The sequence below is a fragment of the Choloepus didactylus genome, chromosome 23 (assembly GCF_015220235.1).
Source record: "Choloepus didactylus isolate mChoDid1 chromosome 23, mChoDid1.pri, whole genome shotgun sequence".
Taxonomy (NCBI): Eukaryota; Metazoa; Chordata; class Mammalia; order Pilosa; family Megalonychidae; genus Choloepus; species Choloepus didactylus.
The window spans coordinates 10457973-10601730 of NC_051329.1; the positions used below are offsets into that span (position 1 = coordinate 10457973).

General features: G+C 44.6%; 4 protein-coding genes across 4 annotated transcripts; 2 read left to right on the forward strand and 2 right to left on the reverse strand.

Annotated features, from left to right (window-relative positions):
• Window positions 1-272: 272 nt before the first annotated feature.
• On the forward strand, window positions 273-30633 carry TCTN1 (tectonic family member 1). The gene is made up of 15 exons (XM_037816711.1): window positions 273-599; window positions 3616-3736; window positions 15214-15344; window positions 16457-16611; window positions 18317-18404; window positions 19966-20075; window positions 21493-21513; window positions 23545-23682; window positions 24228-24353; window positions 24753-24838; window positions 25160-25300; window positions 26672-26834; window positions 28947-29072; window positions 29496-29640; window positions 30376-30633. Exons 1-14 carry the CDS (start codon window positions 380-382, stop codon window positions 29637-29639), a joined length of 1770 nt encoding a protein of 589 aa, XP_037672639.1. The 5' UTR covers window positions 273-379; the 3' UTR covers window position 29640; window positions 30376-30633.
• On the reverse strand, window positions 30046-60509 carry HVCN1 (hydrogen voltage gated channel 1). The gene is made up of 7 exons (XM_037816712.1): window positions 60472-60509; window positions 56340-56379; window positions 42149-42433; window positions 37700-37804; window positions 33936-34167; window positions 31377-31489; window positions 30046-31008 (listed from the first exon to the last, which is right to left on the reverse strand). Exons 2-7 carry the CDS (start codon window positions 56358-56360, stop codon window positions 30943-30945), a joined length of 822 nt encoding a protein of 273 aa, XP_037672640.1. The 5' UTR covers window positions 56361-56379; window positions 60472-60509; the 3' UTR covers window positions 30046-30942.
• Window positions 59743-62728, forward strand: LOC119519278 (translation initiation factor IF-2-like). Its single transcript, XM_037816863.1, has 3 exons — window positions 59743-59986; window positions 60379-61006; window positions 61653-62728. Exons 1-3 carry the CDS (start codon window positions 59743-59745, stop codon window positions 61723-61725), a joined length of 945 nt encoding a protein of 314 aa, XP_037672791.1. The 3' UTR covers window positions 61726-62728.
• Window positions 62729-92770: 30042 nt separating this feature from the next.
• PPP1CC (protein phosphatase 1 catalytic subunit gamma) lies at window positions 92771-109210 on the reverse strand. Its single transcript, XM_037817118.1, has 8 exons — window positions 108971-109210; window positions 101860-101991; window positions 100642-100872; window positions 96641-96745; window positions 95335-95558; window positions 94992-95126; window positions 94066-94126; window positions 92771-93166 (listed from the first exon to the last, which is right to left on the reverse strand). Exons 1-8 carry the CDS (start codon window positions 109023-109025, stop codon window positions 93096-93098), a joined length of 1014 nt encoding a protein of 337 aa, XP_037673046.1. The 5' UTR covers window positions 109026-109210; the 3' UTR covers window positions 92771-93095.
• Between the last annotated feature and the right edge of the window lie 34548 nt (window positions 109211-143758).

Below are 143758 nucleotides of genomic sequence, written 5' to 3' on the forward strand. Positions count from 1 at the left end.
ACCTGGAAATCTGCATATTTTAAACAGGCGCTACGGTCGGGTTGAGGAACCACAACTGGAACTTACGAGCACCGGGTCCCGCTAGCTTCGCTCCGCCTCTTCTCCCCGCCCCGCGGGCCTCGGCCTGTCCTCATCCCGGCTCCCGTCGGCCTCGCTCCGCCCCCCACCTACCCCGCCGGCCGCGCCCCGCCCCCTCACGGCAGCCTCGCTCCGCCCCCAGCCGCCACGTCGGCCTTGATCCCAACCCCCTCGTCCCCGCCAGTCTCCCGCCACTCTCGCGGCTTCACAGGCCTTTTCCCGTAATGCTCCGCGCCTGGTCCCCGCGGTTGCCAGGCAACGCGCGGTCCACGGCCCTCGCTGCTTGGGGGTTCGCTGGGTGATGGGGCCGCGAGGGCTCCCGCCGCTCTTTCTCGTGCTCTTGGGCTGCTCCTCCCCCGTGAGTGCCCAGGCCGGGGCTACCCCGGCGGTGACGACGGAGGTCCTCAGCTCCACCGGGACAGCCCCGGCGACTCTCGAAGCCTCCCGGTCTCTTGAGCCCCTCGGCACTCCCAGTACTCCGGATACCTCCTCCCGCCCCAGGCCCACACCAGTCACGGACGGTGGGTACCAAGTGCCAGTTCTTGGGGGTCCAGAGTGATCCACTTAGGAGGAGGTAACCCAGGGAAGGATGTACTGATGATAATGATAGCTAACCGTTGTTGAACACTTAGGTGTGCCAGACATTGCTAAGTGTTTTATAGGCATTATTTGATTCTGCCAACAACCCTGAGAGGTAGACATTATCTGCGTTATACAAACGAGGAAAGCGAGGTTCAGGGAGCGTAAGTGGGGCAAAATCAAATCTTTGAAAGTACTTGCTTTGATCCTGGACAATATTAATGCTAAAGGTAACATTGAATGAGGCATTGCAGCTTTGCAGCCGAAGACGAAATTTTATCAGAAGGATGCATTCAACTTTTTACTTATGAAAGAGAGGCGCTGAAGGTTTAGCTTACTAAATTTGACGAAGTCAAGGCCTTGTCTTTTGACTTGCAATATGAAAACCCAGGATTCCTCCTGTGTCCAGTTGGATGCAGGAAGATATAGGGTAAGGGATTATGCCAGCTTATTAGGAGTCATATTTAGGGATAATTAACATATTTCTCAGAAAGTGACTCTCTAATCTGGGAGTTACACATTTAGTGAATATTTTATAATTGATTTGCTACGAATGACTTCAGGGAGTGTCTATGACATCCTGAAATTGAGTGCAACATTTTGTGAATATGCATTTTTCTGGGGTGAGGGTCCTTGCAGTCAGCAGATTCTCAAAGGGGTTTGTGATCTCAAAAAAATAAAAATTTAAATCATCTAACTGTATGGATTGGGAGTAACCTGAGTAGGTTGCAATATTTTTTTAACCCTTCTTAAGAGAAAAAGATCTTTTCTTAAATTGGGTAAGACTCAATATTAATAACTAGAAAAGTCGTCATTGGCTGATGTCTTGAACTCGAGGACTTAACTTTGGTTCCTGAACCATGATTTCTCCAAGGTCTTCCTTTATTAATTATGAGTAGTCTATAAGAAAACATACAGTGAAATCTATTTGCTGTTTGAATATATATAAGCAAAACTTTTTTTTTGATTTGATGAGTTAGTAAGGAAGTTAAAACAGTAATAAATTGGGACAAAATGCAGCAGAGTAGTCAGTGTCTGAAATTCTCTACGGTTTTTGGAGCTGGGTTGTCCACATAAGTAATCCATCCACTAATGCATCTTGTCCCCCAAATGAAGCTATTCTTGAACCATCATTATTAGCTCATGTGCTCAAGACTGGTTTTCCAGGATGGAGGATGAATTTGTACTGATCTTTGTCTTTTTAAAGGACCTCTCTTTACCTGTCATTACCTGTGACAATAATGATAACTGTCGTTATATTAACTGTCTTACTATGTGGCAGGCACTATGCTAAGCATTTCACCTGTGATATATCGCATTTAATCCTCACAACAGCTCTGTGATGGGGGATACTGTTATCCTCATTTTTCAGGTGGTTAAATTACTTGCTTAATTTAGAGTCATATGGCTGGTAAGTGGTGGAGCGGGAGGCTGCCGCTGAGTAGAGAACTGTACAAGCCATTTGCAGAATGGGTCGCAGACTTCCCATTCTCTTGGTGGAAGAGAAGAGTGGTAACTGTTCATCTTGAATGAGCTCGGTACATTTGTACCCGTTTGTCCCCTGCTCTACAAGCCAGGGTTGTAGATGTTGTGTGTAAGAGCTTCTTAGACCCAGCGAGAAATCAATAGATCCTTGTTGGCTGATTAAGTTCACTCACATCCTAGAGGGAGACCCTTTTTTCCTAAGTAGGATTATTAAACACTGTTGCTTCCTCCTTAGGAGTCCTATAGCTTTTTTCCTTTCAAGTTTTGGAAAGCAAAGCAGGATCATAGTTTTAAATTCATAAGGCAGGGAAGCCAAATGTTCTTATTTACATTAGCTTGCACATCATTTTACTAAGCACATAGAGGAGCCTTGGCTAGAGAGAAGCACATAAATGTCAGGGGGGCAACTTTTGTGCCTTAGACTAGGAAAGGATTGTATTAGTGACAAAACCTGGCACTTCCCCTCACTTGCACACTTTTTTTCCATTGTGCCTTTTTTGGGTACATTTTTTTAAAAACTAGTTTTTTATTGGGAAATAATTCAAGCATGCAAACAAGATTCTGCATGGACCCTCCACAAGCATTATCAAATCTTAACATTATGCCATATTTGCTTGAGGTCCTTGTTTGAAAAAAGAAACAAAACATTAAGATAGGGTTGAAACCCCAGATCTTATTTCCTCTCTCCTAGCAGTAACTATTACCGTAAATTCAGTATTTATTATTCTCATGCTCTGCTGTGTTGTTAAAAAGGGTTTTTTCTCCTGTTTGTTTTAACAGAATAAAATGGGGAAATAAAAATCAGATTATCATCATTATTAATAATTAAAAGTTGTGAAGTGGGGAGATTCCTGCCACTCCTCTCCTGAGCTTTATTTGTCTAAATTTCTAGGACCCCAGTACTAAGAGTCTCAGCTGGTTGGATTCAAGGCCAATAGCCTATGAAGATGGGTTCAGTTTCTAGACTGCAGGTTAGGTGTAAGGAGAGGGACAAAATAGAAAACCCTCTTCCCTGGAGGCCTTTTGCGGGCCCAGTTGTCTGAATCAGAGCCTCCAGAGGAGGGGTCTGCAAATCTGCAGTTTTACACAGGCAGTCCTTATGGTCAGACAAGTGATTTAGCAGGCTGGTTCCTAAACCTCTCTTACTTATCAGCATCCGCTGGAGAGTTTTTGAAAAATACAGACATTTGGGTTTCTTATTCAGCTGACTGAATCACAGTCTTTGTAGGTAGAGCCCTAGAAAACAGAACTTCCCACGTTCATGTGTTAGCTACTTTGGGGAACCTCTGATTGAGGGGTGCTCAAAGTGACTAATTTTTATCTCACAAATTTCTCCCCAAGTGCGATAGGAAAAATAAAACGGACCTTTTGAGTGACACGGGCCTCTGGTGCCTGGCAGTGGCGGGGAGCAGTTGCTGCCTGCTGGTGGTGATGCTCTGCGCCCCTCTCCCCCGCCCCCTCTGGTTTCTGTAGTCGCTGTTCTGTGTGTCTGTGACCTGTCCCCGGCACAGTGTGACGTCAACTGCTGCTGTGATCCCGATTGCGGCTCCATGGATTTCAGTGTTTTCTCTGCCTGCTCAGTTCCGGTTGTCACGTAAGTTTATGACCCAGGCGGCTGAGGAGTGTCTGTCTCTTGTTTGGATCCCTGGTTTAGAAGAGGTTGCTTTCAGGAAAGCACCTAAAAGTTTTGTCGAGTTAGTTTTGCTTGCAACTTTCTCCTAAACATGGAGTGTAGAAATAAACAAATCAAAACTAATAATCCTAATTATGTAGGTTCCAGTTCATAAAAAGGTTTGTTTATATTTCCTAAATTGTCAACAACTAATTTTATCATATAATTGTAAGTTTTCTTGTAAGATTATTGGATTTATGTATGTTTTCCCCATTAGAGGTAAGCTTCATGAGAGCAAGAATATCTTTTATATACCCCCAGTGTCTAGCACAGCTCCTGCCACACGTTGACCCTCAATAAAAATTAGTTGAATGCTAAATGAAAAATAGGGTGGGATGGGGATGGGGAGGGGTGTGTGTGGAATCTTTGGGTGCTGTTTTTTACTTTTATTTTTATTTATTTTTTTTGGAGTAAGAAAAATGTTCAAAAGTTGATTCTGGAGATGAATACACAACTGTATGATGGTATTGTGAATAGTTGATTGTACACTGTGGATGATTGGAGGGCATGTGAATATATCTCAATAAACCTGTATAAAAAAATTAGTTGAATGGGTGAATGCATTTCTCCCCTCCACCCCTAATTGGCCCTCTAGCTTTTGACTTCTTCTGTCTTTCTTAATCTCCTTTACTGTCCTTCTTTCAGGCAGGCACCCAGGCCAGAAACCTGGAGGCTACCTTGCCCCTGCCTCTGTCTTCTCACTTATGAGCAGTCATTCAAACCTCAGCACACTTTTCTTGAGCACCTCCTATATTTCAGCAATGGAGATAAAAAGATGGATTATATCCTGCCTTCAAAGATGAGTGGATGGCAGGTCCACGCTAAGAACTGGGAGAGCTCAGAGGAGTGGCACTGACCCAGACTGGCAGGGCTTGGAAGGCTTTCTGGAAAAGCTAACCTGAGCTGAGCTGAGCTTGGTCCTGAACGGCTCATAGAAGTTGGCCAGCATAGACTTAGGCATTCCAGGCAAAGGGCGCTGCTGTGTCTGGGGATGAAGGGGTGTGGCCTGTTAGCTTCCCTGCAGGTAACTCAGTGTGACTACAGAACGGTAGGGTGAGGCAGGTATGGGGAGGTGAGCAGGGCTCAGACCCCGAGGGGCCTTGTGTGCATGCTGAGGGGCTTGGACTTTGTCCTGAAATCTGCTGGGGGCCAGGGGAGTGAGCGGATTGGATTCCCATCTGATGTAATTCTGTAGATCACAGGGGCCAAGCCTGGTGCCAGGGAGCCAAGTAAAAAGCTCTGCCCATGAGGATTAATGAGCATTTCCCTGAAGGTTCCCTGAAGGTTGTGCTAGAGAGAGGCACACAGATCTGAGGATGAAGGGGTCTGCATGCCAGGACTGGAGGGCTGACTTGGGGTGGGGAGTGGGGAGTCCCATTCTGCTGAGTCTTCCTTCAGGATAGCCTCATGTTTGTCCCTTCCTAGATCTTTCCACTTCTGTCCACTTTATAAGCTCACACCTCCTCTTGTCACTCCTTGCTAAAAAAAACCTTCAGAAGCTCTGATTACCTACAGACTCCTTAGCCTGGATTCAGATCTGCCCTCAGCCCACATGCAAATACATCCTCAACCTCTTTCAAACCCTATTTCCTACTAATCCCAGCCTCACCCTGATACTTTGAATTGCCCAGACACTGTAGTGCATTGCCCATCCTTTGCTATCTTGCACTTGACTTGGCCTCCATTCCCTGGGGCCCTCTGATTCCTACCCACCCTGTAGGGCCCAGTTGAGCTCATTTTAAACTACTCAGTGCGAGATCTTTTCTCATACATACTACTCATGGTCTTTCAGAAATATTCTTTATGCCAACAATAACAACTGATACACTATTGGAACTAGAGAGAGCATTGGGAGGTATCTAGTTATAAAATTAATCAATAGCTTCTTATATCTTGGCAATACCTTTCAAAAAATATAATGGAAATAGATTCTATTCACACCAACAGAATGTAACATAATTAGAACTCAAAAGGTATTCAGAATCTATATGAAGAAGACTCCAAAATATAGTGAGAGAGAGAAAACATTTGAATAATTGGAGAGACATCCTGTGTATTTGTCTGGAAAGAACCATTATGCAGAGATTCTAAAAAAATGTAACGTATAACAGTAATTCCAATCTGATGGGAGAGGCATAATGATTCTAAAATTTGAATTATTTTAGATTGAAAATGATTCTGAAGTTCGTCTGGAGGAGTATACAGATGATAACAGCTAAGAGTTATTGAATAATAATAGCAGACTAGCAGGTATTCAAACATGTTGTAACACTAAAATGTTGAAAATAATGCATATGGATTCAAGACTGGAGAGGTAGATCACCAGAAAAGAATAGAAAGGCCAGAAATCAGTTGCATGTGTGAGTTTTGTTTTGTTTTGTTTTTTGACTATTTATATATTTAATGTATGGTAAAGATGTTATTTTTCATTAATAGAATAAAGGTTGGATTATTTAGTAAATGTAGGATGATTATTGAAAAAGAAAAAAATTAGATTACGAAGAGTGAAATGTTAAAAAAATTAATAAAAGAATGAAAAATATAGCTGAACATTTGTTTGATTTTGCATTAGGGAGTGTGTTTTAAGTATAAACCTATAGGCAAACCATAAAAGAAAACCTTGATAATTTGATTATTAGAAAATTTACAACTTCTATATGACAAAACACCACCATAAAATTGAAAGATAATAACAACTTTGGAAAACATTTACAACACATGACCCCTAAGAAAGGAGATTCTTAAAAATAAAATTCCTACAAAAAAGAAGACAAACCTTCTAATAAGAGAAAGGCCAAAAGATATGAATAAGCAGCTTAACTGAAGAAGAAATACCAGTGACCAATAACCTTATGGAAAAGTGTTTAACCTCCCTAGTAAATGAGAAAATTCACAACAACGATAGTTTTTTTTGCCCATGAAATTGGCAGAGTGAAAACAGAGTGAAGATACCAGTCTTGGCAAGGGTACAGGGAGATGGACGCTCTTAATACCTGCTGGTGAGGATGTACGTGGCACCTTTCTGGAGGGCAGTCTGGCAATATGTCTCAGAAGCCTTAAATTATGGACCTATCTTTAGACTCAGCAATTCCACTTCAGAGGTCATATCCTAAGGAAATAATTGGAAATATTCATAAAGATGTAGGGAGAAGGATGTCCTTATAGCATCATATATAATAGGGGAAAATTAGGAACAACCTAAACCACAGTAGAAAATTGCTTAAACAAATTGGGGTATATTAATAACTTGGTATATAATGAAATCATTTAGTATATTTGTTTCGGTTTGCTAAAGCTGCTGGAATGCAACGTACCAGAAATGGATTGGCTTTTTCAATGGGAATTTTTTTTTTTTACATTTTATTTTGAAATAAATTCAAAGTTATAGGAACAGTTGCAAAAACAATACAAATCCCATACACAGAACTCCAGCATTCCCTGACCCCCCCCAATACCCCAATCCACTAACTTTAACATGTTGTCCCACTGCTATTTCTTTCCCTCCCTCCCTCCTTCCTCCCTCCCTCCCTATCTATAATCCATCATCTATTGCTCTGTCTTCTGAACATATGAGAGCTAGCTGCACACATCCTTGAACAAACACCATAATTCACATATACAATTCCCATGAACAAGAACATTCTTTTATGCAATCCCATTAAGCGCAGCTAAGAAGTACAAGAGATTCAACAATGATACAAAGCTTACATTCTATATTTCCTTTTCCTTATGTCTCAACTATGTCACTTTGAGCCTCCTGTCCTCCATCCTCAGATCCCATCCAGGGTCATCCTTGGCATTCATTTGTCATCTATTTAGACTGTCTTTTTTTTTTTTTTTCCTCAGTTGTGGGAACATATATACAGCCTAAATCTTCCCATTCCATCCCCTCCCTAGCATTCCATTAGTGGGATTAATCACATTTAGAATGTTGTAATGCTATCACCTTCCCACCATCCATTACTAGAAATTTCCCTTCACCTCAAACAGCAACGCTACACTCATTTCTTAACTCCCCATTGCCCCTTCCCCCATTTCTCTTAACCCATACCCTACTTTTCATCTCTATGGTCATATTCTCTGATAATTTCTTTGTGTTTACTGTGGGGCTGAAAATTTAACTCTTAAATCCATAACAATCTTGTTTTTCTTTGATACCAACTTAATTTCAATAGGGCACATAAACTATGTACCTATACTCCTCCATTCCCCCACCTTTATATAGTTCTTGTCAAAAATTACATATTTTACATTGAGTTCAAAACCACTGATTTGTTATTAGAGTTTGTGTATTTTATATCATGTAGGAAGTAAATAGTGGAGTTACAAATAAAAAATTATTGACTTCTATTTGTATTCCATTGTGGTCAGAGATTGTGCTTTGAATATGTTCAATTTTTTTTTTTTTTTTTTTTTTAGTTTATTGAGGCTTGTTTTATGTCCCAGCATATGGTCCATTTTGGAGAAAGATCTGTGATCACTAGATAAAAATGAGTGTCCTGGTGATTTGGGATGTGAGTTTCTATATATGCCTGTTAAAATTCTCTGTATCTCTTTCTCCTTTCTTTGTTTCTCTGTCGATAGGGCTCCCTTTAGTATCTGAAGTAGGGCAGGTCTTTTATTGGCAAACTCTCTCAGCATTTGTCTGTCTGTGAAAAATTTAAGCTCTCCCTCAAATTTGAAGGACAGTTTTTCTGGATGAAGTATTCTTGGTTGGAAATTTTTCTCTCTCAGAGTTTTAAATATGTCATGCCACTGCCTTCTCGCCTCCATGGTGGCCACTGAATAGTCACTACTTAGTCTTATGTTGTTTCCTTTGTATGTGGTGAATTGCTTTTCTCTTGCTGCTTTCAGAACTTGCTCCTTCTCTTCAGTATTTGATAGTCTGATAAGAATATATCTTGGAGTGGGTTTATTTGGATTTATTCTATTTGGAGTTCGCTGGGCATTTATGGTTTGTGTATTTATATTGTGTAGAAGGTTTGGGAAGTTTTCCCCAACAATTTCTTTGAATACTCTTTCTAGACCTTTACCCATCTCTTCCCCTTCTGGGACACCAATGAGTCTTAAATTTGGACGTTTTATTTTATCTATCGTATCCCTGAGATCCTTTTTGATTTTTTTGATTTGTTTCTCCATTCTTTCTTTTGTTCTTTCATTTCCTGTTCTGTGGACCTCTAGGACACTGAGTCATTGTTCAACTTCCTCTAATCTTGTATTATGAGTATCCAAAGTCTTCTTAATTTGGCCAACAATTTCTTTTATTTCCATAAGAACTTCTATTTTTTTATTTAGTCTTGCAATTTCTTCTTTATTTTCTTCTAGGGTCTTCTTTATGTCCCTTTTATCCTGCTCCATGGTCTTCTTCATGTCTTTTATATGCTTTGCCATGTTTTCGTTCGTCGATTGTAATTGTTTGATTAATTGTGCCAAGTACTGTGTCTCTTCTGATATTTTGATTTCGGTATTTGGGATTGGGTTCTCCATATCATCTGGTTTTATCATATGCATTAAGATTTTCTGTTGTTTTTGGCCTTTGGCATTTGCTTTGGTTGATAGGGTTCTTTCAAGTTGTAAAAAAAAAAATACCAATCTAATTTTTCAGAAATACAAGTTGGTGGCATACACTTTCTCCAACTAACCAGCAGATGGCATCTGCGAGTCACCTATACTCCTCAAGTCAGTTCTCCCCAACTCTGTGTGTGTGGGGAAATGATTTTTGTGGGGTTCAGTTGGTGAACTCAGTTTGGGTTTGTTGTTGGAGCTGTCCGCCCTGAATGTGGGGCGTGTGTCTGGGTGGTCAGGGAGGCAGGGCCGCCTTAATATTCAAACCTCCCAGGTGTTCCTGGCGATTCAAGGCTGTTGCAAGAGTCTAAGCCTTCATTTCAGTTCTGCCCCAGACCCTCTCTGTCGCTGACCCACAAACCACCAGCACTGACATAGTGTCCCTGGGTTTTCTGAGCAGGCCCCCCATCTCAGCTGTGATCTTCCAGGACCTCTGCTGAGGGAAGGCTGTGCTACATCACTAGTGTGCATCGTCCCTCAAGGGAAGCCCAGGGCCACCGGGCCGTGCAGGGGTGCTTTCTGCCTGATGCAAAGATTAGCCTATAATTCTTAACTGGTGTAAGTTCTGAATGAAAGGCAGCTAGTAGAGCTGGGCCCCACCCCTTTCCTCTTAGAGAAGATAGATGCCCTAGGGGTAGGTCATTAGCATTTCAATGGTCTCTCTCTGCCTGTGCCACACCCATGTCTGGGTCACAAAACTGGGAACTGAAAATGGCCGAGGCTTTCTCCAGAGTCGAAAAAGAAACAGAGCTAGTCCAAGGCAACCCTCTGGCTCTCCAAGGCCAGTTGTCACCCAAAGCCTCTGCCTACTTGTTGAGGATTCATACCTCGTAGTGAGCAGTTCACACTCGCTAATTAAAATCCTAGTTGGAGCTCAGCTGAGCTATATTCGCTTGCTGGGAGAAAGCTTCTCTCTGGCACCATGAGGCTTTGTAGCTTGGGCTGTGGGGGAGGGGTCTCCCGATTTGGATCTGCAGTTCTTACTTACAGATTTTATGCTGTGATTTCAGGCAATCCTCCCAATTGAGGTTGGCGTATGATGAGTGGACAGCCACGTCTGTCCCCCTGCAGTTATTCTGGATTATTTACTAGTTGTTTCTGGTTTTTTTTCAGTTGTTCCAGGGGGACTACTTAGCTTCCACTCCTCTCTATGCCGCCGTCTTGGATCCTCTCCCCACAATGGGAATTTATTAGGTTCAAAATTTACAGTTTTAAGATCATGAAAATGTCCAAATTAAGGCATTGAGAGAAGGACACCTTCTCTGAGGAAAGGCTGCTGGCATCCGGGGTTTCTCTGTCACATGGGAAAGCACATGGCGACATCTGCTGGTCCTTCTCTCTCAGCTTCTGGTTTCAAAATGACTCATTCTCAAAACGTCTCTGGGCATTTTCTCTCTAAGCCTGTCTGAGCTCTCTCGGTTTCATCTGTCTTTTCTCCTCGCAAGAGGATTCCAGCAAAGGAATTAAGACCCAACTTGAGTGGGCTGGGTTACATCTCCATGGAAACAACCTCATCAAAAGGCCCCACCCAACAATAGGTCTTCCCCCACAAGACTGGATTAAAAGGACATGGCTGTTTTGGGGGGACATAACAGATTCAAACCAGCACATTGCAAAAGAATATTTGATGAGATGGGGAGAATTGGAAAATATAAAGTGAGAAAAGACTTTAAAGCAATATGTAGACTATGCTTCTATTTTTGTTGTCTCCCCGTCTCTCCCCATACCATATCTATCTGCCTAGGAAAAAGACTTGAAATACAGACTCCAGAATGTGATCGGTAGTTTCATAGGTGTTTTTTTTTTTTCCTTCAAGTTTTCTTTTGTAAGCATGTATAACTTTATTCTTAGGAAACAAACCAATAACAACTTTACTTTAAAATTGTTTACTCAGGTGTTTTCAATCAACTACCCCATTCTGCTTTTCTGCATCTTCCAAAGTTTCTATCTGATTGATCAGTTTGTCAAATTGCTTGGGGTTTGTCGAATCTGGGATTGGTTGAAAACTTGACTGTACTGTAACTTCTTAGCCTAAAACTCCCAGATGACTTTGCTTGTTCTCAGTCTCATAATCCTTTGAAGACAGCTTTATTCTAAAGACAAGGACTTTTGGATTCATTCCTGACCTGGTACTTACAAACAGTGTGAAGTTCTGCAAAATTTTATGTAACTGCTTCTATCAGAGTTTATATCAAAATTATACCCTGACCTATATTCCATACTTCACAGGTTTTCCTTATAAGTTATTCCAGGTAGAGGAGCTAAGATGGCGGCATAGAGAGGAGTGGAAGACTGTTAGTCCCCTCTGGAACAATTCATAAATGACCAAAAAACTAGTAAATAATCTGGAATAACTGTGGGGAGACAAACATGACTGTCCACTCATCATCCACCAACCTGAATTGGGAGGAATGCCCGAGATCACAGCATAAAATCTGTAAGTAAAAACTTTGGACTGCGCCGAGAGCCAAGAGCCGAGAGTCCCTCCCTCACGGAAACCTCGCGGTGCTAGAGAGCAGAACTCTCTGAACAAGCAAGTGTACCTCAGCCCAGATCCAGTTGGGGTTTTAATGTTAACTGCTCAATACAGATTGCGAATCCCCAACAAGCAGACAGAGGCTTTTGGTGACAGCTGACCTTGGGAGAGTCAGAGACATATCTGTCTCAGGACTGGGAGCCCAGAGGATCGGGTGCTATCTGTGGCCGCCGGGTGAATCTGGGAGCTTTCTGTCCCTTTCTCTCTCTGTGGAGAAAGACCCAGCTGTTTTCAGCCCACAGTGTTTTGCGGTAAAGAAAGCTTCAGCCATTTTAAAATCGCAGCACTTTGACCAGCAGAGTCAGAGAAACAAAGAACTTATTGATATGCAGATGACCTCTCTGGAGGGGGCGTAGCTTCCCAAGAGAAAAGGGAGGGGCCCAGCTCCACTGTCTGCCTTTCCAGAACCAGTCCCCAAAGCCTTGAGGGGAGAGCCATGGGCCACACCCTCTGACACCAGCCGGTGACAGGCTGACAGGCACCACCTGCTGGGAAGAAAAGCACAGGGTGTGTCAATCCTCTGAGAAAAACCATCAGGGAAACTGGATACTGAATATTTCCTCCTTCTGTGACCTGAGCCTGTTCTCATCTGGGAAAACCTGATTGGGGTGGCCTAGGAGGTCAGATGCCCAGACAACAGAAAACTACAGCCTACACTAAGAAAAACGAAGTTATGGCCCAGTAAAGGAACAAACGTACACTTCAACTGAGATAAAGGAATTTAAACAACTAATTCTAAATCAATTCAAAAAGTTTAGAGAAGATTTGGCAAAAGAGATAAAGGCTATAAAGAAAACACTGGGCATACATAAAGCAGAAATCGAAAGTTCAAAAAAGCAACTAGCAGAATCTATGAAAATGAAAGGCACAACACAAGAGACAAAAGACACAGTGGAAACATACAACAGCAGATCTCAAGAGGCAGAAGAAAACACTCAGGAACTGGAGAACAAAACACCTGAAAGCCTACACGCAAAGGAGCAGATGAAGAAGAGAATGAAAAAATATGAGCAACATCTCCGGGAACTTAAGGATGAAACAAAGTACAAGAATGTACGTATCACTGGTGTCCCAGAAGGAGAAGAGAAGGGAAAAGGGGCAGAGGCAATAATAGAGGAAATAATCAGTGAAAGTTTCCCATCTCTTCTGAAAGACATAAAATTACAGATCCAAGAAGCTCAGCGTACTCCAAACGGAATAGATCTGAATAGGCCTACGGCAAGACACTTAATAATCAGATTATCAAACATCAGAAACAAAGAGAGAATCCTGAAAGCAGCAAGAGAAAAGCAATCCATCACATACAAAGGAAGCTTAATAAGACTATGTGTGGATCTCTCAGCAGAAACCATGAAGGCAAGAAGGAAGTGGTGTGATATATTTAAGATACTGAAAGAGAAAAACCGCCAACCAAGAATCCTATATCCAGCAAAGCCATCCTTCAAATATGAGGGGGAGCTCAAAATATTTTCTGACAAACAGACAATGAGAGACTTTGTGAACAAGAACCAGCCCTACAGGAAATACTAAAGGGAGCACAACAGAGTGATAGGAGAAGACAGGAGTGTGTGGTTTGGAACACAATTTTGGGAGATGGTAGCACAGCAATGTAAGTACACTGAACAAAGATAACTATGAATATGGTTGAGAGAGGAAGGTTGGGAGCATGTGAGACACCAGAAGAAAGGAGGAAAGATAAAGACTGGGACCGTGTAACTCTGTGAAATCTAGAGTGTTCAACAATTGTGATAAAATGTACAAATATGTTCTTTCACGAGGAAGAACAACCAAATGTCAACCTTACAAGGTGTTAAAAATGGGGAGGCATTGGGGGAGGGATGCAATCAATGTAAACTAGAGACTGTAACTAACAGAATCATTGTATTATGCTTCCTTTAATGTAACAAAGGCGATATACCAAGGTAAATGCAGATAAGACTTGGGGATAGGGGAGGCGTGTTAGACACTTGACATTGGTGGTGTTGTCTAACTCTTTACTTTGATTTAAGGTTATCTTTCCTTTTGCTGCTTCCTAGCTGTCATTTTTCTCCTCTTTCTTTTGCCTCTCTACCTTCTTTGACTCTCCCTCCTGCCTTGTGGAAGAAATGTAGATGCCCTTATATAGATAGTGGTGAAGGTGATGAACACATAAATATGTGACCATACAGAGAACTATCAATTGTATACTTAGGATGGAATGTATGGCATCTGAACAAAACCATCTTAAAAAAAAAAAAATGGCTTGATGACAAAACTTCGAGGGCAGTATACTGAGTGAAATAAGCCAGGCACATAAGGACAGATATTGCAGGGTCTCACTGATAGGAACTAATTATAATATGTAAACTCATAGACATAAAATATAAGGTACCAAGATATAGGATGAGGCTAAAGAATGGGGAGCAGTTGCTTAGTATGAGCAGAATGTTCAACTAGGATGAACTTAAATGTTTGGAAATGAACAGAGGTGTCAGTAGCAAGATGTGAGAATAATTAACAGTGCTGAATGGTGCGTGAATGAGGTGGAAAGGGGAAGCTCAGAGTCAAATATCACCAGAAGGAAAGCTGGAGGTCAAAAGATGGAAATGTATAAAACTGAATCCTATAGTGGGCAATGTCCATAATTAACTGTACAAATATTAGAAGTCTCTTCTATGAACCAGAACAAATGTATGACACTACAACTAGAAGTTAATAATAGAGGGGCATATAGGGAAAAAATATATATCTATTGCAAACTATATACTACAGATAGTAGTATTTCAACGTTCTTTCATAAACAGTAACAAATGTACTATACCAACACTACGAGTCAACAATTGAGGGGGGTTGGTTAGGGATATGGGAGGATTTGAGTTTCCTTTTCTTTCTTTTTTTGTCTTTTGCTTTATTTCTTGTCTGGAGTAATGAAAAGGTTCTAAAAATCGAACAAAAATTGTACTGATGGATGCACAGCTGTATGAAGGTACCAGGGGCAACTGATTGTACAGTTTGGATCTTTGGATAATTGTATGGTATGTGAACAATCCCAGTTAAAAAAAAAAAAAGTTATTCTACTAGTCTTAATTTTTTCCCTTAGAGGAAAATCTTTCAAATGCTTAACATTTTAACACTGAATAAACTAAATAAAAATGGATTCAGTTCTAACGTCACACTTTCATAAATATCCTCCATGTAACTGTTAAGTACTGTACAGTTAGTACAGTACAAGCATCTGACAGTTTTAAAATAATCTTGCTAAGATGGTATGCATATGCCTTAAAACTTTGTTGAATCATTATTATTTTTTAATTTGCAGGGATGATAGCCAGTTTTGCAGTCAAAAAGCAGCTGTCTATTCTTTGAATTTTACAGCAAATCCACCTCAAAGGGTATTTAAACTCATAGATCAGATCAATCCATCTATTTTCTGCATTCATGTTACAAACTGTAAGTATTTGATGTTGACATATTTTGTGAATCTCTGCAAAAATTTTCTTTTTAAAGTTCTTCTGTCGCACAATTTCCCATTCAGTTAATTTAAAACAGTCATTCATGTGGTTTGGCTAGGATGTGTCTTCTGAGAGCATTTCACAGGCACCTGCAAGCAACTAGAGACCTATGGGCATGAACATTTTCTTTAAAAGTAGTTGTATTTTGAAATCTCATACTTGATTTCAAAGGTGTTTTTAATATGTAGACATACATCTGAATCTAACTTTATTTATATAATTTTTTTTTAACTTTATTTCCTCTTAGTTTAATGGTTGGGTATCAGGTTCAGCTTCTGAACATTATCTGTGGTTTCTATTTCCTTTTTCTCTTTTATTTTTATTAAGAATATTTGCATAAAAACAGGACTTTTATTTTTATCTGAGCATTTACCTCACGTAGGTGTCAAGGTCCAAACTACATGTAAGTGTAAAATGTTATTGAGGTATCAAAGATCAGAGACACATTTATGGTTTTATTTATCTATTAAACTTCTTTGTTTTCAGAATGTCTTTATGGTTTGGTTTCCTTCATGACTGAAAACTTAGGCGAATGGGCCGCTATTTGTAAAGTGAAATAATGCTCTCTCAGTCCTTGTCTGGCTCTCTAACATACCAGCTCAGTGAGCATACCAACCCACTCCCTTCTTCTCCCTCTTTTGTTCACAGTACTCTATTCTCAGGGCCCTGGAGGTGGCTGTGTGAGGGGAGAAATAGGGTTCTTTCATTCCCGTGGCCGTCTGGAGAGAGCGTTCCCTTAGAGGTTTATGCGGCAGTCTTGTCGATCCATAGCTTAGAGGAATAGGTCGATTAGTGGTGGCTTCTGTTGTCCTGTTTACCAGTGGGCTCTGGGAACCATGGTTTCCACACTGGTAGAGAAGCAGGCCAAGTCTGGTTATCTCTTTATTTCATAAGATTCAAGAGATCCTGGGGGCAGTGAATATGGAAAAGACACTTTATTTTTTTTTCATATCAGCGTTAGTGCCACTAAAAACTATATCCAAAACATTATATATGTCATATAAAATATAACTATTATATTTTATACTGAAAATACTTTTTCTAAAACAGATAAACCTGCATTATCCTTTCTTAATCCTGAAGTGCCTGATGAAAACAATTTTGATAAATTGATGAAAATATCTGATGGTTTTGCATTGAATGCAGAATCAGACATTTTTTCCACAATCAAGTTGGATGCTCCAAATACTTCTGCTAAATATGAGGTGAGCCAAGATGCTGCTGAATCCACTCATTCAGTCCCAAATGTGCTGTCCTTGGAAGTTAATTTTTAAAATATGTTATCAGCAAAATTGGCTTCCCAAAGATACAGAATTCATATTACAAAAACTTGGTTTGTATCTACAAATCAAAGATCATGAAAATTAAAATTGTATAGCTGAATTCTGAATATAGTATTTTAAGATCTTTTATTTTAGAATCGGCTTGAATTTTTCTCTGTAGAATTCTTTGTTCTTAACCTCAGAAAATGCAGCAAAATGCCTGAGGCCTGCCATTGGGGATATGGAAGTGGGTTGGTTAGATGCTTGGTCCTCTTCTCAAAATTACATTTAGTTTTCTATTTTGGGGAGATGTGTGTTGGTATCTCTTTTCATTAGTAACCTTTAAATGTGACATACATTAACTTTGAGTAAACATCCTTTAACTTTGAGGGAAGCATCTTTAAAGAAAAGTCAAAAGCAATGTGCTTGTTTGAAAAGTCAAAAGTATAGAGATATATAAAGTAAAACAGAAATGCCCCCAGCCCCAACTAAAATTCACACTGCAAATCACTGTTAACAGGTTGGAGTATATTCTTCCTGATTTTAAAAGCACATATAAAAAGATCCTTATAGTATTGTATGGAAGTGGGATTTATCATCATACACATTGTTTTATAAGCTTCCTGTTAATTCTTTGGTAAATGTTGGGCATCTTCCCATGTCAAATTCTTAGCGTTTCATGAGCATGCTCCATGTTGCAGGCATCACCTCCCACAGCCCTGGGAGGGGGTGTGCCACTGTCCCCAGGTAACCCAGAAGTAAAACAGAGGCCCATGAAAGTAACTTCTTGGAGCCATTAAGTGTTGGAGCCACATAAAACTGATACAAAGTATTCCTTTCTGAGTATGTATCATTGTTTTTTTATGGAGCCATTCCACTATTAACAGTTACTAGGATTGGCAGTTTCTTGTTATTAGAAACATTCCACAATGAACATCCTTATCCGTATATATCTCCTTGTTCATTTGTCTGATTAAATCCTTAGAATGTATTCCTAAGAAACAGTTATCTAGGTCAGTATGAATGGAAATGTAAATTACTGATACCAAATCACCATCCCAAAGATGGCAGTAGTCTACATTGCCAACTCCAGTGAATGAAAGTGCTTGTTTTCCCAAACCCCTGCTGCTATCAGGCATTTGGATAAACTGAAATTCAAGGAAATTAGCTGTTTGTCCAATAGCTGTAAATTTGGTTGTGAATTTTGGGGGAGAATTTCATGGAGTTTGCTTTTGGGAAGAAGGAATGTCAGTTTCATGATTTTAATGTGTAGTGTATCTGTATTTAAAAATTTCTTGCTAGTAAAAAATAATTACCTCCATTACCCTGTCCCCCAGCCACCCAGTTCCTGTCTGCAGAGGCAGATACTTATATCAGCTTCTTATGGAGCCTTCTGGAGGAATTCCGTAAGCAAAAAGCCTACAAATACAATAACTTATATAAGCAAAAACACTCACACATCCTGACAAAAAAAGGGATGGGGCAGCCAGATGTGAGCTCTATGTGGGCGAGGACTGCGTCTGTGTCTGGCTCATCTTGGCGTCCCTGATGTCTGCAGCAGTGCCTGGCATGTGGTAGGTGCCCAGCAAGTGCTGAATGAATGACTTACTGACACCGTCCCAGCTGTTGGTTGTCCTTGTGTTTACAGTATGGGGTTCATCTGCAGACTTCAGATTCATTTCTGAGACTACCTTCTCCCCTGGTGTCATCTCTATGCACTGACAACAACCCTGCAGGTGAGAGAGTGGGCATCCTGCTTCTCCTAAGCTGGGTTTGCTGTTGGTTTATATGTGTAGTAGTCATAATTCAACAGGCTTCATAACTAGAAACAAAATCTTGGGGTTGACAGAAGCCTCCAAAATATCTAGTTCAGTTTTCCACCCCAGTGCAGGAATCTTTCCTGCCATGTGCCGTCATGCTTGAGCATTGCTGGTGATGGGAAACCACTGCTTGGAGACAGCCCACTCAGTTGTTTGACACTTCCAGTTGCTGGAACGTTCTTCCTTCACCCGAGCTGAAATTCGCCAGTAGCTAACATCTGTTAAGCACTTGTGTGCTGGGGATTGTGCTGAGTGCTTGCCTGTGTTTTTCTGTTTAATCCTGCCAGTGCTCCCCTGAGGTAGGGTTATTATTTCCATTTCTTAGATGAGGAAACTGAGAGATGCTCAGTTTCTTGTTCAGGCTTCCTCAGGCACTGGTGGAGCTGGGAGGGAGCCCAGACAACCTGCCTGCAGTCCGTGCTCCCCTGTGCTCTGCTGCCTCCCAGGGGTCCTGCCTCTCCTTTCAGGGCATCCTAGAAGCTGTGGAATAGCCCACCAGGTAGTGGAGGGCAGCAGGCATGCTCTCCAATTCTTAAGAAAGCTTCCCTGGGAAGAAGATATTTAAGTAACTGATGAAAGCGTGTGGCTCAACGAAGACATCATTTGATACATGAAGAAAAGTGTGTTGTGTTGAAAAGATGCTTCACTCTCCCATAATAGGAACAATGCAGAATAAAACAAAACTGAGATGCCATTTTCCCAGTCAGCTTGGCAAAGCTCAAAACCGTTTTGTGGAGCTGTGGGGAAGGCCGTGGGGAAATAGGCACTCACCTCCATTGCTGGTGGGTGCAACTATAAATTGGTACAGCCTCCGTGAAGGGCAATTTAGCCATGCTCTCCAAATGATAAATGAATCCACCCTTCGGCTACCTGTTCTCCTCCTAGGACTTGATCCTACTGAAACACTGGCCAGATGCAAAATAATAGATGGCGGAATTGTTTGTGATAGCAAAGATAGAGACAACTTCAATGTCCATTAATAGGTAGCTGGTGGAATAAATTATGGCTCATCTATAATAGAATTCTGATTACCCCTAAAAAAAGGAGGCAGCGGCTCTTTGTGTAGCGAGGCAGAATGATCTCCAAGATACATTGTTTGGTGAAAAATCATAAGGGCCAGGTTAGTGTATATGTCATGCAAATAAATGATAAAAAAATATACACACCTATATTCACTTTTATTTGCAAAGCATATCTTCAGAAGGACACACTAGAAACTCTGGGCCTGGGTGGTAGATGAGGAACAGGAGTTGGAGGGAGACTCTGCTCAAAATCTTTTCATGCCTTTTGAACTTTGAATGTATTACCCATTTAAAAAAAATTTTAATCTGATTTTAAATAAATTGCTTATCTGTGTTGTAGCTTATTTTGCTATTTTACCTGCATTACCATTTTTTTAGTTACCATCAGACTGCTGAAAATTTCTTCTGTTTTACATTGTTCTTTTTGGTGGTGGGGGGGGATGTTATGATTGCAGCGTTTCTGGTGAACCAAGCTGTTACGTGTACCAGAAGGATAAATTTGGAACAGTGTGAAGAAATCGAAGCCCTTAGCATGGCTTATTACAGCAGCCCGAAAATTTTGAGGGTAAGAATTATTTTGAAGTGAAACTAATTCTTTAGGTATGTTTTTTGTTCTTTGTACATTGTAAAATATGACAAGTATAGAAGTATTTTGGAATATGATTGACACTGAAGTTTAAATTCCTCTTCGTCAGTTTTTTTGGTATCAGTAATTATTGAGCTTATCACTGGAAATAATTCTTATTTTTCTATAGTTAGCTTATATTTTGCTTTCATTCATTTTGATGGTAAGCAATAATGTCTGTTTCCTGAATTGAAAAAAAAAAAAAAGCTTTCAAAATAACCAGAAACTTAAGGAATTCTAAAAACATTTTAATGTCTGTGACAAAAACAAAAATAATCATATTAGCACCAAGGAGCGCTCTCCCTCAGAAACAGACCAGAAAAGAATAAAAATCTGTTCTCTCGTTGGCAGATGAAATGGACAGCCAGGAAAGCACAGACCTGTATTGCTGGAGGAGGGGCAAACCTAACTGTGGGAAGGGCCCCTTCTTACTGGTTGCAGGGACGACCCCTGAAGTGAATAAATGACAAGGCCCGTGGCCCACTTTGCAGATTAAGATGGAGGGTCACAAAGGAGAGGACGTTTTTCAATAACTACAAACCATAAGATTATTGTGAAAGCACCCCCCGCATTTACTTTTTAGGGGGTGACAGAAGGATTATTCATAATAATAATTATTATTTATTCATCTGGGCTTCAGTTTTCAGAATCAGGCTTGACCTTTTCCTCTCCTCCCCTTTTCCTCTCCCTCTTTTCTCATCAGTCAGCCATCTAAGACTGTAAATTCCTGCAATTAGTTTGATTTTCTGCAGTTTGCTGGAAGTCGTCCCTCCACTATCCAGGCAGAGCTCCCTTTCAGTGCAGGCCTCCCCAGAGAGAAAGCTCCGAATGGCCTAGCAGGGTGTCCTGAGATTGGAGCAGTGAGGTTGGAGGAGTCGGGGACAGGAATGAGAGCGCGCGCTCCCACTGTGCCAGGGAGAGAGGAGCTGGGCATCCAGTTGGCTCAGGCTCAGGCAGGGAGACCAGTGAGGAGGCCGCGGGAACTGCCGGGAGAGCAGTGCGCTCCGGGAGGGCAGGAGCTCGGTGCTCACATCAGTGCTGACCATGTGGAAACACCAAACAGCTCATCACACCCAAGGAGGGAGGTTCTTAAGACTGGCTCTGTTGGGCTAGTCTGTTGAGCTTCCAATTTGAGGAATGACTAGAGAAGGAAAATGTGAAGTTACCCCTTTGATTATGAGATAGGTAAAAAAATATGCAGACGATGTCTTAATTAAAGAAATTCTTTCCTCTCTGTGAGGAAAATCTTTAATATGATGAATATACCCTTTAACCTGAGGTCTGAAAAAGCAATAAAAATGCTTCTCTTCGTTGTACTTAAATTTTTTTTTTTTTTTTTTTTTTTTTTTTGGTCTAGGTGCCTCATTCAAAAACAAAGGTAAGAGTATTTCTTATGGAAAATAAGATGGTTTGTGATACACTGTCTTATTTCGGAGCCCTTTGAAATGAATACATTTGTGGTTGGAAGCTTATTGCCAGTAATAGTTAGCAAAAGTAAAGCAAGAGCAAAATAGAGCAATTCCTTACTGGGTAACCCTATTGTAATCACATTTCAGATTTTCAAACTCCCTCAATTTTGGTATTCCCAGACTTTTTCATGTGTAAAGGACATATGTGTAAAGGGCATAAGTATCTTGACTGACAATGGATAGGAATGGCTCCTGTGCTTTAGTTCTTTGCCAGGGGTAGCTGGGAGGAGATGGAATAGAGTGGAACAGGACATCCAGGAAATAAAACATCCCCGCCATTTCCATCCTTGGGATCATCCCGGTGAGAAGACGATGGACTGTGTCTTTCCAAAGCGTATTAAAATGAGACCCTTTGACTTCTGCCCACCTCACCCACACCCCAGGGAAGGGCTTGTCAGAGGTGGGCCTGGAAAGGCATGCACTTTCCTGGAGCTCAGTATCACTTCTGCATTGGGAATCAGAATGTTCAGGTGAACGAACCCAGGGTTGTTATTTAATGGCTTGAACAGGAGCTAATTTAATAACTCTTAACAAGAACTCTTAGCCATGCTGGCACAGCCCATTAGGCAGAGGGTGTTTGGTGATTGGTTCTGCCCTCCTGCCGCTCTGGGCATGGGACAGTTTGCCTTTGCCACTGCACCATATTGCGTTTTTTATAGCGGGCTAGATGTATAAAGACAGTTGAAGGTCTTCCTGGTTGTGGGAGCAGACACATAAGGAGTACTTGTTTATAAAATAACAGCTTAAACCCTTAGCAATTCTGAATTATAAACAGCACAGTACATGATTGAGGCCAAAGTTCAAAGCAACATAAATAACTAGCTGCAAGTTAGAGTCTTTCCTAAACAGTTGTTTCTAAGAGCTGAAATTTAGAACAAACATCAGATTTGTCACACTGAATCAAGAGGCCTTGCTCTCTCTTCAGGTTCAAGCCATTTACCGGATTGCTTGCTGCTTTGTCACTCTGCTGGCAAAGGCCATAAATAAAAAATTGTCCCTTAGTAGCATAGGGCTAAACAGGGCTTCCTGATTCTGCTTAAAAGCTTCATCTGTCTTGTGTGTTCTCTTGCCCATAAACCTCCCACCAAGAGATAACCACCTTTGTTGGGGGGACTTTGTGTTAGTATATTCAGGGTGTGGGGAGAAACTGTGTTTATACTGGGTCAGGTATATACTCAGGGTATTTTGGGGAGTGTAGAGGTTTGTGTTTTGGCGCTATGTGGAATGTACATATATATATACACAGAGTGAGATTTATCATAGAGGTTATGTTTTAGAGTTGTGAATATGTGTGTGTGTGTGTGTGTGTTTGATGGTGGAATGGGCTTTTGGTTGTGCTTTTTGAGATATAATTTACATACCGTAAAATTCACCCTTTTAAAGTATACAATTCAGTGGTATTTAGTGTATTCACAAAATTTTGCAACCATCATCACTACCTAATTCCAGAACATTTTCATCACTCCAAAAAGAAACCCTGAACCCATTAGCAGTCACTCCATGTCCCTCTCGCCTCAGTCCCTAGCCACCACCAATCTGCTTTCTGTCTCTACAGATAGATATTCTGGATATTTCATATAAATGGAATCATATGATATGTGGCCTTTTGTGTCTGGCATAATATTTTCAGGGTTCATCCATATTGTAGCAGGTATCAGAACTTCATTCCTTTCTGTGACTGAATAATATTCCATCATATAGTTACACAGCATTTTGTTTATCCGTTCATCAGTTGATGGACATTTGAGTTGTTTCCACTTTTTGGCTATTATGAATAATGTTCCTATGAACAATTTGTGAGCAAGTTTTTGTGTGAACATATGTTTCCAGAGATAACCACTTTTAAAGCTTTGGTTTTTCCTTCTCAAGTATTTTCCACGTGAATGTATTTACATGTAAGTATCTGTATTTTTGCAAATGTGGAATCGTTCACTTTGTAGGTTCCTATCACTGTTCAGTCCATCGTCATTCAGTCTCTAAATAAAACACTAACCCAACTGGAAGACACTGATGTTCGTTTGCCGCGTGTTCTTGCTGATTCTGGGAATTCTAAAGTCTGCACTAATGTCGTTCTAGAGGTAGGTGCTCAACAGTGGCTTTGAAAGCTCAGTCTATTTGTGGCAGAACTCAAGCTACCTGTCCTGAGGGGTAGGCGGTCCAAGGGGGGTACTGGCCCATCCTAGGTATGTGCTCGTCTTGGCTTGGCCTCCTGCCTGCTTTTATGTGGCTTCATCAGAAGAAGGTTCTTGTCTCTGGAACAGCCGTGTGATTTTCCTCCACAACTCCAGCGACTTGAATGTGTCAGAGCGTTGCTGTTGTTCACTGCTGCTGTTTCTGTCTTATCCCATGTTTCGTCTGCAGAGCTAGGCTGTTTACATTCAGCTTGGGCTGGTGGTTTGGAACTCCCGTAACTAGGGCCCCAGAGGCGCGGATGCCCCTGTCCATCAACTGGGGGCGATCGCAGATGGTGACCCCTCTCGATCCCATTAGGCAAGAGAGAAAAACTTCCAACAGATGGAGAAGGGAGAGAGGATTTGCCTCCTAAATATGTTTCATATGAGATATTAATACAGCTACTGAAGCATAATGGAAGCTTGTATTTGGAGTATGATTTGGTTTCTAGGTCAAGTACAGCCTCACACATACAGATGGAGGTGAAGTAACAGAAGTGGGGCTCGCTCTCCTCCTGGGGACAGTTAGCAGTGCAGTGGTTCCAATCCAGCAAAAGTTTGAAATTCATTTTATTCAGGTAAGTTTGGGCAATTTTGTACAAGCACTTAATTGCTAAGTTAAAAAGAGATCATAACTTCTTAGTGAAAAGAAGCCAAACTCAATTTAGAAGTATTACCACGTCTGACCCTTTTCTACTGAACAAAGGACCCGGCATGTAGCACGTGGGGTTTGTGATGTAACCGTGCACAGTCCTCGTATCTTCTTCCATTTGGGAATAAGATTCGCTTCCATGCTAGCTTGTTCTTTTACAGCATGATAGACTCCTACACTCATGAGATACATTTATAGTTCTGAGTAGGGGGAGAAATTCTTTCATTGGTTGGTAATTTTATTATGAAAATCATTTCATTGTTTTCTCTGCCGTTTCCTTATTAAAATGAGAATTACTTGGGGACATTCCTGCCTTGTCTTTCAGCAAAACTCAAAGCCGGTTCCTCTCAGTGGAAACCCTGGTTATGTTGTGGGGCTCCCGTTAGCTGCTGGCTTTCGGCCTCAGAAGGGATATCCTTTTTGGTTCTGTAGAGAAGGTTGAGTTCCCTGTCCACGGGCTGGGTCCTGCTTCTCTTTACTGTTGAGGACGCTGTGGGCTGCTTGTGGGATGGGGAAGCTGGGTCCCCCCCAGAGCTTCCTCCAGGCACCCGTGGTGGGCGGGTGGACACTGGAGGCTGTGGGCGAAGGGCATATCCTGGGGAAATGTCGGTGTTTTAAGATGAAAACCATAAGACAGAAAAATCGACAGACACTTGGATGTATTTAATTTCACATTTAAGCCAAGACTCCTAAGCTCTAGGACTGGGCCATTGTCCCTTAACTTCTGTGAATGTCTGCAATCATTCAGACTAGAAATAGATACGGACAGCTTACGATTCTTCGTAGCACAACTGAACAAGACTGCTTAGCAATAGAGGGGATCCGGACCCCGGTATTATTTGGGCACAATATGCAGTCAGGCTGTAAACTAAGGTAAGAGAGTAACTTGTTTCTATTTGAACTTGTTTGTGTTGGTCAGAAAACAATGCGTTCCCCCGTTCCCCATCTGAATCCAACACTGCCTCTGCTGGCAGACTCCTGGAGGGCCTGTTGCCATTATTAATGAATAGTAACAATGCCTCATACTGATGTCGCTTTTCATTTTCTCATTATAATTCTCATAACAATAAACCATTTATCAATTTCACAGGAAAACTATTACAACCATTTTTCTTATTCCCTCAATCAAATATGGCAGAATTCAAACCTCAAGGTTCCACGTTTCATTTTTAAAGCTGCATAGCGCATGAGTTCACAACAAAATATTTTTCTAAAAGTCTTCCCTATATTATTGAATTTTAATATGCACAGCACAACAAAACCAGTGGTAGGAAGCCTGAATGCCATCTTTTAATCTTTTAATTGTTGTTAAATATGTAAAAAGTCAAATAGTTCTCCGTGGCTTGTTATTAAAAACAATAGTTTTTAACCTTTATTACCCCAAACCCATAGGCAACCACTTTCAACTCTTATAGCAGCTGTCTGTTTTTTTTTGTTGTTGTTGTTTTTTGGAAATTTACCTCCAAATCTTTAAATATTTAATATATATATAATGCTACCTCTTGATTTGGGGGTTTTATGAATTACTTATTGACTCCCTACTAAGGAAGATGAAGGTTTGGCCCCTGCCTCTTTAAATCTGCCTCCACCTCCCACCAGTACACACATTTCCCATCCCTACATCTCCTCAGTCTAGTTACATGTCATTTTGGCTAGACCAGTATTTACCATTTCTTTAGACCAACATTTCTCAGACGAGATTCTATGAAAGACAATTCCACAAAATTTTAGGAGGCGTAGGTTATGGTCCAGTATGTTTGGGAAGTACCACTTGAAGTGAGAACAGATTCCCCCCGTAGGCCTTCTCAGGGCCTTTACTGGGCTAATGTGCTGGGGGAGGGGGGGGGGCGGGTGCAGTGGGTAATGCAGTGTTTACCTACGTTTGACCATGCAACCCTTCTTGTGTAGAGCCTCTCAGTGGAACACAGATTGGGAAACACTGTTTTGGACTCCTCTCTCTGCCAATCACCAAAATATCACAAAGTTAGAGCCACTATAGGTTCTGTCAAATAATCCCCATTTGAACAGTGAGAAAATGAAGAAACTGGAGGGCGACTATGTGGCCTTGAGGCCTTTAAAGTCTGGGGGTAGGGGAGGCGTGTACGTTGGAGTTCTCTGTGTGGGGTTTATGTTATTTTTGCAACTGTCCTGCAAGTTTGAAATTATTTCAAGGTAAAATTTTAAAAACACCAAGCTGCTGGCCAGTGGGCAGCGACCTCACGCGGGCCTCTGTCTCCTCCCCAGCCTGCCCGCGGCTCTCCCGTGTCAGCTGGTGGCGCAGAGGGTGCAGAGCCTGCTGAGGGGCCAGGGCTTCCCAGACTACGTGGCCCCTTTTGGAAATTCCCTGTCCCAGGATGTGGTGGACTGGGTGCCTGTCCACCTCCTCACCCAGTCATCCAGCCTGAAGGTAAAGGGGCGAGGTGGAGGGCTGTGCGCAGCCTCCCTCCCCCAGAGATGGATAATTATAATTCTCACAATAATAAACCATTTATTCCCTCAATTAAATATGGCAGAATTCAAACTCCTGTTGAGGAGGTGGGTGGCTCCAAGTAGGGCCACAGGCCTTGTTAACCTGATTGCCCTGGGCTTTGGATTCTGCTTTTGCCCCTTGTTAGCACTGTCACCTTCGGCTGGTGATTTCATGGATCTGAGCCTCCGTGTCCTCACCCGGGAACCGGAATGACAGTCATAGGGCCACCTCCTGGGTGGCTGAGGGGGCTCCCTGAGCACACGATCCTCTGGCCCTCAGCATGGTGCCTGGTGGGTGCTCCATTACGTGGACCCCCTGCTGCCTCCTCCTCTCACTCCTCCCACTGTTACTGGTGGTGTTAACCCAGGCCCGTGGTCATCCCGTGGTTAGACTGAAGGACACAGGGACATTTAGAGAAGACTGATTTCCCAACCACGTAGGCGCCCCACCCCATGTTCCCTGGTCTTAGAAGCGGCCCGCATGTGCGAGCTTTCAGCTTAGAAGTTCCCCAAACTGTGTGATGGAAGTTGACATCCTATAAATAGGCTCTGGTCACATGTGGCTCTTCTGCCCCCTTTCTTTTGTCTCGGCTGTCACACGTGGGCCGGGCCCATCACGAGAGGCCTGCTCTCTATCTTAGCCTTTAATTGCCTGGCTGCTGCTTGTCACTGTTTCTTCAGGCGTGTCATTATCTGCTTAGCATATTTATAGCCTGGGGATAACTAGGGTGAGGACTGCTCGCTGGCTCTGGTCCCACCCTCCCCACTGGTCTCCAGCAGAGACCAGTGATTACTCAGTCCCTGCTGCTCCCTGCTCAGGCTGGTCCCACTTGGCGGACTCGGTGAGCAGGCGGAGCAGGCAGCGGCTGCCGGCTTCTTGGAGATGGGCAAAGACATCAGTTATTACCGCCCCCTCGGAAGGGAACACACAGATGGGGAGGAGAAGCAGCGGCGCTGGCCTCAGCATCGCCGGGGTCTGTCCTGGTCGGGGAGACTGCAGGGCCTGGGGCAGGCTTGGCATCGACCTTCCAGGAGAGCCAGGGGGAAGCAGGCAGGAGAACACCTGCTAAGCTCAGTTTATAGCAGCTGCATGTTGCATCGTCTCCTAACAACAGGAGATTCTCAAGGGTTGTTCGGCCTGTGAGTTTCTTAAAAGGCACTTCTGAGCTCAGGAATCCCTTCAGTGCCTTTTTGGCTGGCACCAGACTCAGCAGGCCTCATAGCTAAAGAGACTTATTTTTTTATTATGGAAAAATTTCAAACAGGCACAAAAGTAAGCTAGTACAGTGGAATCCCTCCCCCCCCCCACCAACTGCAGTGTCAGCAGTTACCGCATTTTGCCAACTGAAGAGACACTAGAGGCAGAAGAAGGTCTGGAAAGCCCACTCCCACTCTTCCCCCTTGGGGCTGACCCAGCACAGGCCCTGTGGCGGAGCTGCCCGGCCTGGTCCCCTGGCCTCCACCCTGTGCTGTCCCCACCTGTGACGACGACAACACACACACACACACACACACACACACACACACACAGCCCGAGGGCCCAAGTGGAACAGCTGCCGACTGATGGAATTAGATCGTTGAAAAGAAGGTACTCACACTTCCTCTGGGTGCATTTTAACACGGTGTGCAGTCAGGTTTAATTTCTGTCTGTTAATACCATCCTCTCCCTCTCTGATGCTAATTTCTAAAGTATTTCTGAGGTAGATGTAAACGGGTAGAACTTTGCTCATTTTGAAGTTAGAGAAGTTAAGGCCCCAAAGGTGGCACAGTTGGCTACTGGGATTGGCACAACTCCAGGTGAGGATGGCTTCTTTGGAAATAGGAGGGGGGTTAAAATTATGCTTTAAGTGTTAAAATATTTTTGAGGCACTGAGTACTTTAAAATGTGCATTTTCTCCATTTTTATCTCAACTTTGAGAATCTATTCATTCTCTTGTTCAGAACAAGTTGTAATATGTGAAACATTTTATAATTAAAACGCTGAACTGCAGGTTAAGTTTGACTTGAAGTTGTGTAATATTCAATTGACTAATGGCATTTTATTTTGCAGGATTCATGCCAGGTCCCTGTGGCTTTGGTTATAGAAGTGAAGTGGACTAAATATGGATCTTTTGTGAACCCACAGGCTAAAATAGTAAATGTAACTGCAAATCTCATTTCATCCTCATTTCCTGAGGTAGGCCTAACTTGAGTTTAAAGGCATTGGTTAAGGCACAAGTCCAAAAACACTCAAGTGTGATAAGTGACATTTATTACTTTGTGACAAGGATTATAATTAAACTTTAAACACTCTGGATTCTTAAAACAATTTAGCAGTTTTTTATCTTTTACTTAAAGGAAAAAAGCTCCCCTGACAATGCTTCATATTAGCATTCTAGCTTAGATTTGACCCTAAAATTGTTACGAAAATTAGGTTGTGATTGTTATTGATGTTACTCAAGAGAGCTCAACCAAGTTCCCCATTGATCAGCCCTCCAGGTACCTCCTGGAGCCAGGACCCCTTGAGCCAGGACCCAAAGTGGTCGGCTGGGAGGGCCCATCTCCGTTGCCCTGGTAACACGGGAGGCAGGGCTCGTTTAACTCTGACTCCTTACTACAGATCAACACGGTTAACCAAAGGACGATTCTTATTTCCACTGCGGTCACTTTTGTGGATGTGTCTGCACCTGCAGAGGCAGGTTTCAGGGCTCAGCCAACCATCAACGCCAAGCTGCCCTTTAATTTCTTCTTCCCATTTGTTTGAGGTAAGTCACTAATTTCGGAAACTGTGCCCAAATGCCAAGGCCTTTCCTTTTGAGGCAGAGTGCATGTGGGGCCAGGGAGCCCCTCAACACCCCACTTTATTATACATCTCCTGTCTCGTAACCCTTGAGGGTGCCCCGAAACCTGGACACCTCCCTTTTCCACTCACTCCCTCTTGAATTTTCTTGGGAGGGCGGGCAGTTTCATTCTACTTTGTTTGAATTTAGAATGGGGAAAACATCTGGTCTTGGGCATTTTTAACACTCTCAACACGTCAGTCAGTATGGACACCAGATTGATACCTTTGGGAGATGGTAAAGAGAACAGACCTGGAAGCAGCACAGGTGTCGGGGCGAGCCAGGTTACTCATCCCACTGCTTTAGCTTGAGTTATGCTACAAGTAGGAGTTTTGTTCAGTTCACATTTTATTTCCTTTTCAGGTTCCATTGAAATGATGATAAAAATAGCAGAATGTTGTATAAAATGGTACAAGTAGAGTACAAAGCCTCATGAGGGGATCTTTCCCCAAATATCATATTAATTACAGTGCAGTCTTGGGCTTAATTGCCATTTCTGAACCAGGCACGTTGCTAGTTCTCCAGCTGGGGGCTGGTGCTGGATGCCCAAAAGCAGCTCCAGGCAGTTGAAGCTGGAAATAATACTGTAGGAGGGCCCGAGGGAGGGAGAGGGTTGATTTTATACATTAATTGTACAGTAATTGAAAAAAATGTCATCAGGTGGCAAAGCTCAGTGGAACCACGTGAGCTGTGTGCTGCAGCGGGATGCAGAGAAGGGCCTCCCGGGGAAGCTGCAGCCAGAGGAGATGTTCAGAACTCTTGAAAATAAAAAGGACTTTTCTAGAATCAGCTGGTGGCTAAGGTAGCTTTTTTTTGTCTCTAGAATGTTTGGTTTTGGAAAAGAGGCTCTGGTCCCTGAATATATATGTGAAACTTAAAAACTGTACATTTGATGAGAATAAATTTTATATACAACTAGTAATTGTCCTATTTTGTTGCTCATTTTCAAGCAAGAGTAAAGTGTTTGATATGAGAAAATATAGTTTTTGATACATTTGTATACGGGGGGGCTGGGAATGGGATGTGAGGCTCTTGGCCATACCTAGGAAGAAAGACAACCTTCAGAAAAACTGTGTCCAGGGTCCAAGCTGGACGAAGGGAGTCAAAAGCATCAAACCAACCCTCTCCCCAAATGGCCCAGGAAAGGCTGTTGTCCTTGTCCCCACCAGCACAAGCACAGGCTCTGTGAGGCAGGGTTCTTTTCTCTGGGTTTGAGCAGACGTGCATCTAGTTCACCTCACCAAGAAGTCCATGCTGCTTTAATAGCTTGTTAAGTCTTTCGATTTCTTGTTCCTATAACAAAAGCAGACAGGAATCCGAATTTTCCTTCTGTGCCTCACCAGGAACAGGACAGTCATTCCAGGGACACCAGGTGAATAAAGATACACCCCTTGCGGAACTCAGTCTGCTGAAGGGGATGCTGCTACCAGAGACAGTCCAACAAGCAACAACGACAGCAGTGACAAGAGACACCCAGAAGGGGGGCAGCTGGCATAGCTTTGGGGGAGGAGGTGGTGCCAAGGGTGAGTCAGAAAGGACAAGAAGATGAAGCCAAGGGAAGGGCCTCCAGGCCAGGGGCACAGCAGGAGCAAAGGCCTGGTGGGAGAAGCCCCACGCCAAGGGGGCACCGCAAGCAGATGGCATTTCCCCCCACGTCCTACCTTCTCAGAGCAGCTGAATTCAAGGTGTTGGATCTTGCTCGCCAGTTGCATATTAATCTGTTTTAACCTTAAGAGTTGCCGTTCTGAACGGGTTTTCACTGAGATAATGATCCCTGAAAAACAATTAAGGGACTCAGTGACACTGGTTTCTCATTTAACTACTTCATAATAAAAGACTTGAATTCCTTATAGACACACATAGCTGGGAAGTGTGGTGATGGACAAGTCAAACTGCTCATCAGCACTTGAAGGCATCAGGACTGGGAGGGTCAGAGTTTTGCATCTGAGCTACTCAGTCTCCATTTGTGAAATATTTTCCTTCACCTTGCCTGAGTTGAGAAATCCTTAAAAATGATCATTGACAAGGTGAGTGTTGTGCTCCTTAATACCGAGCGTGTTCGAGACAGTCGTTTTCCTTGGCAGCAGTGTTCACGGATACTCCAGAAGCCTAAGGGTACAAATACTCAAGCTGGCAGGGTCAGCACTTCCACCGGCTCCCTGCCTCCCCCAGCTGTGGCTGGTGAGCTGTCAGGTGATGACCCACCCTTGGCTGACAGACGGGTCGTGAGCCTCTTCTGAGGCTCCCAGATGTCCACACAGTGGGGACCCTGCCCTCAAAAGACTAAGCCTTGACCTGTAACTGCAGATGCTCCATCCTCCATCCGGAACGACCCGTCTCCACCTGCTGCCTGTGGGGCCTGGGGGAGGGCCCTTGGTCCCCCCCTTCTCTCAGCTATTTCACTTGTGTTGCCTTTTCAGAGTTTTTCATGTCATGTTACCACATTTGATAGTAACGCAATAATGGACCTTAGCCAGTCCTTCTCTGCTCCACTAACATTTAAACAAAGAAAATGAACGAATCTCAGACTTCCGGTTTCATCTGCAAAAGCGAATCGCATAGTTGTGGGATAAGAAGATAATGGGCAGTAACTGCAGTTAACCAGTCATTTACAATCAGTAATGATTTAACAATCTCAGTTGTGCATAACATGAGTGCACAGTATTTTTCTGTATGTTAAATGAAATAATCAATTAGCATTAAGCATCTGAAGAGCTTCCTCCATTTCCACCAACAATTCAAACGGATGGGCTCTCTTTTAATCACTAGATCGGAACTTGCTGGTAGTTGGCCCGCACAGCCCACAGGTGGGCCCGCAGGTGGAACTGTTCCCCGGCCCCAGGACCTCCATGTCGGAGGGCAGGCCGGCCCCCAACAGTAGCCACGCTCAAGCTCCTGACAGTGAGCCCCGGATGACACCACTGGGCCCAGGTCAAGGGAGTCCTGAGCCAGGCTGGACACCCCAACCATCCGGGAGCGCTTCAGAAACGAGGCCTTGCGCTCCGCCCCAGATCCTCTGCCTCAGACCCACCTTTTTTTTTTTTTTTAAAAAAAAGCTTTGATGATGATTCTGCTGCAGCAGGTCCACGGCCGGGCCGGACATTTGAGAAGCTCTTAGTTCACTCAGGCTGGACTGTTAATCAGCCGGTGGCCATATGTCAACATGAACCCCTGCAGCAACAGGGCTCCCCCAAGAACAAGGCTCCCCACACCAAGGTGCGTGCGTGAGGAGTGGGATTTTTACCTGAAGTAGGTAAAGCAGTATTTCCCCACCTGTGTCCCAGAACCAGTGTAATGTGGCCTGTTAATAGAAGTGATTTCTCCCCAGAAGTTTTCCATGGTCAATGTATTCAAGTTCTCAGAGCCTCGATTACACGAACACGTGTTGTAACTCTCTCAAATGGGGAGGAATCAATTCATTCGGCATTTCTCAATTTATCTGCATCCCCCTTGGATGGTGGGATTGAATTTGGTAAGAATACCTTTCAGGAGACACCAAATGAAAAAAAAACAGGATGGCATTCGTTATGCACAATAGCCAAAAGTGGAAACAACCCAAGCGTCCGTCCATGACTGAATGGAAAAACAAAATGTGATCTAGCCCACAATGGAATGTTATTCAGCCCTAAAAAGGAATGAAGTGCTGATTTATGCTACTATGTGCATGAACTTTGAAAATATAATGCTGAGTGAAAGAAGCCAGACAAGAAATAACAAATATTGTACGATTTCACTTATGTGAAATAACAAGAATAAGCAAATTCATAGAGAAAGAAAGATCAGAGGTTACCGGGGGCGGGGGAAGGGGAAATTGGAGGGTTACTGCTTAATGCAGACAGAGTGCTGTTGCGGTGATGGAAAATTTTAGTAATGGAAGGTGGTGATGGTAGCATAACATTGTAAATGTAATTAATGCCACTGAATTAAAAATTGTTAAAATGGCACATCTGATGTTACATATATGTTAGCACCGTAAGAAATAAGCAAAACGAAGATGTGTGGGACACTGGCCAGGAGGAGCTAACTAGGAATTGGGCAAACCCTTTTAATAAATATCTTCCAAAACCAACAGAAAGATGGCGTGAAGGAGAAATGAGTTCCCCTCAAAGCACATGTCACGGTCAGTGAGAGCCGCGGAGGCCGTGGCCCGAGGCCAGGTCCCAGCCCTTGGCCTTTCTCTCCCCTCCCTGCAGCGGGGACCGCGGGGACCGGCCACCTACCGTTGATGATGCGGGCCACCCGCCACAGCCGCAGCAGGATCAGCAGGCCCAGGGCCTCGAAATCGTGCTCGCGGAACAGGAGGACGATATCCAGCACGAAGGAAACCACCACCACGATGGAGTCCAAGATCTCAAACTTGTGGTGGAAGAACTCCAGGCGGAAGACGTATATTTTAAAGAAGATCTCCATCATAAAGAAGGTCAGGATGGCAATGCTCAGAAAGTGGAACACCTGAGGGGACAAGGAGCCACAGTGAGAGCCCACCAGGGCCCGGGGCCACGGGCGAGGCAAGCACACGGGCCGGCTGACCCCGCGTGTGCACCTGCCCGGGTTGCCACAAAGGGGGTTCCTTCCTCAGGCCACACTGACTCCCCCGGCCACGCCCCTCCCTGCTCTTTACGGGAAGTTGGGCAACATCTATCAGAATGAAAAACGTACGTATCCTTTGGTCCCCCAGCAATCCCATGGCAGCAATTTGTCCTACTGGTAAACTCACATGTGCACAGATGTGTTGTAAGGATATTTGCTGAAGCATTGTTTGTAGAACAAAAGAGAAGCCACCACATAAACATACATCTGAAGGCACTATCAAATGAATTACGGCATCTCCCCGCAAAGCAGCACACAACTGGTCAAGACTGAGGCACAGCTCCGACAAGAGACAGGCACCGACTAGCAGTGGTCACCAAGGTAGGTGGTAAGTGAGAAGAGTTCTGAGGCCTTGGTTTATGCATACCAGTCCTCTAACCAGCCCCGGTTCTGGGGCAGGGAAAGTACAGAGTGAGCTGGGACATCTTCTTGGACCAGAAAGCAAGGAAATGCTCAAAGATGTGAGAAGTCATGTTAAAAGGACACAGCTGTCAGCTTGAGGAGGCTCACAATGACCAAATTTGGGACAACTGTATCAACAAAGAGTGATTACAATTGGTTATAACACACTGATTTAAAAAGTCCATGAGTCCACGGTGATAGCTGTACACACATGCACATAAATGGAATAAAAAGAAGGCTCCTCTTAATAGAAGCATTTCAGCTATTAAATGTAGAGAGAAAGGATTAGCAAATCACCCCTTTGCACCACCCAGTGTATTCACTGACTCAGGCAAGGATGGCCAGTGGATGCCAAAGCCATGGTGGATGTTCTTTAGGAAGAGGACATTTTCATGTACCAAAGAATCAGTGGGCAGAGGGCTCACAACTGCAAAGGAAAAGTGTCCGTGGACAGTGGAGCCGTTGACCTTTCACCTCATACCAAGTGATCCGACTTAGCACTGCTAACTGTGGGACCCCGCCCCCCACCACGACGTGGTGCGATTGAGGAGGCAGCCCAGCAGGGAAGAGTTCTTGCTAACGAGCCTCTGGACCAATCCTCAGCTGCACAGGAAGTACAGGCAACAAAGGGACAAATTAAATGACCTGTGAGGAAATAATCAGACAAATCGAGAACGTGGGACCTCCTCCTGGAAGACAGTCCCAGACTCTTCAAAAAGCCAATGTCATGAGAGAGATGAGAAAACGGTGAGGCGGGTGAGGGTGAGGATGGACCTCTTTAGGTTCAAGGAGACTGAGATGTAACTGAAACTCTGGATCCTGGCTTGAAAAAATTCTTGGAGGAATGAGGAAATTGGAACATGAAGTGGTTATTAGATACTGTGGAGTTATTGGTAATTTTCTTAGGTGTGATCGTTGTGGTTATACTGAAGTATTGACTTGGTGAAGTGTTGTGATGTCTGTAACTTACTGTTTTTTATTTTTTACTTAATGCAATTTTATTGCAATATATTCACACACCACACAGTCACCCAAAGTGTACAACAGTTGTTCACAGTATTGTCATATAGTTGTGCATTCTGTAACTTACTTTTAAATGGTCAAGCAAAAAGAAATATGTGTGCCTCTGTGGGTCTACAGAGAGATAAAGCTAGTATGGCAAAATGTATATTTCACATTTTTCGTAATAAAGAGTTGAGACAAAAGAAGCTAGAGGGGAGGAAAGCTATTCATCCATCTATGCAAAGACGAGGTCTGGGCCCAGGAGAAAACTGGCCCCGGGATGCCCCTGGGAAAGGAGGAGGAAGGAGGCTTGGTAATTCTGAACCCCCTCAGTCACCACTTGAAAAGACATGTGCTTGCAGGAGCAATTCACAATTTTTACAAGTGTGGAGGGGCGCCTTTTAACCTTAGTGGCCTTCTCCCAGGGCATTTCTGGCAGGCCCAGGCGTGGGGCACTTTGGGTGTGTCCCCTGCACCTTGGGGAACTTCTGAACTCGGCTCCGGCGTGGGAACCACGTTGAAATGTCCACAGGACAAGGCGGGAGGACAACCAGTCACCTGCCTTTTGGGGACAGGATATTCTATCATGCTCACATTTAGACAATCCCTTGAGACACACTCCAGAGCTCAGTGGTCCAAAAAGCTCAAGATTTAAGCCCTTAAGCAAAATGAGGAGGTTTCCTGCTTGTAGTAAATGCTTCTCTCTCTTTTGGAAAGGAAGACACTTCCTCTGCTCTTTGGCCCAAGACCTTGCGGCTGCGAGCCTGCCCCGGAGCTGCTGAGCAGGGCGCGGTGGCCATCCAGCCCGGCCTGCGAACAGAACCCACTCCCAAGCCAGACCTGGTTACCCGTGAACCCGTGATACTTTAAGAAACGCTGGCTAAGTATTACTTAGTTGAAAACAGTAGGTGCCCCAAATGGCTCACTAACCAAACTGCAAAGGCGCTCAGGCCAGGGGCCCCCCAGCGTTGGAAGAGCAGACCACGGGGGAGCCGCGCCTGGGGCAACGCTTACAGGCCGAATCCCAGGCCGAATCCTAACCGGGAGTGAGCGCCCCACCTCCCGCCCCAGCCTGAGGCCCGGGCACAGCGGCCTCAGGACCACACGGCAGCCCCCACACTGGAGGGGAAGGGGCGCCGTGGGAACCGGATGTCAGCCAGGTCCGAATGTGCTTGCTCTACCGAGTTCTCCGGACGAGTCCTAGCTACCGAGGACCCCAGACTGCTCTAGAGCAGACACGTCCAGGAAACACACTGAACACCTACTGTGTGCTCAGTGCATTAGGGCAACAAAGGAATTCAGGGGTTCTGCCCTCAGGAGCTTATTGTCCTGTGGAAGTGACAGGTACCAACCAGAGCCTGACCTGGGCAGGGAGCTCCAGTGGCAGGATTTGGAAGGCAATGTTCCTGCTCAGAATGGAGAGCTTAGCTTGATGGCATCAGGCCCCATCACTGCCTGAAGGGAAAAAAGCCTGAGCTCGGCTCTGCCTGCCGCATCCCTGCCTCTTCCTCCAGGAAGTCTGTCCTGATGCGCCCACCAGGGCTCTGCTCCTCCCTGCTCCCATGGCCGCCCTCCCCGCCAAGAGCATCACCACTCTGCATTCCCAGGGGCCTGTCTCCCCTACAGTCTCCCTCTGCTTTGTAAGGCCCAGAACCTTCCCTGTTGGACCCTGTGGCTAGTACATAGAGTGGTTCAATCAGCATGTGTTTAATGGATGGATGGGTGGGGGGAGCCCGGGGGCTTTCCACTTTGCCACCCCTGGGGTCTTCATGACACACACAGCCCACCACACTTCACTCAAGGTGCTATGGTTCTCCCAATAGAAAGAGAGGCACACCACGGTCAGGCCCATGTGCAGAAAAGTAGCCTCCCGCCGAGGGTAGGGTCCTGGGGGCAGGCGGGAGGAGGGGCACGTTCTCTGCACCCCTCTGCCCGCCCTCGGTGGAGTGAACTGCATCAGGAAAGTGCCACGAGAGCTGCTGACACATACCCGGGCCGCGTAGTTATTCATGTCGGGCTGGATGATCTTCAGGTCCAGGACCAGCTCAGCGAGCACCAGGAGGGCATCCAGGACCACCAGGCAGATGATGATGACCTGGGGCCAAAGGGAGGAGAGTCCGTGAGTCTTAACAGGGAGCCGCCTGGCATCTCTCAGAGCTGCCCTGGAAACATCCGAGTCTAACCAGGGACTGGAGGCTGCTGCCAAAGCCTGGGTGCTGTCCAGGGAGCTGTGGGGGCCAGCTGCCTCGCCAATGGAAGCCCCCCGTGTGCCAGGCCAGCTCTCCCCCCGGGCGGGCGCTGCCTGCCCTGCCCTCGAGGAGCAGCTCAGTACAGCTCATTTACCAGCTCCTTGGTCTTTCGCTAACTTGCTCAGTGTTTCTCGAACAGCCTCTCTCAAAGCAGACTGCCAATTCTTAGATGGAAAACAAACAAACAAAAAAAACAAAAAACAATAATGTTTTAAAGTTGTTTTTTTTTTAAGTATTTCTTGGGATTCCCTCTGCTGAGGTATGAACAAAACGGGTGTTCAATAAATAATTTAAAATGGGCCAGCCTCAAAGTCCTGAGCCCATCACACACGCAGACCAGAGAGAAGCACGGGCCCAACTCCTGTGCGCTCGTTAGGGGGTGAAGGGGAGACTGAGCCCTGGATTTCCTGGAGAGCTGAAAAGAGTGGAGAAAAGACAATCTCCAAAGCAGTCTTAGGCAGTAGGTGCCCAGGGGCTTTGTGGCCAGAGCGGAGGAGGATGGGGCCAGGGAGGAGTGAGAGGTCTCGCTGGAGGTTGTGGGAAGCCATGGGGGTGAGGGGTGCAGGTGGAGGGGTGGTCACGGGACGGAGGGGTGAGGGTGTGCGCAAGGGCACTGACGGTGGTGGGAGGTGACTGCATGTGGGGAGACCCTGGGTACATGGTGCGGGTAGTAAAAATGGCAGCAACAGAAGGAACCCCAAAGGACAATGGAGGGCCCCTTTCTTACCCTAGTAAGAGATGACTCTTACACTCGCAGATCGATAAATTTTGATCCCTGAAAATTAATCTGTTATTATATTGGGGTACTGGGTTGGATGGTGTCCCCCAAAATTCATGTCTACCCTGGAAATTGGGAAGATGATCTTCTTTGGAACAAAGGTCTTTGCAGATGTCAGCAAGTGAAGGGGAGGCCACGCTGGATGAGGGCAGGCCCTGGACCCGAGGACTTGTGAGGAGAGAGAACTGTGGGCACAGAGACAGAGACACACGGGGGAGAAGGCCACGAGAAGGGGGGGCAGCGCTGGAGTGACGCGTCTACAAGCCGAGGACTGCCCCGGACAGCCATGAGCCACCAGGAGCCGGGAGAGAGGCAGGAAGAGACTCCCCCAGAGGCATCGGAGGGACCCGGGCCCTGCGGCCCCGATTTCAGACTTCTGGGCTCCCGAACCGAGAAAATTAAAGGTCCGTCGTTTCAAGCCACCAGGCTTGTCTCTGTTTATTACGGCAGCCCTGGGAAACAGATATACTTGGTAAATCCTGCAGTTTCAGGTTTAAATTAAACAGGTTCAGGCCTATGCCAAACACACTATTAAACCTTGTGACCATTTTAACCTTTAGCTCTAAGTAGTCCGGTAATGAAGGTATTTGATGACATGGCTTATTGTGAAAATCGCATGGTAAATTGCTTTGTAATGAAGTTTTCACACAAATCCAAATTCAGTAGCTTAAAAAAGATTCAAGCCCCTGGTGTCCCTCCACCCCCTTCATCCGTGGTTTTATTTTAGAGCCAAAGGCATCTGTGCGTTCACCATCAAGGCACAGACATGGAGAGGCAGACCCAAGGTCAAAAATCACAAGGCCCGGGTCCCCGTCCCACCCCCATGCTCTAAGCTCAAGGACCCGAATTTGCGGGTTCAGAGGGCACCAAGTCACAACGGAAAATGCTGAGAAGTCAGAAGCTGGTTAACTCCAAATCCTCGCCTGGAATGAGGGCCTGCGCGGGCCTCGGGAGGCCACGGGGACGGCGGCAACGTTACGGGAGATGACGTGTGAGAAGCACTTAGCACAGGGCCTGGCCCGTGGTGGGCAGATGCCAAGGAGGAGGCCCCTTTATCCCTGGGGTGATTTTCCCCTGGCCCGGCTCTAGGCCCGAATGCCCCGGGTTCTCTCCCAGGGCCGTGCCCTCCCCGTGCAAGAAGAGACAGCATGTCCACTGCCGTGTCCATGTCTCCTCTCTCTCTCTGCCTCTGCCTCTGCCTCTGCATAAATATATATCATGTCATCTTGGTCACTTCACACTATCGAAACGGGTGGGGATTACATCCAAGCAAAGGATTCCAGAACTTTCTCATATGCAGATTCGACCTGAACCTTTATTCCCTCCTCCAGTCTGGCCTCCCTGCCTCCACCCTGAGCCCCTCCACGAAGTGACAGGTGCCCAGCCTCCCACCACCCACACGCCGAGGCCCTTCGAGGGTCACAGGATGGAGGCCGCACGGCCGGGGTGACCGGGCCTGCCTTCGCCGCCCCCCTCGCCAGCTGCCCCACACCACTTGCGCCCTCTCAGTTCCTCAGACCGTCGCTGCTTGCCCCGCAGGGTCCCCCTGGCCTGGAGAGCTCCTCCCCTCCCCATCGCGGGGTCACCGACACGCACCCTTCAGGTGGCTGCTGGGAAGTCCCTGCCTCCGAGATGCGTCCTCAGGCTCCCAACCCTCCACCAGGCCACACCCAGCGCCAGGGCCTCGCAGAGCCCCTTCCTGTCTCCCTGCACGGAGTGCCCACCGGCAGCCAGCCTCTGTCTGTTGACAGTTGCCCCCCCACAGGCCACGGGATCCGTGAGGGCAGGGACCTCGTCTGCATTTGCCACTGTACCTTGGCATGTGATAGGTGCCCAATGAGCGAATTTCAGGTGAATGAACAAGCATCTCCACTTATTTTATAAAAGTCACTCCTCTCTTTTACCAGTGGGAGTGTCTGCAGGGGTCCCAGCTCAGGGTGCACCCCCAGCCCCCAGCAGGCCCAGCGGCTCACGAGCCCAGGCAGGGGGGCTGGGACCCTGAGGGGTGTGGCTCAGGGCTCCCTCTTGCAGCTGGGAGGAAGTTGGCTCCTTCCTTCTCCTGAAATTGTGGGTTTTGAATTTCAACCCCAACAAGTTAATCCCACGTTTCCTTTCCTGTCACAGCCAGAGGGAAGGAGCTGGTGTGTGAGGAGGGCTGAGCTGTCAGCTTGTTTCAACACTTGAAGCCACTGAGAGGGGGAAAAATAACATGTATTCTTCTCTTTTAACCCCGGAACCAAGTCAGTGATGGGCGAGGCAAGGCCTGCTTCTCTCTGCTTCTAGAAAGACCATTGGCACTAAGGAGGAACTGGTTTATTTCAGTTTAAAAGGAGGCCTACAATAGCATCCCCAAAGCGGCTCATGTCACTGGGCCTCCAGCATTCTCTGGGGACTCGGAATGTGCTCCCAGACACCTGCCGGCCACCTCGGGGCTCAGGGATGGGGGATGGGGCATTTGGGGGGGGCTGGCCAGACTCCACCTGCATTTGTCCTTCAAAACGTGACAAGGTCAGGACACTGTGCTCTGTAGAAGGCCCGGCTACCTCTGCTATTCCTTGAAGTCCTTGTGGCCCCTCCCGTGTTCTCCCCATCACCTCACCTGGAAGTCGGTGCTGGTGGAGCCAGGCAGGTGACGCTGGCATCACTTCATGGAGGAGGAGACTGAGGCCCCTGCAGGGATGAGTCTCCAGGAGGGACGGGGCCCTCCTGGCCTCGTTCACCTCACTCAGTGAGTGCGGCACTCAATGGTTGTTGAATGAATGGATGGATGGATGAATGCTTTTTTCACCTCCAATGTTTACCCTTTAATCTACTTTTTAAAAAATTGTGATAAAATGCACATAACATACAACCACTGTAATCATTCTAAAGTGAATAGTTCGGTGGCAATAGCACCTTCACAATGTTGTGCTACCATCACCTCCGTCTAGCTCCGGAACACTGTCATCACCCCGAACAGAAACCTGCAGGCACTGCACTGGACTTCACTCTCCAGTCCTCTCTCCTGCCAGCCCCGGCTAACTCGAATCTACTTTCTGTTTCTAGGAATTTGCCTTTTCTAGATAATGCCTATAAATGGACTCATACAATATTGGGCCTTCTGTGACGGGCGTCCCTCACTTAGCGTGATGTTTTCAAGGTTCATCTATGTCATATTGGTGCTTCGTTCCTTTTCATGGCCGACTAATATTCCACCATGTGGAAAGACCACCTTTCGTTTATCCATTCATCCCTTGGTGGGACCTGGGTTCACTCTTGGGTCGTGATTCATTTAACCCATGACATCTTGGGGTCTGCGCACCGCGGTGGGGGTGCTCTCCGGGGCACCAGGGAGAGGCGGTGGCAGTGTTGGTCGAGCCAGGCCGTGTGACTCTCCCCCACCCACAGTGTCCCGGGGCCCTGCCCCACCTACCTGAAACCTGTGGGAACTGAAGAGCTTCCTCAACGTGGCCCTGAAGTCGAGGTGGGGCCTGGGCGCAGCGTCTGGACCAGCCCTTGCGTCGGCGGCCCTGCCTTCCTCACTGGAGGCCGGCGTTGGCAGCTGCCCTTCCTCCTCCTCCTCCTCCTCCTCCTCCTCATTCTCCCACTTCTTGTAGTTGACGTTCCAGGTGTGGTAGTCGTCCCCGACGACGGTGAAGTGCTTCAAGAACTTGCTCATCCTGTCGGCGGAGGCCGCCTTGGCCCTGCGGGGGACGGTCTGGGGAGGGGAGACAGAGCAGGCGCTTTAGGTGGGCGGCCCTGGGACCCCGTCTAGCCCTGGCCTGCCTGGGCACCACGTTGCTCTGACGGGGCAATGGGCCCCGGGTGGGCCGGGCTGGGGGTGAAGATGGCCCCAGAGCGCGCACAGCACCTCACAGGCCCGGAGACGGGAGGTCACGGCGGTTTCTTGTGCTTTTATTTTTGGAATCCAGGGTCTCTGAACCGGTGAGGCAACAGGAAACCCCAGGCCCCGTCGGCCTGGCCCCGTGGTCTGCCTGGCAGTAACCAATGGAACTGGCTCTGCAGCCCAGTCACAAAGTACCCACTGCGGGCTCGGGTTTAAACACCGGAAGGGCTGGCCTCATGGTTCAGGGCCATCAGAACCGAAAGGCCGGAGGTAAGAGTTGGCGGGGTGGGGGTGGGTGGGGAAGCCACAAGTAAAAGTGCAACAGCAGTGAGTCTCTGCTTCACGCCACGGGTCAGTTCTTGAAAGGTGAGTGGCAAATGGATTTTTAAAATAATTTCTGTTAGTGCTATTTGAAATATACTATGGATAGTTGTTAAAGAGATATGGCTTTAAAGTCAAAGCAAGTAATGTCCCCCTTGTCCAACTTACCCCACCAGATATCAAATTTTTTATAAAGTTAAATAATTAGAAATTTCTAGCATGTGTACAAGAACAGGCAATATGACCAGCATAACAAGAGAAGAGAGCTCCAAACACAACCCTGTCCCTGTGGTAACCTGGGTTGATGGTGAAGGGATTTCAAATCATGGGGCAAGGCTGGAGAAGTTAAGAAATCTGGTGTTCCCCACAGGAAAAAAAAAAAAATCAGATCCCTACCTCTTGCCACACAAAATCCAGATGCGTTAACATCAATGTATATAAATGTATAAAACAAAACTTTAAAACTCTTAGAAGGAAATATAGGCAAATGTCTGCATGTTCAGGAAAGATCAGAGCCCAGAGAGCTCACCTGTCCCATCTGGCACTGTTTCAGAGATGGGGGGCGTTTCTGGGATAGGAGCATTTCAAGCTGGGGGGCCAGGCTCAGTCAGCAGCCGCCCACTCGGGACCAGGACTGAGCCCCCTGGCTCCCCGTCCGCTGCCCTTCCCTCTCTTGTGGTGCCTTGTGGGTTTCCAAGCACCTCTTTTACAAGCCTCCCCTGAACCCCAACATTTTCTTAAGCACCCTGGGAAAGTCCCTGGCGCTACAAAGACTGCAGGGCTAGGTTGGAGGAGCAGCCCCCAAATTCTACATCCAGCAATCCAGTGGTTTGTTACCAGCATGGAGATGGGCAACCTCGGAAACGGCTGAGCCCCCGCCTGCGCCCGGCTGCTCTCTGGGCTGGGATGCTCGTCTCCGCGTGGCCCCCTCTCACCCAGGCTGGAACCCAGCTGAGACGTCACTTCCTAGAAGCAGCCCCTCCCAGACCCCTCAGATCTAAACCCCCCAGTTAGGCTCTCTCCTCCTATTCATTACTTTTCCTTCAAGGTCCCTTATCACCAATTATAATTAGAACTCGACTGGTTTCTCCCTCCTCGCTAGCATCTAAGCTCCAGGAAGGCAGGGTTGTGTCCCCAGGGTCTCGGGTGACACTGACCTAGAGCAGAAGCCCATCAGGCTCCCAGTGATGGAGGGCGGTGAGCCCCCATCCCACAGTGGGCTGCGGGCCTCTCGGCCTGGACCACCTGTCTCCGGGTTGCGAAGGGCAGGCCGGCAGGACTCATGACCTTTTTCTCAGCCTGCTGGGAGCCTCAGGGTACTTTGCAAAACCCACATTTATATTTCACAGAAGAGGAAATTTTTCTATCTGAAACTTTGCGACCAGTAAAGAAGCACCTTTCAGTAATTTGGGATGAAAATATTTACAGTATCTAGTGGAGCAGAAAACAACTCCAGTTTTAAGTCAAGAGCCTGTCAGAAAAGCTCCAGAAAAGAGCAATTATATAGCTGGTCAAGAAAATGCTGTTGCCTCAACAATCTCGCCACCCACCCTGGACCCTCGGCTTTTGGGTTCCCCCACCCTTCTCGGGCTGAGGAAGCGCTGAGCTCAAGCATGCAAAGCAGCAAGCCTGTGCCCGGCTGAGAGCAGCCCCTCCATTGGTGCTGGCTGTTATCACTCCTTCAACACTCTCACCTCGACTCCTCCAACTCCATCCCCATTTGCGGCAATCCACATTTCACTTCTCCGTTCCTCTGTCTCTCCCCAGCCTCTGCAACACCCAGCCTTTTCAGTTACATGAACTGATACACTTCCTTCGTTGCTTAAGCTAGAATGAGTTTGTTTCTGTCACCTGCAACCCCAAGAATCTAAGCAGTGGAGTCACGGACACTGGACGCCTCCTTTCTCCATCTCCCTGCTGTCCCTGTGTCTCCGAGGTAGCTCTCACTGAGGCCCCCTTCCCCCAGCCCAGAACTCTGTCCGGCCAACCCGACTGTACCGCATCATCTGACGCTGTGGACTCCCAATCTGCTTGACAATTCCTCCCGAGTCTTCTCCTGCCCTCTGGCTGCCCCTCCTCAGTCTCTGGTCCCATGTCCCCTCCGCCATGCCAGGAGTCCTTAAGACCCCATTCCTAACCTTGTCCTTGTGCTGAGATGCTCCCCCTCTGTTGGCCTCGGCAACACCTATATTTTCAGCGCTGCTCATGCCCAAATCAAAATCTCCAGCCTCATCTCTGATATCCTGCCAGATCATTACAGTCGATCCTCATTATTTATGGATTCTGTATTGCGAATTTACCTAACTTCCTACAATTTTATTTGTAACTCCGAAATGAACACTCAAACTGTTTTCACTGTCAATACATGGGCATGTGCAGAGCAGTGAAAAATTTGAGCTGCTCAATGCGTATGTCCCCAGCTGGGGTCCAACAAAGCGGTGGTCTGTCTTCTCGTTTCAGTTTTCGTACTGGAAGTGTCCTTTGCACGGTATATTTAGTGCCACATTTTTGTGCTTTTTGTTGGTGATTTAAAATGGCCCCCAAGTGTAGTGCTGACGTGCTGTGTAGTGGTCCTAAGGCTGTGATGTGCCTAATGGAGAAAATGGGGTAGCTAAGCTTTATTCGTGTATGAATTATAGTGCTGCTGGTCATGAATTCAATGTTAATGAATCAACAGTGTATATTCAATAAGGTGTCTTTAAACAGACATGCACATAAAACAAGGTCACGTACTGATCAGTTGACAAAAATATGACCAGAAGCTCACAGGAACCTGAATCTGTATTTCCCCCAGGGGCAGTGGGTCAGTGTTCACTAATTCAGTGCCTGCAGTCCTCATGGAACATAACTACCGCAAATAACAAGAATCAACTTTTGTTTGTTCTGACTTGAGATGTCCAGATGGAACTCATTATCTTTCCCCCCATATCCATGCTCCTCCTTTCGTGTTCCCCTCGGGAAAGATGCCCCATGCACCCTGTCGCCCCAGCCAGGAACCCAGGAACCTTGGCTTTTCACTCTCCCATAAGCCCCTCAACTCCCTAAGCATTGCTCACACTCCTTCTTCTCTCCTTCATCTACCACCATCACCTCTTGCCCGGACACCTATGGAAGCTTCTTTGCTCGGCCTCCTGCCCCGGCTCTGCTCCACCTGCAGTCCTTTCTCCAAACAGTCTCAGCCACAGTCATCTTTCTCAAATGCAAATGTGGCTGTGCCCCTGCCCCCTGTCCACCAGGCTTAAACCCTCCCCTACCCCCTCCCCACTGCCTTCAGTATAAGTTGAAGCTCTCTTGGGTTCCTGACGACCCTGTCTCCTCTCCAGCCTCATTTCTTCCCAGCCTCCCGGCCTTCTCCAGCTACCATGAACTCTGGGAGAGTTCTGGGGGCCATTGTGCTTTTGCTGACATCCAGAACTTCATGCATCCTGCCTCCACTATTCAGAATACCCTTTGCCAGCCTTATCCTATTTATCTTGCAGGTCGTAGGCCTAAATTTTACCACCCCCTGCTGGGTGAGGGTCCTTCCTTGACTTCCCGTCATGCCACTTATCACCAAGCCACGGAACACCTCAGTCTTGTCTGTCTCCTGCACTCAATGGTGAGCTCTTTGAGGGCAGCAACTCTTCCTTCCGGACATGGTTGCAGCTCAAAAAATATTTAATAAATGAATTAACAACAACAAATCACAGGAGCCACACCTCAAAGCGAACGGATCACTTATTTCTGTTTTCGCATGACAGACAGTCTACCAGAAGAATTGCTACCAGGGAGAGAGGGAGTGAAATGAGAAAAACAGACCTAGAAGTGATGGAGAAAACACGGTCTTTTGCAGGTTTATTTTTACAGGCTCTCTGAAGCCTTACCACCTGCAAGAGGGGAAAGTCCCCGTCTCATGGGCATCCATCAACCACAGAAAAGGTACATTTTAAGCAATTCAGCCAACTCCCAATTCCCAGGGCCCAACGAGTCCCCATCTCCTTGTTCTCTCCCAGGGTCTACTTTTGGGGGCCTGATTTGCTGACTGAGCCCCACCCCCAAACTCCAACAATAGCAGTAACAGCTATTATTACCGATTGTTAACCGCATGCCAGGCATGCCGCTGACTTCCTTCCCTGCACTCTTTCATTTTAGCTCCCAACAGTCCTCTGAAGTGGAGGCCTTCATTTTGGGTCTTCGCGAGGGAGGTGACTTGTCCAAAGTCACAAACTGCTGGGAAATGGCAGGGCCAGGCCCTGCCCCTGGGCTGGGCGGCCTGGGAGCCCGTGCTGTGCCATGCACAGCCGGCTGAGAGACAGCCAGGCAGCAGCGCCTGGAGGCCTGCCTGCCTTCTAAGAGGGTGCAGTGGGCGAATACTGTCTTCCCAAGATTCATGTCCACTTGGGATCTCAGAATGTGGCCTTATTTGGAAATAGGGCCTTCGCAGATGTCGTTAATTAAGATGCGCGCAGAGTGGATTAGGGTGGGCCCTAAATCCAAAGCCTGGTGTCCTCATAAGAAGAGGAGGGACACAGAGGGTACACCAGGGGAGAAGCCACGTGGCAACGGAGGCAGACACTGGAGCAATGCGGCCACAAGCCAAGGAGCGCAAGGGATGGCCGGCCAGCCCCGGAAGCAGGGAGACAGGCGTAGGGTGGATTCTCCCTCCCAGCCTGCGAGCACCGTGATTTGGGGCTCTGGCCTCCTGAACTGTGAGAGAACAAAGGTCTGCTGCTTTAAGCCGCCCACTTTGTGGTCATTTGTTACAGTTGCCCTAGGAGAGTAATTCAGAGGGCGTGTGCATGCGTCAGCCTACAACGGGGCGCCCGGAGGACCTCATGCTCGCTCTCCCTTTGTCTTTGCAGCCACACGTCCGCCCTGGACTCCAGGGAGGAAGCAGTCTCCTTCAGAAGGCAGACAAACACTCTCGCAAAAAGGCCATTTGCTGTGGCCCGTTCCGACAGCACCTGCTCTGCCCACTGCATCCCCTCTTCCTCCCGCTTCACTGCAACAATCCTAAGTGGGCAGGGCAGGGAGGAGCAGCTGCTTCTTATAGAAGGGGAAATTAAGGCACAGAGAGGGAGACCACTTCCCCCAAGTCACACAGTGTCACGGATCAGCGGCCGGAGGAGACAGGCACAGAGAAGTAGGCACTCTTACACACCACCTGGTGGCGTGTAAATGGATCTACCTTTTTTCAGAGGGCAACTAGGCAGTTTCTTTCATCTTTTCAAAAAATGTGTGAGGCTCTCTTATGTGCCAGGTATGGGAGCATGTGTGCACGTGTGTGTAATCAGCCTTAAACCAATTTCCATGAAAACCTAAAACATCCCTGTCCTTTGACCTGACAAAGGACACACGCCACACAGAGATTCTCACTGCAGTCCTGCAACAATAGCTGCAAACTGGAAACACCTCCACGTCCATCATTAAACACACCATGGCAGAGCCACACTACAGGACACCTTTTGTGTTAAAAAAGACAAAATCAACAACCAAACTGATGACCTCTGAGAGAGAGTGGGATTGGGCTGGAGGGTGAAGAGAAACTTTAACTTTTGATTCTATTAAGTTTAACCATAAAAATAAATTAGGCATTTTGGGGTGAGAGCCAGCCTGCAGAGAACTGAGTGGTGAATGAACTACTTTAGAGAGAGACAGGGAGAAAGGGAGCGAGGGAGGGAGAGGGGGGTAGGGAGAGAGGAGAGAGGGAGGGGGGAAGGAGAAATGGGGTGGGGGAGAAAGAGGAGGAGAGGGGAGGGGCGGGGAGACAAATGAACCAACATATGCATTAACTGGAATTCCTGATAAGGACACCAAAACAATGGAGCAGAACAAATAATTCAAGATACAGTTCAAGAAAATGTTCCTGAAATAAAATGACTTAAAAAGTGCTATTTTTGTAGATCAAAACTGGCAGAAACAAGCAATTTCATATGGTTCGATCTAATATATACCTGTTTTAATTTCTTACACTGAGAATTGTTTATGTAGGTTTTTACAAACAAACAAAAATACAACATAAGGGAGTTGTTTGGTAAGTACAGAAATAATTGTAATTTTTGGAAATAAAAAACAAAACAAAACGGAAGAAAGTGGTGAGGGTGGCATGTGAACTCAAGTCTACCAGCTTTATTCTTTCCAAGGCACTCTTCCGACACAGGGAAAAATGACAGAAAAGCTGACTTTGTAAGTGACAAGAATGAGGACATTGCAAGAGGTGAAATCAAGAGTCTGAGATGCGATTTCCCCTCCCTCTGCAGATGGGGAAACTGAGGCCCTGCAAGATGGCAACCAACACCAGTTCCACGACAGTCCATGGATTGCAGCTGGATCCCCTGTCTCCGGGTCCACCCTGGCAGGCCCAAAGGAGACGTCCCCAACCCCAGCCTTTCCTCCTCCTTCCCTCCGGCCCACGCATCACCAAGCCCCGTGCATTTTAGCATCTAAATAACTCTTGAGTCTACACCTACTTCTCCCACCCCTCTGCCCATGCTGGTCCAGCCACCAGCCTCCTCACTGCTCTTGCATCACAGTTGCCTTCTCTACCAGCAGCCGGAGAACACCTCCTGAAACATAAATCATGTCACTGTCCGTGCAGAAAAGAGTTAACACAGCAGGCCTGAGACGTCGGTCCTTGGAGAGGCAGCTTGGTCCTTGACCGGCCTGTAGTTGGGGACCGTGGATTTGGGGAGGGTTCTCACCTTCCCTGATAAGAGCATCTCACTGTGCATAGACTGTTGCATGAACGATGTGATTTATACCAGACACTTGCTTTCGGAGTCCGGAGTCTAGGCAGATACCAGGCAGCGGAAGCCTACATGAACAGCCCCCAATAAAAACCGGGCACTGAGTCTCCAGTGAGCTTTCCTGGTAGACATTTCCCATGTGTTGTCACAGCTCATCCCTGGAATTAAGTGCATCCCGGGTGACGCCTTGGGGAGAAGAACCCGGAAGCCTGAGTCTGGTTTCTCCTGTACTCGGCCTCATGTGCCTTTTCCCTTTGCTGATTTTGCTTGTATTCTCTCACTGTATAAAATCACAGCTGAGTACAACTATATGCGCAGTCTTCATTGAAACTGGGGACCCCAACACACTCCCTTACTTACAGCTCTTCTTTGGCTTCCCAATGGTCTTAAAAATACAGACCAACGACCAGAGCTCCCTTCTGGGGCCCTGCTTTTGTCCATCTGACCTCGCCCTCCACCGCCCTCTGCTCTCTGGCCACGTGGCCTCCATTCAGCCCTGTGTACCTGGCAGTGTCCTCCCACCGCAGGGCCTTTGCACGTGCTTCTGCCAGGAATGCGTCCCACCTCCCAACCCTGCCGCTTTCACCTTGTCATTTGTTTTCTTTTCCTCCTTCAGGTCTCCCTCTGGCATCCCAGCTCAGGGAGGCCTCCCCTGACGCCCGACCAGGAGCCTCTCCCAGTTAACCTGCACACAGCCCCTCGCGCCTCACCTGTGGAGACTGTGTTCACTTGTCTGAGTGACTCTTTGAGTCTGTCGCCCCCCCCAGACTGAGCACCCCACAGGGCAGAGACTGGGTGATGCCAGGCTTCCACTAAACACATGTGGGCAGGTGGAACGACCCTAGAGAAAATCTCTGCCCTGAGGGGAGGTGGGAGGACACGGCCCCTGCTGCCGTGAGGGTGAGGGAAGGCGGGCAGCAAGCTCACCTCCCCTGGCAGCTCTCTTCCCCTCCCCCAGAACCCCTCCCCAGGCGATTTGCGTTATGAGGAATGTCTATTTTTAAAATCAGGGAAGTCTTTAAATAAGCACAGAAGTTTTTTCTTCTCTAGGGTGGGGAGGAAGTTTGAGGTTCACGAAAACAACCACCATGACGCAGGCCAGCTCAGGTGGGAGGGGGTGCTCACCGGCTGAGGAGCGGGAGGGGACCAACGACAACCTGGCGGTCACGGGCCCCCCCAAAGCTGGGCTCTCCAACTTTCTAGCCCTTTCCTGTGGGGTCAGGATCCCTCCTCACTTGACAGACAAGTCTGCCAACCTAGCAAGGTAGCTGTGAGGCTGGGTGCAAATGATGTGGGTGGCAGCATCGTACGAGGCGGGCATCGTAATAATCAGAAATAAACCCAGAGCACTTGCTCTTTCCCAAGCTCTGGGCAGCACCCTTACAACTGCCCCACAACCTCACCACGACCCCGGGAGGAGGAGACTGAACCGCCTCCATTTATAGACGAGGAAACTGCGCCCACTGTGCCCTGCCCACTGCCACATCAGGCCACCGCTGGGCTGGAGAGAGGACAGCATTTCTCAATAAGAACTCTACTTCACGCAGTAACACATACACATTCTATAACTGACGCTAAAGTTACCCTGTGCAATACCCTCCTACAGCTTCTATTTCGTTCTATTTCAGTTCTTAAAAAGCTGACTGCAAGCCATTAAATGGGTTTCGTGATGATGGGTGGAAACCCTTAGTCTGAGGGACGTAGGTATGGGGCAGACAGGCCCTGCCTGTTTCCCCGGAGAAGGGGGAAATGACAGCCCGAGTGTGACAGCCCTGTCCAAAGTCTGTGATGTCTCTCATGTCCCGAGAAGTGCAAGTCTTGCTGCTATTTGTTTTACGAAAGCAGAACATTAAACAACGAAAGCAGAGGATTAAATGAGTTGCCCAGCTAGAAATTCAGACCCATCACTGGCGTGGCCAAGTTGTCTGGGTCACCCCCTCCCCCAAGGTCTTAGCTATGCTTCTGTCGCGGAAAGGGCAGCCCACGCAGGGTCAAGGGCACCCCTGTTCCCAAATCACAGTACTGAGGTTCGCGGGGGAGGGACCTGCCCAGCCATCTCACCGGGGATCTCAGCACTGGGAGCCTTAAAATACACTGCTGCTGGGCCCCACATCCAGAGAGCCAGATCCCGTTGGGCTGGGTCTGGCCTGGGTGCTGGCATGTCCTCATTTCAGTGCCATAAATGAGCCACGGCTGCAACGAGAGCCTCCAGATGCCCTGGGAGAAATGAGCCGGAAGGATTTCTGAGCACACCTGGCTCCCAAGTTCCCCAGACGTGGCTGTTCAAATGCAGTCATCTGAGATGAGGACAAAGGCCAGGGGATCGGCTGAAACCCCAGCACGGGTCACGAATGAGTACACACTTGCGGTGTTGTGTTTGCCATGTGCAGGCTGTCTGCTAGGTGCTTCCCAGGCATGATCGTGCTTCCTCCTCACTGCGACTGGTTCATGTTAGTGTGCCCACTTTCCATAAGAGGAATACGGAGGCTCAGAGAGGTGGGCTCACCTTCCAGAGGCCACCCAGGCCGGAAGGGACAGAGAGGGAGGCAGAAATGGCGACTGCAAACAGGGTCTGAAACACAGCTTTAAAAAACCCCACCAGTTTCTTCTACAACACAGTTTCTTCCCACTGAATAATGAAGGGAGTTGGACAACTTAAAAGCCCTAAAAGAAAATCTCAATAGAACACTTTTTAAACACAATTAACTCCAAAACGGTAACTTATTAAAAGGAACTTGTTCTCTGAACCAATAAGAGGCTTATTTGCTGCAAGTGGCCCTGGCCAAATCTCCCTGGCTCCCCCACAAAGCTGTACCTGGGCCAGCCTCTTGCACTGTCCTCTGTGTGACGACAAACAGGCTCTCATCTCCCAGGCGTGCCCAAGGTGCGTCCTCGGATCTGCGTTCCAACCGCCGGCCTCCCCTGTTTCTTTTCAGCCTTTGGAACGTGGCCCCACCCCCACCCCACATTCTGACCTGTCCCTGCGTCTCCCCAGCTTCACCAGGGCCCTCCGGACTCAGTCGGGTCCTCCCCAGCTTTACCTACTGTCATGCACCCCAATAAACAGACCTGCACCTGGGTCTATTTCTGTTGGTATTACTACTGCAAAAGCATGAGCAGAATAAAGAGAAATACATTCACACACACAACCCCAACACCCCAAACTTTATCATCTATCTACCTAACTACCTACTTACCTACCTATATCTATCTATCCGTCCATCCATCCAGCCATCTAACCATCTCTACCTACCTGTTTGTCTTTTATCATTATAACCAGAAAATGCAGGCAGTTTTGAATCTTATTTTTTCCCCACTAATTCTTTGTGTCAGACTTTTATCTTTTTACTGGCCAAGAAACTTACCAAGGAGTGAATGTTCTTATTGAATTTTTTGATTGTTCCTCATTTTTAGCAAACTTATCACCCATTTTAAGACCACATTTTAACATCTCTGAAATTTGGGTGTACCTTACAAACCTTTACAGTGTTTCAGCATTGGGTCACACTGTTTCACAATAAATGGCAGCACAGTTTCCTATACGTAAAATAATGGTGCATCTTTATATCAACGGCATCTTAAATACTAAGAAATATGGTGCAGTAAGTTACACTTTTTCCTTTTATGTTTTATTTCCTTTTCCCAAGGTGAGATGACCTGGTTCGACTAAGAACATTTTAATGGTCCTTGACACACATTGTCAAATTTCTTTCCAGAATTGCTATACTGGTTGATCCAGCCCCTTGCAATATGTAGAAATGAGCCAGTTTTACCACAGTAGATCCAGCATGGAGGATGCCCACTTGCTGTTCTGCTTTGCCTAGTTTAATAGGAAACTATAAATTAAGAAATGCATTGACTGTTCCCATTTGCCTTTCATTGATTACTGACAATAACAAATTTATGGCGCTCATCTCTGGATGGTGGGCTCTGTGCTCCCCATACCTTATCAGGGGTAGCCCTGACTCTGTGTGGTGGCGATTACCAACCCTACCTGGCAGCTGAGGACACTGAGGTTCAGCGTGTGGAGTGGGCTGAATAGTGTCCCCCAAATCCATGTCCACCAGAACCGCGGAAGGTGACCTTACTGGGAAACAGGGTCTTTGCAGGTAGAATTGATTAAGACGCGCTCACACTGCATTAGGGACGGTCCTGAAGCCAATGCCTGGGGTCCTTGTCAGGAGAGGAGAGGACACACAGGGACACAGGAAAGACGGCCGTGTGAAGACAGAGGCAGAGACAGGAGTGAGGAAGTCACAAGCCAAGGAGCGCCAAGGAGCGCCAAGGAGGGCTGGCAGCACCAGAAGCTCAGAGCGGGGCAAGGAGCAGCTTCTCCCTCAGCCTCCGGGAGGAACCAACCCTGCGGACGCACCTTGATTTCAGACTTCTGGCCTCCCGAACTGTGTGAGAATAAACGGCTGCTGTCTAAAGACACCTGCTCTGTGGTCATTTGTTACGGCAGCCCTAGGAACTAATATAGGTGGGTTAAGAAACTGCTCCAAGGTCATACAGTCCATCAAGGACAGAGGCAAGATTTGAACCCAGGCCACCTGGCTCCGGAGCCTGCTGCTCTCACTAGCTTCCTGCAGCTCAGTCCTCACCCCTCAGCTTGCCCCCTGGAGTCGCAGAGCACCCCAAGGCTGCCGCTGGCAGGCTGGATGTTACAGTCTCCTGGTTTGACTGGAAACCTGCTACTGAACTAGGTTCCCTCCGATGAAAGTTCAGACTCCTCAGCTGGGCATTCAAGGCCCTTCACCTCTGGCCTCAGCTTCATGCCCCTAATTCCCCTCGTCTTGTAAACTCCCCCCCTCCCTTCGAGCCTGCCACCAGGGCTCTGCCCATGCTGTTCCCTCCGCTAGAAATGCCCTTCCCCGCAACCCCACACATCCAAACTTCAAGGCCCAGCCCAGAGCCACCTCCTTCACAGACCCTCCTGCTACCCTGCAAGGGAAAGGGGGCTCTTCCTCGTCAACATCAGCCCCACCTTCTGGGTGTATCCTATTGCCATTCTCCCCAGTCCCGTGCCCTGCACTGCTAATTCCCCTGAACCTCTCACTTTCTTCAGTGCTGCTACCGCCATCCCTGCTGTCCTGGAGGATGGCCTCCACTGCCTTGGTTGTCCCTCTGCGACCATTCTGGCGTCTCCATCCATTCTCCATGCAGGAGCAGAGAGACTTCCAAACCCAGGCCCATCAGGTCACTCCCCTGCCTACAGCCTTCCACTGCCTGTTCCATGCTCCTACAACAACCGAGACCTTCGGTGTCTCCGGGCTCTGCACAGCTTGCCTCTCCCCGTGCCACCTCCACCCTGTCCCTCCAGCACACCTCACTCCCATTTGCCTCTTGACCTCTGCCAGGGACACCTTCCCCAGTGCTCCTCCTGCGCCAGTTACTTCCAACAACCCTTCAGGTATCAGCCCAGAGGCCTCCCTGATCCCAAGGTCTCAGTGGCCCCGTGAAGCTCCCGTCACAGCTCTCCCCACCGTGTGCCTTCAGACACTCGGTTTTGCAGCTTTTGGGTAAGGGTCTGTGTCCCCAGCCGGAGAGGAAGCCACGGGAGGGCAGGGACCCGTGCCTTTCTTCACCACGGAAGAGCAAGAGGCGCAGCTGGTGCGCAGTCAACACTCGCGAGACGAATGAGGGGAGGAGTCTCTGCCCCAGCCCACCCCAGAGCGCCCTCACTGTCCCTGTGCTCCCCTCCTGCCCAGGCTGGACACTTCCTCCACTCTTCCCCCAGGAGAACTATCCTATCTTAGGGAGGTGTCAGGTTTCCCAAGTGGACAGGGCAGTATCCCAGGGCGGTCAAGGGCACGGGAGCCGGCTGCGATGGATTTGAACCTCTTGCCTGCTGTGCGACTTTGGGCAAGTTGCTAAATTTTCTGTGCCTCCGTCTCTCTACCTGTAAATTGGGGAATAATACTTAATGCATAGAGTTATGATGGTTAAAAAACCAAATACCACAGGAAGCCCTCAGCATGTGCCTGGCTGCTCCTGCCCTGAGTTCTAGCATTGCCCTGGACAGCGCGGCCCAGCCAGGTCCCCAGAACCTCCAAGGTGACAGCTGAAAATAGAAGTCAACACTTCCTTTCCACTTTGCTCTTACCCCTTCACAACTGAAGTCCCCCAAAACCCAACAAAGCTGCACCCCGGATATCAACAACAGGGTTTATTATAAAAGTCCAGTCCAGGGAAAGCCATGTGATACAGGAGGCAAGGCACTTGCTCTGGAGTCAATCCAAGGAATCCCACCTTGGCCACTCTCTAGCTGTGTGATCTTGGGCAAGTGACTTTCCTTCTCTGAGCCCAAGTTTCTTTATTGATAAAATGAGTGGTTGTTAAAAGCCCCCCAAGGTCACACTATTTGCCTAGTACTCTATTGTCTCCCCAAATCCTCCCAAGAATCCTTCAGGGGCAGGGCTGATAAATAAGCATTTTCTCATTCCCCAAAGAGGGAAAATAAGGCTCAGGGAGGTGAAAGGCCTGGCCTGATGACACTCAGTCATTAAAATGCAAAGCTGGGATTGGAATGGCCTGAAGTCAGATTTTCAGGATATATCGAGGTTTTGTGAAGTCCTTCTGGGATTTTCACCTCGGTAACTTCAAAAACTTGAGTATGATGGAAACATCCTCAACTTTGAGTTCCCCTCCAGACTCTGTGAAACACCAAATGGGATTATCTTCCGAAGGGTGAGGGGCCCTTTAACTCTGCTAGTCCCCCAGAATCAAATTACCTTTTCATCCGAGGTGGCCATTTTTCTGTTGCCTCTGGATCTGGAAGATAAGAAAACATTGGTCCAAACATGCCCTCCTGTTGCCATTTGCATTAGTAACGAGGCTTTGCAATACTTCCTGACAAATTATTTTTAACTTGCTTAGGTTAACAATGTCTGAAAAGAGTGTAAGGCTCAAAGTGTAAGTAGAGGATGGGATTATTCTGGAGAGTAGCAAACAATCAAAATGTTCACCAACAAGAGTCTGGTTAGATCAGTTAAGGTACATCTGAACAGCAGAAGGTTCTAGTGCTGTTAAAGGCTGATGTTAAAGCTTCATATATGATATGGACAGATGACAATAATATAGTAAGCAAAAAAAATCACATCACAGTACAATGTGTGCAGGATGATCCCATCTATGTTAAATATTACACATACATTTTTTTTTAAATCTGGAAGGAAATAGCCAAACTTTTCACAGTGGTTATCTCTTGGGGCCTTCTTGCGGGGAGGGTATTTTCCTTCTCTTCATCTCTGGAAGGGCTGAACTTCTACAATGACTGTGTGTTGCTTTTTAAAGTTATTTTTAACATAGGTGACATATGCATGTAGTGAAAAAATTTAAATAATACAAAAAGATTCACTATGACAAGTAAGTCTCCATTTCACCCCTGTTCTCCTTCCCAGAGGCAGCCACTCTCACCAGTTTCCTGCCTAGCCTTTTGGGGTGTACTATGCCTTTGCAAGCACATACATACACATACACATATGTATTCTCCAACACCCCTACCGACCGTTTTTTAAATGGGCGCCAGCATACCGCTCGGAACCTTGCATACTTCCCTTAACAAACCTGTTGTGGCCTGAATAATGACCCCCAAAGGTGTCCATGTCCTAATCCCTAAAACCTGTGACTAGGGAACTTTGCAGATGGGATTGAGTTAAGGAGATTATCCTGGATTATCGGGGTGGGCCCTTATAAGTGGAGGCAGGAGAGTGAGAGATGGAGAAGGAGATGCAACAGGGGAGGCTGAGGTTGGAGATGCTCACCGCTGGCTCTGAAGATGGAGGAAGGGGCTAGGAGTCAAGGAAAGCAAGCAGATTCTACAAGTTGGAAAAGAAAAAGAAACAGAGTTTTCCCTGGAGCCTCCAGAAGGAAAACAGCCCTTGATAACACAGGGAGACTGATTTTGGCCTCCGACCTCCAGAGTATATCTGTGTTGTACATCAGTGTTGTTTTAAGCCACCTAGTTTGTGGTATTTTGTTACAGCAGTCACAGGAGACTAACGCAGGATCTCAGAGGTCGTCCTGCCTCAGTGGGCTCTAGATCCGACACGTGCCTCGCAGCGGAGTCCATGGAGGGAGGCACCTTTGTGTGTCTAGTCCTGCTGGGGACATTTAGGTCGTCTCCCAATCTTTTGTTGCCCCAACATTCCAATAAATAACCCTGCACACCTGTGCTGCTTTTATAATTAAAAAGTAAAATATTACCATTTTGAAAAAAATATATTCACCAAGACTTGGACCCTCAGAGAGCGTCTTTCTGGTTGACTGACAGGGCAGCTTCGGCAACCACAGAGTTCGGCTTGGTGTGTTCCATTCCAGTCCCCTGGGGACCCTGCTCTCACGAGGTGGGCTCAAGTGGAAACAGCACCACCAGCAAAGGTGACAGAAAGAATTAAGGTGCCCTGGAGATTTCCTTCCTTCACAAGACAGGAAGTAGAAATAGCAAACACCCAGCTTCACTAACTCAAGGGACAGAAAATTGAAAACTACTGTGCCCTTCCCATTAGACTAGCCAAAACAAAGAAAAGTGATAAAACCCAGTGCTCGGGGGGCTGCAGGGAACCTTGCACACATTGTGGGGGGTCATCTTGGGGAACAGCCATGGGATAAGCAGCAGCAGGTGCCTTCAGAATGACCGTGTCCTTGGCTCGAACAAGCATGGGAACTACGCCTCAAAGAAATCCTTTGAAAGCAAAAAACATGCACAATTTGGACAAAGATATTTAAAGCTAAGCTGGATATAACGGCTAAAACTTGGAAATAGTCATGTGCCCCACTTTAGGGGAAAGCTGAGGAGGAATGCCAATTCTGAGGTTTATGGAGAAATGCAGAAAGAACGTTGTTAAGCAACGATAAGTAAGAAAAGTAGAACTCGGACGGTGGCACACGCTGCTGGCGATGTCCGTCAGGCCCTCAGCATTCACTGTGGGCAGGCCCTGTGCCGGGCTCTGAGGAATCACAATGAAGAGCCGTGCTGGGCTGACAACAAGGAACTGAGGAAACACATAAACAAGATGACGCCGCCCAGGGCTAAGCCCTGGAAAGAAAGGAAAACAGACCAACCCGAAAGAAGGTGAGTGTGGCTCCGTCACAGCTGGGGTGGGAAGTGAAGACTTCTGGAGGGGACATTTATGGTGCTTCCTGAATTATAAAAAGTCCCAAGAGGATTGCAGGGAAGCACATTCCCGACAGAAGGCACAGCACATGCAGAGGCCAGGGAGAGAAAAGAACTTAGCATTTCCACGGAAGTGCAAGGAGTGGGCGGTGGGGTCAGAAGAGAGTGGCAGGAGATAAGGTCCAAGAGTCCATGGGTCATCATGTCGGGGGCTTGGCAGACATTGCAGAGGATTTGGGGGTCAAGGGTGGTGGCTGGGAGACCAGGGAAGAGGCAAGAGATGATGGTGGTCTGGACTTGGGGGTGATGTGAGGGTGCAGGGGAGTAGGCTAATTTGGATTATGCTTAGGGGTAGAACTTGCTTATGGCTTAGGTGGGGACAGGAGAAAATGAATGGAAGACGGGCTCTAAGGTTTTAGGCCTGAGTGACTAGGAGAGGGGCAGTTTTGGGGTCAAAAATACCCTGGGCTTCCTCCTTCTTGGTATACTAGTGGTGGTGGGGGGGTAGGGGGAGGGCTTGGGGGTACAGAGCTGTTTTGGAATTATGCAAGCCTCAGTGCAAAGATTTTCAAAACCCTACCCTTCCTCTGCTCTGGCCAAACTCAAAGGCCGGGCCCAGCCTTTCCCCCAGGGGAGTCCGACGAGGAGAAGTTGCTGGCCCCAGCCTTGGTCTTACTCAAGAAGCTTCCAGCTGGTGGTGGGGCTGTCCGGAAATACTGCAGATCTCAGCTCTGAACACCCCGAGGTTAAAGGTGCCAGGACAGAGAAGTGCTTTCAGAGGGGCATGGCGCCAAGCCTTGCTGTAAACCATCTCATTTAATCTCCACGGTCCCATGAGGTAGGGGCTGTGCTTCAGGGTGGGGTTAAATAAGGAAACTGAGCTGAAGTCACATCCCTAGACCTGCAAGAGCCCCTGCAACCCAGCACAGGTGCTGGGAGGATTCCTGGCCAGTTCCAGGATGGGGCTCCCGACACTCACTGCTCTTCTCTGTCTGCTCTGGAGGTGAAGCCTGGCCCCAATGCATCATTCTTACTCCTTGGCACCCTGTGCCCCAAGAGGCGGGTGCTCTCAGTATTTCCGGGTGAAGGACGGCTGCAGGGACAGTGCCCGGCCCCCTGCAGAGGGGCGGCCTGGGTCATCTCAGCCCCCTCCCGGGATGCCTAGCCTGCTCTCCCTCCCGGGCAGGACCCCCAGGACAGCAGGGCGGGGCAGGGCGGGGCGGGTGATGGATGAAAGGGCTCGGGGCTCACACAGCCCTGAAGGTGAGTGCGGGCTCTGCCTCCTGTCACTGTGGGACCCTAGGCAAGTCACTTGGCCCCTCAGAGGCTGGTTTTCCTCGCCTCTAAGAGGGAGCTGGGGGTGCCCACCGACCTGGCTGCCGTGCGACTGTGATGAGCAGAAGGCTCTGGCCCCAGGGAAGACTCACTGCAAAAGGGAGGCTCTGAGCAACTCTCCCATTTTCAAGGAGAGATGACTGAGGCCTAAAGGGGGTTCCCTCCCAGTTCTGGTGGGTGCCTCTCAAGCCCACTGCCTCCATCGGACTTTGGTGACCCCTGGTGCCGGGTGTCCCCCTCCCCACTGCCCTCCTGTGTGGCAACGCAAGCCTGAGGACAATTGGGGTCGGGGGGCTGGGATTTCCGTGGGTTTCGGGCAGGACTGCGGAGGGGGCGGTGGGAGCGGGCCTCGGCCGGCCCGAGCGGCTGGCAGAAGGGGCTGCGCGCCCCCACCCCGGCCCGGGAGCACTTACCCTGCGCTCCGCCCGCGGCCACCGCAGCGACTGGAGTGGTGGCGGGTCCCGGCCGCCCGCCCCGCCCCGGCCCGGCCCCTTCCCGCCCCTCCCGCCCCGCGCGTCCTCCCACTAACCCTGTCTGCTTCGCCCGCTGCATCGCTGGGCCTCTGTCTCAGCTGTCTGTGTGTCTGTCCCCCGTCCTTGTTCTTGCCTGCCTCTCTGTCACCCTCCCCTTCTCAGCAGCCCCAGGTGGACAAAGGTCCGGCCTGTGGACGCGCATCAGGAGAATCCGCGCGGACAGCAGCCGGGCAGGGCCGGGAGGAGGGAGCCGCTTCCTTCCTCCCGCTGGGGTGAGGCCACGGCGGCGGCCTGGCTCCCGGCCCCGGCGCCCACCGCTCTCTCCAGGCACGCCCTGCCTGAGGCTCCCGGTTCCTTCGCGGAGGCTCCGAGTGGCACAGTGTCTGCCGGGGGTGGGTGGCTGGGCAGATCGCCCCAAGGGGGCGGCCACCCTTAAGGCCCTCAGGGCTCCCCTGAATTGGGGGCTGAGGTGGAGGTAAGGGGGTGTCCCTGCTCACGGGCTGGCGGCCCCAAGAGGAGGGGGCCACCGTGCCTGGAGGCTGAGGAGCCAGGGCTGGGCGTCTGCTTGGACCTCCTCCTCCCCACCGTCCATGCCCCCACCAAGGCCCCCCTCTGCCCCCCGGGGGCCTCCTTACCTGGACACCCCCAGGACCGTGTTCATACTTCATTCCTGGCACTGCTCACCCAGAACTAGTTGCTCTGTCAGCCTGTCTCCCAGAAAGACCACTCGTCCCCAAGTTTCCCCAGGTGCAGAAGCCATCTCCTACACTCCTCTTTGATTCTGGTTTAGCTGGAAAGAGGAGTCTCAACTCCTTGGGGATTGTAATTCGTTTCCTTCTGTTTCTGTAACAAATTAGCACAAATTTAGTGGCTTAAAGCAACTCAAATTTATAGCCTTACAGTTCTGGAGGTCAGGAGTCCCAAATGGGTCTTACGGGTAAGTCAAGGTGTCGGCAGACAGCATGCCTCCTGGAGGCTCTAGGGGAGCGACCGTTCCTTGTCTTTTCCAGCTTCTGATGCTGCCTGAACCCCCTGGCTCGTGGCCCCTGTCATTCTGACCTCTGCTTCCCTTCTGTCCTCACATCTCCTCATCTCCTCTCTCTGCTGCCTCCCTCTTATAGGGACTCTTGTGATGACACTGGGCCCCCCCATATAACCCAGGGGAATCTCCTCATCCCGGGATCCTTGACGTGATCACCCTGGCAATATCCTTTTTGCCACATAAGGTAAGACATCGTCGGAGCCCTTATTCCGCTTTCCCCAGGAGTTCTGTTTCCAGGAGCTGCCCCTGAGCGCTCTCCCGGCCCCTGCCCCTCCTCCTCCTGGCAGCAGGCTTCCTTAAAACACCTCGGTCTGATCTCTTGCTTCTTAGTTGTGTTTTGTTATCAGGACAGTCCATCGCAGTCCCTAAGGCATAGTCTGCTCCATTTTAAACTTCAGTCTTAGATTTCATTAAAAACTCTCCTCCTCCACCCACCGCCAGCCAAGCAGAGTGGAGGGGAAATGAGGCCCGCTCCTGCCACCCCCTCCTCTGCATTCACTGCCCTAGGGTGGGGGAGGGAAGAGGGCATGGGAACAGGGATCCCCTCACCCAACTGCCCACCTCTGCGAATCTGAACAATGGTCCTGCCTGTGGTATGGGCTCCATACAGGCAGAAGGGGGCCTCCACACCACAGGAGTTGGCTCTACAAACACAGGGCTCAATTGCTAGCCATCCCTGGGCCCTCTGCCTGAGCCCCCGGTGGAGGCATTACTCAGTATTTTTCCTGTGTGCTTACCTCTTTACCCAACACTGCAGTGGACCTGGGAAAGCCTGCAGCTCCCAGCCTTACTTAGGCCCTGCGCCAGGGCCACCAGCAGGCACCCATTTCCTTACCCTTTGGGAACCAGGATCTTGAAGGAACAGATCAGCACATCTGGAGGATTTAGTAATGTTGTGAAATCCCTCTACTACCTTGTCTTCTCAGTGGCCAGGAAAAGACTCAGGTTTTGTTGTATCTTTATCCCTAGCATCCAGCAATGAGTCTGTCATGTAATACTGAATACACTTATAAAATAATTAATTAAATTAACATATGCATAAATTAATAAATGAGTACAGAGCATAATAATAAGATAAGGATGCCCACCTAACACTGCTATTGTTCAACCCGGTACTGGCAACTCTAACCAATGCAGTAATCAAGAAAAGAAACAAGTGGTACAAAGATTGAAAAGAGAAAAACTATTGTTTGCAATCAATGTGACCATCTACCTAGAAAATCCAAGAGAACCAACAGACTAATATTGGGAACCTATTATGTGGTTGGTCCTCTCTAGATAGTTCAGATAACATTAGATAAAGGAGCAGCCCCTGTTCTCAGAGATCTCCTGTTTTAGTTGGGGAGACTGGACTAATAATCCTTAGAAAAGGGGTTTTAACCTATGGTCCACAGAGAGAATTCAGGATGTCCACAAACGTGGATGGGAAAAAAATTACATACTTATTTTCATTAACCTCAAATTGAAATTTAGTATTTCCTTCAATCATGAAGGGAGGTAATAAACCACAGCAGTATTAGCAGTACATATGGCTTTGTCATCAATTGAAATCATGGACATTTTCAAATCACAATGTAGTTACTATAGCTATCCAAAAACATAACTTATGCTCACCACTACTTCAAGATTACAGTAGTTGGAAAGAACTAAGATGGCAGCTAGGAGAGACAGGGGAAAAAATACCTCCATGTAAAATACTAGATAAAAGCCAGAAAATGACCCAGAACACCAATTCCAGCGATGCACCAACTGGACAAGGTCTGCTAAATCCACAGGGAACGTGCACTTGGTGAAACCAGGAGTCTGCGTTCTGAAACAAGTGAGTAAGACTGCTGAATATCCAGCAGCCACACTGTGGTGTGGGGAAACCGTGGGTTGGCGTTTGGAGGTGGACTAGTTCTTTTTTAAAAAACCCAAAAGCGGCTGCAGATACGGCAGCGAGAACCGCACAGTGAAGCGTGGCAGAACAGGCTGTGCAAACGCCTCAATATCTGGCTTGGAAGATAGCCTTTTGCACACCGCTGCTAACTGTCTCAGAGCGAGGCAGGCAGAGGTGAGCCAAAAGGGGAAAAAACCACGCCCCTTGCAGCCATCTTCCTGGCAGGATGGGAATGCTCCTGCCCGGCGCAGGCGCCACAGCCCAGAGCCACGCCAAAAAACCCAGTGTGACAGGAAGTGTTTCCAGCAACACACACGCACGCCACAATATCAGGCATGGACAATAGCCTTTCACACACTCACAGCTAATTGTCCTGGAGCTGGGAAGGTGGAGCTGTGTGAAAAGGGGGAAATTAACATGCCCCATTCAGCCATCCTTACAGCAGGCTGGGAAAGCCCCTACACGGCCTGGTGGCCCAGAATTTCCCTTGAGGGATGGCGCACACTTGTGACATAGCACAACCTTCCCTCAGCAGAGGCCCTAGAAGGGCACGGCTTGGAAGAGGGACCCACTCGGAAATCCCAGGATCCATACGCCAATACCAAGGACTTGTGATTCAGCAGCAGAGACAATCCGTGGTGAGACTGAAATGAAGGTTTAGACTCTTGCAACAGCCTTAAATATCCAGAAACACCTGGGAGGTTTGATTATTAAAGCTGCCCTCCCTCCCTAACTGCTCAGACACACGCCCCACATTCAGGGCAGACAGCACCAACACCACACCCAAACTTGGTGTACCAATTGGACCCCACAAGAATCAAACCCCACAAACCACAAAGATAAAGTTGGGGAGAATTGACTTGAGGGGAATAGGTGACTAGTGGATGCCATCTGCTGGTTAGTTAGAGAAAGTGTATGCCACCAAGCTGTAGATCTGACGAATTAGAGATTAGTCTTTGAATAATCCTGCATATCCTAAAAGAACCCTATCAAGTAAAGCAAATGCCAAGAGGCCAAAAACAACAGAAAAATTTAAAGCATAAGAAAAAACCAGAAGATATGGATAACCCAAACCCAAACACCCAAATCAAAAAAACAGAGGAGACACAGAACTTGACACAATTAATCAAAGAACTAAAGACAAACAACGAGAGCATGGCATAGGACATAAAGGACATGAAGACTCTAGAAGAGTATAAATAAGAAATTGCAAGAGTAAATTAAAAAAATAGATGATCTTATGGAAATAAAAGAAACTGTTGACCAAATTAAAAAGATTCTAGATACTCATGGTACAAGACTAGAGGAAGCTGAACAACGAATCAGCAACCTCGAGGACCACAGAATGGAAAATGAAAGAACAAAAGAAAGAATGAGGAAAAAAATCGAAAAAATTGAAATGGACCTCAGGGATATGATAGATAAAATAAAACATCCAAATATAAGACTCATTGGTGTCCCAGAAGGGGAAGAGAAGGGTAAAGGTCTAGAAGGAGTATTCAAAGAAATTGTTGGGGAAAATTTCCCAAACCTTCTACACAATATAAATACATAAAGCATAAATGCCCAGTGAACTCCAAATAGAATAAATCCAAATAAACCCACTTCAGACTGTCAAATACTGAAGAGAAGGAGCAAGTTCTGAAAGCAGCAAGAGAAAAGCAACTCACCAGATACAAAGGGAACAGCATAAGACTAAGTAGTGACTACTCAGAGGCCACCATGGAGGCGAGAAGGCAGTGGCATGACATATTTAAAATTCTGAGAGAGAAAATTTTTCAGCCAAGAATACTTTATCCAGCAAAGCTCTCCTTCAAATTTGAGGGAGAGCTTAAATTTTTCACAGACAAACAAATGCTGAGAGATTTTGCTAATAAAAGACCTGCCCTACTTCAGATACTAAAGGGAGCCCTACCGACAGAGAAACAAAGAAAGGAGAGAGAGATATAGAGAAAGGTTCAGTATTAAAGAGATTCAATATTGGTTCATTAAAGGACAATAAGAGAGAGAGGGAAAAATATATCTGACAAACATAAAATGAAGGATAGGATGGCTGATTCAAGAAATGCCTTCACAGTAATAACGTTGAATGTAAATGGATTAAACTCCCCAATTAAAAGATATAGATTCACAGAATGAATAAAAAAATATGAACCATCAATATTTTGCATGCAAGAGACTCATCGTAGACACAGGAACACAAAGAAATTGAAAGTGAAAGGATGGAAAAAATATTTCATGCTAGCTACAGCCAAAAGAAAGCAGGAGTAGCAATATTAATCTCAGATAAAATAGACTTTAAATGCAAGGATGTTACAAGAGTCAAAGAAGACCACTACATACTAATAAAAGGGGCAATTCAACAAGAAGAAATAACAATCATAAATGTTTATGCACCCAATCATGGTGCCACAAAATACATGAGACAAACACTGGCAAAACTAAAGGAAGCAATGGATGGTTCCACAATAACTGTGGGAGACGTCAACACATTACTCTCTCCTATAGATAGATCAACCAGACAGAAGACCAATAAGGAAATTGATAACCTAAACAATCTGATCAATGAATTGGATTTAACAGACATATATAGACGAATACATCCCAAATCACCAGGATACACATTCTTCTCTAGTGATCACAGAACTTTCTCCATAATAGGTCATATGCTGGGACATAAAACAAGCCTCAATAAATTTAAAAAAAAATTGAAATTATTCAAAGCACATTCTCTGACCACAGTGGAATACAATTAGAAGTCAATAACCATCATAGACAGAAAATTCACAAACACTGGAGGTTAAAAATGAGGGGAGATGAAAACATTCCCAGATAATTAAAAGCTGAGGGACTTCATCACCCGTAGATCAGTCCTATAAGAAATGCTAAAGGGAATTGTGCAGGCTGAAAGAAAGGGATACTAAACAATGACTGAAACCACATGAAGAAATAAAGATTTCCAGTAAAGATCACATGGTAAATATAAATACCAATACTACTGTATTTTTGATTTGTAATTCCACTATTTACTTCCTACAGGATCTAAAATACATCAAGTGTAATGATAAATCAGTGGTTTTGGACTCAATGTAAAATATGTAATTTTTGACAAGAACTACATAAAGGTGGGGGAATGGAGGAGTATAGGAACATAGTTTATGTCTCCTATTGAAGTTAAGTTGGTATCAAAGAAAATAAGATTGTTATAGATTTGGGATGTTAAATTTAAGCTCCATGGTAAACACAAAGAAAGTGTCAGAGAATATGATCATAGAGATGAAAAGTAGAGTATGGGTTATGAGAAGTGGGGGAAGGGGCAATGGGGAGTTAACAAGAAATGAGTGTAGGGTTTCTGTTTGGGGTGAAGGGAAATTTCTAGTAATGGATGGTGGGAAGTTGATGGCATTGCAACATTCTGAATGTGATTAATCCCACTAATGGAATGCTAGGGAGGGTTTCAAATGGGAAGATTTATGCTGTATGTATGTTTCCACAATTGAAAAAAAAGTCTAAATAGATAATGACAATTAAAAGCCATAGATGATCCTGGATGAGATCTAAGAATAGAGGAGAAAAGGCTCCAAAGGACACAATTGGGATATAAGAAAAATATGAAATATAGAATGTAAGCTTTATATCAATGTTAAATTTCTTGAATTTCTTAACTACACTTAATGTGATAACATAAATGAATATTCCTTATCATAGGAAATGTATATGTGAATTATATAATTTGAGAATATGTGTAACTTGCTCTCATATGTTCAGAAGACAGAGTGTGTTAGTTAGGATTCTCTAGGGAAACAGAATCAATGAGAAGTACCTATGACTATAAAATTTATAAAAATGACTCTTGCAACTGTAGGTATGCACGAGTCCAAATTCTGTAGGGCAGTCAGCAAACTGTCAACTCCAAGGAAGATGTCCGATGAACTCCTCAGGAAACGAACTGGCAACTTCAATGAACTCCTCAGGAAATGAACTGGGATCTTCGACGAACGTGTTCGACAAACGTGTTCGATGAACTCCTCAGGAAACACTTCGCTGAGCAGCCAGAGAAGAAGTGAAGGTCCTCTATCTGTCTCGCTTATAAGTCTTCAATTGATTAATTGGATTAAATCCAGCCAATTGCATTCTCTCATTGCAGAAGACACGCCCTTCGGTGAGTCATCAGTCACAGCTGCAGTCAACTGACTGATGATTTAATAAACCAGCCTGTTGGTTTATTAACCAGCCACAAACGTCCTCGCACAGCAACTGTTAGGCCAGTGCTTGCTCGACCAGACAGCTGGGTACTATCACCTGGCCAAGTTGACACATGAACCGAACCATCACACAGAGCAATAGATGATGAATGATAGGGAGGGAGGGAGGGAAAGAAAGAAATGGTAAAGTGACAAAATATTAAAGTTGGTAGATCTGGGTATCAGTGGAGGGGGGTTGGGGTAGGCTGGAGTTCTGTGTATGGGGTTTGTATTATTTTTGCAACTGTCCTGTAAGTTTGAATTTATTTCAAAATAAAAGTGAAAAGAAAAGAGAAATCATAAAAAAAAAGATTACAGTAGTTAATGAACCAGCTACTAGTTCTTATAATAATTTACTGTTAAAAATTCATGTTACTTTATCATGATTAAAAAATAATTCAATAACTACATTTCAAGGCAACTGATCTCCTTTGTAATATAATGCATTATATTTTATGCATTTAAAACATTACTCTGCATGAGAAACAAAAAAAAAGATAAATTGGACTTCATCAAAATTAAAAACTTTGATGCATCAAAGGACATTATCAAGAAAGTGAAAAGACAATCCACAGAACAGGAGAAAATAGTTGCAAATCATACATATACAAGGGTTTAATGTCCATAATATATAAAGGGCTACGACTCAACAACAAAAATACAAACAACCCAAGTAAAACATGGGCAAAGGACTTGAATGAACATTTCTCAAAAGAAAATATACAAATGGCCAATAAGCAAGTGAAACGATGCTCAACATCACTAGCCATCAGGTAAATGCAAATCAAACCCACAATGAGAAACCACTTCACACCACTAGGATGGCTATTATTAAAAAAAAAAAAAAAAACCCACAAAAACAGAAAATAAGTGTTGGTGAAGATACAGAGAAATCGGAAACCTTGTACAACTGTTGGTGGGAATGTAAAATGATGCTGCAATTGTGGAAATCAGTTTGGCAGTTCTTCAGAAAGTTAAACATAGAATTACCATATGACCCAGCAATTCCACTTCTAGCCATATACCCCAAAGAACTAGAAGCAGGGACTCAGATATTGTTCATCGCAGCATTGTTCACAATTGCCAAAAGGTGGAAGCAACTCCAAGTGTCCATTGAGAGATGAAAGAATAAACAAAATGTGATACAGTCGTGCAGTGGAATACTATTCAGCCATAAAAAGGAATGGAGTGCTGATACATGCCACGGTGTAGATGAACCTTGAAAGCATTATGCCGCATGACACAAGCCAGACACCAAAGGGCAAATATTGTATGATTTCACTTACATGAAATATCTAGAATAAGCAAGTTCATAGAGACAGAAAATAGATTAGATGTGTTACCAGGGGCTGGGGGTAGAGGGTGGTGGTGGGGGGTTGTTGCTTAATGGGTGCAGGGTTTCTTTTTGGGGTGGTGAAAAAGTTTTGGTAATGGAGAGTGGTAATGGTAGCACAACATTGTGAATGTAATTAATAAGACTGGATGTACACATGAAAGTGGTTACAATGGGAAATGTCATGCTCTATATATGTTACTACAATTAAACAAACAAACAAAAACCACAAAAGAAAACAAAGAAAATCACCCACCAATAAAAAGCCATTATTTTGAGAAGAGGTCCAGAGGCTTCATCAGAAGTCAAAGGACCCAGGTTACAAAAGCAGATTTGGAACCCCTGCTCCAGGGGAAGGACTTGTTCTCTGGTTTGGGCAACGCCAGCACAGTTCTCTTGCACAAGAGCATCCCTTTTCTGCCCTCCGTTCCTCACACTTCACACCAAGCAGTAAGCCCAGCTTTGTTAAGTTGTGTCAGGCATCGTCCCCCAGCAGCTTTCTGGGTATCCTCCCTTTTGATGCCCGTGGTGCATTTGGAGGGAGACCTGAGCACTGCCCTTGGGGCAGCTGAGGCTGGGCCAGGGCCATGGCTGGTTCTGGCTTTACCCCGAGAAGACTGCCTCTGCTGGTTTTGGTTTTGGTTCCTCCAGGGCAGTGTTGTCAGCTGCTGCAGTTGACCACTTCCCTTCCTATGGCAAAAGGGGGATGTTGGCTCTAGGAAAATGTGAGAAAACTGAAAAGAGGATCGAGAAGTAGATGATCTCAGCGAGGGGAGAGCATAGGGGCTGTGTGGATTTCCCAGAGTTACATCCACTGTCTGGATCCAGAGGCTACTTCCCCAGGAGAAATGACTTATCCTACAGCAGTGACAGCCACACAAGGGTATTTGTACAAGGCTTGGGTACTTATGATCTGTATGCACGTGATAATGTAGCTACATAAAAGGTCATGGCTAGCTCTGAACCCCTTCACAGATATTTTGCTCAAACTTCTGCTTCATAGTTCTTCTTCATGTGGAAGACAAGAAAGAACAAAGGATTTGGCAAGAGACTGGTTTGAATCCTGTCTCCATCCCTTCCCCTTAGGGAATTCAGCAAATCGCTACTGAGTGTCAACTATATGCGAGGCACTGAGAATGTAGAGGTGAGCAAGACAGGCCCCTGCCTCCCCTCATTGAATTTATGCTCTAGTAGGGAGGTGTACAAAGTACAAACTATGGTAAGTATTATGAAAAAACTGACCAGGGGGTTATGGCAGAGAAGTATGGTGGGAAAAGATGAGGACCCACTCAGGTAGGAGGGTCGGGGAAGGCCTCTCTGAGGAGGTGACATTTTAATTAACACTGAAAGCTGGGGTAGAACCGACCACAGAAGGAAAGAGAAAAACCTTCCAAGCTGGGAAAACAGCACATGCAAAGGGCCTGAGGTGGGAAAAAAAGCTTGGCTTGATTAGAAACTGCATGGAGGTCGGAATTACTGTAACCTGGTGGGAGGTGAACAGAGTGGTGAGAGAGAAGGAAGGTCAGAGAATAGGGTAGAGGCAACGGGAGGGGTCAGAGTTCAGGCAAAATGCAAGAATTCAAAGGAGTTTTAAGCAGGGAAAGGACATAATTTGATTTTTTCTTTTTAATGGTGGCAAAATACATACAACATAAAACTTAACGCTTAGCCATTATGAAGTATACAGTCCAGTGGCATTAAGTACATTCACTATGTTTTGTAACCATTACTGCCATCTAGTTCCAGAACTTTTTCATTACCCCAAAAGAAAATCTCTACCCATTAGCAGTCACACCCCATTACCCCCTCCCCCAGTCCCTGACAACCACTAACCTACTTTCTCTTATGGTTTTGCCTGTTCTGGACATTTCATGTAAATGGAATCATGCAATATGTGGCCTTTTGTGACTGGCTTCTTTCAGTTAGCATCAGCTTTTCAAGGTTCATCCATATTGTAGCATTTATCAGTCCTTTGTTTTTTAATGGCTGAATAATATTCCATTTATTTTTCCATTGCTCCACTGATATAGTTTGATTCTAAAAGATGATTCTGGTTGCTGGGTGGAGAATGGATTACAGGGAAAGTAAAAATAGAATGGAAGTGCAGGTGAGTGAGAACTGATGGCTTGGACTAGTATGTTGGGAGTGGGGAAGGCAAAGAGGGCCCAGGATCCATTTTGACACTGAACAGCCAGCCAGGCATTGTGGATGTATTAGACGTGGACAAGGAAGAGGCTGGGCACCTGGGTACACAGTGGTACCATCCACCAAGATGGAGAAGCCTGGGACGGGGACAAGTGTGGGGGCTCTCCTAGTTGTTTTGAAAATGTTTGGTGTGAAATGTCCAAGTGGAGGTGTCAGGTAAGCAGTTGCACTTGAGTCTGGACCTTGGCAGAAAGGTGTGGGCAGCACTGGCGCCAAGCTGGTACTGAAACCACGGGCCAGGATGAGGTCCCCTGCCGGGAAAGTAGAAAAAGAGGCCCAGGACAGACAGAGGCTGAGCAGGTGAGGAAGAGGCTGCAAAGAAGAAAGAAGAGCTAGGGAGGCAGAAGGAAAAACCAAGGGCATGCAGTGGAAACCAAGAGAGGGGAGTGTTTTGAGGAAGGAGGATAAATGGCATCAAACACTGATGGAAGTAGGTGAAGACTGCAGAGAGGGACGGCAGTGGAGAAAGGTTAGAGAGAGAGATCACCAAAAGGATGCAGTGAAATAGGGTGCTAGTTGGAGGGGCTGGAGGGCAGAGGCAGGGTCCATACTGGAGGCCCCTCTGGCCTTGCACAGTACCTGGGGTATAAGCACACAGGCCCTGTGCTAAGCATCTTGTCCCCATTTCACAGACAAGACTGAGACTCAGAGTCGGCGCTGATTTCAAGAGGCAGAGCCAGACCATGAACCTTGCTCCACAGGATTCTCAATGGATTCCTTCCCTACACATCTCCAGAGCAGTGGGTGCTAACGTTTGTGGGTCAAGTTCACAATTCTCTTGAATCTTCCATGTCTATTGAAGTGGGTGAGACTTCCATTGGGAGGAGGAGGACAGAAGACACTGGAAATATTTTCTGATTTTCAGTATGGTTAGCAGAACCTCAAACTAAAAGATTTAGCAGCATCACCTTATTCCGCCTGCTGGGTGCTCATAGAAACTACTCTTGACAAGGTGGTCTGGCCCTCCTGGCCAGCCAAAGATGCATCAACAAGATAGGGCCAACACTAGCCAAGTAACAGATCTGGGGCAGACTCCCTAACTTCTCTCCACCCCAGGAGAAAAGCATAATAAACCAGTCTCAGTGGTTCCATCCCCCCTTGCTAGTGTCTGTCTCAGGAAAGGGCATGTGACCCAGTTCTCTGGCCAGTGACACCCCAGGGGAACCTTGCTGGGGCTTCTGGGAAATGTCCTCCTTCCCAGGAGTCACAGCAGGACCTGCCTCTCTTCTTCCCCTGGCAGGTCTGGATGTCAGGCCTGGGACTGCTGCTGCCACTCGGCTCCCAGCCTGGGGAGGGCAGAGCTGAGAGTGGCAAGTACCTGGGCCAGGATACTGCTGAGTCACTGAGTCCACTGGCCCCGGCACAGTCCCATATCCACACTTCTGTTTTTGAGATGATACATTTCATTATTGCTTAGGTCAGGGTTTCGGTTACTTAACTGTCAAGAATATCCAAACTCTGTCCCTACAGACACTGTTGGGTTTGGGCTCCTGCTCAGCACCCATTTCACTTTTTGTGTAACTGTACACATTACATGCACCTCACTTCATCTGCACAACAACCCTGTGAGGCAGGCATTCTTGTCAGTAAGAGCCACATTTGGCTGTAATAGAAAGTCCAACGTATGTGTGGCTTAAGCCAGAAGTTCTTTAGCTTTAGGGACCCAGGTTCCTTCCAGGTCACTATTCTCCATCCCTATGGGGCCTTCTTCCTTATGGTCAAAGATGGCAGGAGGACTTAGGAGGAGATGAACAAGAAAGGGACAAAAGATGCATGCCAGCTGCCTCTTCAAGAGGGTTCCCAGAAGACTCCCCATGACACGGGGGCTCACACACATCCCAACGACACCTAGCTGCAAGGGAAGATGGGAAATATAGTCTTTATTCTTGGCACCACATGCCCAGCTAAAAACTGTATGATTGTTGAAGAGTGGAGAAGAGATCTTTGGAAAACTACTTCTTATTATTATACAAAACAAGCAAGGCTCAGAGAAATGACATCTGGCCAATGTCACCCAGCCATGAAGTGGCAAAAGTAGGACTAGAACTCACTGTCTATGGGTGCTGTGGCTCCAGCTGCACAGAGAAAAGCATAATCACAAGGGAGCTAGGAGCCAGGAAGTCTTCTTGGGGGAAGTGGTTTTAAGCTGGGTCTCCTGGGTTGGGAAAAGGGGAAAGGATATCATAAGAGCTCAGTTCTAGAAGAAAGAGAACCATTTGTGGGTGGCAACTTATAAAAGTGGCTCTCTGGCCACGGCTTGAGTATCTCCAGCAATGGGGAGTTCACTATCTCTGAGACAGCACACTGCACTGCGGAATGTTTCTAATCCAAGCTCTTCCTTAGAGAGCATGGGGGCTTTCTTCTGTTTTTCCTGCTTGTGCATCTGTTCTCCCTTCTTCTGGTAATGTCAGCCTTCCCCTAGTTCCAATCAGGTGGTTTAGGGGAGGCTGGCCCAGTGCAGGCCAGTGAGGCTCCTTGTGGGGACCTGTGCTGCAATCCTCTGCTAGGACTGCTACCGGCAAGGATGGGGAGGGCCAGGACCTGTAGGGCATCGGAGGGAGCAGGTCTGCCAGGAGGGGTGAGGCCACAACGAGGAGGAACACAGCCATCTGAGGGGGAAGCAGGCTGAGTCGGGGTGAGCTTATTTGAGGTCCTGCATCCAGCCGTTCCCAGAGCTACCAGGGACATGTTAGTCACACAAGTCAATCAATTCCTTTTGCCACACAGCCAGTATCTGACACATCTGAAGAGTGTTGACTAGTACAGGTAGAGATGCAAGGCCCGTTTGCATCACCACCTGGGGTGTGTGTGTGTGTCCTTTACAAAAGCAGTAGGGCCTACAGCAATGTTTCTCCAAGGGTGTTCATGAGCCAGTATCTGAGCCACTCAGATTTTGAACTAGATGGAAATGCACATTCCTGGCCCCCACTTCCAAATCAGAGTCTCTGACAATGAGGCCTAGGACCCCAGGGGATTCTCATGGGCACTCAATTTGAGATCTAATGGCTGAACTAGGTGACCCGGGATCCAACCCAGATTCCACCACCAATCTGGATGATAGAACAAATCTCCCTAGATTTTCAGTAACAACCACACCAATCCATTTACTTACTGTTTGACATTTGACCAGCACTGTGCTAAAGAAATGCTTTACATGAACACCCTCCTTTAATCCTTACAACCACCCGATATGCTCTAAGAATCTTCATTTTACAGAGAAGAAACAGGCTCAGGGAGGCTAACTAGCCTAATGTCAGTGCTGATGAACTTGAAACCAGTTCTGCCTGCCCTAACCACGCCTGCCTATTCTGTATTCAGAATGAAAATATAATTTTTCACATTTAGGCACATGGACCTTTTACTTATGCAGGACCAGGAGTCTAGACTCTTGCTTTTCCCTCACCCCTCGCTCTGCCCCAGTCCCTCACCAAGCACCACAGCTTCTCCCTCCTAACATCACTAGATACATCTTTCTCTTCACTGCCATCAACCTGGTCCATGTCACCACTGTCCCTTGTCTGCAAGTCTTTCCACTTCTACTTTCACCGTACAGTACTGAGAATGATTTTTTTAAAAATCTAATCTATTAAGATGTATTTCAGACATTCAAAGAACTATACAGAATACTGTAGAAACACCCATGTCCTCACCACCAGGTTAAGGAATAAAAAAAGTAATTTTTCTTAAAACACAAAGCTCAGAATCCTTCGCCGGCTTCCCCTTGCTCTCAGGATTAAAATCCTTGCGTGGCCGATGAGGCCCTACCTGGTCTGGGCCCTACTCCTTCTCGAGCCTCCCCTGTGCCCTTCTCTGCTCAAGTCACCCTGGTCTTGATGTCCCCTCACACACCACTCCTTGCTCAGGGCTCGCAGACCAGCGGCTCCTGCAGAAAAACTCCACCTGTCATTGTGGCTATCAGCTCCTTTTCAGGCTCAAGTCCCTGTAGCAATGGCATTTCCTCAGAAGAGCCTTCCTACTTGCCCCGGCCAGGCTGTCTCTGGTTATCTTCTTATCACACCTACCCACATTGTTGAGACTCGAGTTCCCTGCGGGTAGAGCCCTGCCTTCCCAGGGCCTGGTGCAGAGTAGCTGCCGTAAATTTTCCCTGAATGGACAAAGCTACCAAGGCCCTTTGCAACCTCAGTAAAATACCTAACATTCATTCATCTGACAAATATTTATTGAGTGCTACTATGTACCAGGCTAGCCTATTTTATTTTTAAAAACACGTCACTTGGCCTTAGTAATGACAATCTGCAACTCATTTTCCTCATCCATCAGTAAAATGGGGATCCAAGTACCAATATCATTGGGCTCATGGGAAGGCTCAAGGGATGCCACGTGGACAGCGCCCAGTGCCGTGCCTGGCACACACAGAAGGGGAAGCTGAGGCCAGCATCATGGCAGGCTGTAGGTTTCGCATCAAATAGGGCATGAGCCTGACCCAGCCTTTCCTGGGTCCAGTTTCTTGACCCAGTGTCCAGTTTCTTGAGCTACATCCATTCATGCTGCCATTGCCATTTCTTCTCCAAACTCCCCAACTTTGGGCTCTCATTGCTCATTAGGACGGATTACAAAAGCAACTTCTCTTGAAGGAGCCATTACCTTTCCGTCAATGTGGGAAAGGGTTCGGGGGTTCACATGTTTGCTGGTCGGCAGGTCAAGATGGTAACTATCCTCTTACACAATCCTGTCCAATCTGCTGCCAGAAGGTGTGGGCTGGGTTGAAGCACAAATGTTATTTGTGAAGGTTTTTCCTGAGGAGAACCAAGATGGAGCTACTTGAATGATGCAACTATTGACATTTGGTGGCAATTTTAAGCCACTCTGTTGAGGAGCTGCTTTTGTTTCCTGTCACTGAACCAAATAAATTGATGGAAAATCCGATGCCTATTTTGATTATAAGCAGCAGAAAACTCAATTCAAAATGACCTAAATAAGAAAGGGAATTTATTTGTCATTTAACTGATAGTCTAGTGGTAAAGGACATGCGTCAGGTGTGGTCTGATCAGTCATTCTCATGGCTCTGCTATTTTTTATGGGTTGGTTTTGTCCTCAGACTAGTTTCCCTTCTTGTTACAAAATGTTTGCAGCAGTTTTAGGCTTCACCTCGGCTTACCACAACTTCCAGAGAAGAGAGGTCTTCCTGGGCCCCCCTCCCCAGTGGCCCCAGGCTTCCTTCAGATTGGACCAACCTAAGTTGCCTCTCTACTCCTGAACAATACACTCTGGCAGGGCAATACCATGTACTGCCTGGCTTAAGCCGGGCAGCCCATCTCCAAACCAAGCTCCATGCCAAGGAGCAATGGCCAATGGTGGGGTTAATTCCACCCAAATCTTTGGCTCTATGTACCAGGGAAGGATGAGGTAGAAGTTAGGGAGGCAACCGTAAAGTTCAAAATGTCCACAACTACCAGTTTGGATTATGTTAAGTCTTAAAGTTGGGGAATATTTAAGTGTGGGCAACAGAGCTTCCCCAAAGTGGACCTGAGTGGAAAAGGGATACTTAAGCCCAGTAACACATAAGCAATACTTGAACCTAAGGTTCCGAATCCCTGGACATTTTCATGGGATTCTTCAGCCTGAAATCCCCCTTCAGACCAGCTATAGAAGGCCTTGTTGTTTCCCAATCATTTCTAGCTTCAACCTCAGAGAAATAACCCCAAAGCCAGAGGGGGAAAAAGTTTGTACTGGCACCTTAATGTGCACCAAGAACATATTAGGCAATCAATAAATATTTGTCTTTAAATGAAGGAACCAAGGGTGTGTTGATAAAAAAATCAGAAGACATTTATTGAAAAATCATTTAAATTTGGTGTCTTTTGGGAACTGAATCATGTGCCTCACGAAAGGCATGCTCAGGTCCCAACCCCTTCCTGTGGGTGTGAACCCACTGATAAATAGGACCTTTGAAGGTGTTATTTAGTTACGATGCACCCAAACCGAGTGAGGGTGGGCCTTAACCCAACGCCCCAGTAGTAAGTTAATATATCAAACTATTAAAAAAATGCATATGCATTTACCCTTTGGCAAATACCTCTCCTCAGAACCTATCCCAAAGACGACAGTCATAAGATGAAGAGATATATGTGCGAGTCATTCACTGCAGCACTAGCTGTGACAGCACAAGCTGGAAACGGCCTTAATGTCCATTCATACAGCACTGAGGGAATAAACTGCACCTCCCTGCCCTGAAGTATCATGAGCTGTGAAAGGCATGGGGAACACAAATTGTACTATGGACTGGCCTCCAAGATAAACTTAAGGGGAAAAAGCAAGCAGGGAATAAGTGTGTCTGATAGGTTTCCTTTCTTCAAGAAAGAGGGGGGGTCTAGGACTATACATACACACACATGAATTTACTTACATTAATACACACACACAGATAAACAACAGGGTGGGGAGGGCAGGGAGAGAAGTTAGACGTCTCTGAATTCTACCTTGCTTTGTACATTTGACTTTGGAACCACATAAATGTTTTACACTTAGTAAAAAAGCAAATTTAAATAAATACAAATTTAAAAAGCAAGATAAAACAAATAAGCCTCATTGTTTTGGCATAATCCCACTGAAAGGAATTCTTTCAGGTGACTTTAAAACACACCGATTTATTTATGCATCCCAATAGAACAACAGTTCAAGGATTAAAGGACTTGTATACAGAAAACTACAAAACACTGCTAAAAGAAATCAAAGAGGACCTAAATAAATGGATTGGAAGATTAAATATTGTTAAGATGTCAATTCTACCAAAAGCAATTTACGGATTTAATGCAATCCCAATAAAAACTCCCAACAACCTTCTTTGCAGAAATGGAAATTATAAAATTATATGGAAGGGCAAGGGGCACCAAATAGCCAAAGACCCCATAAAAAAGAAGCTGGAGGACTCACACTTCCTAATCTTAAAATTTATGACAAAGCCACAATAATCAAAATAGCATGGTACTGGCTCAAGAACAGATATATAGACCAATGGAATTGAACTGAGAGTTCTGAAATCAACCCTCACATTTATGGCAAACTTACTTTTTTTTTTAAAGATTATAAAGAAATTTATCTCTCTTTTTTTGGGATAGCTTTGGGCAGGTGGTTCTGCTTCCTGTAGTTATTTGGAGACTCATGTTTCTTCCCTATGGTTCTCCATTCTATGGGGTGCTATAATCATCTTTATGGGAAAATCTGGGTCTCAGCCATGTCTGGTTATAGATGAAGGAAGGGAAAGGAAAGAGATGTGGAGGAGGTGGGCTCATTGTATTAAGGCCCTGACTCAGAGGGCACACATCACTTTCGTTCATATCTCTTTGGCAAGAATGTGACCTAAGACTGCAAGAGAGGCTTGGGAAGTGTAGTCCTTCTGGGCAGCCAAGTGTCCACCTACAATTCTTCTACTCGGGAGGAAGCCAAGAATAGATTTTGGCAGGCAGTTAGCAGTCTTTGCCACACTCTTGCACAGAAGCCTGCCGAAGCAACTGCCAGTTCACCATCTGGGAGGAGCCAGTTGTGGATGCTTGGCTAGTGGGTGACTTCGGGTCCTCCAGGCTTTCATCATCCAGTGAGTGGAGCCATGAGCTCTGTGCCCTGCTCCTGGCTCAAGGGACAGGGTGTTTATGGCCAACTGATTTTCAATAAGGGGGCAAAGACCACTCAATTGGAAAAGAATGGTCTCTTCAACAAATGGTGCTGGGAAAACTGGATCTCTATCTGCCAAAGAATGAAGGAGGACCCCTACCTCATACGTTATACAAAAAGCAACTCAAAATGAATCAAAGACCCAAATATAAGAACCGGAACTATCCAACTCCTAGAAGAAAACATAGGGAAGCATCTTCAGGACCTTGCGTTAGGCAGTGGATTCTTAGGAGAAACAGGACCACTCATTCACTCTGATAGGAGTGTAAAATGGTATGGATGCTATGGAAGACAATTTGGCAGTTCCTCAGAAAGTTAAGTATAGAATTACCATATGACCTGGCAATCCCACTTCTAAGTATATACCCCAAAGAATCGAAAGCAGGGACTCAAACAGATATTTGTATACCAATGTTCGTAGCTGCATTATTCACAATTGCCAAAAGATGGAAGCAACCCAAGTGTACATCAACCGATGAATGGATTAATAAAATGTGATATATACACATAACGGAATATTGTTCACCTATAAAAAGGACTGAAGTTCTGATACAAGTGACAACATAGATAAAACCTGAAAACATCATGGTGAGTGAAAAAAGTCAAACGCAAAAGGACAAAGAGTATATGATCTCACTAAGTCAGAATCTAGAATGTAGTTAATTGAAGGATGGGGTACGGGTAGGAAATAGGGATTTAAGGCTTAAAATGTACAGAGCTTCTATTTGGGATGATGGAAAAGTTTTGGTAATGGATGGTGGTGTTGGTAGCACAACATTGCGAATGTAATTAACTGCACTGAAGTATATATTTCAATGTAGTTAAAAGTGGAAATTTTAGGTTGTACATATGGTACTAAAACAAAAAATTTTTTTCAAAAATCCAGGGTACTGCACCACACAGTGAGCCCTAAGTTCAATTATGGACTATAGAAAATAGTACAAATATAAAAATGTGCTTCCATCAGTTGTAACAAATGTACGACAGCAAAGCAAGCAGTTAATAATAGGGTGATACATGGGAATCCTATATTTTATGACTGTTCTGTAACCCACAACCTCTCTAATAAAAAAAAAATTGAACAATTTGTAGTAAACACATTGTTAATAATACTGATATACTGTGAAGCTAATTACAGAATTTAACAAATAATTATGTTAATATTGCTAGGAACTACAATTTTCTCTGTATGAGAAAAGAGATACAAATGTGTACTTGAAGTAGAAATCGGGTAATCCTAAATTTGGGTTTGAAAAATCACTATGAACTAATGATTTATTTTCTCTAAAAAATACATATTTCCTAGGCTTGTTCACTTATAAAGCCTAGAAACAAACAACTTGGTAGCAGTGAACACCCACCCCTAACATCCAGACTCAAAATCATTTCCCACTAAAAGGAACTTGGCTCTCTGGAGAAAAGGAGACAAATTCAAAACGAACCTAGAGCAACTTGTCAGAGCATGCGAGGAAACTGGTCATGTCAAAAGGAAACAGGAACCAAGGTTCTGACTGACCAGACGACAAAAGTTGAACATCAACAAGAATATGAATTGCAATGGATGGAAACATTTACAAGTATATTAAAATCCAGGAGTTCATAATGACATAAAAGTAGCAAAACAAGACCCTAACTCACTGGTCACCTTTGAGAGACAGCTAGCGATCTCATTTATTTATTTTGAAAAGTAGTAAATAAAGGGAAAGAATCAAGCATTTATCTAATAGCAGATTTCTCAGTATAGACAAACTCTAGCTACCAAATGAAGAAGGCATGATACAATCAGAGTATAGACATTTTGCAACCCGTAATGTACGAGTGGAATCAGTGGCTGCTAACATCACATACACACACAAAGCCACCCAGATGGGATGAGCCTCCTGATGGAAGAATGCCACTAACGAAATCCTGCCCCCCAAAATGGAATCAGCATCCTATCCAGTCTATAGACCTGGTTTATAGGAAACATAGTGTTCAGATGGGAATACAAAATCCAGAATGTGTCAAACATTAGATAGCCGGGTTTCTATAAAAAGGAGAGCCTACAGATTAAAAAGATTTAAGAGACGTATCAACCCATTACAACATATGGGCCTTATTTGGACCTTCATTCAAAGAAACTAAAACCATCCAGGAAATTTGAACACTAACTAGGTATTAGGTATGATAATGATATTGTTTTTTAAAAAAAAAACATCTTTTAGAGCCACAACCTGAAATATTTACAGACGAAATGATACCTAGGATTTAGTTTAAAAAATCATGTTGGGGGGAGAGGACACAAGCTTGGCTCCAAGTTGAGGACTGTGAGGCTGCGTGATGAGCACACGAGGTTTAGTGGTCTATGTGTATGTATGTTTGAAAATTTTAGAATAAAAAGTTAAAAATAAAATTGATACTCCTTCCCCCTGCCCCTTGATCAACAATTTTACTTAATGAAATTTATCTGACAGACAACACTTCTGAGTATGCATACACATATGGTGGTTTGAAGCTGTATGCACCCCAGAAAAACACATTCTTAAACCTCATGCATTCCTGTGGGTGAGAACCCATTGGAAGTAGGATCTTTTGATAAGGTTACTTCAGGTAAGGTGTGGCCCAGCCTAATCAAGACGGGTTTTAATAACTGGAGTCCTTTATAAAGATAATGAAATTCAGATAGAGAGAAGCCTCAGGAAACAAGAAGCTGAACATCAACAGAATCCAGATGAGAAGGGAGAGACCTGAAGATAGTCACGTGCCTTGCCGTGTGACAAACTAAGGATCAAGATCTGTCAGGAGACAGCCCCAGAACACCAATCTTAGAGAAGAAAACATGGCCTTCATGATGCCAGCTTTAAACTGTGAGTGAACAAATTCCCATAGCTTACCCTGACCCATTTCACAGTATTTGCTTGAGCAGCCTAGGAAACTAAATCATAAGATGGGCAAGGATTTTTATTCCAGCATTATTAACAGCAACAAACATGGGCAAACAACCTAAAAGTCCATACAAAGGGGACTGGTTAAGTAAATAATGTAAATCCATACAAAGGAATACTGTGTGATTATTGGAAAGAATAAGGCAGCTCTATGCATAATACAGAATGATCTCCAAGATTTATTATTAAGTATATATTAATATTCTTATCCTAATGAAGACGTTGACATATGTGTAAGGAAAAAAGGATCAACATTTATTGTTATAGATACTGTGGGACTTAGGGGACCTTTACCTGTATTATATTTTTCTATCTTCAGGAAAAAACTTTTTTTACTATGCATACTATCTGGTACATAAAAACAACTTAAAAATTCCAACGAGCCTGCTCAAGGTTACACGAACACGGGGTAGAAGCTCAAGAACCGTGCCTGTCAGCCAACGAGCCCTCCTGGCAGCCCCGGGACCCTTCCTGCTGCTTCCCCATGGCCCAGCCCTGGAGCCGCCAAGGGCCCAGCCAGACGCACGGCCCTCTCTTGGCACCGATTCAGGAGGCACACTTCGACCCGCACCCCCGAGGGCCTACAACTGGGAATGGCTTGTCACAAAGAACAAGTATTTCCAGGTAAATAGTGTCAGTTCTGTTGGCATAAAACAGTCCCCATGTCTGACCATGATAGGTTTTCCCCTCACATACGCTTTTTCGATTGTACTCCTGACTTCAGACTGCTCTATTTTCAAGAAAGGGAGGTAGAAGGTGATTTTAATTAGCTTTTTGAAAAATTAGTATCAGGGCTGAGTTTAAAAGAAAAGCATGAGGCAGCTATAGAATGTACTAATAGCTACAGAGGTGTCGATGAAACCAATGTTTAAATACCATTTGTGTTTAAAAAAAAAAGATGGAGTAAAATATATACACATGTATCTGGTTGGTGTATGCAGTGTATCTCTGAAAGAGTGGTAGAAAGAGGAAGGGCTTCCTCTGAGGGGAGTGACTAGGGGTTAATGCTGAAGGGAAGATTTACTTCAACATTTTAGAGTCCTTGGATATTTAAAAGATGATTTTTGTCTGTTACACCTACTGAAGATATAAATTAATTTTAAAAATTAAAAAAAAAACACTACTGAATAAAAGGAATTAATTAGGGGCCAAAGTATTCACTATGTTTTGTAACTGATTTGAGACTGTGTATGAAATTACTTTCCTTTCAGTTTCATGGCTTGGTTGTGGAAAGCTCTCGGATCTCTTGAATTTCCTAACAGTGCTTTTTGCAGACTAACTCCATTTTCAGTTATCAACTACATGATGGTAGGGGGATGGAGTTTTTAACTTTAACTGTTTTACACCTTTCATTCAGTGCTACCTGGCTTTGGTGGCAGGAAATGTTCAAACACAAATAAAAACTAGTATTTGCTGCACAGTTATTATGAGCCTGGGTCTAATAGCTTATTTAATCTTCACACAGCAACCACTGACATACACTGCTGTCACCCCCATTTTAACCAAGAAAATGCTGAGGCACAGAGAGGGTAAAGGACTTGCTCAAAGCCACACAGCCAGAGTGGTGGTGAGGCTTCCTGGCCCGGTCATGGGCCCTGGAGTGCACACTCTACCCATTACCCAGCATAAATCCTCATGGAGAAGCTTCGAGCTCCTGCCAATGTGGGCTTCTGGGGACTCGGGTTAGTGTAACCAGCCAAAGCTCTGAGTGCCCACAAACTCACAAATGGAGACCTCTCCATATTTTATGTAAGAACTAGCTCGAGAACTGTATGCAGAAAGCCTTATAATTTTGGGTTAGTTTTCCTATCTCTTTACAATAAATGACTCCTAAAGGAATAGAATGCTTAAATTGAATCTATATTGTTTGGTCCTTGGAAACTATTAACACAGAAAGATCCCTTATGCCTGGAAGATGTATGATTCTACCATTTATTCATCAAAGTGAGCACAGATGGGCACAAGATAAATGCTCAAGTTATAACCAATGGGATCTCCATTTCTCTTGGCAAAGAAACCATGAATGAGATAATTTCTAGCAAGAGTGTATAAATGCCATTTTAAAACATGAGACCAAAAACTGATAATTAAATTCCAGGCCTGGTAATATGACTTTGTATCTTAGAAACCTTCTCTAGAATTAAAGTAGTAATTACGAGAATGGCCACCTTTAAGTCGAAGTTTGAGGTAGGATCAGGTCCACTCACTCACTTCAAACTACCACTTACCCTCTCATGTTTTACAAAATCAATAAAGCTAGAAATCCTTTCTCTAGAATGATTCATAATTGGACTCGTAGATAATGTTCTGCACAGACTTTCAGGAAGTGCACAGACCCAGATCAATTAAATCAGAGGGTGAACTGGAGAATTATGGAGTGAGGGCAGGGGTGCCTTTGCCACCTGCTCTTGCTGATCAATTTCTCTGGCCTCTGTAAGTCCTGAGAGGGGTCTTTCTGCACATCAGTGTCACTTTTGGGTGTAGAACCTAGGCAGTATGATGAATTCTCATAGGAGGAAAACTGCATAGCAAATTAACAGTAGTCTCTAAAATAGTAACAGCACCATACCCACTCAGTCAACTATTTAACACATCACATCTGACCTTAGAAGGATGTGCAGGGATGACTTCTGGGGATGAATCTGGACCCGGCATCGTGGGACTGAGAACATCTTCTTGACCAAAAGGGGGATGTGAAATGAAACTAAATAAAGCTTCAGTGGCTGAGAGATTTCAAATGGAGTCGAGAGGTCACTCTAGTGGACATTCTTACATATTATATAGATAACATTTTTTAGGTTTTAATGTACTGGAATAGCTAGAAGTAAATACCTGAAACTATCAAACTACAACCCAGTAGCCAGGACTCTTGAAGACAATTGTATAACAATGTAGCTTACAAGGGGTGACAGTGTGATTGTGAAAACCTTGTGGATCATACTCCCTTTATCCAGTGTATGGACAGATGAGTAGAAAAATGGGGACAAAAACTAAATGAAAAATAGGGTGGGATGCGGGGGATAATTTAGGTGTTCTTTTTTACTTTTTTTTTTATTATTATTCTGATTCTTTCTGATGTAAGGAAAATGTTAAAAAATAGATTGGGGTGACAAATGCACAACTATATGATGGTACTGTGAACAGCTGATTGTACACCATGCATGACTGTATCGTATGTGAATATATTTCAATAAAACTGAATTTAAAAAAAAAAAAGGATGTGCGGGTAGTAACTTCAAACAATTTAAATATAAAGTAAAAGGTAACTGCATTAGTTAGGGTTCTCTAGGGAAATAGAATCAACAGGAGATAGCTGTAAATATGAGATTTTATACAAGTGTCTCACGCAACTGTGGGATGCATGAGTCCAAATTCCGTAGGGCAGGCAGTGAGCTGACAACTCTGATGAAGGTCTTTTATGACCTCCCCAGTAGAGGCTGGCTGGCTGAAGAAAAAATGAAGGTTCTCTCTCTTCTCCCTTAAAAGTCTTCAACTGATTGGATTAAATCTGGCTGACTGACTTCTCACTGTGGAAGACATTCCCTTCATTAATGTAGTCAGCAACAGATGCAATCAACGGACAGATGATTTAATAAACCAGTCTTCTTATTAATCAGACACAAATGTCCTTGCAGTAATGGTTAGGCCAGTGCGTGCTTGTTCAGACAACCGGGCACCATCACCTGGCCAAACTGACAAATGAACCCAAACATTACAATAATTCTCATTTATAGGTAGATCCAGGATCAAAGGATTAAAGACAAATCTGACTGAGGTAGAACCCATGAATATTGAAGACGATTGAATAAAAATGTAGCTTATGAGGGGTGACAATATGATTGGGAAAGCCATATGGACCACACCCCCCTTTGTCTAGTTTATGGATGGATGAGTAGAAAAATGGGGGAAACAAACAAACAAACAAAAAAAGGCACCCAGTGTTCTTTTTTACTTTAATTGCTCTTTTTCACTTTAATTTTTATTCTTGTTATTTTTGTGGGTGTGGTAATGAAGGTGTCAGGGATTGATTTTGGTGATGAATGCGTAACTATGTGGTGGTACTGTGAACAACTGAATGTACGCTTTGTTTTGTATGACTGCATGGTATGTGAATATATCTCAATAAAATGAATAAAAAAAATTAAATAAATAAAATAAAATCCAGGCAACACACACACACACACACACACACACAATCTGACTGAGGAACAGAATGGTGAACTGTGGTGTGTATACATACAATGGAATATTGAGCAACTACGAGGAGGAGTGAAGCTGTGAGATGTGCAACGCAATGAGGTGAATGGCTCCTGAAGACAGCATTTTGAGTGAACTAAGCCAGAAACAAAGGCAAACACTATAATGCCTCACCAATATGGACTATAACTACAATGTGTAAACTCATAATTGAATCTTAGAGCACAGCTTATCAGGGAAACGCTTATTGTAACGGTCCCTAGATTGTAAGCTCTTACAGTAGTCACTTCTATTCCTGAATTGTAATGGCTATCTCTAGATTCTGAGATGCTGATCCCTTTGTGTATAACCTGATGGATCCCTGGAACTTTGGGTATCTGTGTGACACCTGAAACTGAGAGCTAGAGCTCGGCAGATATGAATGTCAGTATTAGCACATACAGCACCTGTTGAAAAAGAGTTCAAACTTCAATTAGATATGAATGAAGCAGATGTGGTTAGAACCAGGGCAAATTGGGCCAAAGGGTAAAGGACTATACTGTGTTTTAAAAAAGACAAATCTGATGGGCCCCTAATTTCCAGAGTCTCTGTGTTTTACGTGGCAATCTATTTTAATTCATAAAACAACAACAAAAACAATGCCAAGGATTCAGTTTAACTTGACCAAAAGTTGAAACAGAAATGTATTAGAGACTTGGACAGACCAAAGTACTCAGGAAGACCCCAAAAGGTCCCCCTGATTAAAACAACTAAAATGGTGACTACACCACAGGGCTGGCATGAAAGCAATTAAAAGACTGATCCCAAAATAAAGTAGAAACAGGAATGCTGGGAGGGTGGTGAGCACCAAGACGGCTTAAGCTTTAAAGGTTTCTGCAAAACCCCAGAGACCTTCCACTTCAGTTTTTACAACTATCTGGGGGTGTTTGGAGACAGGAGATAAAGTTCAGGGCCTATTGAAAGTGGGAAATCTATTGCAAAACTGCTGCTTTTGTAGGCCAAAACCACATGACATTGCTGAATTTGGGGCTTTCTCACATGGTTCAACCTAACCACAGCAGGCCACCAAATCAGTTGGGTATAACATGGCATAAAGACAAAGGAGAAATAACCCTACCACAAAGAAGGGGATAGCAAAGAAACACACCTAGCTTGACCCTGGCACTGGGTAGAGGGAAAGAAAAGGTGTCTCCTGGGAATTCACAACTAGGGGCTGCAGGATTGTGGTCTAATTTCATGATACTTGTATGAACTGAAAAACATCAAGTGAAGAACTGAAAGGTTCTAGGGTGGTACTGCCTTAGCGTATCCAGCAGAAGCAAACTCTAATCGATGGAGGAACTCCTCTTCAACTCCAGCCACAGAGAATCCCCACAGTGAAAGATTCAAGGAAAAAAGGCAACTCTCAGTCACAAATCAGAAAACACACAGAAAAAATGAGAACCTTAAGAACAACAAATGACAGAAAAAGATCCACAAACACTTCAGATACTGGAATAACCAGACACAATATAACATAACCAGGTTTTATATTAAAAAAAATAAAACAAGTTTAAAAAGATCAGCAAGGAAGAAAGATGATAAATAATGATCAAGCAGATTTGGGGAGAAATATAACAGAAATAAAATAAATATATAGTAATGAAAATTAAAATTTCAGTGGCTAGATTAGATTAGGTACAGCTGAAAAGAAAATTTGTAAAAGAGAAGATAGAGCTGAAGATATTTTCCAGAATATAGCCCATAGAACAGATGTGAAAAAATGACAGGCTAAAGTAAAGAAAGAATGGGGTCCAACACACATCTAATTATAATTCCCAAAGGAGAGAGAATGGGAAGAGTCAAGATAATAACTTCTAACAATAATTACGAGAAGTAAAATTGCTAAGGTTACCACTAGCAATCGTAAAGACTATAACTTCAAACAAGTAGAGAGAAAAAATAGAGGGGAAAAATGCCAAGAGAGAAGGCAGGGAACCCAGCCCTCCCTACCCCCCAAAATACATAAAATGGGAATTGAGCTCATCGACACGGATAAATCTATAAAAAACTAAATGCTGAAAGAAGCCATTCACAGAAGAATACACACAGTACAATTCCCTTTACATAATGTTAAAAAAAATGGCAAAATTTAACAACATATTGTTTAGGGACACAAACACACACGAGGGAAAACAAAGGAATGATTAATCTCAAATTAAAGATAGTGGTTAACTCTAGAGAAAGGGAGATAACTGCAATTGGCAGGTATATACAGAGGGCTGATAAGACATTGGTAATAGTCTATTTCTTAACCCAAGTTTTATGTATTATTCTGTATTAGGACACACCTTACAAAAAAGATGTTAAAAATAACAAGTATATAAAAATATAACACACCTAATTATAAGCCTTATATATACAAATATTAAAAAATATATATCTATAAATATTTTTTTATGTGGCACTTGCTACTCTGAAACTCCCACAATGAAAAACCCTGGTCTCCTAAAGGATGCTTTGTTCAAATCTGCAGAATGCTTTCCTGACCTATGGTGTCCCATAATGCAATACTAAGAATTGAAAACCAACTAAATAACTCCGAAAGCAGTCACTTTCTACCCAGAGAGAACTGGGATTTAATTCCTTAGCTATTTAGATCGTAGACAAGGCATCATGAAGTTTGGGAAGACTATTTAACAGTGTAAAATTGTGCTGACATCTTACCAAAACTGGTCTACAGATACAGGTCTGTAAGTAGCAGCCAATTTTTCTCTTAGAGTAGTGGTTTCGATCCTTAGGGACTGAAGAGGATGGGGGCAAGTACTCCCCAGCCCCTGCTTCTAACAGAGCTGTTTTGATTTTATTCATTTTATATATGATGCCTTTCATGACTTTGTTTGAAGGGTTCCACATGTGAAAAAGTTTGAACAGCACTGGTCTTAGAGGAATCCTAGCTTTTTGGAGTTGGGAAGAGAATGCACATAACCTTTCTCTATGCTTTCATTTTACAAACACAAAAATAGGTGTTGAAATTAAATGGTGTTGATCTGAGCAACACTGTAGATTTTGTTTTCATAATCTTATGAAAATATGTCATTCATGGTTACCAGAATGTGCACCCAATAAGCAGTTTGCACTAGAGCAAATCTTGTCTTGTATATGAAAGATTGTCTGCTTTCTCTTCTCTAGTCCTCGCTCCATTGCCACGAATACCCCACCGACCCCAGAACGAGATGCACATGGAGCAGACCTGAAACCAACCTCTGGCAAACTAAGACCAGCAAACCCCAGGCAACCCACTGATCCATGCTGGGTCTGTGCACTGTACACATTCCCAACTGGGGGAATAGCTGAGTCTCTTGCCTGTTACAGTCAAGTCTGGCTATCCCTTAAACAGAAGGAACAGCATTACTTATCATAAAAAGGAAGCTATTAGGTGTTTGAGAGTGGCTAATCAAAACACAGAAAGAAGTGATTTCATTTTGGGAACTAACAGGCACAGACTCTGACTCTTCTAAGGGCTTGTGGAACTGGTGAGTGAGCAAATCCCCAGCAGATGGCATATTAACTTCTTCCCACCGCAGCAAGAACATCCTTTGTCCCACCCGCTGTCTCTGCCACACCTACCTAACTTGCCAGCGTTTTTTGCTGAAAGGTCAAGCAGCTGGTTTGTCCAAGAACATAATGACTGGTTTACTGTTTGCCTGTTCACCAGTACTGAACAACTGGTGTGTGGGTTGGTCCTCTCTGCGAGACACATTATTTGACATTGTGCTAATTGGGTAGCTAGAAGAAAAAAGGAATATGCATTTTTAAATGGGTTTTTAACAGTTCTTCTAGAGCTGCATCAGATACATATCTTGGCTGAATAATACTAAAATCAGTATTTGGTCAAAGCCAAACAACACTGTTAGACAACTTATCTTTTGGGCATAAGAACCAATGTGAAATTTTATCCAAAACTTTTAAGTATTACAATTTAATTAATAGAATTGGGCAGGAGCGAGACTTCCTTAGCACCATCAGCAGTTCACCGCTCCTGCAGATAGCACTTGCTTATTTGTGACACTAAAGCAGATGTTTAGTTTTACCTGAATTTGATGGAAGAGTAAGTTTTTTATTTGGTTGGCCCTATCACCAAAATAAGTGTCTGATAGCAAGCTAATGATTTAACAGTTCTACTCAATATCTGGACTTTAAAAGATTTGGTTAATGGTGATGATTTAATTTCACACAACCCTTCAAGCTCAAGCTTTGTGCAATGCCTCAAGATGCTTTCTGAATATTTTCAGATGCACTTAAGATTGATGCCACACTGATTAATTTCCAATATTCTGTGTGCCTTGTATTTTAAAAATTTTATAAACTTGTTAGCTCAAAAAGCATAAAACCAAGGCAACACACTCTAATCCACTATTTAACTACTGTAAACTTTCTTAGTTTTAACTTTGGTTACAAGTTAACCAAGAGCTTTATAACTGAAATGTTTTAATTCCATAACATACTTTGGTTTATATATGCACACAGCAATTTTCACAGGTAAAACACTTACCTGTAATTGAAATTACTCAGATGTTTGCAATAAATCCAAATTCCAAATCGTGTTCATGCCACTGAAGTTGTTGGCGGCTAGACTGAATTGCAGTAATTGATCTGTGACCACAATCCTTCATTAGGCAGCCACTGAATGCTAGGAATTCTGTGCAAATCTTCATTTTGAAAGGGAGGTTGAAGCTAAACTTGACAGAACATCACTTTCACTCTTCATCTGGAGCTCATGTATTTCAGCAAGGATGAATGAAAAGACTTTTGCCTGTATCTGGACCAAACTCTCTTAACGTACTTCCAAGTTCCTTTGTTCTGGCATTGGTTTAAATCTTAGAAATATTCTTTGTCTCATATCCTCCACTTATGTTCCTGACATTGGGAAATTTAGGTGATTTATCTTCTTTCCCATCAGTCTAAATCCTGTACCTTCTTCATGGCTCAGCACTCGTTTTTCCTTAGTCCCCATGCCCCATGTCCATTTATGTGTGTGTTACTTGAGAAGTCTCTACTCTTTAAAACCAAGTGGCTCAAGGACAAAGATGCTATGTTGGCTTTTGTGCTGTCAACTGCAGCTAGATGAGGACAGGCCTAGTGAAGTGGGTACCAAGTTGATTTGGCAAACAGATTTAAACAGTTTAATACAAACTTTCTAAATGCATACAATGACTATCACCTGTCTTTCTGTATGATTTTGTAATGGTGCCATCACCTTGCGAAAAGTTCTTTTAAAAAAATCACTTAAGAAAACTAGAATTTAAAATACCACAAACTAATTTTTAACATCTTTCCTAGTTATTTTTTATATATATCTGCTTGAAAAGCACCTATAATGGCATTCTGTATGCAGTTAAGTGCTCAGAAACACTTAGTTTATTCACTGTGCAGTGTCGAGATGTAAGCTACAAAAGGCAGGTGCCACTTGGAACTCAGCCAACTGAGATATTCGAGCACATAAAACTGGGATTAATTATAAGGTAACAAATAGTGAGTATTTACTGTATACTACCAAGGGCCAAGGGTACTCTTCTAAGCACACCACTGTCTCATTCAAGCCTCACAATATGAGGAAGGTAACATTGTCCCTGTGGCAGAGTTCAAGTCACACAGCTCAGAGGGGAGCTAGGACTTGGACCAAGTGTTTATAACCTAAAGGTTATAAACACGGATGTGATTTTGCCTGCACAGACAAATGAAGAGATAAAAAGGAAAGACAAGCATAGAGTGGGATTAAAGGACAAGGCCTCAAGTTGTTTTCACATGCTACTTTAAAATAAATCGTGTCTCTCCTAAAGAGTTCACATCTTCATCATGTCAGTACTATGTGCCCATGTTCTCTTTGAAAGAATTTTAAACTATACCACCATCCAATGATGGCAAAATCCCAGCATTTTAGAGTTCTGCAGTCTCCTGAAATCCTACAAGACACACAATTGACAATGCCCAGGGCATGAATTAGAGACCTATGAAACTTGCCTTTGACATGACTGACTGTTGCCCATCTTTTTCTTTGTGGAGTCAAAGGCATGTGGAAGATAGAAAAATAAAATAACTGAAAGTTTAGCTATCAAAGAATGTGGAGCAGGAAGGCTGGAGAGGTCATGAGGTCTGACCTCCCTCACCTAGAGGAACACCCCGAGGACCAGAGAAGCAGGCGGATGCCTCGGGATGAGAGCCTGTTAGTGCGGATGGGAGAAGCTCCTAAAGCTGTCCCTCCAGCTCAGTCTTTCCAAACATTTCCTCACAAGGTAATTTCCTCTCCCAACACCTTGAAGCAAACCAGTTCTTAATAGATGTGCCTTTCAAATGACATGCTCTTCACCCACTTTTAATGTACTCTGAGAAATTAGTATGTCTGACACACTTTGAGTCAAATATAATACAACACAACACTGTGTTCCATACAAATTAGGCAAAGGGGAAAAGATTCAAAGAACCGTACATGAAAACGTTGGCTGAGACAGAATAAAGAAGGTAGTCGTCAAACTTACCACCAAGTTTGACTGAACCCAGACAATGAGAAGACAGTTGGATACAGATTATGTCATAAGGATTTGGAAAGATCACAACTCAAGTCCCTTCTCTCCCAATAGTAAGTTTTGTCCCGTAACAGGACAGTTCAAGCTCGCCACTCTATTTTAGACTTTTAGAAATTAAATTGTATCCAGGTTAGAAGTCAAAGAATATGAGCATCCATATTATAATCCATCTTTGGTAAACAAGTATGTTTGAAGGAAGACAAATCCAAATTGAGACTGTGGTTTCCAGAGCAATTTATTCATTAAATTCTATTTAATATGCCATCAACAGTTCTCCTGTGTGTATTGTGCTGATAAACAGACACTGAGAGGATTTAACAAGTTCTTCATTTAATAAGTCTGAATTCATTTTCACCACATGGTATTGTACACTGTCATCTGTTGAAACAGATTTCTTTTTAACAGATCTTAGTTTAAAAAAAGTCATAGATACTGTGAGTTTTGTATAAACTGGTGGATAGTAAGTCAGTTCCTTTCTTTTGACTTATAAGCCTCAACTTCACTGCAGAATAAAGAATGTAGGCCAAAGAAAGCATAATCGGTCACTCGTATAGAACAGAATTGTTTCTATAATTTGAAGCTTTCTGAATGGTCGGGTTCAGGCCTGATGAAACTGTAAAAAGATTACTTAATGAATAGGCTATATATGGAATTGTACAAAATGTTATTAACTTTATTCATTAATAGCTTAAACAGCACTATATCACTAATTGTTATTTGAAATCAAAAACCTGTTTTGAATCCCCTAGAAGACAGCATGTGTACATAACCATGCCATCTAGTGTCAATATAGATCTCAACAGAAACTTTGGCTTTAGGAAAGAGTCACAGACATTTAAAACAATGGCTTTAATCATCATTTTAAGTATACGGTAGGGGAAAAGTGTGCTTTAATTAAATATACATCATACCAGTGATGCTGGCAAGGTTGAAAGTTATTCCTAATGTTGATAGCTATAAAAACTAGTTTGTACATGATGAGACAATGAGAGAAAAAAACAATCCCTTTGAAACAAATTTTTAAAATAAAAAAAAGTTCACAGTGGTTTGTTTCGACACTATGCATTTTATGACAATAACATGTACAGATTCAGAGCACCCTAGGGCTCTCTTTATATCCTAAAGAAATCAAACACTTACATTATTCATGAGTTGTACTGAATTAAAAAAAGGTCAATGGTACACTTACCCCTTAAGACAGGTTAAACTGTCATGGGGTGTACAGCTTTAACACCATCATTTGTTTGCAAAAGGAACAGAGAATTAAAAAAACAAAAACAAAATACTATTCTTAGGAATGGAAAAGTCTTTCACTTGCTGTTATAACCAGCAAATGCCATTCAGTAAATCAAAACTGGCAGGGGGCGGTGCCCCACATACACAGATCTATTTGAGCAAGCCGACCAGTACACATTACAGTTTTAAAAATGAAGGTTATATACTATATGTTACAAGTCCCAACCAGGCAGTGTCAAAATGACATCTATTTCTTTGCTTGCTTTGTGATCATACCCCTTGGCGGTGTTACGGGTCTAGTGGCATTCGGCTTCTTTTTCTCTGCAGGCTTTAAAATCTGAAAAGATTCCAAAGAGTGCATTTTAGAAAACATACTCAGTCCCACATCTTCTTAAGACTCTTTAAAATTCCCTCAAATCTTTGGTTCCGGAAGGTTTTTGATTCTGTTTGTTTAAAACTGCCTCAGGAACTCTGAAAGCCCCACTAGCATATTAATACAAATAAAGCAGACTTACAAACATCTTCATAACAACGCTATGACAAACAGATAACAGTGTTTCTCAACCCCTAGGGTATCCTTTCACAATCTCAGAGAGCTGTAAACTTTCCATGATATGATAACTGATGGCTGCCACAGCACTTCAGTGCCTATGTTTACATTTACTACTGAGCTGGCTTGAAGCTGTAGAAGTTTAATCCCAATAAGCAAGAGAGAAAAAGATTAGGGCAGCCTTTATGTGTAAATGAATGCTTTTGTGCCAACTGAAGGCCAAAGGATGTCATGGTGAACCAACAAAGGTTTTGTAGAATTAGAGGAGAAAAAAGTGGTGGTAGAATTGAGTAATCACAGGGCACACCTGTGCAAGTGGCGATTTCATTTTCAGCAAAACATTACATTGACACTATGGTTTAGATTTATAGTAAAAAGAACCATAAGCCTAAGGAGCTAAGATGTTGTCTAATATTTTTCCTATTTAAGTAATACAAAAACAATTAAATTCAACACTGGGGGAAAGGGCCCATGATAATTTTTTTTCTTTAGTAAGAGTCTATACATTACTGAAGCTGGATAAAGGGGAAATAAAAAATTTAGCCTACTCAACATAAATCAACAGTAGGCAGAAAGTAGCAACTTAAATAAAAAAAAAAAACAGTGAAACTGAGATATGATAAAAGGAAATAATGTTGAAAACACGCTGTACCTGAAAAGAACACATTAGCGTTTCATCCACACTCATCATGGCACCTGCATTGTCAAACTCTCCACAATAATTGGGTGCAGAAAACAGAGTGACCAACTGCCTCTTGGCAAAAAATTCATATCCATCTTCAACCACCTTGGGGAGAAATTTTTTTCATTATAAGAAGGGGCAAAGTTTAAATGAGTAAAACCATTCTTCAGTTTCCCACTGAGCCTAATATCCTGTAGGTTGCTTCCAGAGACATTTTGTATAAATAAGCAATACCTACCCACCAAAATCAACAAGGAGAATCTGTGCTCACACACATGCTCTTAAGTGTACATGTAAAATTCAAAATCAATACCTGATGGGCTCTACATATAAGATCCAAATCATGCTTATGGAGAAATTTTGCAACCACTTCTGCACCAAATGTGAAGGACACTCCTCTGTCATTTTCACCCCAGCCTAAGACATCTTTATCGGGGTCAGACCACAAAAGATCACAAAGAAGACCTTGATCTGGTACATCAGTTGGTCGCATAATTCGCCGTATCTGCTCCATAGATTGAAGATCTGGTGATAAACCTATTAAATGAGGGGAGTGGGCAGGAAATAGAAGAAAACAGAACTTTAAAAAGGATGTTATCACTGTAACATATTAACTCTACAGTCTATAGAGACTCAATGACTCCAACACCTTGGCTTAAGATCTATGGTTATAATTTTGCCAATGACCCATCCTAAAGGGCGTTTTGTTTATGTTGTTGTTTTGGCGTGTTAAAAAAAAAAAGCCTCAATTGACATTATTCTAATTCATAGGGCACAGTATGTTTAAATGGTATATGGAGATGGTCACCACAACATTACAGAACAGTATAAAATTAAAATCCAGTGACTTAAAACTACTATTATGCCCAATCCTCTCAATTTATGAGAAAATGGCAATGTACACACCAGATTTTATTATTGATCATTTTTAACCCTGGGCATAAATGCAGAGGCTCAGGTATGATATAGCTCACCAACAGCAAGTCTCAAATCTTACTGGACCGGCACAGATGTAGTTTATGCTCACCTGAGTTAAAAATCACATGCATAACTACCAAAACCCATTTAAATCTAGGAGGGAAGGGATAATGCCTAAACTAAAATACATTATGCTGATTCTTTGAAGATTGCCTAATTTCTGATCACAGATGAAAAGAAATCCCCCCTTCTGCAATTACTGCTTTAATATGAAGCACAACTACTGAGTAAAGCAACAAATTCCAATTCAGAATTAATGAAGAGAAACAATAGCCTTTAAAAATTCAAGTCAGAAAAATTTCCCAAAAGAAAGGATCAAAAACAGATCAAGGAAAAGTCTATTTACATTGTCAGTATTCTAGTGATCTGTGGAACAGCAAAATCATTGTTCATTTCATATTTTAAAATATTTTCTGCTCAATTTTCAAATCAAACTATTACAGAGCCTTTAATTCCCTTAACATACTTCAACTTCTTCCCAAATTATCCTGGGTATTCTAGAGTAAAACTGTGATGTAACGTATCAACAAAGAAGAGTAACCTGACAGAGGAAGTCATCATAACAATTACTCACAAATGTCAAAGTGTCTATCCTTTAAAAGGAATTATAATCTACATGGAACTAAAATCAGCCTGCATACCTCCATGACAGCAGAATATTTTCTCATCAACGATGGCTGCTATCGGTAAACAGTTAAAGCAGTCTGTGAAAGTTTTCCATAGTTTAATGTTGTATCTTCTTTTACCTATAAAACGTTTAGGGTGGTTAGAGATTGCTCTCAAGATAAATGCCCCCAAACCAAGGTTCTCATTACCTTTTTTTTTTAATTGCAATTTCATTGATATATATTCACACACCATATAATCCATTCAAAGTATACAATCAATGGCTCACAGTATCATCATATAGTTGTGCTTTCATCGCCACAATTATTCCAAAATAAAGAAAAAAAAAAAATACAAAAGAATACCCAAAACCTCCCATACCCTTTATTCCCCTATTATTCACATATATTTTTTGTCTTTATTTTATTAACCATCTGACCACACACGGGATAAAGGGAGTGTCAGTCCTCAGGTTTTTACAATCACAGTCATAAAAGCTATATAGTTTTACAATCATCAAGATCTGATTATCTTTTAACTAAATGAAAACTATCCTTTTATTTAAACCTCAAAGGGGTTTGTGAAAATTGGAAAAGATACTTGGGAGATATCTGACGTATAAGCAACTATTTAATTTTCACAGGAAATACTGAAACCTAGTCTGTTTAGTACAATCTCAACCTACATGTAGCTCCCTATTTCTAGAGGCACTTTACAAACAACTAACTTCTGAGAGCTAACGCTCATCCTGTCTCTCTGCATAATAACCTACTGATACCAGATACCCCCCAATCCCTCAATCCTAGAGCAAGAGGCACCCTGAGTATAGGGAATACAGATTGCTTCCTGAAGGTGCTAGGCTATCTGTCCTAACATTCTGCAGAAACTCAGAAGCTCCCCAGAGAAACAATGTTACAGTGCAGCTAAACCGCCCCCACCAGGCCTGGGATTGATTCCAAGTATGCTGGAATCAGAATGCCATTCTGATAGAAGTACTCGAATTCTTTAAGGCATTGTTTTTACAGGAAAATCGTGTTCTGAGTTAAAAAACCAACTCACAAACATTTAAAGTACCAATTTGTCTGAACTGATTGGGGACTTCCAAACTACTGGGGTGCCCAAGTCTCCTGTAGCACACCATACTAAGAAAACTGAAGGTCAAAGCACAACTTCTATTGCACAAACTGAGTTTGTCCTTAGCCTCTTCTCCTTTCTTACCCTGGGGAACAGAAGGACATCTCGGGGTTGAAACCTGTACCTCTCCTCGGAGTTAGAGCTGGCTCAAGAAATGGGCTTCCTGACCATACCTTCCACCTTAGTGCAAAGTAGGGGAGGAAGAGTTACACAGGGCTTAAAATATGACACAAACTCCATAACCAAGTGACAGCTCCCTCTGTTGGAGGAAGACTGTGGTCTTCCCTCCTGGTTTCTCTCTGACTGTGGTATAATTCACAATGGTTCATCCTATTTTGTATTTCTTTGGAGAACACTTACTTCCCTCTGTCCCACTCTTCCTTCACTGGAAGCTTAACAGAATTCTCCCCTGAGGACTGAAGAGGAATCTGTGCACAATCACCACCCCTAATTTCAACAACATTAATAGCAGTAGTAGTAACAATAATATAAAAGAGGGGCCCAACTGCCTGAACCCCACTTAAAATAAGATTTAGTCTTGGTCTCTACTCTTCTACTGAAGCCTCTCTCTAAACAATCACCCAGCAGCTTCCCTGGACTTTTTGTACTGCCTATATTTTTCCTTTTCCTCTGCACTGGCCTTTGACAACTGATCCTCCTCCTTCTTGAAGCCTGCCTACTCCAGCTTTTCTTGCCTCTTTCCTTGCTATCTGTCTGGTTCGTCCATCTAAAACTTCCTGTTCTCTTTGAGCATCTTAACCAAGTACTAGGGCCCTGCTTTCTCTTCTCATTACATTTCCTCCCTAAGGTCATTTCAGACCACGAAGAATATCTGGCTCCAGAAAAGTCTAGCCTAGGGAACTGCCAAGACCCCATCATCAGGCTTCCAAATTCCATAGTGCTGAACCACAACTCCTAATGCAGTTTCTTATTAATACAGACCAGACAGCTTGGGTATCAGAAAAGGATCAACAACCACTCATATTTTATCCAACAAGATGTCTCAGCCTTCCCAATACCACATTCATAAAGCCCAAAAAATACGAATTGGAATAAAGGGTGCTTATTTTACTTGGGAACCAAGCCTATCACTTAAAGCACTGTTTTTTAATTGCTCTATGGAGATCTACATGTAAACCTTCATTTTAACAAAACGATCAACGGATTTTTTAAAAAGGACACTTATGTCCACAAGTACATTGGATGGAAAATTATATCTGCCTTATGGGAGAGGGGGAAGCTTGAGTAAATGGTCTAAAAATGTGTCTTGATGACCAAACAAGAGTCAAAGTTGAGACCAAAGTTGACCTTTTAAAACATTTTTAAAGGCCTCTTCATTAAATACAAACCAAAACTGTGTAGTCACTACTGTCACATCAGGATATACGTCACAACACACAGTCTCTGGATTCGAATGTTATCACATTAAAGTTCTTGCCCACCTAGCAGCTGTGTAAAATGGAACCCTTTCTCAACCTCTTTAAATGCATCTGTAACAAATATCCAAAACACAATTTAAGTTACAAAAAAATTCCTGCCTCTCACTTCACTGCCTGAGCAGCCACTGACTTACCAGTACTCCTCTGATACAGCCTCTTTCTCAATGTCAATGACTTATTTGCCAACACCAGTCAGGCCAGAGCACACAGGATCTTCTCCCTGGTGATCCCTTCTAGCTAGTCTTCCAGGAGCATTAATCTCACCAGCTAGATGGAGGGAGTCTCAAGGCCAAAGACCAAGGAAACATCCAGTTGTGGGAGGGTGGTGGTAGGAGGGCTCAGTCTACGAATGTAACCTTCTCAGCACTGCACTTCTAACAACTGGCTGGACACGGTTCATCAAATTACGATGGAAAAACATCAGGCCCTGAGACACACCACAGGGTTATGACTGTAGCCAGGGGAGGGTCACAGAGCTTTACTGGTCTAGTGGTTATCTTACCAGTGCTAGTAATTCAAATCCCTTAGCCACCCGCTCCTAACCAGAACCCTCTCCTGGGAGAAATGATGAGCACAGAGGGAGGATGGAGCTAAGGATTCAAAACCCCCTCCCCCTTTTTTTGCCACTATAGTCACTTAAACAACAACCCTATGCCAAAAGCATTTTCAAGGTTTTAAGAATACATTTTCTATCACTTATCAACTAAACAATGATAAACTTTCAACCAAGCAATCCAAAGTGGGTCATAAATATAATGTGTAAGATATTGTAAAAATAAAAATGATCATTACTTTTACACAATTTTGCTTCCTCCTTTCAGCACATTTCCTAGGGTATTAACTGCAATTTTTCCTGGGCCCAGATATGCCAGAAGGAAAACACTACCCTAACATCACCAATTTCAAATACAAATTATTTGTATATTCGAGAGTCCATCTATATGAAATGTCCAGAAAAGGCAAATCTCTAGAGACAAAAAGTAAATTACTGGTTGCTGGGGGCTGTGGTGATGGCTGCACTACTCTATATCTAAAAGTCACTGAATTATACACTTAAAATAGAAGAATTTTATGGAATAAAATTATAGCTCAGTAAAGCTGTTAAAAACAAAACTACCTATTTGGACAGGTTCTCAGAGTTGTACTAAGCAGCTTACTAAGTTTTATCTGCGCATATTCACGACAACTATCTTGAAGAATCAAACAGTGTGATTGTTACTTCCTCAGCTGATCCATCACTTCCTAAGAGAAACCAGTACATTATCACACTGCAGAGGCAGCATTATTTTTCTAACCCAAGAAAGAAAAAAACTAAGATAAAAGCAAGGTAATGAAGCAGAAAACATGGGAGATTATAATACTGCATCTAAATTCTCACAAACCCTAGTGGAAGTACATGACAGTTCAGTTTACGACAAAATTATCTTAATGTCAATGACTCCTTAGACATTGAAAGAACTTACATTCATCATAAAATCCATAAATTCTATTGATGCTGGCACATTCGTGGTTTCCTCGGAGAAGAAAAAAATTCTCGGGATATTTGATTTTGTAGGCCAGTAAGAGGCATATAGTCTCCAATGACTGCTTCCCTCTGTCAACATAGTCCCCAAGAAACAGGTAGTTGCTTTCTGGTGGGAAACCACCGTACTCAAAAAGTCGAAGCAAATCATAGTATTGCCCATGGATATCACCTAAAAGCAAGAATTTTGTTACACAGTGTTTCCATACTTATGGCTCAAAGGACTAACAAAGCTTTGGAAAGACATTCTTTACACATTATTACACAATGGCATTAACCTCTCATGAGTCTAATCTGAAAGCTAACACTTAAGTCATTTCCAACCTTGGATCACAGTTAGCTCATTTGAGCGTAATAAAAATTTTAAATGTATGTGTCTGTCCAGCACCTCACACAAAACTCAAATAATCAAGAATTTATATTGTGGAAAGGAGTGCCACCGCCTATGCCCACCTTCTTGCCAAGTAACACCACTTTCCTTTCAGGCCAGCTGATCAGGATCAGAGTTCCGACAGCTTCACTCAGTCACGGGCACTGTGTCAGCAAGTGACTGCACTCTAGGGAGTCCTAAACTGTGCAAACAAAGGCCCACTGTCCCACCAAAGCATGAGGTTCTGAATTTCTGCCAGCTAGATAATGCCAAAGAGCATTTCATTTTAAAAACATACATACGAGTTTTATCAATGCAGTCAAATATGCAACAGAATGTATCATTTACCCATATGAAGTATTTATCGTGTTCCTGAGTTAAAAAACATTGTTCATCTGCATCTCTCCTGTAGACAACTGTAGAACCACAAAGCTAGACTCAAAGAAGTTGTTTTTCTTAACCAGTATCACTTTAAGATTAAATATAATTCCCTACATATTCATGTAGTTGAGAACTTTTCTTAGCTCTCCATTCTTGGTTTCATTCCATTTTCTGCAATCTTTTTAATCCTTCAGCAAAATCATTTTTAGAAAATCGGAAGTACGTCTAAGTAAACTAAGTCCATTCAAAGTATTTACTCTAAAGCTACAATTATTCAACTTAAGTCATTCCAAATTATTCATAAAGAGTAGATGGTTCTGCTGTCTAAAACAAGGTCATCAAGAGATCCATGATTCAGTTACCAAAAAACGCAATCAAACGTAACTGTGTGGGTGTGCCAAAACTTACCACATATTTTGAGTGGTGCTTCAAGTTCTAGTAGGATAGGCTGACTGAGAAAGATCTCACGAGACTTTAAGCACAATCCTCTGATTTCATTCTCCTGTAGCTGGACATTCTTACCAGGCTTGGACCCTCTCACTACAAGAGATGAAAACTCCAGTTAGTCAAATGAAGTAAACATACAATTTTATGTAAAATTAAAAGTACCAGAAAAGACACAAGTTTCAGATGAACAGGGGAAAAACATGATTTAACCAGCTTTCTGACTGGCTTTCTTTTCAGGACTCTTACAAAGAACATGGTTTTTCATGCCTAATCAGATTCTTAAAATCTTAGACAGGATTTCAGAGATTAAACTGGATCTTCTACACCTAGACTTCTTTACAGTTTTCTGAACAAGGGGTGGCCATCCTGTTTGTGTATGAACAGTTATCACTGGAAAGGCTTTCCTTTTACACTGGCTGAAATCAGATTACAGAAAACACAGCTCGAGGCCTCAGTTCAGCACGGAAGCCAAGCAATGAGCCTTGCTCACCACAGCCTCCCACCAGGGCAGCGTTTCCTGTGCCCAGGCTTCTGTTCTCCAGCCTTAGGAAAGAATTAGTATCTGTAAAGCATTTAGGAGAGTTTTAGAGGCTGCCGTGTTACCAAGTCTGTCCTAAAAATTATTCTTTTAAAATGTGGGATGAGAAATGCTTGGAACCCTCCAAGCATGAGTTTTTCAGAGGACCATGGGTACCTTCTCATAGGCCCCTTATTTATCTAAGAAAAAAAATTTGAATGTTTTCATTTCATTAAGAATGCTGTAGGCTCACTGCACATATTTTACTGTGCCTGCAATTTCTGGGCTTGCATTTGTGTTTACAATCATGACTGTACAGGACAAAGGATGTCAGACTGTACTGTAAGAAAGGTCTCCCAGAATTTGAACAGATGAAAGTGACCAGAGACAGGATTCCTCACACACCAAACGATAAACCCAGGAGCACTTGCACCAGAGCACGCAGTTCTTGTCAAAGTGGAAGCACACGAGAGCCTCTGTCCTTGCAACAGTTCATTTATATAGAATTAGAAACAGGAAATGAAGAAATTTTGTTTTGATTCCAGTTCTAACAGATTAGATAGCATTTAATACAGAGTAAATAACACTGAATTGCTAAATTCACCTTAATTTTAAAATTAAGTGACCACCCTTCATTAAACTGGCAATCCAGAATTGCTTGCTGGCAGTTTGGTTAACCACAGAGCCTGATTATCCTCAACTTGCAATCAAATTCTGATTATTTTGTGCACAAGATTTAAGAAAACAGGTCTTTTCTTAACTTAGAACTGAAGTAAAAACATAGGACCACATGAAATATAGAACCTGACGCTATATCATTCAACCATTACACTCAGTATCAAACGATTTAGCTTTAGCAAAACCACAAAACCCATCAGATTAAACCAGTGTTATACTAATTTAAGTTTCATTGGTTTTGGGTTTTTGTTTTGATTCACAGAATGAAATCATTTTGGCTTAATGGATGAATAAGAGCACTAAGTGTAACTAGTCCATATCTAGCCTTGGTCTGTAAATATTTAAGTAACATTATAGAGTAACAAAAATTACTCAAGTGAAAAACCAGATGGGTGTGAAATTTTTTTCCATTAAAAGGGCTGCATTTATCACCAAGTTTGAGAAATACTGCTCTAGGTGGAGCCATCTTTCAGCCTGAATGGTCTCTGAAACTCTGAATTCTCAGAAGAAACAAGTTTTGAATAGAACTAGAACATTGCATAAAGGGGAATTATTTTTTTCAATGAAAAATAGTAAGCAAGAAAGGATGACAAGAGGGAAGAGACAAACTCTTAAAGCACACAGTGAAGAGAAAATGGTAAGAGAACAGCCCGGGGGGGGGGGGGCAAGTTTCCTTATCAGTTCTAGGCAGCCTTAGGCAAATCATTTCACTACTATGGACACAAGAATATGTAATTGAAATTAAAAATTAACAAAGACTTTGTGATCAAGGTTTTATGAGATGACAAGCAAAAAAGGGGAAAGCAGAATGATGATACTCTTTGAGGGAAGATATGAAAAGAACAAAAAATGTTTTTTTCCCAGAAGAACCACACATGGTAGAGAGCTCTAGAAAAACACTGGGTAGGAAAGATGGTAGGTTCCCTGCTTCACTAGCCAGAAAACCCTGATCATTAATGATACCACAAGTTGCCCAGAAGGTTGGGCACATTACTCAGCAGGAAAGTTCACTTTTGTCTAGGAGAGGGTTCCTAGAAGTTTCTGGTTTCAACCTCTATCTTTTTTAGCCGAGTCTCACACTTGTGAATAAGTACCCCACTCTAGGTCTTTCAGGAGACTATTTCTGCAATAATTAGCTTACACCTATGTAGACCAGTCAACACTAACCAGAAGTGTAAAGCCCTAATTGTGCTCTGTGCATGATGAGAGAAACTAACACAAAAAGGAGCCTCTAGGAGGGAAGTTCCAAGACTGTTACCTCGTGATACCTTCAGAGTAGTAGTCAACAAATTGTCTCAAAGGAATTCAACATATTCCAAAAAATAAGAATTCCATTCTCCAGTATGGGGTGTTTCTAAAATTAGAATTCTAAGAATTGCATGGAAATAAAGTCAGTAGACATTCTGAACCTGTAGGTTAGGGATTAATACATTAAAATATCAACTTAAAACATTATACATATGACTGTTTTTTAAGTAAAAGCATTTCTTTATCTGGCTAGAAAGGCAGATTCAGAAATGTTAGCAGAGGCTACTCTGTAGAAAATCTGACTGACTTACCTGAAAATCATTAACATGAATGTATCATAAAAACTTCCATGCAATTTTACTGAAAGCAAACTCAGAACCTGAAATAATAAAAGAGCATACCAGCAACTATCTACAATGTCAGCTTTTCTCATCAGCAATAGTAATTTTTCTGACAGCCGGGCAACAAAGACATGAAAGCTATGAAAGGAAATTTAAGACTACTTTGGGGTTATTTATGAGGAATAAAAAAAGTATTCTCCCTGCCACATAGTGCCTTAATTGTTGAGGCACAAAGCCTCGGTTAAATAATAATGTTTCGAATCTCAGTTAGGGCACAACCAGTATAAACACTGGTTAACAGCGACTTTACTGTTTTAAAATAATCCTATTAAAGTAGGAGGTAATCTTAAGACTATGCCAAATCATATTCATTTCAGTGACAGGATCAGTAACCTCATGATATCTGACAGATTTAGGAAAATAAGACCTGAAAGCAAAACAAAGCTATCAGTGAATATTTGCAACATTAAATGTTCTCACAAACTGATTATTTTCTAGGAAAAAATATAAACCACAAAAAATATTACCTCTCTGGTTTTATTGCAAAGACACCAACAGGAAGACTTCCAGTTTAAATAAGTTGTTCCAGTTGGTTTCCTCATCTACAAAGTAATTCACGCCAACACTATACATTTCACATTTCAATCTTTAAGGTCTACTAATAGCCCAATTGTAAATTAAGTGAAATATTTATGTCCATGTTAAGATCAATCATTTCCCTGCTTTAGGATTAGCAATCCTCACCTAGTCAAGCAGAATGACTGCCACACGCTTTTGCAGAACAGGTCACACATCTGAGACTACAGTCTCAAAGGCATAAAGCATTCTCACCAACCTCTCCTGCTGACTGACTGGCTACTACTAATGCATTTTCCCAGTGCCGCCTATTCTGAGGATCAAAGCCTGGACCTCTGCTCGTGTACATAAAATTCCTTCAAGCAAACTGAATGACATACGTGATCGTGTTAGATTCCACTACTGCTTCCTGCTACTGACAGGCATGGGGGCACTGCAGGCACAAGTATAATCCTTTTGATGCCCTGGTTTAAAAAATGGATTTGTCCAACTCTCAAGCTGCAGATCACCGGTCACTAGTGAGCTTTCCTTTTCTTAACTAGTAGGAGACGATGTGGGCATACAATTGACATGCAGGAGGGGAGGGCAGGAGGTCCACAACACAGACTTCTTAGAAGTTAGAGAATCAGAAACATATGACTTTGATATTATTGTTCTTTTCAACAAAATTCCTATGATAGCAGATTCCAAGAAAAGCCTCTTGACAGTTAAAATTGACTTGCAACAAAATAATCACAGATGTCTCAGTAGAAAAGATCACTGTTTTCTTTGGTCAGCATCTTATGAACTCTTTTTTTGCCATTATGTCGGTCCTTTATTAGTTCTAGAAACAGGAGCCTCTGCCTTTTTAACACAAGGATACAGAAACATGGATTATTTAACAATTTTAGTGTTTCAGAATATCTGAATACTGTCTTCAGAAGAACTCTTACTAGTAAACACTTTCTGAAGCAAGACAGAGGTCATACTTAAATCACTAAAACAAGTTAGGCAATTACAGTCTGGCAAAAACTTGTGGTTTGACAATGGCCACCTTTAGAGGAAAGATGCTTCTTGCAAACTAGATGAAATAAGGTACAACCATTTGCTATGCAAGAAGTGCTAATCGTCGCTGATCCTTGAATGACGTTGCTTACAAAGTATAACTCTGCCCCAAATCTGACTTTTCTTAAGGTAAAATATATCAGAGCGACAGCAGATTTCTTTTCTTTCTGAATTCCCCTAGTTTTACTGTGTAGTTATTCAAATAATTGAACCTCAGTCACACTAAGGAATAACTTTAAGGATTTATCTATCATCAGCAAGGCAAAACTTGAATCAAGTTTCTGAGGTGGGATGCAGAAGTGATACCTCATCTTAAGGAAAAACTACTAAACGTTTATAGTAGAAAAAGAACTGCGAAGGTCTAAACCAGCATGCTGCTTTTCTTAAACTGGACTTAAGTCTGAGTTGTCTTTTTAGTACTCACTGAGCATGTTACACAGCTAGCTTGTACATTCCTCAATCTTAAAGATCAGACAATTCTGAACACACAAAAAATGTTTAACAAGTTCACAAAATCGATTTTCTCTCCATTTTCAGATTCAATCTAATTAAAAGTTTTAGTTTGAGAGAGGCTTTGGAGCATTACAAAATTCACCAACTTTATTATCATCATCTCCCAACTTGGATGGCTATGTATCCTCAATGTATCTTCAACTGTTTCTCTTCCAATTTATCATCCACAAGAAAGGAATTTAACTATGTTGTGCAGCTATGCTATTCCTGAGGCATTAAACTGCACTGCTTTATTCTATTTGCAACGAAAAATGAAAATTTAAAAATCTATTTTTCAAGTACAACGTAACACATTTAGAAAGATTAAGAAGCAGTGATTGATCTCACTTCAGATGAGCCAAGCTTATCAAGGCAACGAGATTAAAATTGACAAAACCTATTATGTGACTACAGAGACAATTACGGGCAAACCAGAACTTCAGTTAAGAACTAAATGATCTTACAATTCTACTGCTTCTAATTCATGAGGATTCCAATTTTTCCTGTTTTCTCAGAGAAATAAAGTCATCCTAATCTAGCCACATATATCCCTGCACAAATGTGCAGAAGTTAATTAAAACACTTAAATGGAAATATTTAATAAAAAATGTTCCTTTTCCACTGCAAAACTGTTTTAACAGTTTCTAACCGAGTAGTGCTCCTTATGATCCAAAGAACTGTATTAATTAGTATGAAAAGCATTTGATTTTTTTATAGCCCATGGATCCTAAAATAAATTCCAGGCACCTATTGACAAAGTTTCCACCCTCAAACGGCAGTGTCATTAACAGCATTTCAGGGGTTTTCTCTTAAGAAAGCTAGAAAGTACTGCAAAAGGGGGGAGGGAGGCACTGGTACTGATTAAGAACAGGAAGATATTTTTTAGGATTTTTATTTTAATGATTTATTTCAAAAGACCTGCAAATTCTAACACCAGACCTGTCCAACTGTTCACGGTCTCCTCCATCACACAGCTTTTATGTTTGCACGATATTGCAGAACAACATAAAGGCAAAAAAGCAGTTAAAACCCAGACAAACCTACATTAAGTGCCCAAATCAAGAAAGGGAATTATCTAATCTCCTCCAAAGTCTGGGAAAGATGTTTGCATTAGGAGACGTGCTTTGGAATCCCAGGCAGCTCTATTTGGCTTCCCTCTTTAAAATCTGAAGCTCACCCCTGTCCCTTATCAACAAGAATCAATTGCCAGGCACCTCGCAAGTCTTAGGTCGGCCAACATTCAAGTTTTAACCTTTGCTTGACCATGGGACACCTCCTTCCATTTTCCTTCATACAGTGGGTCATCTATAAGGTGAGAAGTGAAATGTAGAGAGTTCTGGCTCCTGGTTGCCTGGGTTTGAAACTTGGCTGTCACTTACTAGTTGTGTGACCTTGGGCGAGTGACTTCACCTCTCTTAGTTTCTTATGTAAAACGGAATTAAATCTGTAAAAGGATGCCTGACACATAGTAAACGCTTTAGAAGTGTATTATTGTTAGAATCTGATGAAAGCAAAGCGCCTAACACAGAGCCTGACACATCGGAAAGATGGTAACGATACAGTCATCATCGCCGGTTTCAAGTTCAGACGCACGTTCATGCCATCTGAAGATGAGGAAGGACAACTGAAAAGATTATCTGGGGGTTAGGGAGAGATATGAGCGTTCAATACTAAGTAACAATTAATGGAACCCCCAGACACACACACAAAAAAAGAAAGCAAGATAGGAAAAAGTCCCCCAACCCGGTGGAACCAACACCCCTGACAAACTGCTTTTTAAGAGGACGAATACCAGAAACTCGATCCCGGCCGGAGAAAAGTACAGAACACGCCGTCCCGCAGGTTGGACCAGGCCCCCCAACCTTCTCTCCTCCGAAGACCCGTCCAGTTTGCGAGGGAAAGAGGGTAAGGGTGGGAAACGTGGGGGTAGGCAGCGGAGTTTTCAAAGTTTCGGGTCAGAATGAAGGCTGCAGCCTCGTGCAACCAATGAGCCGAGACGGAAGGGTCCACGGCCCGGCCTCCCTCCGGCCGCAGCCCCCGGCCCGCGGGCCAATTCGCGGGCTCCCCTCGGCGCTGCAAGCCCAACCGGCTTCCCAACTCCCCTCCCGCGAGCCCCGGGGCCGCCCGCCGCCCCCTGGCCCACCTCTCCTCAGCCCGCCCGCCGCCCCCCCCTCACCTTCCAGCAGCCGTTGGATGATGCTGTCGATGTTGAGTTTATCTATATCCGCCATCGCCTTCCCACCGCCGACCCTCCCGCAGCGGCGCCGCCGCCGGCTCGCGCCCGGGACTCACACTTTCTTCCCCACGCCACGAGCACAGAGGTGGTGGTGGCGGCGGTGGCAGCAGCCGCGGCGGGTTCCCCCCCAGCCACCCCGCTTCCTGCTTCCTCTTTCTCTCCCCGCTGGAACCACGAGAAGAACAAAATGGCCGCCGACCCCTTAGCCAGCCTCGGGCGGCGCAGGGATGCGCGCGGGGGAGTGCAGCGGCCCAGCCGGGACTTCTTTGTGGGCCATAGGGCACGCGGAAGGGGGCGGAGCCAGGGCGCTGGAGGGGGCGGAGCCAGGGCACGGGTAGGTTTCAAATGGCTGAGCATTGCTGCAAGCGCGCGGGATCCTTCCGCCAAGCGGACCGAAAAAAATAGGCCCTCCTGGCAGGGACTTGAGTTGCAAAGTTGCACGCGGGAGTTGGGCTGGAGGGGACAGTCCAGATATGTACCCCGGCAACTGCGGCCTCCATCGGATCATGGTCATTGGGGCCAGATGTTTTCAGACCTGGCCATGTGGAAGCCCAGCTAGGCGTTTCAAGGGCTCCTAAAATTTACCCCTTAAGGTAACTGATGTGGAATGGAGAGGGAGATCATTAAAGAGAAGTAGTTAGACTTATTTTGCATTCAAATTTGCTGGGATTTGGGGGAGAAATGAAGGGTTTGTTTGATAGCTTAAAAAACCCTTTCCCAGATAAGTCAAAATGTTAAGTTATTTATTCCATGTGATGCGAATGTGGGTATCTGTATATTTTGTGTGTGTCACTTCTGCGAAGAAAAAAGGTGTTTAAAAAGCCATCCTTCCAAAAAAAATATCCATCATCCCTATCTTTAGATAATCTTTCTTTCTCGAACTCGGGAAGTTATATAATCATCGGAACGGTAACCCTCAATCTAACCAAAGCCAAGTTTACAGGAGATAAAGGGAAAATTTGCAGATTTTGCGCGACTGAGCTCGAGGCCGGAAGAACGAGTTTGCAGAGGCTGGCACTGCGGGCCAGTCCCGAGTTTTGCAGATTCCCCGGGAAACTTTGGTCCATTTCCTCGGGCTTCCCAACCTCCTCAGCGTGCATCCCTCTCCAGGGCGGGGCAAAAATTGGGCCAGTGCCAGGGGCTGCTCGTAGCCTTTAGCCGGGTTTGGAAGCGCTCTCTTTTCTGACCTTTCCAGTGATCCGTTCTTTCCCATAGCGCTTTACAGTTTGCAAAGCCCTTTTCCTCCCCCCGAGAAATTCAGTTGTTTTTCGAGGCACTCAGGGTGCATGAATTCCCATGCCCAAATACTATCAAGGTGATTGCACCACGGGCATCCAGCTTCGGAAGCTGTGCCCTCCCGGGGCCCAGGCGGGCTCCCCGCGTCCTGGCATGCGCCCCTGTCGCCGCTGGAGCGGAGGAGTTGGTGTCCAGAGCTCCCCGGCTCGACTTAGTCACTAACTCCAGTCTCCCGAGCTGTGGCTCTGTCCACCAAAAGCCACACAACTGTCGTTTGTCAGCCCAGGGCACTGAGCCCAGTCAGTGACATTCCGAGTCGGGGCCCAGCGCTGCTGTGAACAGCTGGCTGTCTAGGGCTCACGCTGGAGTCCACGAGACCTTGAGCTCCTCCGGAGCAGTGCATTCCGTCTATTGGCAATTACAGCACGGATATGAAAGACAGCGATTCATTCAGCAAACGGAGCATATACACTGTGCCAAGCGTTGCTTTAGGCAGGGAAGCAAGACAGACAAGCTCCTTCTCTCGTGGACAGTCATCTAGTAAGCCAGACAGACAATAAACTAACAAAGACTTGAATAAAAATACCAGCTTCTGGTAAGTGCAGTGGAGAAAAAACAAACACTGTGCTCGTTTTCTTAGTTTGTGCCAAAAATTATCTCACTGAATCCCCAAGACAATCCTATGAATTATGTACTATTCTTATCCCCATTTTACAGCTGAAAGGAAGCACAGAGAGGCTAGGTCACTTGCTGAAGGTCACACAGCTAGTAAGTTAGACGGCCAGGGCTGGAACTCGGGAGAGCCTGAGAGCAAAGCCTTTGATCATATTCAACAAACCCCCATTGTGAATCCCCAGCACCAAACCCAATCTTGGCACACACCGGGCACTTCATAATTGCGGAACCCAATGGAGCAATCTACACGTGTATCCGCCCACAGTTAAGAGTGCCATAATTTTCCATCTGCAAAATGGCAGGTGTGTTAACCGCTGTTGACATCAGGGCTGGAGGAGGACATGACTCTGGGCTGGGATGCGGGCAGCGCCTCTGTTGACACGCCACTCTCTGCGTGGGCACCTCCCCTCCAGAGTCCAATATCGCTGGCACATGCCTAAGCGAATTAGCTGATTCGAAGCCTGAGAGCATGCTCACGGGAGTAAGTGAGAACAGCTCCCAAGAGCCAGCGACCAGCTCGTGGAGAGAACCGATTCCCTATTGGTCTGTTTCTGCCGTTATCAACCCTGTTGGTCTCCCCAGGAACAGTGTGGCGCTCGTTTTGCCAGAAAGGCTGTTGCCTTTTGGATGGAGGGTTCCTTCCCCTCTCTAGGCCTCAGTTTGCCTATTTCTTTTTGTATTGTCTTCCTTGGATTGACAGAACTTTCTTAGGGGGCTGCTGAGGAGGGTGGGAGCTGATGGGGTTCCAGTTCCCAACCTCTTGAGTCAACCAAAGCAGAACCAGAGCCCGCAGTAAGCACTCAATCATTATTAACTATTATTACTCCTATCTGTTTAATACATTGAGCTTCCACAGAAGATTTGAAGGGAGGGGCTATGGCTAAAATATTTGAAACCAACTGTATCTCTCAGGACCCTTTGCACATTGAGGGGGATCCCAAGGCTACAGGGGCCAGGCCCACAGGATGAAAAAATTAAGTTGGCTAGGTAGGGACTATTCTGAGATGGAAAGCCCACTCCCCAGCTAAGGGAGGTCCTTTCTCCACCTCCAGTCCCTGGAGAATGTAGTGAGCCCATATGGCCAGATTATCTGATTTTTCAAAAGGTCTCGGACATGTGGATTTTTATGTTCCAATTTTTAAAAGATGGTCATGAATTCAAATTCTAAAACATGATGTGAGGCTTACAAAACATATATGTTGGCTACATTTGACTTCCAGGCCAATGATTTGTAACTCCCATGTGGAAATTTGGGGATTAACTCTTTCCCCCTTCCACCCTCTGCCAATTTAGTGAGCACTCAAGAATTATTGACAAATGATCAAAAGAAAAGTTGAAATCTGGACCTACATGGATATTGCAGAGGCCGTGTACAAAGTAAGTGGAAACCCTTTGATAAAGTCCATGGCTTTATTTCAGTGTCCTGTGGTATTGCCAGCAGTCATTTATTCCTTTGGCAAATGTTTATTGACGCTTTACTAGGTGCCAGGCCCTCTGTGAGAAGCTGGGGACACAGCAGTAAGCAAACCGGCAGTCCTTGCCCTCGCAGAACTCCCAGTCTAGTGGAAGAGACGTAAAGGAACAAACAAGCCAATCAAAGAAGCTAATTTCTGAGAGTGGTAATTGCTGTGGGAGAATTAGAAGGGGTCATGTGACCACACAGGGAGAGAGACTCTGCTGGGGTGACATTTGAATCTAGACCTGAAGGATGAGAAAGAGGAAGTCATGGGGAGAACTACATCCGGGTGGAGCATTCCCAGCAGAGGGAACTGTACATACAAAGGCCCTGGGGCAGGAACAAGCTTCCCGTGATGGAAGAAAGGAAAGACCAGAGTGGCTGGTGTGTAGAGTAAAGGGGAGCCTGTTAGGACGTGATGTTGGAGAGCTGGCCCGATGGCTCAGATTTTATTTTGAGCCTAATGGGAGGTCCCTCCAGGATATTGAGCAGAGGAGATACATGATCTGGTTTCATTTTTTTAAGGAAAATTTTATTTTGGAATAATTTTAGATTTACAGAAAAATTGCAAAGATGGTAGAGAATACCTAATACCCTTGCCTCGTTTTCCCCTAGTGTTGACATCTTTCATAACCATGGCATTACTCTTTTTTTTTTTTTGTGATTCCTAAAACATAAGGAAAGGTTAGATCATGACATATCAGGTAACATCAGTACTTCAAGAACATCTTCTCCTAAATAAGATCTGATTTCATTTTAAAGAGATCTCTTTGGTTGCTGAGGGGAGAATAACCTGTAGGTGGGCAGGAGTGGACTCCCCAAGACCAGGGAGGAGGCTGCTGACAGGTGTGGCTTCATTGCCCTGAGCCTTTTCCCTCATCTGCAAAATGGGGATGACATCACCCATCTCAGAAGGTCAGTGTGAGAATTTACCTTCCCACGTGCTTGGGGAGTTAGAAATAATGGTGACAACGAGGACGATGATGATCGGCATTTACTGAGTGCTTACTATTGTGCCAGTTTCTGTGCTCGTGGCTTTTTATGCAGCATCTCAGCTAATCCTCACACCATTTCAGGAGTTAGGTTTGGAAAGAAGAAATCATTTGTAACTCGGCTAGGGCGGGACAGGGCTCAGATTTGTCTGGCTTTACACCTCTTACCATCAGACTGAGGAGCCGTATACTTAGGGATGAGGGAGAGTGAATCTGTGGGCCAGGAGTTCGGATGTTTCCAGAATCTTTCTCCCAGGAGGGGGATTTAGATTTGTTCCTTCAAAATCTCTTGAACCATCTGTGGTCCTCACTGAGTCCTTGTTGGCCTTGGGCATGTCTCCTTTTAAGGACCCAAACACCGTTCTGTCTCTACTTACCCAACAGAGAAATTAGGATGATTATCGTCTTGTTAAATGTTCCCGAGCTTCACAAAGTGACTCACTCCACAGTCAGGGAAACAGCAAGCTGTCCCCATATCTGGAGTGTGCATTGCACAGCCATTTGGAACTTACTCTGGCAAAGGGAAGCTCATTTTGGCCTGGGGTTCTCAGCCTCGTGGTATGGACATTTTGGGCCAGATGATTCTCTGTTGTAGAAGGGCATGGGGAGGGCACTGTCTGTGTGTTGTAGGATGTTTAGCAGAATCCCTGGCCCCTCTACCACTAGATGCAGGTAGGACACACTCCATCACCACCACCACCCCAAAATGTGACAGTCAAAAATGTCCACAGACATTGCCACATGTCCCCTGGGGGACAAAATCACCCAGGGTTCAGAACCACTGCTTTAGAGCATTTGGGGCCTGTGGGAAAATGACTGAGGTTGTTGTGTTCTCCTGACACTCTTAACCCTGAGTGTTAAGTGCTTTGTTCAATTTTCGATAAAGGGGTGAAGAAGATACCCCTTTTTTTTAACTTAAGCAAGCTTGCCCCTTGCACCCCATACTCTCTTTGGCTACTAGTATCCACAGCCACCATTTATTGAATGTTTGCTGTTTACTAGGCACTGAACTAGCTAGCACCTGCTTTACAGGCAGCTTCCAGCTTTGTGTACAGTCATTATACCCATTTTACAGATGGAGAAACCCAGAGTCATAGAGGTCAGGTGATTTGCCCAAAGACACACAGCTACGAAGTGACAGAGCCTGGATTTGAACCCAGATCTGTCCTTCACCAGAGGCCTTCCTCTCCAACCCCTGTGCTACACCGAGCCTCTGAAGCAAGGGGTGTTTGAGGATCATATGGGCAAAAATATTTTATTAACCGCAAAGTGCTATTCAAGTAGGAGAAACAGCGTGGGTCCTTGTTCTGGATTCACTGATTGGAAAAACTGAGTTCTAGTACATATTCCACAAGTGACTCACTGCATGGTCTTGGACAAGTCACTAACTTGCCTTAGTAGGTGAAACGGGCTCTACAAGTCCAGCCCTCCCTTCCTCCATAACGTGCAAGGTGGCTTTCTGAGCAATAACGGTATCACTGAGGCACAGTGCTGGGGACTTGGCGTGATCCTTTCATCCTCAATAGCTCCAGGAGACACACACCCTTTACTTCCGATGAGGGACCTATGACCCAGCAAAGTGAAATGACTTTCCCAAGATCACAGAGCAAACAGACAAGCTGGCAGCGCTGGATTTTCAACCACAAAGACCAAACTCTTTTATGTACAGTAGAAATTTCCAAACTCTGATTGATGATGAAAAAATTTTGAATGAGCTACTTAACACTTAGAACAAAGTACAGGTTGTTGACGAAAAAAAATTGATGAAATGTTTTAAACTCAGAACAAAACACACCCATGGGTGCCTCTACCCACACTCCAGATTGAACAAATGTTAACATTTGGCCATGTTTTACTTAGTTTTTTTGATGTAGCAAAAGAAATGAAGAGTTAGAGCTGTGCATGCCTCTGAAACCCTTCTCCATCCAACTCCCTTCTCTTCCTCACGCTCTCCAGAGGTAGTGACAGGACTAAGAGTGCTGTGGAGCTGATTATGTTTTTACCAGTTTACAACAACATATAAACAAACTCATAATCAACAAGGAAGAAAACCAACAGCCTCCACTGCCGGGGGCAATTGGGGTGAATTTTTACAAAGCTGGATTTATTCAATTTGAAAAACTGTCTTTTATTTGGAGTAGCATTTTCTGATTTTATTTATATTAAAATGTCCTTTCAAGTATGAAATGCTGGTGATAGTGTTAGGTAGCTTTTTTTTTTCTAATATCCCATTTGGCAAAAGAAAAAAATCCAATCATGGGAGGATGGAAAAATAACTTGTGGCGTGTTTATACAGCGCTGTAAATGAATGAATTCGAGCTACACGTATAAACATGGATTCATCTCAAAAATAACATCAAGCGAGCAACAAAACCAGCTGGGGAGGGATTAGGACTGTATGACACTATTTACATGAAAGTTTAAAATGGCAAAACAATATCAAGTATTTAGGACAGTGTTTTTCAAACTTTTTTAGGGATAAGGAAGATATTTTCTATTCCAACCCAGTACACATATACACAGATGTAAAATTTGAATAAAAGTTTCTCAAGATAATACTTAACCTCACTTACTTATATTTGCTATCCTATTGCACACTTATTTTTTTAAATGCTGGTTGTAACCCTCTGTGCTGGTTTGAATCTATTATGTCCCCCAAACGCCATTATCTTTGATGTAATCTTGTGTGGGCAGACGTTATCAGTGTTGATTAGATTGTAATTCTTTGAGTGTTTCTGTGGAGATGCCTCTCACCCAGCTGTGGGTGATGACTCTGATTCAATAATTTCCATGGAGGTGTTACCCCACCCATTCAGGGTGGGTCTAAATTAAATCACTGGAGCCATATAAATGAGCTGACAAACAGAGGGAACTCAGTGCAGCTGTGAATGACATTTTGAAGAGGACCTACAGCCAAGCAGGACACTTTAAAGAATGCACAGAAGCTGAGAGAGTAGCTGCAGATGAGAGACAGTTTGAAGACGGCCGTTGAAAGCAGACTCTTGCTCCAGAGAAGCTAAGAGAGGACAAACACCCCAAGAGCAACTGAGAGTGACATTTCGAAGAGGAGCTGTGGCCTAGAGAGGAATGTTCTGGGAGAAAGCCATTTTGAAACACAACCTGGGAGCAAGCAGACACCAGGCACATGCTTTCCCAGCTAAGAGAGGTTTTCCAGACATCATTGGCCATCTTCCAGTGAAAGTACCCGATTGTTGATGTGTTACCTTGGACACTTTATGGCCTTAAGACTGTAACTGTGTAAGCAAATAAACCCCCTTTTATAAAAGCCAATCCATCTCTGCTGTTTTGCATTCTGGCAGCATTAGCAAACTAGAACACCCTCTAAGTTGATATTATAAACTACTTGTATGGGTTGAATTGTGGCCTTCCCCAAAGACATGTCCAAGTCTTAACACCCACGTTCATGAATGTGACCTTATGAGGAAATAGGGTCTTTGGAGGTGTGGTTGGTTGAGATGAGGCCAAACTGGATTAAAGTGTGTCCTAATCCAGTAGGACTCTTATCTTCATTGGAAGCGGGGAGTTGGACATGGACAGAGAAGGGAGCAGGCCAAGTGATGACTGAAGCAGAGATTGAAGTTCAAGGATGGCAGGTAAGTCACCAGAAGCCAGGAAGAGGCAAGCAAGGGATCTCCCCTACAGATTTCAGACTTCTAAGCCTTTGGAACTGTCGGAGACAGTAATGTGTTGTTTTACGTCTCCGGTGTGTGGTCCTTTGTTATAGCAGCCCTAGAAAACTAGGACACTTTCAAGGGTTGCAACCACTAGTTTGAAAAATACTAGCTTGGGAATACTCAGCCATGCAGTCAAAGTTTAAAGACACTCTTGAAAAAGAAACGCATCATAATCAGGAAGTGATGGAAGAGATTGGAGAAGGGAATAAAGGGGGTGCAATGTTCTTTCTAATGTTTCGTTTCCTAAGTTGGAAGGTAAGTATGCGCAAGCTTGTTATATTACTGTGTTTAAAATTAACGTTATTGAGGTATAATTTACATTCAATAAAATGCACCCATTTTAAGCATATAGTTCGATGAATTTTGACAAATGTAGACACACATGTAACCAACACCCCAGTCATGATACAGAACATTTCCATCACCCCAGGAAGTTTCTTCAGGCCTTTTGCAGTCAATGTCCCCCGATCCCTCAGACCCAGGCAACCCCTGATTCACTTATGGTAAATTTAGATTTGTCTTTTCTAGGGTTTAATATAAATAGAATCATGCAGTAGGAACTCTTTTGGGTCTGGCTTCTTTCACTCAGCACAGTATTTCTAAGATTCCTGTTTGTCGTCATGTGTGTCTGTAGCTCATTCTTTTTTTTTTTTTTAATTCATTTTTATGGAGATATATTCACAAAGCATACAAAGCGTACATTCAGTTGTTCACAGTACCATTATATAGTTGTGCATTCATCACCAAAATTAATTTTTGAACATTTTCATTACCACACACACAAATATAATAAGAATAAAAATTAAAGTGAAAAAGAACAATTAAACTAAAAAAGAACACTGGGTGCCTTTTTTTTTTTTTTTTTACCCCCATTTAATTCATTCTTTTTTATTGCTGAGTGGTATCCACTGGGTGGATAGACCAGAATTTGTTTATCCATTTACCTGAGGGGCATTTGGGTTATTTCCAGTTTGGAGATTGTTTACCTTTTTTTTTTTTTATTGTGGTAAAATATATGTTATATGTTTTATATGTAACATAGAAGTTTCCATTTTAACCTTTTCTAAGTGTGTGATTCAATGCATTAAGTACATTTACAATACTATCTTTTTTATGCCTGAAATCATAAGTTAAAAAATAAATATACAATTTGAAACGGTTTCCAAAATTTAAAGGAAAAAAAAAAAAAAAGGAAAAGGGAAACACCAAAAACAAAAATAATAGTAAATATACACTGTGACAGCCCCACACACCCCTCCCCTATTATTCTGGCAATTTTTCTGGTGTGAAACCCCGAGTCAATGTGTCCTCGTCAGGACGCTGGAAAATCACTAAATACTGAACTGCAGGGAAGCTCATGATCTGCCACTGAGCAGAAACATCAGTGGTCCCCAGAGACCATCTCGGTTTTTGCACTGACTTGGCCTTTTCTCCGAGGAAATATTGATCAAAATAAAGGGGCTGTTGGCTCTGCTGAGAAAGCCTTCCGTGGATCTCACATTTGCGTGGGCTGGAACGTGGCCTTAATGGCCAGCGGGCCCTCCCGTTCCCCTGGTGGGGACCTGAGCCACCCTCCGATGGTTTCTGGAGTAAGTGCTTCCATCTGCCCACACGCTGGCCCCAACCCAGCCGAGCAGGGAGGCTCCATCCAGAGACAAGACCAGGCCTCTGGGACCCGCCTCAGAGCTCACTGTCATTTCTGCCTGTAAGTGTGGTCAAGTCTCATCTCCTCCTCCCAGTCTGGAAATTAGAGTAAACTCACAGCCCGAGAGCCAGCTGGGAGACTAAGGTTACTTCCGGGGAGGCCAGAAGGCTATGAGTGGGCCCAGAGCAGCCAGCTCCAAGCTGCTGGCTGCCCCTCCTCTGGCCTAAAATTCTCTGCCATGCCCAAGACTCCATGGCTTCATTTGCCTTGGCAGGGTGCTGCTCTGTTAGCTGCATCTGCCCAGTGGGATGAAACCCCAGCTCTGTCCCCTTAGTGGCTGAATGGCCTTGGGTGAGGGACTTGACATCTCTGAGCCTCTAGCATCTGGAAAGCAAAGATAGTCCAGGATCGAATGAAGTCATGTTTGGGGGGTGCTTAGCATTGCACGTGGCACATAATGTGGCAGATTGTATCACCCCAAAATGCCACAACTATATTTCGGGTCCCATGAGCTCTTCTAGAATCTTGCCACACCCCTATCGAGAGATGGACTTTGTGTTCCTTCTGCTTGAATCTGGGTGGGCATGTGGCTAAAGTGGAAGTGATGCTAGGTGGCTTCTGAGGCTTACAAGGCAATAGAGCACCCTGGAGACTTCTCTTTCTCTTGGGACACCTGCTCGTAGAACCCTGCCATCAAGGCCACGCGGAGAGGCCCCGGGGAGGTGTTCCGGTCACAGCCAGGTCACAGCCAGTGTCACCCATTGGACACATGAGTGAAAGTCACAGACAAGTCCAGCTCCCCACCTGTCCTTTGAGCCGCACCAGGTGATGCCCAGTGCAGCAGAGATAAGGCATCCCTGCAGAGCCCTCCCAAACTGCAGATGTGTGAGCCAAATAAATCATGGTTATTGTTTCTAGCCATGAAGCTTTGGGTGCTTTGTTATGTAGGAATTGATAACCGGCACATACAAGGCCACTTTAAACCCTGGTATGTCCTCAATGCTCTCTTTTGCTCGTATTTCACGCTCCCCAACTGTTCGAGTTTGCTAATGCTGCCAGAATGCAAAACACCAAAAATGGATCGGCTTTTATAAAGGGGGTTTATTTGGTTACAAAGTTACAGTCTTAAGGCCAGAAAGTGTCCAAGGTAAGTCATAAACAATCGGGTACCTTCACTGGAGGAGGGCCAATGGTGTCCAGAAAACCTCTGTTAGCTGGGAAGGCACGTGGCTGGAGTCTGCTCCAAAATTCTGGTTTCAAAATGGCTTTCTCTCAGGACGTTCCTCTTTAGGCTGCAGTTCCTCAAAAATGTCACCCTCAGTTGCTCTTGGGGTGTTTGTCCTCTCTTAGCTTCTCTGGAGCAAGAGTCTACTTTCAACGGCCGTCTTTAAACTGTTTCTCATCTGCAGCTACTCTCTCAGTTCCTGTTCATTCTTCAGTGTCCCGCTTGGCTGTAGCAGCTTGCTCCTTCTGTCTGAGCTTATATAGTGCTCCAGTAATTTAATTCAGACCCACCCTGAATGGGCGGGGCAACACCTCCATGGAAATTATCCAACCAGAGTCGTCACCCACGGTTGGGTGAGAGGCATTTCCATGGAAACACCCAAAGAATTACAATCTAATTAACAATGATAGGTCTGCCCACACAAGATTACATCAAAGATAATGGCGTTTGGGGGGACATAATACATTCAAACTGGCACACCAACTATTGGCAAATCCAAATACATCCCAAATCCAAACCCTTCACGTTCAAACCAGCACCATCTCTTGCCTGGAGAAATGAAGTAAACCTCTTCTATCCTCACCTGTCTACAGTCTCTTTTCTACCTGGCAGTCAGGGGTGGTCTCTTAGAAATTGAAATATGATCATGTCACACCAAAGCCTCCAATGGCTCCTGTCAAACTTGAAATAAAATCCAAACTCTGACTGTGACCTGCAAATAGTGGTGTGCGGGTAAATTGGCTCTCCAAGGATGGAAGAGGGGGACCTTGATGTCTAGTATTTGCCAATTTTTGTGGTATAAATACTCCCACCACAGCCAATTTCAAGCTACTGAGTGGCATCACTCAGCTCTCGGGAGTGGTATGAGCCGCCTCCTTCATCTCATGGTGCCAAAGCCTTCCCCACTTGACATCTCCAGCATCAGACCCTGCCACCTCCCATCCTGCTCACCGCTTTGCAGCCACACTGGCCTCCTTCTTATGCCTCACATATCCTAGGCACATTCCCATCTTACAGGTGTTCCTCAGACAGAAATGCTCTTCCCCAGATATTCACTCCCCTCACCCCGCAGGTCCGTCCAAATGTCACCCCATCAGACAGGCCTTCCCTGGCCACCCCAGCCCCAACCCTCCCATGACCCTCTCTCCCCTTAGCCTGTTTGCTCTATTTTTCTTCAAGCCCCTCATTGCTTCCTGACATTGTATTATATCTTTATTTGTCTCTATTTTCTGCTTCCATGAGAGCAGGGATTTTTGCCTGTATCCCCAGTTCCTAGACCAGGGCCTGGCACATATGAGGTGCTCAATAAAATATACTAGTATTTTCTCCGTAAGGCACATCGCAGCCTTTTTGTGCTTAAGAGTACTAGACAGCACTTCAGCACTATGTTTGGGGCATTTTAAGCAGCAAAATCACCAAAAAAAAATTCTCAAAAATGCAAAAAACATGTCACTAAGTATACCGTAAAAAGGACACTGTTTTTTAAAAGGAGAACTGAAATAAGAAGAGAGTGTCACCTTCTTCAACCTCACCTGGGAACACTTGCATTGGGTGACTCAAAATTTTCACGGTTCTGTGCATGTCTGCAAATGGCCATGAAAGTGCCACGAGTATTGATTTCAGGGTCTTAGCAAGCAGGTGAATTTGCAAATATGGAATCCTTAGATAATGAGGACTGACTGTATTTCAGTAGCTATCACTAAAAGATAGAAATTTCTCTTAAAGGCATTTTAATATAATCACAATATTGTGATCACATCTTAAAAATTAATACTTTCTAAATATTATCAACTATCCATTTTCCTTATATATATAAGATGGGGGTGAGGTCTAAATGAAGTTACATATATGATAGCTCCTATTCAGGATTATTCAGAACTCCTTATTTTTCTATTCCTAAAAATATTTATTTAGTACTTCCTATGTGCCAGCCACTCTTCTAGGTTCTGGGACTATGGCGGTAAAAAAGATAGATCCCCTCCACCACCAAAAAAAAAGATAAAAATTATTGCCCTTATGTAGCAGTGGGGTGGGGAGGATAGAGGGCATATGACAAACAAGATAAATAAGTAAGTAATGTTATAGAATTATTAGATTCTATAACGTAGAATATAAAATGTTAGCTGGTAATATAAAGAAGGAAGGGGGATAGAAAATCATGACTGTTCATTGCAAGAACCAGAAAGCCCAAATGTAAGTGGTTTAAGCAAAAAGTTAATTGGTTGGCTGATGTGAATGGAAAGTGCATGCTGAAGGAAACATTCAGGTGCGGCTCGATCCAGGAGCTCAAATGATGTTATGAGGGCTGGTTTCTCTCTGTCTCTCTCCTCCCATTTCTCAGTTCAACTTCTCTCTGCTAACTCCTCTCTGGGTGGAACGATGGCTGCTCCCACCCTCCCACCCTCTCAATGCCAAGACCAGCAGAGAAGAGAGCCAGCTTCTTCTCTGCAACAGTAGGGGACATGACCATCAAAGGTCCTAAAGGAGTTGCCAATCACTGTGACCAAAGGCACGTGAGGCTCTGATTGGCCAGACCAGAGCCACGTGACCATCCTGAGCACTGGAGGTGGAGTTGCTATTGCCCAGACCAAATGAACCAGTAAGGGGTCAGGGTGAGGAACATCGAGGTATTGTTGGTTGACGAAGGGTGAAAACAACAGCTGTCTGCTTGGGACAACACGTAGCTAGCACAGGGCAGGTGTTCCATGACAGCAGCTGAATTCCAAAGCAGTGGTGGCCTCCTTCCTCCAATTTCTAACCTGGCTCTCCTTGGCTGAGTCAGAAAATCATTTCTGAAAAGTGTCTGTAGCCCTGGCCTGGTGTTTCCTGCCAAAAAAAATGCACAAATCAGGATACAAAGGCCCAGCTGCTTAATTAATGGCCTTGGCAGGAAGATGGACAGGTCCACTGTGAGTGGAACCGGGGCCAAGAAAGAGCAGGGTGAAGGGGGACAGGGAGAGGCCCTGACCTTCTGGTGTCGAGCCAGCTTCTATGCCTCGTCGTGGTCACCGACCGCAGCCACGATCCGACGTTGATGGATGTCTCTGCAAATCGTGGATTCTCTTTAGAGAAAGCAGCAGTCACTGGGTTAGAGAAGAGCAGGGGTGGGAAGCCTTAGGCAGGTACTGAGATCAGATGAGGGCTGGAGTCTAGGGGCCCAAGCAGGCCAGCAGCCCCAGCGGGAGTCAGCCCGGAAACGGGTTCCTCTTTGCAAGACTTGAGAACTTTCCTCTGCAACCCCCAGATAACAAACATTCTTCCCCCTGCCATGCCCATAGCAATAATAATAGTAATAATAATAATAATAATAATAATGGAGGACATGTACCAAGTAGCATTAATTTTGTCTGCAAATAATAACAGAAACTCAAGCACATAACAGTTTGTTTTTCTTTCATATTGAAACAAGTGCATGGGTGGGCAATTCAGGGCTTGTGTGGGGAGACCTGCAAAGTCATCAGGAAACAATTTTTAAGTGTTTCCCTCTGCCATCTTTTGTATTTGCTTGTATTTTCAAGGCTTCCAGAAAACTGATTCTGTCTATTCTAGTGGGGACGAACTGCAGTCACAAACCAAAGGGATGTGTGATTCTGTTCAGGGGGTAACTGAAGAATCCCTGTACACCACAAGGATGAAGACACAGTGTTGACACTTCTTTTTTTTTTTTTTAATGAAATTCAGTTTTATTGAAATACATTCACACACCATACAATCATCCATGGGATACAATCCACTGTCCACAGTATGATAACATAGTTATGCGTTCATCACCCCAATCTATCTCTGAACATTTTCCTCACATCAGAAAGAACCAGAAAAAGAATAAAAAAGTGAAAAAAGAACACCCAAATCATCCCCCCATCCCACCCCATTTGTCCTTTAGTTTTTATCCCCATTTTTCTACTCATCCATACACTAGATAAAGGGGGTGTGATCCACAACGTCTTCACAATCACACTGTCACCCCTTGTAATCTACATTATTATATAATTGTCTTCAGGAGTCCAGACTGCTAGGCTGGAGTTTGGTAGTTTCAGGTATTTACTTCTAGCTATTCCAATACATTAAAACCTAAGACGTGTTATCTATATAGTGCATAAGAATGTCCACCAGAGTGACCTCTCGACTCCGTTTGAAATCTCTCAGCCACTGAAACTATTTCGTCTCATTTTGCACCCCCCTTTTGGTCAAGAGGATACTCTCAGTCCCACGATGCTGGGTCCACATTCATCCCCGGGAGTCATATTCTGCATTGCCAGGGAGATTTACACCCCTGGGAGTCGGGTCCCACGTAGGGGGGAGGGCAGCGAGTTCACCTGTCGAGATGGCTCAGAGAGAGAGAGGGCCACATCTGAGTAACAAAGAAGTACTCAGGGGGAGACTCTTAGGCACAACTACATGCAAGTTTAGACTCTCCTTTGCGGTAACGAGCTTCATAAGGGCAAGTCCCATGATCAAGGGCTCAGCACATCAAACCGCCAGTCCCAATGTTTGTGACAACGTCAACACCAGTCTCGGTGAGGATGTCCAACACATCCACACCTTCCCCCAGATCCTCGGGGCTGGGGAGGGGGAGACTGTAAATATAATTTTTATTATCTGCCCAGATTACTCTGGGATGTGTCACTATTTCACTCCAGCCTATACTAACCTACCATATCTCACTTCCTATTCAAAGTTCCATGCAATTGTGGTGTTTGAACAAATCGACTGTAGAGTTGTACCGTTTAGAAAATTTAGATCCTGTACCAAATAGATATCTCTTCCCTTGGTCTCACACGGAAGTTGAAGTTTTAGAACACAGTCAGTTTCAACCTTTACCCTGTGGCTTGGCTTGCCCTGTCTTAACCAGACTTGCTTCATTCATATCACTAATTGAAATCTGGGCTCTTTTTCAGCTTTTTTTTTTTTTTTTTTTTTGACTAACACTTCTTTTTAATGGCCCTCAGTTCCCATCATAGTGCAATGTACCTTGCAGGTGTGCAATAAATATTGCTGAGTGAATGATATCTTTCTGGCAGCTCCAACACTGCTCCAACTTCCTGCTTGCATGGAAGATTGAACATGCAACAATTGTAGTTAACATTTTAATGCATGCATTACTTCAAGCCAGGCACAGGACTTAAAGAAGCACTCTGCATGCCTCTTCTTATTTAATAATGATTTTAAAGGACCAGTATCAGGCACACAAGCTCCATCTATCTTGTTTTCCTGCCGTCCTTGACAAATGACTGTCCTTGTGATGCAAGACGGCTGCTCTAGCACCTGCCATCATGTCTGCATTCCAGCCATGAGAAACTTGTAAAAGGGAAATGAAGGACATGACGCCTACTTTGCACACTTCCTAGAACTTATATGTGCCACTTCTGCTTACATTCCACTGACTAGAAAGTAAACGTAGCATACCTAATTGCAGTCTCTACTTTATTCTGGTTGGACAGGTGCCCAGGTCAAATGTGAGGGCTTTATCACTAAAGGAAGAAGAGAGAACAGATAATGTAGTGAGGGACAAGTTCCTAGGGAGGGCCTCAGCAGGTCCCAGGCTGCTTAATAAATCAAACTACAACTCTTCGAAAGTGTGCTCCACATTAATTTAGAGCCGGGACCGGGTCTTGCAATGGGCAGGGCAGAGAAAGGGACACGAAAGGGGTCTTGTTGGCTTCTCCTCTGGCTCTCAAACTAACAAAACAAAGTGCCTGCAAGGATTAAGACCTCTGTCCTTAAAAGGCTATTTACAAGATGGTCTTGTGTTTCCTTTGGGGCTTCCACCCTTGCCTTAATGCCAACCAGCTTTTCAAAGGCTTCTGTCCATACTTGTCTCCGGGATGAGTCCCGTGAGTTTTCTTGACCTGTCACTGTGCAGGGTTAATCCCATTAGCGATGAGGTCCGATGTCCACGCTCTGTGGCTTCCTGGCTGTGTGATCTCGGGCCAATAGTTTCACCTCTCTGAGCTTCAGTATCCTCCTCTTCCAAACAGAGGGAAAAACAGTGCTCAACTCCTGTAGCTGTGATAAGGGGTTGGATGAGATGACAGATGGGAAGTATTTAGCCTGCTAACTGTCCCATGAACCCTTGATACTATTTAACTATTAGTACTGTTTTCAGTGAGTTGTTTTTTTAAACAGAGTGTCTCTTGGAGCAACTACTTTGAACTGCACTGTCCTTTAAAAATATAATGTGAGCCACGCTTGGAATTAAAATTTTTCCACTAGCTTCTTAAAAAGGTAAGGAAAAACAGGTAAAATTAATTTTAAAAACGTATTTTAGCTAACTCAATATATCCAAAATATTTTTCAATGTGTAATCAATATAATAAAGTCTTCATGAGTTTGTTTTTTTTTTTTTAACATGTTAAGACTTGGAAATTCAGTGTGTATTTTATGCTTACAGTCCATCTCAGTTTGGACTGGGCACATTTCAAGGGCTCAAAAGCCACACGTGGCTAGTGGCTGCACATTGGACAACGCAGGAAGCAACCCTCACCTTCTCTGGTTTTGTTTCTGTGCACGGCCAAGGAGAGGTTATTATCCATCCAACTCCCCGGCATCTTGGTCGATACTACCTGCTGGGAGTTTTCAGGATATTTATAGGTAATTGATCTTTAGAAAACAGAAAATGAGACCCTCTCCCATCCCCACTGCCCTCCTTCATTCGGGTACTGCAGAGTCAACTTCCATTTTCTAGTGTCTCCGTGGGAAGGTTCTGAAAAGTAGCAGCAGGGTTGGTTTGTAAACATATAGGAGAAGGCCCAGAAGGATCTTCCCAAATTGGTAACAGTGGAAATTTGAGAGCAGTGATCAGGAAAAGGGGTAGTGACTAAGCAGATTTTAGTTTTATCAGCGATGCCCCAAATGTCTTTCCATCGAGAATGCTTCGTGCATTACTTGTGTAAACAAAAGTCAACAAAGAAAGAGAGAGAAGCTGAAGAAAAGTATCCATGGTTGGGATTTAATCCCCAAGAATTTGAGTGGAACACAGGGTGGGTGTAGGGTGGTCTCTGTCGCCAGGCTGCGTGCATCACCCCCCAGCCCGGCCACCTGCTGGCTGTGTGATCTTGGGCAGGTTTCTTTTGCTCTCTGGGCCTCAGTGGTTCATCCATCAAATGGGGATAATAGTGAAACCTGTGCCAGAGGGTTATCACAAGGATTAAATGAGTAGATGTGTAAGGTGTGGGGTGGTGCCCAGCACATAAAAACTGCTCTAAAAGTGTCAGTATTTATTTATCTATTCATCTGTTTTTCTATTTATTTATGGTGGGGGGAAGGCAGCGGGAAACTTTCTTGGTGACCTGGAAAGCATGCTGGAGTAAGAGTTGGGAGACCAGCTAAATCTGGATCTGCCATGACCTCATTGTGTGAACTTGAGCTTCCGTTTTATACTAAAAGTAATCATAATGATATACGTTGTTCGAGCACTTACTATGATCAAGGCACTTTGCCTTATTTCATAGAATACATTTTTGCAACACCCCTCTGAGGTAGAGTATTATCCCATCCCACAGATGAGGAAACAGGCCCAGAGAGCTGAAGCACTCGCCCAAACCTTGAGATTGTCTGCTGCAGGCTGTGGAGCTAGAAGTTCTGGGTTCGAGACCAGTTCTGCTGAGCTTTTGGGCCCCAGCATTTGCCTTTGAGTTTCTTCACCCGTAAAATGGGGCCACGAGTATAATGGAGTGGTCTGCCCTTGGGTGTTTTGGTGTTTTCTTTCCCTTACTCCAGGACTCTCTTTTTGACCCCCTCCCTCATTTTATTGAATCTTTCCAAACACCTCACTTGCAAGACCACGGAGATCACAGGATGCAGGTAAAAGGTCTTTGAGGTGCTTTAAACACACCAAGTTTCTAAGGTATGTTAGGAGGAGGAAGGGGGAAAAACGAAGACATTTGAATCAGATTATATTGAACGGCGGCTTGGAGAGAACACGTGTGAACCCTCCTAGTGACAGACACGCCGTCTGAGATGCCCTGGAATCTCCTGGGGAAACAAGGAAATTGTTAAATTGTTAAATTATCCAGCTGTTCCGTTTAAATGTGTTGCACATGTGACAGCCCAGAAATCCCCGGTGACTTTTCACTTCATATTCAGTCTTGTGGCTTGGACCCAACGGGAGTGTTCTAGAGGAGATGGGTGGATCGGCTGGTGGGAGCAGGGGTTGGGGGCAGGGAGAGGACTGAGAAGACAAAGTGGGAGAGGGAGCAGGACACAGAAACACACTGAGTGGTAGAGATTCACTTAGAGAGGGACAGAGACACAAAAGGAGAAACAGAAAGATAGACTAGGAAAGCCAGACAGAAACATGCAGAGCAAGATGGAGAATCAGATATAGGTTGAGAGATTTGACAGTGAGAGACCCACATTCAGAGATGGAGAGAAAAAGAGAGAGAGAGGAGAGAGAGGATAGGAACGAGAGAGAAAAGTACCCCAAGAGATCAATTCACTTAAAGGCAGAGACTAAGGGAGAAAGTGACAGGGAGAAAAAAAAAAAAAATCGAGACTGACAGAGACAAACATACATGGAGCAGAGATAAAGAGACAGAGAGACAGAGAAAGAAAAAGGCAAAGAGAGAGAGTGCTCCACACAGAGAAAGAAAATGAACTGTTCAAACAAAAAAGTACCATCAGAGTTTTCCATTCTGCCAAAAACTCCTGGGAGTCAGAACGTGTTGGGCCTTAATGCAAAACATTAATCTCTTCAGCAGGAAGAGTGGACTTTAAAGAATGTTTTTCATGTAAGTAATTGCTCCCCAAATGGGAAATTATTTTATTGTTTTTTTTTTTCTTTTCTCCTTATAACATCAGAAATTTCTGAGGAGTGCCAAAGACAGCATTTGAGTATTGTTTATCTACTTTCTACAAACATCTGGCATCAGCAGTTTCTTCTTAACAGGGGGGAAAAAATTCCAGGCAAGAACAAGACCTCTTAATGAATACCATGAGCACAGAGTTGACTGCCTGTAGAAAGTTCTAGAACAGGAAAGAAATCCCCTTGCATCTCCCATGCCCATGGCCTCATAATTAGTAGTGGCTGCCCTGAGAGCTGTGTGCGAAGGAATTCCGAGGCTACATCTGACAAAGAGAGAGTGCTGGGATCCATTATTGATGTCTGCCATGGTCTGGGAGGGGCAGTCACGGAGGGTTTGACATTCATTTGCCATTCCTGTACCAGATTCTAGAACCTGCCTGTACCTTTGGGGCAGACTGGGGCAAGAGTACAAATGGAGGCCCACACACCATGTGTCTAAATCTATGGAAGTTAGAAAGCATTATGCCCATGGTCTGGCCTGTATTTTTGTTCAAGGCTCCACAGCCTGCCCCTGGGGATCCCCTGACAACCTACTGGCCAAAGGAGCTGAGCTCTTTCCTGGACCGGCCTTGCAAACTGCAATCCTGAGTGGTACTGGATAGAGGAGGCAGGGGAGGGCAAAAGCTGGATCCAGGCCTGGGATTCCTAGGGGGATATAAAGGGGATTTTTTAGGTTACAAATGTACAGTTCTAAGGCCATAAAAGTGTCCAAACTAAGGCATCAATATGAGGATACCTTCACTAAAGAACAGCTGATGGCGTCTGGAAGACTTCTGTCAGCTGGGAAGGCACGTGGCTGGCATCTGCTTGTCCTTAGCTCCTGGGTTGTGTTTCAAAATGGCTTTCTCCAAAATGTCTCTGGGCTTCTGTCTTCACTGCTCTCAGCTCTGTGCGTCTTTGCTTCTTTCTCCCAGGGCCTTCCTCTCTAAGCATCTGGGGGTCCTCTCTTAGCTTCTCCACGGCAAACTCTGGGCTTCGTCTCTTAGCTTAGCATCTCCAAACATCCTTCTCTCTGCATCTCCAAGCGTCATCATCTGTGTCGGCTCTTGAGCTCTCTAAAGTACTCCAGTGAACTAATCAAGACCCACCCTGAATGGGTGCAGTCCACACCTCCATGGAAATAGTGTAATCAGAAGGTCTTACCCACAGATGGGTGGGTCACAACTCCATGGAAACAGTCAATCAAAAGATTCCACCCAACAAGATTGGATTAAAAGATCATGGCTCTTCTGGGGTCCATAACAGCTTCAAACAGGCACAGGGACTTATCCTGGCAATTAGCTCAGGATTTCCAAGTTGTTCTAAGTACCTCCAAAATTATACCACCTACCTAGGGGAGAAGGCGGGAGCATGGTTATCTGGAGATTTTGGTGATTTGGGGCAGCTAACTTGAAACTGAAGCAGCCACTCTACCCTCATTCCACAGGTCACTGGCTGGCACGGTGTCGTGGGTGCTCAGTAAATAGTTGTGAAAGAAAGAGTGAACCCTTCAAATAAACTTCTTATACATGAGCTCATCCGAGTTGTGTCAGGTCCTATAACTCGGTGATCCCTTCCAAAGCTGAGAAGCCAGGGCGTGTGGGCAGGGGTGCAGGAGCTGCTTCTATTTATACAGGTGATCAGGGGAGGGCTCGCTGACATTTGAGCAAAGACTGAAGGAAGTGAGGGAGTGAGGCACGAGGATATCTGCTGGGCGATGGTTCTGGGTAGAGAGAACAGCCCGTGCAAAGGCCCTGAGGCACAGCTGTGTCCGATGTCTTTGAGGAGCGGTGGGGAAGCCCACGTGGGGGCAATGAAGCACATGAGGGCAAGGGCAGAGAGCAGTGTGGTCGGAACTGTGAGGACTCCAGCTCCAGGCCCGAATCCTCTGTGTGATCAGCAAAGGGACCCACGGCCATTGCCCCGTATCAAAGTTCAATCGATATGTTTGTTTTCATAAAAATGCCCCTTCCCTTAACCACAACCCTAACACCAATTTGGAAATTAACTGAAACCCTCACTCTAAATTTTAACTGGAGACCTGTTGGTGAGGATTCTAGAATTCTGGAATCTGGCCACCTCTAATATCCTTTAGATCCTTTACGATCCCTTTTGGGGTCTGTCCCTAGTCTCTGACACACCTGGGGAACCAAATATTGTAGGGTTTGGACCCTGGGGAGTGGGGCAGAAGTGGGGCTGCCTGAGGGAACAAACCCAGGAAGGACCCGGCTGAAACAGCACGTTGGGGACACGAGCAGAGATTGCTGTCAGTTTCTTAGACTGGAATCTAAGGACCCGAGTGAACAATCACGGTTTCTTTTTTTTTTTTAAGCTGCTTGGCATCTGTGTCCTCCTCCTGGATCTGGGATTTCCCCAGTTTTGGCTCTTGTGGTGGCAGGCAGCGCCCCCTCCAAGAAGCCAAGGTTGCCAGGCTCTCGCTTTCTCTGCAGCCCTTGCAGCCAGCTGGAGCAATCTGGTTCTCGCACTGAGTATTTTGACTCTTGAGTTGGCAAAGATGCAGGGGCAAGGACAAATTTTGGGGGTGGTTGGGTAGAAGTGGCACCTCCATTCAGGTTCCAGGGACAGCTGCAGCAGTGGGGGCTCCTGGGGGGTCAGGCTGGCCGGGTCAGCCCCAGCTGGGGCAGGCAGGGTTCGGATGGGGGAGCCCAGTGCCTTCAGCAGCCTGGCCCTGGGGTTGGTTTCTAGCTGTGCTCCACGCCACGTGGCTGCCCTCTGTTTGTGCTTGTTTTCTGACCTCCTTCTCCAGCCTTCCTGGCTTTGTGTGAGCTCACCACTCTCCCTCTAATAACCCCCCCATCCCCCACTTTTTGGTTAATTTAGCCTGCTTCTGCAAAAAACCTTGAACTGATTCTTATATATTTATTCATTGAAAAAAAAAGGACTGTGAAATATATTTTACATGTAAAATGTATTTGTGCAGTTTAAAAAGCTCTAATAAAACCAATAGCTATGTCCTCACCCACCAAGCCAAGAAACAGAATGTTATTATATCTCAGAAGGAGGGCAAGTCTAGGTTCTGGTTTGCCTGGACCAGTTTGGGTTTGCACCTGTCTTCTGCCTTAATTATTAGCATCCCCGTTTTCAACCGCAGAAGTGTCCCAGGTAAGTAATAACATATATGGTCCCGCTGACTGCCCCTGCTGATTGCACCCCGTCTTCGTTTCCTAAGGCTGCCATGATGAAGTACTACAAACTGGGAGGCTTAAAATAATAGAAATGGATTATCTTCACGGTTTTGGAAGCCAGAAGTCCCAAATCCTGGGGTTGGTGGGGCCACACTCCCCCTGAAGTCTGCAGGGAAGACTCCGATCCATGCCTCTCTCCTGGCCCCTGGGGTGGCTGCTGGCCATCCGTGGTGTCCATGGCCTCCTCCCCAGTGTCTGTCTGTCTGTGTCCAGGTCTCTCCTTCTCCTGGGACACCTGCCGTGTTGGATCGCTGCCATTCTAATCCAGTTTGGGCTCTTCTTAAATAATCACATCTTCAAAGACTCTATTTTCAAATAAGGTCACAATCACAGTTGCAGACTTGAACTTGTCTATTTGGGGGACATAAGTCAGCCCCTGACACGCTCCCTCCCTCTCCTGGAGGGAACCACGATTTGGAGGTTTGCTTTCACCATTTTCTTTCTTTTCTTTATAGTTTATAGTTTACCTGTTTTCAAATGTTTTACCATTGGAATCCTCCTGTTTGCATTTTTCTATGACTTGCTTCTTTCACTTGAAGGTATGTGAGACTTATGCTTGTTGTTGCATAGAGATGGCATTTGCTCAGTTTTCCTGCTGTGTAATATTCCGTTGTGGGAATCTACAGCTGTTCTAGTTTGCTAATGCTGCCAGAATGCAAAACACCAGAAAAAGATTGGCCTTTATAAAAGGGGGTTTATTTGGTTACACAGTTAGAGTCTTAAGGCCAGAAAGTGTCCAAGGTAAGTCATCAACAATCGGGTACCTTCACTGGAAGATGGCCAATGGTGTCTGGAAAACCTCTGTTAGCTGGGAAGGCACGTGGCTGGCATCTGCTCCAAAGTTCTGGTTTCAAAATGGCTTTCTCCCAGGACATTCCTCTCTAGGCTGCAGTTCCTCAAAAATGTCACTCTTAGTTGCTCTTGGGGCGTTTTTCCTCTCACAGCTTCTCCGGAGCAAAAGTCTGCTTTCAACGGCTGTCTTCAAAATGTCTCTCATCTGCAGCTCCTGTGCTTTCTTCAAAGTGTCCCTCTTGGCTGTAGCTCCTCTTCGAAATGTCACTCACAGCTGCACTGAGTTCCCTCTGCCCGTCAGCTCATTTATATGGCTCCACTGATCAAGCCCACCCAATGGGCAGGGCCAACACTCCTTGGAAATTATCCAATCAGAGTCATCACCCACAGCTGGGTGGGGCACATTTCCATGGAAACACGCAAAGAATTACAATCTAATCAACACCGATAGGTCCACCCACACAAGATTACATCAAAGATAATGGTGTTTGGGGGACAGAATACATTCAAACTGGCACAACAGCCATGTCTTCATCTGTTCTCCTGTGGATGACCTTGTGACCCGTTTCCAGGGTTTGTTGTTCTCATCGAGGCTGCGAGGAATGTTCTCCTGCTTGTCTCCCGGTGGCCACAGGCAAGCGTTTCTCCAGGGCTCATCCCAGGACAAGTGCCAACTCTCAGGTACGCACAGAATCGACTTCCCAACATGGTTTGGGCAAACCGTTTTCCTGAAAGGAAGTACGAATTTTTTATTTTCCCGTGGCCACGTAACAAATGACCGCAAACTTGCTGGCGTGAGATGACAGAAAGTTATCCTATCACCGTTCCAGAGGCCAGAGGTCCAAAATCTGTACCCCTGGGCTGTGTGGTTTCCATCACCTCCTCCTCTGTGCATGTTTGTGTGAAATCTCCCTCTGCCTGGCTCTTCTCAGGACACACGTGATTGCGTTCGGGGCCCTCCAGGATAATCTCCCCATCTCATGATCAGTAATTTAATCACACCTGTTGCCACATCAGGTAACAGCCACAGGTTGGGGATTAGGGCCTGCCACCTTTCTTTGGAGGAACCTTCCAGCCTGCCTGCCACACCGTTTACTTTCCCTCTAGCAACAGACAAACCTTTCTGTTGCTCCTCGTCCTCGCCAACTCTTGGGATTCTCTTTTACATCTTTGAAAAATTTAAAAACCTCTTCATCCTCATCTATGGGTGCCTTTTCTGGGCCAGGCCTTCTGGGCTGGGCCAGTGGCAGGGCCTGGGAAGGAGTCAGACACAAGCCCTGACCTCGAGGAGCTCACGATGAGATGAGTGCGATGGACAGAGGGATCAAGTGTGTGACAGCATCAACGTGGAGGTGTTTCCAGAGCACTTGACCCGGCCTGGGGAGGTCAAGGGAGGCTTCCTGGAGGAGGCAACATTTCATTTGAGGCTTAAATGACAAGAAGTTAGGTAGGTGGGGAGGAGTTGAGGTAGTGGGAGAGGGTGTTTCAGGAAAAAGGGTTACAAGTAGAGGCCTGGAGGCATACAATGCTTAACACATTTGAGAAACTGAGCAGTTTCATGTGGTTGGAATGAAGGGTGGAAGGTGCTGAAGAAGTGGAAGGCTTTGTGTACTAAGCTAAAGAATCTAAAATGTAAATATAAATATAAATAAATAAATACACATAATCTGAATAAAATATATAAAATATAAATCTCAAAAGGATTCACGCTTGTGAATATATATAAAATATATAAAATATATAAAACTTAAATCTCAAAAGGATCCACGCTTGTGAGCGTGTTGTTGTAATATAATCAGATATACATTGGAAATCAAAAGCCCCCATAATCTCGACTGCCCCAGGAGATGATCTCTAACAGTGTTTTGGTATGCATCTTTTTTCCTTTTTAAAAATTGAGATATAACTTCTACAGTAAAGTGTCCGATTCTTAAGTACAGATTGATGAATTTTTACACATGTAATCAACTCTAGGATCAAGATATAGAATGTTTCCAGCAAGTTTGGAGTCCATCTTTCTTGATTTTTTTCTGATTGATTGACCAAAAGCATGTACCTATACATGTATATACTAATATAGACAGAGACTTATATTTGCATATGCTAACATGCAATATAATTTTATATATAGATACAAATTATCTTATTTTTTTAAAATGAGATCAACCTTGACTTAATATTTTTTTTTCACTGCACATGGATGCTTTTCCATATCAGTGCTTAAAGATCAAGAGATAAACACAGTCTGCTTCATTCATTCATGTATTCATTCACTCATTCAATCAATAAATACTTCTTTGAGCTCATTCAACATGCTCAGCTGTGTGTCACTGAAGGGATTTAAGCAGAGGAGTGCTGTAAAGAGGAGCAATATATCCAGTTTTATTTCTTTGGATAGATCATTCTGGAAGAAGTATGCTATCCCTCAGCCTCTTTGGTGGAAGAGGAGGGTTAAAAAATACTTCCTCAAGGTGAGTGGCAGCTGCATTTTCCTTTTTTTTTCTCTTTTCACATGTGTAATATTTATTTTTGAATAGGTCTTACGTTAAGTGATTCAACACTCAGAAGGGCCAACGGGTATCATAGCAAAAAGTTTTCCTTCCACCCCATCCCTCCACCAGTCAATTCTCCAACCACTGTTACCAATTCTGTGTGCTTCCAGAAATAGTGGTGGTAGAACAAGTAGGCACAAGTATATATTATTTTTCGTCCTTTTAAATTCATATTTTTTTACTTAACAACATAGCTTAGAGACCGCTCATATCAGAACACAAAGAGCATCCTCATTTTATTATTGTTTTTGGAAGCTGCGTAGTTTTCCATTTGACCAGAAGGACAACTTCTGTTTTGAAACATTGTCCTAGGGACTGATGTCTTTTTGTCCCTGTCAGATTTCTGTCTGCCCTGGGTCAGCTGACCCGTGGTGGGCTCGGGGGAATGCAGAGCTCTGCAGAGTGGATGCTGGAGACAGGCCACGCCCCCTGACCTGGCTGGGAGTCTTGGAGGCTGGAGTTGGGAGGCCCAAATGTTTCCTGCCTTCCCAAATTGCCCCAGGAGACACCCTGTGGCCCCGAGGCTGTTCCCACTCTCTATTATTTCCAGAAGCTGCCCTAGCTTGTTTACGGTCCTTTCCCCCTCCTTCCGATGGCCAAGTAGGTCACCAGCTGGCCTCGGGGGCCTCCCTCCAACATCTGCTCTTGATCTCCCACCCACAGACGCGTCCAGCTGCCCAGATCCGTGCCCACATTTCCTGGGGTGACTGCCACGCAGTCAGGGTCACCCTTGGGCGTGGATGAAGGGAAGGAAACATCATTCATTCATTCATTCATTCATTCTTTCATTCTTTCAATGAATGTGCCAGGCTGTCAGGTAGACTTTTTAATTATTTTATTATTCTGGCAAAATACACGTAACATAGAGCTCCCATTTTAAAGTGTACAATTCAGTGACATTTAGTACATTCACAGTATTGTGCAACTGTCACCACTATCTAGTTCCGGCACATTTCATCACCCCAAAAGGAAACCCTGCAACCATTAAGCACACACACTCCCCTTGCCCCCTCCTCCTTGTCGTGGCCCCTCTAATCTACTCTCTGTCTCTGCGGTTTTGCCTATCCTAGCATTTCATGTAAAAGGAATCAGACATGTGGATTTTGTGGCCAGCTTCTTTCACTTACCATAATGCTTTCTGGGTTCACCCGTGTTGTAGCATGTAATAAACTTTATTTTTAGAGCAGTTTTAGGTATACAGAAAAATTTCTCAGGAAGTATAGAGCGAAGTCAGCCTCTGATCCCCGATACGCTCATGGTTTCCCCCCGGTACTCACGGCTTGCCTTAGGTGGGGGCATTTGTTACGCTTGCCAAACCAATATCCATACCTTATTAATAACTATAGTCTGTAGTAAATGTTAGGGCTCACCCTTGCGTATACAGTTCTATGGATCTTGATAAATGTGTAATGTCATACACCCACCGTTGCAGTATCACCCAGAAGAGTTTCACCATCCTAAAAATCCCCCGTGCTCCACCTCTTATCCCTTCTCCACCCTCATCCCTCAAATCCTTGGCAACCACTGATCTCTTCACTGTCTCTATAGTTTTGTCTTTTCCAGAATGTCATATAGCTGGAATCCTATAGTATGCAGCCTTTTCAGATTGGCTTCTTTCACTTAGCAGATGCATTTGAGGTTCCTCCATGTTTTTCCGCAGGTTGATAGCCATTTCTTTCTATCTCTGGATAATATTCCATCATATGGATGTACTACAGTTTGTTTATCCCATGCAGGAGGGCTGGTAGACTTTTTACAAGTTAAGGTTTGATTCTCAGAACAATCCCACCTAACAAGTATTGTCGTTTTGTTTTTTTATGGATGAGGAAATAGAGGCTCAGAGAGAGGAAGTGACTTGCCCAAAGTTGGAGCTGGGTAATGGTGGAGCCTGATTTTGAACTTGCTGATGCCAGACATCCTGGTAATCCTTATACCCTGGGGACCCCTTGCCTTAAGCAATAAGTTCTCAATACCTGCTTGTTGAATGAATGAATGAATGAATGAATGAGTGAATGAATTTGAGAGCTATTTCCTGAGCATGTCCTGCTTGCCAGGCACTGATTTAGGGGCTAGGAATAGACAAGCACACCAGGCAGCCTTCTTGGAGATGAAATTCTTGTAGGGAGGACAGTCTGAACAAACAAGCAAACAAACAGAAATAAGATACTCGAATAGTGATAGGAGCTATGAAGGAACTCCATCAGGATGAGGTAGTAGGCAGTGACTGGTGGATGTGAGGGTTGGTAGGCCAAGGGTAGGTGGGGATGGGATCTTCAGGGCAGTGACCTTGGACTGGGAGCTGAATGGCAAGAAGGAGCCAGCTTCACAGTCAAGCAGGAGGCGGAGAGCATTCCAGGCAGAGGGAACAGAGGGTGCAAAGGCCCTGAGGCTGGAACAAGCACGACATGCTCAGGAAACAGAAAGAAGGCAGCGTGGTTGGGGCACACTAGGAGGGGAGAGTGGTAGGAGGTGAAATTCAAGAGGCAGGCAGGGGCCAGGTCACGCAGGGGCTTTCAAGATGCAAAAAGACTTGAGGGGAGAAAAGACATGGAGGATTTAAGCAGTGGAATAATATCTTCTGCCCCCATGTCTGACAAGTTCAGAGTTGGGGGAGGAGGGAAAGGCAGAACAAGAGGTCAGAGAAGGGAATGGTTTATCTTCCACTGAAGGGGGTGAGGGAGAGCTTGCTTCTTCCAGAATGAGCTATCCAAAAAATAAAACTAGCTATATCGCGCCTGTTTATGACACTCCTGTTTAAATTCCTTCAACAACACTGTGCCAGTTTGAATGTATTATGTCCCCCAGAAAAAGCCATATTCTTTGATGCAATCTTGTGGGGGCAGACGTTATTAGTGTTGATTAGGTTGGAACCTTTGGCTTAGGTTGTTTCCATGGAGATGTGACCCACTCAACTGTAGGTGATAACTCTAATTAGATAATTTCCATGGAGGTGTGTGGCCCCGCCCATTCAGCACGGGCCTTGATTAGTTTACTAGAACCCTATATAAGTGCAGAGACAGAAGGAGCTCGGAGCTTCAGCCAAGAGAGAGTACTGAGAGTGACATTTTGGAGGAGCTGCAGCTAAGAGAGGACAAAACGCCCCAAGAGCAACATTTTGGAGAATGCCATTTTGAAACACAACCTGGGAGCAAGTGGACACCAGCCACAAGCCTTCCGAGCTAACAGAGGTTTTCCGGACACCAATGGCCATCCTCCAGTGAAGGTACCCCCTTACCTTGGACACTTTACAGCCTTAAGACTGTAACTGTGTAACCTAATAAACCCCCTTTAAAAGGCCAATCCATTTCTGGTGTTTTGCATAACGGCAGCGTTAGCAAACTGGAACAAACACACAGCTGAGCATGGTTTTTGTTCTGTTTTGTTTTAGCTTTTAAGAAGCATACTTTATTTCTGTTTAAAAAGTCTCAAGAGACATTAAAAAGGTCCAAAGGCCCAACGATATCCAGGTTTAACGTAAGATTAGCATAAGGTGCTGGCTGCTGGTGTCCCATTACTGTAGCTCCCACCTGACCCTGGTTATCTAAGCCTCGAGAATTCCTCAAGTTGAAGATAAGTGAATTCCTGTGCCCCCTGGTATACTTGCTTTTTTTTTTTTTTTGCAAGCAAAAAAACATATTTGTTGATTGAATAAGTGAATGAATGCATGAATGAATGAAAGTGTTTAATCTCTTCATCTTTATGCACTGATACAGAAAAATGTCATGCTAAGTGAAATATTGCAAATTATTAAGTCAAGAATGATCCCAATTTTGAAAGATCATTTGTAACTATACATAAAATTATATTGCTTATTGGCATGATCATGTATATGTCCATGATATAGTAGAATATACACACACGTGTACACAATTATTGGACTATAAATAGAAAAAGTCTAGAAAGGGAGACTCCAAACCTGCTGGAAAGGTTCTAAAACATGATCTTTGGGTTGATTTAGGTGGTTGTAAACACGGTTAAAAATTCATCAATCTGTACTTAAGAATTGGATACTTTTCTGTATATGTTACATCTCAATTTTTAAAAAAGGAAAGAAAAAGATATACACCAAAATATTGTTCGAGATCATCTCTTGGGGCAGTTACAATTACGTGGGGCTTTTGGTTTGCAATGTCTATAATATTTTTTTATCTATACTTGGGAGGCTCGCTCGGGATGCTGTGTGAGGGACAGAAAGTGGTGCGGCAGCAAGGGTGAAGCTGGGGTACACAGGGAGCCGCTGCGGTCACCCGGGCCAGGGTTGGTGGCACCTGGACCGAGATGGCAACTACGGAGACAAAGAGAAGAGGACAGATTTGGATGCATTTTGAAAGGAGAGCTGACCACATTTGCTGGTAAATTATATCTGGGTGATGAAAGGCTTCTGGCTGGAGCAACAGGATGGGTGGGATGGAGCCGTCTGTTGAGACGGGCAAGCAAGGGAGGAGTAAGTTTGGGTGAAGGCTGTTGGGGGCACAGCAAGGAAGATGCAGTCGAATTCCACACGGGAAGTTCACTGTGCCCATTAGACATCCCGGAGGAAATGTCTGTTAGCAATTGGATAATGAGTCTGGGACTCAGGGGACAAGGCAGGGCAGGAGGTATAAACTTAGGAGTTATCATTTGGACGGTATTTAAAGCCACAAGCCTGGGTGGGATTTTGTGGGGAGCGAGTATAGACAGTCCCTCCTCAAGTGACAGGAGAGCGTGAAGATGCATGCTCCACAGGGTCGGGGCTGGCCTCCAGAAGGGTGACGGGGGCCTCGGGGGCTCCACCTGAAACCCAGGCTCAGAGAGGCCTGTGGAATCCTGGAAGCTGGATCTGGAGACATTGTCCTCAGGGCTTTTGGTTTGGTACCCCTCAATCTGGGAGCCTCAAATGGTCATTATCTGGTTTCGCCATTCAACAAACACCTTCCTCCTGGAACTTCAAAAGCCTAGCTGGAGCCCTTAGGGGGCTGCATTCTTTCCTAAAGGTCTTTGCAGAGCACAGGCCAAGAAACTGGGACAGCAGGTGTCTAATTCAAGGTCACAAGAGCTGGGGCAGGGCCACCTGGAGATGGTCCTTCGTTCATTCACCCCCTTGGTTGCGTTACTCATGAAGCTTTTGTTGTGCCAAGTGGGATGCGACTATTGAAAAGAACTTTCCAGAAGAGTAAAGATTATTAGCAGGGGAGGAAAGAGAGAAGACACCCAAAATAAAAGAGCTTGAGGGGGGAGAAGAGGTTTAATATAGAAGTTTGGTAACATTTGGCTGGTAATATATGATGTCGTACCATCCTTGGTCTCTGCATGAAAACTTCAAAAAAATCAACCTTGTGTGTCAGTCAGATTTGCGGCTTGGGGGTGGGACAATGCGCTGAAAATGGTCTCGGGCAGAGTTAAACCACATATGGCCTGTGTCAGGAGTGGTTTTTAGGGGAATGGGGAATGCCAGGAGATGCTTCCTGCTCCAGACTGGACCTCCTGGAGGTCAGAGAACCCAGACGACTCACTTCTGTGTCCCGTAACCAGCCACGGACGTGAATGGAGTCAGGGCTCAGCAACTGTTCATGGAACCAATGAATGAAGGGAGGAGTAGGTGAGTGAATGTGTGAAGTGTAAAGAAGGTTGTGTATAGGAAATAGAGGGAGGAAAAGCTATGGTATAATAAAAAAATAAGGAGTTCTGAATAATCCTGAATAGGAGCTATCATTACATGTAACTTCATTTAGACCTCACCCCCATTTTATATATATAAGGAAAATGGATAGTTGATAATATTTAGAACCACCGGGGCAGAAGCAGTGCTGTATGTTCACCAAATCTGCTGTCTTCCTGTGCGCACAGGTGTCCGTGCAGCCTGCCTTGCAGCTGGGCAGAGATGCGTGGCTAGGTTCTAGCCAGTGGATGTGGGCTGAAGTGAAGCACATCCTGTGTGGGGTCTGGTCTCTGCAAAAACCAATGTATCACTGCAGACTCTCCTACTCGTGTCCGTGGGCTGGATGCTGAAGGTCCAGTGGTGGACGCCAAGGCCTGGGGGCTTGAGACCTCTGTCTGGAGGGAGCCTGGATGTTTCATGACCTGCACAGAGCTACGACTCGAGAAACAGAACTTTATTACGTAAAGCCAGCGAGATTTGGAATTGTTTGCCGGAGCAAGTGGCTGACCCAAATGCAAACAACCACCTCCACAGTTTTAGCCATAACCTTTTACCATCTGTACCATTATTGATTTAATAATTTTGTTTAAATCTATTCACTTTTTATAACCCCAATTTATTTAAAAAGAGAACTTTTTTTTGTATCATTCTCCATCAATAGAAAACTAATGTCACTCATGATAGAGAGAAGATAATGGTATAAAGGAAAAAAAATTCATACCAAATAATGATATGAAATGATTGCTCTACGCCATTCTCGCCGAGGGCTCTGGAGCCTGAGGTCTGCTCTTGCTTTGTTAAAAATGGAGATTAGCAGGTGTTTGAGGGGTGTTAAAGACAGGGGAGCCCCAAACTGAGACTGTCTTCTTATCGTAATCAGATGATTTGAAAGAGAATTAAAGGCAGTAATTTTTTTTACTGTTTAATGCTCTTGAACCATCAGTGATAATCGCACCACACTGTGTGAAACTACACTAAGGGAAAAAAATCTGGTGAACAATTTGTAGACTAAAAAAAAACTTTATGGAACAGTACAATAAATATAGAGAGAATATTCAGATAAATTCCCACATATGTGTCGTCCAGTTTCAACAGCCGACAAATTTCTGCCATTCTTGTTTTATTTACTGCTCGTCTTACTTACCTTTTTTTTTTTTTTGCTTGAGTATTTAAAAATAAATCCCAGACATCATAACATTCTATCCCTAAATTCTTCAGTATGTACTTCTAACAATAAGGACATTTGAAAAAACATATGCACAATCTGAGTATTGTAACTCAACAAATTAACAATTCCTTATTATCATTTAATATGCAGTCTATGTTCGAGCTTCCCTAATGACCACAAAAATGAGGTTTTGCAATTGCTTTCTTTACATCAGAACACACATTGCATTTGGTTGATATCTCTTTAGTCTCTTTTAACCTGGTGGTGGATTGATGGAGAAAAATGGTCCTCTCTGTGTGCATGCCCTTGCCAATTTAACTCTGGAGCTTCTCCCCTTGAGAGATGGGGTCTGCCTGCCAACCCCTGAATCTGGGTTTGACCGTGTGACTTGCTTTGGCTGATAAAATTCGGCAGAAGCACTGCCAAATGACTTCTGGATCTGGATTGGAAGAGGTCTGTGGGATTTCACGTGCCCGAGGCAGCCTGCTGTGGGGTGAGTGACGATGTGGAGGAGAACTGTACAGGTGAGGCCAGCCTCCACCAGCCAGTCCCCGACCTGACCTGCCAGCTGACCAAGGACATGGCAGCAAGCCAGCCCAGATCAGCCGAGCCTGGCCCAGACCAAAACTCCCTATCCAACCTTAGACTCAGGAGAAATAACAAACAGTTCTTTCAAATCACTTAGTTCTAGTGTAGGTTATTCTGCAGCATTATCATGGAAAATAGATAACTATTACAAATCTCCAAAATTTCCCTCCTTTTAGAAATGGCACTTAGTTGTTGAAAGTACTGGGTCATTTGTCCTTTACTTCCTAACATTCTAGATTTTTGCTAGTTGTACCCCCATGTGTCATTTAACGCTAGCTCACATACTCCTCATAAACGGGTTAGTTAATCTAGAGGCTGGATGAGATTCAGGTTGGTTGTTTTTTGTTTTGTTTTGTTTTGTTTTGTTTATGGGAATACTTTATAGGAACTCTTCCTCTGCATTACTTCAGGAAGCACACAAGTTCTGGCTATCCCACTTTGCGTGAGGTTAAGACTGATCAGTGAGCCCAGTGAACAATTTTAGGCAAGGTTGGGGCACTCAGGGGAGATGTCCTGGAGGAGTCGGGCTTGAGTGGGGTTCTGATAGGCAGAGAGAGGTAGGAAATATTCCAAGGAAAAAGCGAGGGGTGGACAGTGTGAGTCAGAGAGTGTTCCGAGAGTACAGAGAAAGTGTTTTCTCACTGCCCAAGGGGTTCAGACCCCTAACAATCCCTTCCTTTCACTATCTTCTTTTGGGGGGTGATGGAGGGGACTGAAATTATAGGGGGATAGTAGGGGCACATCAGTACACAGGAAACCACCCAGCTGGGGGGAAAAAAAGGGTTTGCAAGCTTCTGGCTAGGCTGTGTTGGGTTGTACCTCTACCGAGTTGTTTTTCTCCTCTTTGCCTTTGGGGGTGTCATCACTTTTTCTGAGGCTCTGCTGGGGAGAAGCAGTCTGTCTCGGTGAGACCAACCCCTGGCATATTTGAACAACAACTCTGAGCTGAGTGAGCTGCTGGTGCTTCCCATGCTTTAAGAATTGGCAGCTGCTGCCGATGTCCCCAAACGAAAATGAATAAAGAGGATTAAAGCCAAGCAATGCCATCATTATCCCTGATGAAACACACACCCACACA

What these genes read in the sequence shown, in the direction of transcription:
- TCTN1 (XM_037816711.1), top strand. Translation starts at nt 380, where the DNA reads ATGGGGCCGCGAGGGCTCCCGCCGCTCTTTCTCGTGCTCTTGGGCTGC. An exon ending in TGCTCAGTTCCGGTTGTCAC is followed by an intron (nt 3,737 to 15,213) that starts GTAAGTTTATGA and finishes TTTAATTTGCAG; the next exon opens with GGATGATAGCCAGTTTTGCA. An exon ending in CCCAGTCATCCAGCCTGAAG is followed by an intron (nt 26,835 to 28,946) that starts GTAAAGGGGCGA and finishes TTTATTTTGCAG; the next exon opens with GATTCATGCCAGGTCCCTGT.
- HVCN1 (XM_037816712.1), bottom strand. Translation starts at nt 56,360, where the DNA reads ATGGCCACCTCGGATGAAAAG. An exon ending in TGGCCACCTCGGATGAAAAG is followed by an intron (nt 42,434 to 56,339) that starts GTAATTTGATTC and finishes TCCCCTCCCCAG; the next exon opens with ACCGTCCCCCGCAGGGCCAA. An exon ending in AATTCAGCTGCTCTGAGAAG is followed by an intron (nt 31,009 to 31,376) that starts GTAGGACGTGGG and finishes CTTTTGTTATAG; the next exon opens with GAACAAGAAATCGAAAGACT.
- LOC119519278 (XM_037816863.1), top strand. Translation starts at nt 59,743, where the DNA reads ATGCATCATTCTTACTCCTTGGCACCCTGTGCCCCAAGAGGCGGGTGC. An exon ending in GGGCTCACACAGCCCTGAAG is followed by an intron (nt 59,987 to 60,378) that starts GTGAGTGCGGGC and finishes GGTTTCGGGCAG; the next exon opens with GACTGCGGAGGGGGCGGTGG. An exon ending in AATTGGGGGCTGAGGTGGAG is followed by an intron (nt 61,007 to 61,652) that starts GTAAGGGGGTGT and finishes TCCCTCTTATAG; the next exon opens with GGACTCTTGTGATGACACTG.
- PPP1CC (XM_037817118.1), bottom strand. Translation starts at nt 109,025, where the DNA reads ATGGCGGATATAGATAAACTCAACATCGACAGCATCATCCAACGGCTG. An exon ending in AGCACCACTCAAAATATGTG is followed by an intron (nt 100,873 to 101,859) that starts GTAAGTTTTGGC and finishes TCTTGCTTTTAG; the next exon opens with GTGATATCCATGGGCAATAC. An exon ending in ACCCGTAACACCGCCAAGGG is followed by an intron (nt 93,167 to 94,065) that starts GTATGATCACAA and finishes ATCTTTTTACAG; the next exon opens with TTTCATCAGGCCTGAACCCG.